Genomic DNA, 144,179 nt, shown 5'->3' with positions numbered 1-144,179 from the left:
GACAGGAGGCAGGTGTTGAATCTTGAAATATGAGCACTGCTCCTTTAATGTAGGTACGAGTGGCTCAAAAACAAAGAGAGAGAGGGCAAGTCTCCAAACGTGCTAAATGCCCTACAAATCATAAACACAATAAATAATAATATCCTCTGTGACGAGGAGCGATAAAGACTTCCACAAAACAAGTTATGCTGACAAACACACGAGCAAAACACGACTGGAACCAGGGAACACAGAGTAATGACGCGACAGGGAAGACAGGAAGTAACAGGCACTGATACAGACACTGATTGACACAGGAGGGTAATTAGGTGATTAGACTCAGCTGGGGAAACAGAGTGACACACAACATTACCAAGTTGAAATATAAATACACACAACCACAACACTGACCAGATCACAAAACCAACACAGATAGGGAAGACATTTAGACCAGGGAGTGTAACATCACAGATAAGACAGACATCAAATGTACAGACAACAGATTGATAAGGACCACATGAAACACATTAATAAATAAACACAAGAGCTGCGCCACCTGAATTAGTCCACCGGCTGGCGCAGCAACCGGGGGGGCGTTACACCTGGGTGTAATGAAAGGAGCTGGTTTTGGACAGACGGTTGCGTACCTTTGATTGAGCCCTTCTTCCGTCGTGTTTCATTTAAGCGTCCTCCTAGGCTGAAGATGGACATCCACTTCCTGCTCTTGAGAGGTCGATTTCTGCTAGAGTCAGTAACACACATCATGTCACCGGAGCTTTCTTTCTCTCCCAGACCACTGTGACCCATCATTAACCCCTTTCACTGCCACACCAAAGGGTTAACCCTTTCACTATCACACAACCAAAGGGTTAACCCTTTCACTGCCACACTGCCAAAGGGTTAACCCTTTCGCTGCCACACTACCAAATGGTTAACTCTTTCACTACCACACTACCAAGGGGTTAACCCTTTCACTGCGACAATACAGAAGGTTCACCCTTTCACTACCACACTACCAAAAGGGTTAACCCTTTCACTGCCACACTGCCAACAGGGTTAACCCTTTCACTGCCACACTGCCAAAGGGTTAACCCTTCCATTGCCACACTACCAAAGGGTTAACACTTTCACTACCACACTACCAAATGGTTAACCCTTTCACTGCCGCACTACCAAAGGGTTAACCCTTTCACTACCAAAAGGTTAAGCCTTTCACTGCCACACTACCAAAGGGTTAACCCTTCCACTGCCACACTACCAAAGGGTTAACCATTTCACTACCACACTACCAAATGGTTAACCCTTGCACTACCGCACTACCAAGGGGTTAACCCTTTTACTGCGACAATACAGAAGGTTCACCCTTTCACTGCCGCACTACCAAAAGGTTAAGCCTTTCACTGTCATAATCTGCCCTTTGGACTCAGGAACGCTCTGAGCATAGACACTCCTCTGCCGCCCTCTGGCGGTCTGTTTGCGGTACTACAGGTGCTACAGGCCGCCACCCTTTGTATGGGTCTTTATTTACCTATTCTGTCAAGTCTGTTGTCTATCATTTCTATCATGCTCCCTGTGTAATGTCCCTGCCTATTAGTCCAGTGTGTATTCATATTCATATGTCTAGTCCTGTATTCCCAGTGTTGTATTATTATTCTTGTGTCCTGTCAGCCCCCAGGTGTTCCTTGTCTATTATAATTAGTACCTGTATATATTCATGCCGCCCCCTGTCTACGAGTGTTGCGCCATTGTTTTGTTGTTCACCCCAGCACCTTTCCGTGCTGTTCTGCCTACCTTGTGTTCCCCTCGTGAAAGCCTTGTATTCCTGTATTTCCTCGTGAGTCCGTTCCTCTATTTTCTAGTCCACGTTTTCCGGGGCATCCCTACCTGTAACGTGTACCTTTGTGTTCTACTGCGCAGCAAAGCCCTTTCATTGTACCTACTCCGTCGACTCTGCCTTCTCTCTCATTACCATTGTCCAGCATTTGGGTTCTATCACCTCCCCTCGCCACAAACCCTAACATTCACTGCAACACTGCCAAATGGTTAACCCTTCCACTGCCACACTAACAAAGGGTTAACACTTTCACTACCACACTACCAAAAGGTTAAGCCTTTCACTGCCACACTGCCAAAGGGTTAACCCTTTCACTTCCATTGATTGATTGAAAACTTTATTAACAGATTGCAGAATGGGTACAATACAGTACGGCTGAATACACACAATTGTTAAGGGGATGCAGACCAGAGAAAGACTTTCGTCTTGTTTACATCAGGGTCCCCCATTTTCAATTCATCATAACATGACATACATGACATACAGATAGACAGTACTGTTACATCCAGACATTTATGACATACCAGATCTACAAATATATACAGTACTGTTTATGAGTAAAAAAAATTGTCTAAAAATAGTATATACATTTGAGGGGGTAGAAACAGGTGGGGGGGGGGGAGGAAAGGAAAGGGGCGGAAAGGTGGATCCTCCTGATTGGATATTGCCGATGGCGATGGTAGGGACTTCCGCCTCTCAAGATGTAAATCTGAATAAAGTAGAGGATAATTATTAGGTATTTGTGTGTGTGTGTGTGTGTGTGTGTGTGTGTGTGCGTGCGTGTGTGCGTGCGTGCGTGCGTGCGTGCGTGCGTGCGTGTGTGTGTGCGTGCGTGTGTGCGTGCGTGCATGTGTGTGTGTGTGTGTGTGCAGTGGTGGAAGAAGTACACAGTTCGTTCCTTTACTTAAGTACAAGTAAAAATACCCAGATAAATGAGTACTCTGGTAAAGGTAAAGGTCCTCCAATCAAATTCTATTTATGTAACAGTAGATTGTATTTGCTATTGAATGTACTTAGTAAAAAGTACGCATTCAAGCCTCGATCCATTGACCTCTATAGGTTGTGTTAAAGTGGTATGTGGTCCAGTTATGCTGCTCTGATTAAAGGTTGTGTTAAAGTGGTATGTGGTCCAGTTATGCTGCTCTGATTAAAGGTTGTGTTAAAGTGGTATGTGGTCCAGTCATGCTGCTCTGATTAAAGGTTGTGTTAAAGTGGTATGTGGTCCAGTTATGCTGCTCTGATTAAAGGTTATGTTAAAGTGGTATGTGGTCCAGTTATGCTGCTCTGATTAAAGGTTATGTTAAAGTGGTATGTGGTCCAGTTATGCTGCTCTGATTAAAGGTTGTGTTAAAGTGGTATGTGGTCCAGTTATGCTGCTCTGATTAAAGGTTGTGTTAAAGTGGTATGTGGTCCAGTTATGCTGCTCTGATTAAAGGTTATGTTAAAGTGGTATGTGGTCCAGTTATGCTGCTCTGATTAAAGGTTATGTTAAAGTGGTATGTGGTCCAGTTATGCTGCTCTGATTAAAGGTTGTGTTAAAGTGGTATGTGGTCCAGTTATGCTGCTCTGATTAAAGGTTATGTTAAAGTGGTATGTGGTCCAGTTATGCTGCTCTGATTATTTCCTCTTGACGTTGACAGGCTTCAAATGTGAAAGTATATAATCTTCATAAATTTTTGCCATGTTTTCTATGCAAAATATTTTTCTTCAAAGTAACTAGTAACTGATGGGTTCAGATGAATGTAGTGGAGTAAAAAGTACAATATTTCCTTTGAAATGTAGTGGAGTAAAAGTATAAAGTTCCCTGAAATTCCCTAAAATGTAAAGTACAAGTAGCTCGAAATTGTACTTAAGTATAGTACTTGAGTAAAAGTACTTGGTTACTTTCCAAGTGTGTGTGTGTGTGCTTGTGCGTGTGTGTGTGTGCGTGCGTGCGTGCGTGCGTGCGTGCGTGTATGTGTGCGTGCGTGCATGTGCGTGCGTGTGTGTGTGTGTGTGTGAACACTGAGGACGCACCAGGAAACAGCTGACAGACGTGCGTGAGGATGAACTCCACCACGATGGACTGGACCCTGACCTCCATGAAGGCCGCCGTGCCGTTGAACCCAAAGGTCTCAATGTCTTTGGACCTTCAGGATGAAGGAGGGAAAGAGAGAGAGATTTCCTTTATTGTGCCCTGAGAGGAAATGTGGCGTTCACAGCCTAGTATTCTAAAGACGCACTTCTTCAACCATTATCTGAAATTTTTATTTTTATTTTTTTATTAAAAAAATCTAACCCTAACTAACCTTATTGTCATGCACTTATTATTATTGTCCTAATATACTAACGGTAACCTACACTGTAGCACTCAACACTTTGATGAACATCGTTACTCAGCTGATAGAGTTGTGCCCTTCCTGATGACTTGTCGTACAGAACTTGTAAGTCGCTTTGGATAAAAGCGCTCAGCTAAATGACTAAATGTAAATGTAAATGTATTCATACAAGACAAATGGAACATGGGTCAGAGGTCAAGCCATTAAAATGTGCCGCGTGAAAAGACTAAAAAAATATATCTTAAACAAAAAAGTGTAAACTGTGAAAAACAATCATCAATTCAATGGACCCCTTTCACAGAAGTGTCATAGCTGTTGTAAGGTGAGTGATCTGCACAAACAAAAATACTCATAACTTGCTGAAATCTTGACGGATTTACAAACGTTACTAACGTGGCTATGATTCAGGATGCTTGGACATGTTGAAATTATTTTCATATGAAAGTCCATTATAAGTATGCAGTGGGATAACTACATCTCTGACATTTATAACAAACCAAACCAAACAAATGAGTGGCCGTGCTGCCTGTGGCAAGATGGCCACCATGTGGCAACGTCGGTCTCCATTGGCCAGCAGCGCGGGTGAGTCATCTAGCCTTTATCTATGGTTGTAGCTACAGTCTACTACAGGTGTTCCAGTGCACCAGCGTTGACAATGCTGGCACACCTACAGTACATCAAGCAGACCTATTATTAATTATTCAGTGGTGAAAAGTAACTAAGTATTTTTTACTCAAGTAGCCTACTGTGCTTAAAAGAACACACCAACATTTTGGGAAATTAGCTTACCGTCTTCTCCAGAGACAGAGACAAGAAGATAGATACCAGTTTCCTCTCTGTGTGTTCAGTAGAAAGCTATCTGGCTGCATGTTAGCCTAGCTTAGCACAAAGAATGGAAGCGGACAGTGCCGGTTAGCCTTTGGGAGAGGTGTTAGTTGGACAATGCCTTGGCTAGCCGGCACTGTCCGCTTCCATTCATTGTGCTAAGCTAGGCTAACGTGCAGCCAGATAGCTTTCTACTGAACGCACAGAGAGGACTGGTATCTATCTTCTTGTCTCTCTCTCTGGAGAAGACGGTAAACTAATTTCCCAATATTTTAGCGTGTTCCTTTAACCTATAGTCTCATTATATTCTCTTAGTCCTCAAAGTCATTCGTTCCCATTTTCACGTGATGAGACGCAAAGCGAACCTGAGCAGGTTGGGGGCCCAGACGATGGCGAGGTTCCTGGCGTGCATGCTGGTCTCGGAGGAGTAGGACGCCATCTTGACCAGGTGACGCATCAGGAACTCCAGGGTTCTGAGAGAGACGTTAGAGACGTTAGAGAAGGAATGTAAGGAACCTCAGTAAATATGCAATTTAACTGATAGATACACAACATTTATTTATTTATGTTAATTTAATAGTGTTGATGTTTTCATTTCTGCAAAATAAGTATGTACATTTTGTTTGGTTGGTTTGGTAAACATTCCACTATGAACAGTCTATCAGTGTACTGTATGGTACAATAAGAGTTTTCTTCTTCCTGTTCCTTTCGGCCATGGAATTTAGTGGATCATATTAAGTGAACTATATGTACTGAAGACACAGTTGGACTGTAACAATTCCATGTATGAATAAATAAAATTGAAAAAAACTAGTTCATACAAGGTATGAACAAAAAGGTATCACGGTACTTTGATGGTATTTTCAGTTTTACCTAATCGCAGTTGTACCGGCGAATGTATGAATAATGTACCGTGACACGGCGATGGTAAAAGTCGTGATTGCCATGGTACCAGTTTTGTACTTGAATATTACAATGGTAAAATCCACTTTAAACCACGATAGAAATGGTACATGGTGTCATTTAAATTATGGAAACACTATGATACTGTTGATACCCGCTCCTGTGAAACGATTGAAGTCAAACTCCCCATAATTATGGTATCACTGAAGCTATTCGCCATGTTAGGAGCTTCGCTTGTTTGTTTTTTAAGTGAAAATTGTGTTAAATTATTGTTACTTACGTTGAGCAGTGAACATGAATTAACAATGTTTGACAAAAATGGATATTGGAAGAAAGAAACCCCTTCTTATTACTGTATTCCAGTATGCTGCTGAATGCTCTTTTATAGAGCAGGATGGACGAAGTGAGAATATATAAGCAAGTACACTTCATGACAAAGAGAGTGGGGCAGGAACTGAGCATTGAGACAAATCAAGTAAGAGTAATTAGTCTTAGGTTTTGCCTTATAGGCTGGTCATCAGAGATGTGTACCTGTAATGAAGAGGTGGAAGTTCCTTCAACACATCTCCGATCTTCACCAGCCTCTCCTCCTCCAGCTGAATGGCCACGGCCTCCTACAACACCAGAGATGTTTGGGGGGTGAGGGTTGTTGTTGTTGTTGTTGTTGTTGTTGTTGTTGTTGTTGTTGTTGTTGTTGTTGTTGTTGTTGTTGTTGTTGTTGTACCCAGAGATGGAGTAGTGGTTAAGACCATCCCAACCTCTGGAGCCAACATATGTTTGGCATACTGGCCTATAGCATCAGATCCTAACCAGAACCAGTCTCCCTTCACCCTTCACCCGTCTCACACTTGCTACTCAAAAAATGAAATAAATAAAAATACTATAACAAATGGATTACCCACTTCCTTTCACTACCACTCTACCAAAGTGTTAACCCTTTCACTGCGACAATACAGAAGGTTAACCCTTGCACTAGCACGCTACAGATGGTTAACCCTTTCACTACCACACTACAGAAGGTTAACGCTTTCACTACCAACTACAGACGGTTAACCCTTTCCCTACCATGCTACAGACGGTTAACCTCACTGGTAAACAAGAATACCCTGAAGACTCTGGCAGGAGCACTCATTCAAGGGTACTACAACTATTGTTATGAAGGGTCAGATTAAACCGAATATATATATTTATTACTTGAGATATATTGTATAGCATTTGAATATCGTCTGATATCCTTTGTATATTCTTTGTACATATACACGGAATATCCCTTTACCTAGTACAGACCATAATATTTCGTTCTCCCATTGGACAGCGATCCACTAGGCGCCACGGCCATACCCCCAATGTCTAGTTCAAAGTCACCGCCAAAGACATGCCTGGACATGACCGGCTCTGCGCAAGAATACGAGACAGAAATAAGGCTGGTACTAGATTGTTCACCTAACGTATAAATACGGCGCAGGTGAATACAGCAGTACTGTTACCCAATAAGTTGAAGCCTCACACCACGATACAACGTGCTGTGAAGTGGGCCCGTTTTGCCCCGAAATAGAGCCTTGAGACCGCGTGCGAATTGATAGCTGAAGCGTCAGAGTTTAACGCTGTACCGTCGAGTTCGACCTATTCTATTATTCAGTAATAGTCTATTTATGTATAGTGTATCGTGTGGCTACCGTTCTACAGTGACCAGCATTACCAACGCTTCCTCGTACCGAGCTAGTGTGCTTATCCAGGCTGGGCGGCTTAACCTGGTGCCGTCATCCGAGGAGCCCTAGACGAGAACCGTGTGGATATGTACACTGGATAACCTACCCGACGACTACAGAGCCCTTTTCGGCTGGATTATATTTGCTTTGGTCCTGTAGCTGATGGAGCGGAGAATCGTCTACACCCACAATTGTGTGGGATTTACCCTGTGAGGAGCAACGTCGAGCCCGCCTCTAGGACGCCTGAGGCTGGCTAGCTTTCCTCCATGCTGCACCGCATACCGGAGAATAGCTGTTGTTCGTCTGCGGATCAAGAGATTATTGCACTGTCTCCTGTACCTGGAGTCTCCTTATTCTTCGTTGACCCAGACTTTCGTTACCGACAAATCCTCTCCCCTGCTGGCCTACAACCGGAGGGACCCTACTAGTATCTCCCGCTGCCCTACTAGTGTACCATAGATATAATTCTTATGATACAGGTGGTATTCATTATCTCCTGCGTAATATTCTAATGGACTTACGCTCTTGACCTATTCATGCACATTCTTCGCCTTACAAGCGCGACTCTAATTCTCAAGTAATGTAAGATAATAAAGTAAGTAATGTAAGATAATAAAGATAATCTTCGTGCTGCTAATAAATATTCTTCTAACCAATATTGTTGTGGAACCGTGTCATTGTGGAGGTGTTCATCTCATATACCTGTGTACTGTACAGTAGTGGTTTAATGATACCATACTTATTCAATACAGTCAGGGAATTGTACCCCTCAGTTACAACTATGCTTGCACCTCATGGTACCAAAGCACCTCAAAGGCGCTAAAAACAAAATTACAAACATCTCAAAACAAACTGGTCAGACTACTGCTTGACCTTACTCCTAGAACCCACCTCACCCCTGCCCACTTTGACAACTTAGGATGGCTTAGAGTAGACGACAGAGTACAGCAACTTGCAATGGGCCTGGTCTACAAGATACACTACACGACCAAGGTACCCATGTACATGTCAAAATACTTCCCAAAGGTCAGTGAATACCACGATCACAACACCAGAGGGAGCTCCACAAATCATGTTAAACCCAGATTCGGCTCAAACAAGGGACTAAACACGTTTCGCAATTATGCCACATCAATGTGGAACGCCCTACCCAAAGCTGTAAAGGAATGTGAATCACTACCCACTTTCAAAAACACTCTCAAAAAACACCTACGGGAGACTGCAATTCGAAACTGGCCCCTGTAAATGTCCTAACACAACCCCCTCCAATGTACAGTAAATTACCAAGTATGGTCTTGTCAATATTCCAATGTACAGTTTTGTTTGTACAGTTGTACAGTGTCCCCCACTCACCCCTCCTACCCAACCTCCCCCCCCCCACTCCTACCCAACCCCCCCCCACCCACCCAACCACCTCCAATGTACAGTCCCCCCCCCCCCACCTACCCAATCCAATGTACAGTTTCTACGTCAAATGTATATACTTTTTTTCTGGACTCTTTTTGTATCACAAACAGTACTGTATTTACAAATCTGGTATGTCATAAATATATAGATGTAGCAGTACTGTCTATCTGTATGTCATGTATGTCATATATGTTACGATGAATTGAAAATGGGGGACCCTGATGTAAACAAGACGAAAGTCTTTCTCTGGTCTGCATCCCCTTAATAATTGTATGTATTGAGCTGTACTGTACTGTACCCATTCTGCAATCTGTTAATAAAGTTTTCAATCAATCAATCAATCAATCAAACCCTTTCACTACCACTCTACCAAAGTGTTAACCCTTTCACTGCGACAATACAGAAGGTTAACCATTTCACTACCACACTACAGACAGTTAACCCTTTCCCTACCACGCTACAGACGGTTAACCCTTTCACTACCACACTACCAAAGGGTTAACCCTTTCTCTTTTTTTTTTTTTTTTTTACTTTGACCAGTCAGCTGGTTCTTTTTAGCGTTTATCGCTTTTTCGTCGCATTCATACTTGGTCAAGTTCGACCGACAGAAGCAGGCTGAAAGGGTTCAGATGGGGGGAAAGACACTCTGGGAAAGGCACGGCTGCCGTCCGGGATTCGAACGCGCTCAGCCCCAGATCCGCGTGAGCGCGGTTGTCCACGGCGCTGAAATAGCACTCGCGGTACGTGGTGAGCTACTGGAGCTCCCCAAGGGTTAACCCTTTCACTGTGACAATACAGAAGGTTAACCCTTTCACTACCACACAACAACGGGTTAACCCTTTCACAACCACACTACAGAAGGTTAACCTTTCACTACCACAGAAAGGGTTAAGCTTCTGTAGTGTGGTAGTGAAAGGTTAACCTTCTGTAGTGTGGTAGTGAAAGGGTTAGAAATAAATAAATAAGCAAACAATAAGCTACTGCTGTCTATCAGGGGGGCGACAGTGGCTTGGTAGGTAGCGCAGTCATCTGGTAATCCAGAGGTTCCCGGTTCGATTCCCACTCCTCCCGGGCAGCGTGTGTCAAAGTGTCCTTGAGCAAGACACTTAACCCCTAACTGCTCCTGATGAGCAGGTTGGCACCTTGCACGGTCACCTCCGCCGTCGGTGTGTGAATGTGTGAGACAGTGGCGTCGTTAGCCCTGGGCTTCCGGGGCTTTAGCCCCGGATGTTTTTCTCCTAGCCCCGGACCTTAAAAAAAATAATAAAAATAATTGTTTACATTTTTTTTCTTTTTTTTTTTTTTTACTATTTTTTTTTTTTTAAGATGTCAGCATCCCCATTGTCTGTGCTGAATGTTTGTTAGTGTTTGGTATTTTTTTTTGGTTTTAAGTTCTTTTAATCCATTTTTAGTAAGTAGTTTTCATTTGATCCTATAATTTTTTCATTCACCGATTTGTGGACTTTTTTTTTTGTATCCTGAAAGGCGCATTATAAATCAAATGCATTATTATTATTATTATTATTATTATTATTATTATTATTATTATTATTATTATTATTATTATTATTATTATTATTATTATTATTATTATTATTATTATTATTATTATCCAGGAGGGAAAAGACACTTTGGATAGTAGGGACTGCATCTCTGCCTGTCCTGACCAGGAAACACTTTGCAACTGTGATCTCCTCTGGCAATAGTTGGATATTGTAATGTGTGGCGAGGGGTTGCAGCAATTCCACTGAGAGAAACTGGTCTGAGGCTGGATAACATGCCTGTGTATGCCTCTCATAAGTTGTTATCCAACTCATGAGAACCTGCTCTCAAGCTCTGGATAGAACAGTCTCTGTCTCAGCTGATCTCCTGAGCTGAGGTCTGAGCTTGTGCCACAAGATGCCATTACATATGGCCTTTGTCCTGTCATACATGTCCACTGCCATCTCTGAGGTGCGATAACCTTTGAGTGTGTCCTGCACTGTGCTTTTAAATAGTACAGATAGGTATTGAAGATGTGCACTTTAACGCAGCAGCACCTGGAGCCTCCATACCCATGTCCAGTGTCCACTGACAAAGACATGCTCATGATACTGTGATAAACTATAATAAGCTTTAATCGAACCCTGGTTCATTTCCTCGGATAGTCCGGTTGGTTTGGGGTGGTGTGAAAGCTCATTCACTCTTGCAAGTGAACCCTGCATTTGAGATGTGAATGCAAAGCGGACCAAAGGCAGGAAAATACCCAAAAATCTAATATCTTTTTTATGAGACTTTTTTTTTCGATTGCTTAAGCATGATTTTTAAAACGGGGCCCGGTGTTTCAAAACACACAATTAGCACAACCACACACACAATTATCAGAACACCTCAGATCCTTTGCTAAATTAAACACTTGTCAAAACCATACACTAATTTAAAAAAACTACATTTTGTTACTATATGAAACACACGTTTTATATGACTTAATTCTGTTTGAACCAGTTACTCACACTGCTGTGCTTAACCTAAAACATATTTAGCTATTCTACTTCTCAGTGATTAGAGTACTGTAAGTGAAGTACGCAGAGAATGTGCAAATATACAATAAATTCACCAAACACTACACAAGACCAATGCTGTAGACTGATGAAAATATAATTTATTTATCTACATATACCCAAATCAATGATGCAGACTGCTGAAAAAAAAACATTTTCTCTCCATATACCCAAATCAATGATGCAGACTGATGAAAATATAAATTTTCTCGCCATATAACCAAATCAGTCAACATTTCAACATGGAGAATCACAACAAAACATGTCCCAGTTTTCATGTGCATAACACTGTAAGCTCAGCAAATATCAGACAAACATAAAATACTGTATCCAGTAGGCCTACAGGTTAAAATTACAGTAAAACAAAAACCATTTTGAAATTTTTTAAATAGAGTACAGAAAATACTAGACATTATCTCTTTGCCTAGCTGGATCTGGCAAGATACTTTTTTGCTCTGTGTATTGTTTTGCAAAAAGTGTGAGGCTGACATTGTGCTTATAGAGGTGCAAATCTGGGCCTATGTTTTGCTCCTTGAGTGTAATGTTTTGATAATTGTGTAATACTTTTGATTTGAGTGTTTATGCAATTGAAGAAAACTGTAAAGACTAGAGATGAACTGTTTATTTCTTTTGTACATAGGCTGTGCATATGTTTGTTTGTTTGTTTATTTGCTTATGTGTATGATTCTTAACTGTTTTTATTTTGTTATTGGTGTATATGTGTGTATGTATGTACAGTATATGTATATATATATGTGTATATATGTATATTTGTACTCCTGTTGGGGCCTCTTGGACCAGATCAATGTTTTATCTGGCTAAATAAAGGTTAAATAAATAAATAAGAAACTGATGATTTGGTCCTGTTAACTTTGAATTTTCTATGGGGACTGCCCAGATCCCTCTCATGGACATGGACCTCACTTTGAGAACCTCTAATGATTCTAGTTCTTCAGTATTCATCTCTAATTACTCTAAAATTGCGTATTACTGTGTTTAAAAATTAAAAAAAAAAAAAAAAAGGGGGGGGGGGGGGGGAAACCCCCCTCCACCCCCCTGGGCTGAAGCCCCCAATGTTTTCTAACCCTAAAAACCCCCTGGTGTGAGAGTGAATGGGTAAAATGTGAGGAACAAATTGTAAAGCGCTTTGGATAAAAGCTGCTATATAAGTGCAGCCATTTACCAATGGCCAATAAGAGAGATATACTCACAGCAAACTTGTCGTAGAGTTGGTATGTGAGCAGGGGATTGGGCAGCTCTCTGAAGTAAGCCTTGCAGACGGAGCTGACACAGTGGATGTCCTGCAGGTACAGATCCTTGTTGAGATCTGGGCTCCCATCGCTGTCGAACTCCCCCCTGGTTCAGAACAGGACCGCAGATGAACAACACACAGAAGACTGATTGTGGTTTATATTTTCAAGCTATTTTGCTCGATAAGTTTTTTGGGGAATCATAGATGACGAATGTTCATTATTTCCCAAGAATAAGGTATATAATATAATAATAAAGTAGATAACATAAATTTGATAAAAAAATAATAATAAAGTACATAACATCTGGTAGACACTTATGTAGGGGTGGTGTAGGGGTGGCATGGTGGTTAGAGACCACACCGTATCATCAGAGGGTTAGAGGTTCAATCCCTACAACAACAGCTGGTATGTCCATCCCTGTCCAAGTGTCCTTGAGCAAGACACTGAACCCCCTATCCTATGTGCCCTGAACTCTGACCTCCGACCCCTCTGGTGAAATGCATACACATACTGTAGGGCTGACCCCCATTAGTCGAATAGTCGACTAATCGATCGAAAGGAGCCGTAGTCGACTGCCAACCTCTTAGTCAAATGCAATTTTTTAGAACTATTATAATTTTTTTATTTATTTTGAATCATTTTTTCCAAAAGCAAAGAGGCCTAGAAGCGTGGCTAACGCTAATGGCATGCATACCAGCGAGGCTAACTGCCTAAGAAAACAGGCACAGAGGCACTGAAAGAGGATTTCACCCATCTAATGAACACACTAGACTAGACAAATATCAAGATGTATCCATCAGTGGACCAACTCTGCTTTTGCAGAGGACAAGAAGCCTTCTGTCGACTCCTTCAGACATACCTTTCCTGAATTGACAGACACTTTACCTTAGTTTCTGTGTGTTGGATGACACCCCGGACAGCCTGTAGATCCCATCCACGACTCCGTGCTCCTCGACGAACTCACTGCAGGTCCGCAGCACCTGGGGAACTGTCGGAAGACGAGAGACAATTACCGGTGAATAAACTCTTCCCAGGTCACGTCAGGGCAGACTGAGCGTGGATGAAACACGGGGGGGGGGTGCTGTCTCTCTCTCCGGACTCACTCTCTCTCTTTTTTCTTTCTATTTATTATTTATTTTTGGGCTTTGTGTATTTTTCACCCATCCCAATTTAGTCGTTATGCCAATTCCCTTCCTGGTCGTTTCGCGCATTGGCCCACTGTTGGCCTGGGGAGGGTGTAGAACTACCACACGCCTCCTCCGACACATGTGGAGTCGCCAGCCGCTTCTTTTCACCTGACAGCGAGGAGTTTCACTGGGGGAACGTAACGCACACGGAGGTTCACGCTATCTCCCCCCAGATCCCCTCCCTGCTGAACAAGCGCCCCGACTGACCAGTAGGAGTCGCAGTCTTACAACGACCAGGACACACACACCCCACCGGCTTCCTACCCGCTAACACTGCCAATTGTGTTAGTAGGGACGACTGACCACGCCGCTGACAGCTGGATTATATCCCAGAGTCTCTGTGGTGGTAGGCCGGACTCACTCTCTTGACAGGAGGCGGCCAGGTGGGCCAGCAGGTCACATCCAAACACCTTCTCTTTGTGTCCTCCTCCCTTCCTACGGACTCTCGGCATCGCTTCTGGTCTCCGCCGGCCTCGGGGTCTCCGCTCACATCCACATGTGTGCTGTTCCGTTTGTCTCAAGAGAGTGTGACTTAATGTTAATTTAGTGTATGAGCTCTGGGTTCATGCGAGTTTCACTATGTGGATGTGACAGTTACAATGACTCATGCTGACGCATGTGGTTCTGTGGCTGTAGGCTCGGTCTCGTGAGCACGAGTGTGTCAATGGTGGAGTCTGAAGGCAGTGTTGTTGGAGTGTGTTAATGGTGGAGTCTGAAGGCAGTGTTGTTGGAGTGTGTTAATGGTGGAGTCTGAAGGCAGTGTTGTTGGAGTGTGTTAATGGTTGAGTCTGAAGACAGTGTTGTTCGGGCATATTGTCACGTCTCCTCCACGTGAAACCCTGCAAAGACAGAAATGACAAAACCTTATCTCCACGTGTATAACGCCAACATCACACAACACCACCGGCCAAAAGACATGCATGTTAGGCAGGGACTAACTAGCTCATTAGCTAAACTCTGGCACATTTACATTGATGTGGAAACCGAAAGTGTTGATCGATGTGCATTGTCCCTGGGTAATAAATAAATACATACAATTCATTCATTCATTGAATCATTCTGTATTGGCACTCAACACTGCAGCACCCAGGTTTCAGCACAGTTTGATGAACATTGTTACTCAGCTGATAGAGTCGTACCCTTCCTTCATGCTGACTTGTTGTACATAACTTGTAAGTCGCTTTGGATAAAAGCGCTCAGCTAAATGACTAAATGTAAATGTAATGAATCAAGCAGCAAGTTGCAGTGCATCTTCAGTATGCATATATCTCTCTCTCTCTCTCTCTCTCTCTCTCTCTCTCTCTCCTCTCTCCTCTCTCCTCTCTCCCCTCTCTCTCTCTCTCTCTCTCTCTCTCTCTCTCTCTCTCTCTCTCTCTCTCTCTCTCTCTCTCTCTCTCTCTCTCTCTCTCTCTCTCTCTCTCTCGCTGCACTTCCCCCCTGATGCTCTTGTTTCATTCTCGATAATCAGGCGACACCCTTCAACCCGTTGTTTTCCTCATCAGCGGAGTAATTGATGAATCCGTAAGTCCAAATCGAGCCATGGTTTCCTCTGGGTTGCCGGACACACATGGACCACCGCTGAAGCCAGGAGCCCGGGGTCCACAGAGGCCCCCGTTCTCTCCTCCCTAGCCTGCCGGCCTGCTGCTGCTAGCCACAGCCACTTTGGCCTTTCAGCCCCGTAGCGGAAGTCAAGCGCTCTCTACGCCTGCGAGACAACACTACACTCACATATTATGAAGACCTAAAATGGAAGCCACCTCTCCATCTCCTCGACACCTGCCTCTGTATCTCCCCTGTCGTCCGTCGCCTGTCGTCCGTCTCCGTTTCGGGGGTGACCTCGAGGGTATAAATATAAGGAAGACAGAATAAGAAAAGCGAATGTTGAATGTCCCTACCTTCACTCTGCAACGGCACAGAAGTAGCAGTAAAACTAAAAAAGGGTTGTGACGCAAGAAACCGCTAAACTTCCCCTGTTGACTTCCTGAGTGTCTCTCCTTCTCTCTCTCTCTCTCTCTCTCTCTCTCTCTCTCTCTCTCTCTCTCTCTCTCTCTCTCTCTCTCTCTCTCTGTATGTGGCTCCACCTCTGTTGATCAAACAGGGAAATCGTTTAATCAATCAATCAATAGATTTACAGTATATGAGCCATCTGCTGCCCTGTACTCGAGTATGTGTATCTGTGTGTCACTCTGTGTCTCTGTGTCTGTGTGTCTCTATGTGTCTATGTGTGTCTCTGTGTCTCTGTGTGTCTCTGTGTCTCTGTGTGTATCTGTGTGTCACTCTGTGTCTCTGTGTCTGTGTGTCTCTATGTGTCTATGTGTGTCTCTGTGTCTTTGTGTGTCTCTGTGTCTCTGTGTGTCACTCTGTGTCTCTGTGTCTGTGTGTCTCTATGTGTCTATGTGTGTCTCTGTGTCTCTGTGTGTCTCTGTGTCTCTGTGTGTCTCTGTGTGTCTCTGTGTCTCTGTGTGTCTCTGTGTTTCTGTGTGTCTCTGTGTCTCTCTGTGTGTCTCTGTGTCTCTGTGTCTGTGTGTATCTGTGTGTCTCTGTGTGTCTGTGTCTTTGTGTGTCTCTGTGTTTCTGTGTGCCTCTGTGTGTCTGTGTCTCTGTGTGTGTCTCTGTGTTTGTCTCTGTGTGTCTCTGTGTGTGTCTCTGTGTTTCTCTGTGTGTCTCTGTGTCTCTGTGTGTCTCTGTGTGTCTCTGTGTGTCTCTCTGTGTCTCTGTGTCTCTCTGTGTCTCTCTGTGTCTCTCTGTGTCTCTGTGTGTCTGTGTGTCTCTCTGTGTCTCTGTGTGTCTCTGTGTTTCTGTGTGTCTCTGTGTTTCTGTGTGTCTCTGTGTGTCTGTGTCTCTGTGTGTCTGTGTGTCTCTGTGTTTTTGTGTCTGTGTGTCTCTGTGTTTTTGTGTCTGTGTGTCTCTGTGTGTCTCTGTGTGTCTCTGTGTCTCTCTGTGTCGCTGTGTGTCTCTGTGTGTCTCTGGGTGCCTTTGTGTCTCTCTGTGTCTCTGTGTCTCTCTGTGTCTCTCTGTGTCTCTCTGTGTGTGTCTGTGTGTCTCTCTGTGTGTCTCTGTGTGTCACTGTGTTTTTGTGTCTCTGTGTGTCTCTGTATATCTGTGTGTCTCTGTGTCTCTGTGTCTCTGTGTGTCTCTGTGTGTCTGTGTGTCTCTCTGTGTGTCTCTGTGTGTCACTGTGTTTTTGTGTCTCTGTGTGTCTCTGTATATCTGTGTGTCTCTGTGTCTCTGTGTGTCTCTGTGTGTCACTGTGTGTCTCTGTGTGTCACTGTGTGTATCTGTGTGTCTCTGTGTGTCACTGTGTGTCACTGTGTGTCACTGTGTTTTTGTGTCCCTGTGTCTCTCTGTGTCTCTGTGTGTCTCTCTGTGTCTCTGTGTGTCTCTGTGTTTTTGTGTGTCTCTGTGTGTGTCTGTGTGTCTCTGTGTCTGTGTGTCTCTGTGTGCCTCTGTGTGTCTGTGTATCTCTCTGTTTCTGGGGGACAGAATGCATTGATTCACTGGGATTTTAAGGATTAACTTTAAGGCAATTTCAGAAATGTGATGAGTGTTTGGCTCACTTGCCTCAACGGCGCCTCCTACTGGGTGTGATGATATACTGGGCAATATTTGGGGCAATGTAGATGTTCACCGTTTCTACCAAAAGGCAACGAAGTGAGACACAGGGAGAGAAATCTATAAAAATATTGAATAATAAGATTCTAGTAGAGATACCTGAAAGTATAACGCTACTTGCTTCCAGGTTTACCTTCAAGACCTCCTTAAAGAAATGGCTGCAAAATTGTTCTTAATCCTCTGTTTGTTTTTATCTGTCCCCTGTATTGGTATTAAATATTGGAACCCCTGTAGGGTCATTGTTATTTGGTGAGGTCTCTATTGATGTGAAGTATTGTTTTTGTTTTATATATTGTATCTTGTTTTATGTTCCCCGTGCACACATATGCACACTTACATTCACTTCACTTCACAAGGACCACAATGGGAACAAGCTCTAGGGCTTTATTGTGTTTTTTGGGTCAATATCACCATAGAGTGCCTTTCAACCCTCACAATACTCAGACATTTTAATCTTAATTTGTTTGTTAATGGTTTTACCATAAATAGTAGATACTCAAGTTGTAGAAATATATATAAGCTGAGCTCCCACACATATTTTCAGATAATTATGGGCATATATTCAGAGAATAAACCATGAGATATGTCCACCCTGTCATGGACATAATACATTACTGTTAAATGTGTTTTCATTGCAATATTAAGATGAAAAAAACTTTTTCTGAAAGGTATGATGTCCCTTTCCTGAACAGGGTTATTTGTTTGCTTTAAATTATAAATAAATAAAAGATTTTATGTAAACCATCTGTTTTTAAAGAAACACATACAATTCGCACATATATATTTTATAATTAGGAGAAAACTGTGATATTTGGATGCAGTTTTTTATTTGCATATTATTGCAAATAATACACACTAGATTATTTAAACAGATATCTCACAGTATGATTGAATTATTATAAAAAAAAATATCAAGATGACAGGGTGGACCAGTGCATGACAGGGTGGACCAGCACATGACGGGGTGGACACATAAAGCAGAACACACAAAGCATCACAAAATTTGAAAATGAAACATTTATTCAACTTTGAAAATGGGTACATTCTCAATCTATTTGAAATAAATAATTTACCATAGAACATACCACACACCATAGAACATACCACATACCATAGAACATACCACACACCATAGAACATACCACATACCATAGAACATACCACATACCATAGAACATACCACACACCATAGAACATACCACATACCATAGAACATACCACACACCATAGAACATACCATATACCATAGAACATACCACACACACCATAGAACATACCACACACCATAGAACAGGGGTTCCCAAAGTGGGGGTCGCCAGATGATAAAAAAAAATCCAAAATATATATATATATATTTTTTTTTTAATGCAGTCAGGCCACTGAACTTAGAAGCAGGCCAGGCCAGTGTTTCTAGTTGCAGCAGCGCACTAGTTAGATAACCTAGATGGGGAACAACCAGGAGATCACTGCAACTCACACAAGTTGGAGAACTATCTCTCTCTCTCTCTCGCTCTCACACACACACAAAGGGAGCCGCATGTGATTGGTGGAGCCGGGACCCTTACAAAAAACTGTTGTTGCTAATCATTGACACATGCTAGCCTGTAATAATCCCCCCCAGAAAAATCTACTTTGCATTTGATATATTGCAAATATATGCCATCACACACACTGGCATTTAAAGGGTTAGAATTATAAAATGAATATGTGGTTTTATGATCAGGGCTGAAGTTGAATAAAAGATTGTATTTTTTTCAATCTGACATTACAAAAAAACTGAAAATCCATCAAAATCAGTGTTCTTGCTAATCATACATATTATGCTAGCCTGTTTTTTAACAATAATTTGTGATGCCATCACAAACACTGGCATTTAAAGGGTACAGATACAAAATTCCTGCACCAGAATGCAGGAAATGAAGTCTTTGTAACAATAAATTCCTGGTGGGGGACCCCCTGCTTAAAAAGTGGCCTGACTGGGGCTATATTTTGCACTATATTTCCTGGCCTGAATGATTTCCCCAGTCCGGCCCTGGTTAAAAGCCTCCAATGCTTATTAGTGTGTGTGCGTTTGAACGTTTGCATGTTTCAACCATACATTTCCATTTATATAATTTAAAAAAAAAAGGGATTATAATAAAAAATAAAAAGAAATTGACCTCCTATAATAGTGGGGGTCGCGGCTCTCTGACACCGTTATTTGGGGGTCGCGGCCTGAAAAGTTTGGGAACCCCTGCCATAGAACATACCACATACCATAGAACATACCATAGAACACACCATAGAACAAACCACACACCATAGAACATACCATAACATACCACACACCATAGAACATACCACATACCATAGAATATACCATAGAACATACCACATACCATATAACATACCACACACCATAGAACATACCACATACCATACACCATAGAACATACCACATACCACACACCATAGAACATACCACATACCATAGAACATACCACATACCACACACCATAGAACATACCACACACCATAGAACATACCATAGAACATACCACATACCACACACCATAGAACATACCACACACCATATAACATACCATATAACATACCATAGAACATACCATAGAACATACCATATACCATAGAACATACCACATACCATAGAACATACCACACACCATAGAACATACCATAGAACATACCACATACCATAGAACATACCACACACCATAGAACATACCACACACCATAGCACATACCATAGAACATACCACATACCATAGAATATACCACGCACATACCATACCATAGATAGAACATAGCACATACCATAGAACATACCATAGAACATACCACATACCATACCATAACATAGAACATACCACATACCATAGAACATACCATAGAATATACCACTCTCTGAAGGATCTCTCCTCTCATCTGTCTCGGCATGACAATCCTGTTCCCTCTTAGTCCATTTAGCTCTGACAGCTCTGATTTCACTGGGACATACGGTCTCACCTCGATAGGCACCTCGGCTAGGTGTTCAGGCCATCCCTTTTTGATGAGTCTGGCGACTGACAGCAGTTCGGCGTCAGCTGCTGTGGCCGCTCTGATCTTGTCCATCTTGCTTGTGGACGCTGGGATCCCCCCCATTACACTAGCCAAATAGCATGCCACCTCACGCTGTGTGTCCAAGTCTGCACCTGTGTTGGCCATTGGGCTGCGTGACAGAGTATCTGCGACGAGTCTTTCCAGGAGCATACTCTGCCACCGCGTTGAACCTCATGATGAGGAGTCGCTGGCATCGGAGAGGCACATTGTCCAGGCTGTGAGTGTTAATGAGAGGTACAAGGGGCTTGTGGTCAGTTATTAGCTTGAACTGGCCCATGCTACTGAGGTACCGGTCGAACCTCTTGCACGCCCACACGCCCGCCAGACCTTCTTTTTCTATCTGGGCGTAGCACGTTTCTGCTTCGGTGAGGCATCTTGAGCAGTACGCCACAGGTTTCCACTGCTCACCATGAAGTTGAAGTAGCACGCCCCCTAACCCGTAACTGCTTGCGTCGGCAGACACGCCGGTGGGCTTGCTCACGTCGTAGAAGGCGAGTACTGGTGCTGTGGTCAACAGCTCTTTGATCCTCTGAAAAGCTGTTTGCTGGGCATGATTCCATGTCCATGCATTCTTGTGCTTCAGGAGCTCATATAGCGGCTATCCTACTGTTGAGAGGTCTGGGACGTACCTGCTGAGATAATTCACCATTCTCAGCACCCTCCTCAGCTCCTGCACATCTGTTGGCGGCGCCAGCTGCCGGATAGCCTCCACTTTCGCTGGGTCAGGCCTGATCCCGGACTGGTCCATGATGTGCCCGAGAAACCGTAGCTGACTTTGCTTGATGGAGCACTTTTCTCGATTCAGCTTCAGGCCAGCCGTCTCTATGCGCTGCATCACCTCCAGGCGACTGTCATGCTCCTTTTCTGTGGCCCCATAGACGAGAATGTCTTCCATGAAGATCTCGACGCCCTCTAAGGCTATGTGTCCACTCAAAGCCTTTTTTTCAAGGCGGACCGCTTTGAAAAAAGAAGAAAAAAAAGCTTTGAGCGTCTTTCTGGGTCTCCCCAGAGCTCGCGCCAGCCGCGGCTCCGCCTCTTCCTCGATGAGTTACATTGATGAGCGCGCTCCTTTCCAAAAAAGTTTAACTACTTTCAACTTTATGAGCTGGGAGCGCTCCGCCAAAAACGCTGCCGTCGAGAGCTCATAAAACGCGAGGCGCGGCTCTGGGAAGAGGAGCGCACCTGACGCTTCTCCAGCATAGAAATGAATGACAGAAAGGAGCTGACAACTCATAAAACGTCCCCTATGGACACAAGCCCTAACCCGTCCAGGGTCTCCATCATCTTCCTCTGGAAGATTTCAGGCGCACTTGTGATCCCGAATGGCAGTCGCTTGAAGTTGAACCTGCCAAACGGCGTGATGAAGGTGGTGAGCTTACAGCTGTCTGGGTGCAACGGGATTTGGAAGAATCCACTGGCAGCATCGAGTGACGTGAAGACTGTGGCCCCGCTTAGCTTTGCTGTGATCTCGTTGGTAGTGGGCATGGTGTTTAACAGCCTCGTTCAGCCTCTTGAGATCCACACAGATGCAGGCTTTGCCTGTGCTCTTCAGGACCGGCACCATGGGTGCACACCAATCGGTAGGCTGTGTCACCCTCTCGATGATGCCGTTCCCCTCCATCCTCTGGAGCTCCTCCTTGACCTTCTGCAGCATAGGGAGAGGTACACGTCGCGCTGTGTATACAGCGTATGGCTGGGCGCCATCTTTCAGCAGTATTCTTACTGGTTCAGTTTGTAATGTCCCATGCTCCCCGTATGTTCAAGTTCAAGTTTCTTTAATAGTTGTCATACAGAAGTACAGAATACTTTTATACAAAATGATTCTTACTGTTACGCTCCAGAGACTGTGCAAGACAAGATAAGTATGAAATAAAATAACATAGTATAGCATGTAAATTAGAAGTAAAAAAAATGAGGTCACAGTGTTCAATATAGACATATGTACAATGTTCGATGCCGAATAAACTTAACTGAGTTACCATATAATATACAATATACTATCCAGTGTACTAATATACAATACTATATAGTGCAAGGCAGAAATGGGATGAGGTGCAATTTAGGTACAATTTACAGTAGGTGTACGAGTTGTAGTGCAAATCCTTTATCAATAAATATAAAGTGTGTTTGTGTGATCTAAAGTGTGGAGAGTGGGTGCTGCAGTGTGTTGTTTGTTTAAGTGAGTGTGTGGGTGTGTGTGCTGTGTGCATTTGATGGTTGTTGCATAGTGTTTATTGTTCGTTTAGCAGCCTGATGGCCTGGGGATAGAAGCTTCTTCTTAGTCTTTCTGTGCTCGCCTTAAGACTCCGGTATCGCTTGCCTGACCGCAGCAGTTCAAAGAGGCAGTTGTTCGGGTGCCTGCAAATGTTCATTTTTCCCGCTGTTGCTCACCGTTTCCTCCACTCTTCTCACTAGATTCATTTTCACTGATATTGGCCTGCTGAGTAGGTTGTTTACTGTAGGCCCCCGGATGACATAAGCTGTGAGTGGGTGTGTCTTACCCTTGTAGGTCACAGTGCTCTGGGTCTGTCCTATGCACTGCAGCTCGCCACCTGGGCTGTCCAGTGGTATTTTCGCAGGCTCCAGCAGTCTGTTTGGCATGAGTGTTTAAGTTTAAGTTTAAGTTTCTTTAATAGTTGTCATACAGGAGTACAGAATACTTTTATACAAAATGCTTCTTTCTGTTACGCTCCAGAGACTGTGCTAGACAAAAGATAAGTATGAAATAAAATAGTATAGCATGTAAAAATAGAAGTAGAAATAGAAGTAAAAATAGAAGTCACGTACGTAGACACAGTGTTCAGTATATACATATGTACAATGTTCGATGCAGAATAGAAGTAACTGAGTTACCATACATTATACAATATACTATGCAATATACTAATATACAATACTATATAGTGCAAAGTAGAAATGGGATGAGGTACAATTTAGGTACAATTTACAGAGTGAGTGGTAGGTCTCCTCGCGAATGATGCTCACATCCGCCCCAGGGATGAACTTGACCGGTATGGAACCCATCAACACATTGACGGCTCACTTCTTTAGCGACCCACCTGCTTTACTCACTTCCCCCATGTAGTACCCATCTTCTGACCCTGAGTGCTGCTGTTGTTGCTGCACGCTGCCGTGCGCTTGTTGTGAGTGACCTCGTGTATCGCCCGCCTCCGGCTGTCTCTCCTTGCATGCTGATCTGCGAAGCAACTGTTGTGAATTTATCAAAATCAAACATGTGAAAATAGCAACTAAACTGTACAAAATAATATTAGACGAAAATGCTGATTTGATAGAAGGGCCACAGGAAACCCCATGTTGGTGTCCTCTGTGGCACCAGGCGTAAAGAGGTTGAGACACAGGGACTCCCCTGACCAGGTGGCAGACCATTAAGGTCATAAACTGACCCCTCAAGACTATATTGAGATGGGCAGGAAGGAGTGGTGTTTACATTTGCTAAAGAAGAACAAAAGCTTACTTTAAATGACCCATTTCCACCACGGGCGAACCTATTTGGTAATAAGAGACTAAAGAGGAAGGAGATAATATCTTTGAAGAACAGGAACCAACTGAAAATACAGTTGAGGTCAAAGGTCTTATTGACACTAGCTGAGCAATTTCAGGTTACGACACGGCAGCTGGTTAGAAGACTAAGGCCTCAGAGGTCAGAAAGGAAACACCAGACCATTTGGAATCTCCCCTTACACATCCGATTTGACTGACTTTTAGGACATACATTAATAGGCTCAAGGATATTGGAATTTAAGCAGAATGCCACCAGTTACACATTAACTATAGAATAGATAGACTAGACGGTTTTAGACCTTGAGGAAATAGATAAAACTGATGGCTTTGTCAGAGAGATTAGTTAGATGGCCTTAGAAAACAGTGCAATCAATATGTACTAAAAGTGAGCTGTCATACAAGATCACATTAGATAAATAGGTTTGGCAGGCATGAAAAGTTGACAATAAGTGAACCAAATACAAAGACATCGTTTGTAAATTAATGTTAATACTGAACAAAAATACTTAGTGATCAAATAGAGCTACAAACTAGATTACAGATTACTTTAGAATAGAAATACCACCAGTAGGATGAAACTCCCAAATAAGGCAATTTCATGAGTTACAATATGGACATAACTCTTAAAACTATAAGGATAACAGTAAAACAATAAGAATGCATTTAATTGGTAAATATCAGAGGTTAAGGGTTAGACCATTTGCAAAAATGTGGTGTTTCATGGAGACTAGAAAATTGTCCTACACTGTGAAAATCAAATTACATGTGGTGAAATGACTTCTAAAACTGTTTTCAGCCAAGACGACCATTAGCATTGTCAAGAAAAGTGTCTATGTGTTTGGGTTCAAATATTATGACTTGATTTGCTAATTCTAAATGTAAAATAATGAATCCAATAGGCTAATTTGTAGAAACTTAGTTCTCTTAAAGAAATACAAAGGGGGCAAGCCTTTCTTGACCTCAGAAAAGACCAGCTGGTTTCAAATTGATTTGATAGGCTGACGCCTCCTAGGGCAGCGTCATCCGACGAGGCGCTGGGAGGTGTGGTTTAGAAGTTAAAGGAACAGCACCGGGACACACAGAAAAACGGACACACACCGGCTGACAGACAGACCTGGAGCGGAGGAGAGCGCTGGAGCGCTGGAGACTGGAGCTCGCTCAGACGAAAAAGAGATAGACGGAGAAACCAGAGACTCGAGAGCCGAGCCGGAGACACACAGAGCCACTGACACCAGATGACAGAGGAGAGGCTCATAGCAGAGATCCGCCGAGACGAAATCAAGCGCTCCCTGCCTGAGCGCTGAGACTCACCGAAACCAAGGTTGCCTTGGCGACCACCAACCACAAAGAGAAGCCGCGTGTTGTCCTGGACAACCCGAGACAGAGAACCACACCGGAGAAAGCGTTGATCGGCCGCAGCTGATCAGATCATGGACAAAACTGCCACACCAAAGAGACGATTAGATATGAAATGAAGACCTTGTACTTGTTTGATTCATAGATGTTTTATTAAGAATGGAACACCTGAAAATGCAAACAATGCAGAGAGAAGGGTAAAGACTATACGATCTCAGAACTTAGATATAAATGAAGAAAGATACTGACTGCCTGACCGTCTCTATGGTCAGCGCAAGTGTCAAGTCCCTCATCAGCTGCAACTTACGGGAGACTTCTTTGTCGAGGATTCCAACGACGATTCTGTCATGGATGTTCTCATCCTTGCTCGCGCCGAAATCACAATGTACAGACAGTTCTGTAACACTTCCCCCGGTCCTGTGGGACCAACCGGCAACCCTCCGCCCGGTTCGGTTGGTCCAGGACTCAGACACTCACAACCCCCCATCAATACCCTTCACAACATAACATTGGCAACCGGTGGGCTGAGCCAGATGTGGCAGATCTGGCATCAGCTCACACACCTACTTAACATTCTCATCTGCCATTTATATTTGTTATGTTCTTTGTCTATGTTGTCATTGTTGTTTCCATTGTGTTAGTTTTGTGTTCCCCTGTCTGTGTTTTGTAAATATGTTTTAGTCTCGTTTGTCTCAGTTTGTACAATTGTTATTGTTCCCCCTGTGTGCTCTGTATTCTGTTAGTTCTGTCTACCACACCTGTGTCCTGTTAGTAATTACCCTCTGTGTCTAATTAGTGTTTGTATTTAAGTGTTCTGGGCCAGCATTGATTGATTGATTGATTGATTGATTGATTGATTGATTGATTGATTGATTGATTGATTGATTGATTGATTGATTGATTGATTGATTGAAAACTGTATTAAAGATTGCAGAATGGGTACAATACAGTACAGCTCAATACACACAATTGTTAAGGGGATGCAGACCAGAGAAAGACTTTCGTCTTGTTTACATCAGGGTCCCCCATTTTCAATTCATCAGGACATATATGACATACATGACATACAGATAGACAGTACTGCTACATCTATACATTTATGACATACCAGATTTGCAAATACAGTACTGTTTGTGATACAAAAAGAGTCAAGAAAAGGGAGTATATACATTTGACGTAGAAACTGTACATTGGAGGAGGTTGGATGGGGGGGGTTGGGTACATTGGGATATTGACAACCATACTGGGTAATTTACATTAGAGGTGGTTGGGGGGGGGGGGAGAAACACTGTATAAACAAGCAAAACTGTACATTGGGGGGGGACACACACTGTACAAACAAGCACAATTGTACATTGGAATATTGACAAAACCATACTAGGTAAATTACTGTACATTGGAGGGGGTTGGGTTAGGACATTTACAGGGGCCAGTTTCGAATTGCAGTCTCCCGTAGGTGTCCCTTGAGAGTGGTTTTGAAAGTGGGTAGTGATTCACATTCCTTTACAGTTTTGGGTAGGGCGTTCCACATTGATGTGGCATAATTGCGAAACGTGTTTAGTCCCTTGTTTGAGCCGAATCTGGGTTTAACATGATTTGTGGAGCTCCCTCTGGTGTTGTGATCGTGGTATTCACTGACCTTTGGGAAGTATTTTGACATGTACATGGGTACCTTGGTCGTGTAGTGTATCTTGTAGACCAGGCCCATTGCAAGTTGCTGTACTCTGTCGTCTACTCTAAGCCATCCTAGGTTGTCAAAGTGGGCAGGGGTGAGGTGGGTTCTAGGAGTAAGGTCAAGCAGTAGTCTGACCAGTTTGTTTTGAGATGTTTGTAATTTTGTTTTTAGCGCCTTTGAGGTGCTTTGGTACCATGAGGTGCAAGCATAGTCGTAGTACCCTTGAATGAGTGCTCCTGCCAGAGTCTTCAGGGTATTCTTGTTTACCAGAGAGGCGATCCGGTACAAGAATCGAGTTCGTTGGTTGACTTTCTTTATTACATTGGATGCCATTTTGTCACAGGAGAGATTAGCCTCTAGGATGGAACCCAGGTAGGTAATTTCATCTTTCCTTGTGACAATATTGTCACCCACTGTAACTGAGAAGCCGTCGGTCTTGCTGAGTTTGTTATTTGAACCGAAGAGAATGGACTCTGTTTTGCCCATGTGTAATGATAGTTTGTTATCAGCGAGCCATATGCAGATTTTGCCTAGTTCCGAGCTGAGGGTTTTTTCAACCTGTAACTTGTTCTTGTCAGAGACCAGCAGGGCTGAGTCGTCCGCAAACAGGAACAAGTTGCAGTCACAAGCTGACAACATGTCATTTGCATAAATTAGGAACAGTAGCGGTCCTAGTATGCTTCCTTGTGGAACACCATAGCTCACTGTGAGGGGGGGGGATAGGGTACCGTTTACCTCCACCATCTGTTCCCTCCCCTCAAGGTAGGATTGCATCCAGCTCACTGATAGACTATCAAAACCAATTACTTTTAGCTTGTCAATCAGAATGGAGTGATTGACAGTGTCGAAGGCCTTTTGTAGGTCCAGCATGACCATGCCGCAGTATTTGCCCTCGTCCACCTCTTGTTTGATGTGGTCGTTCAAATAGAGAAGGCATGTGTCAGTGGAGTGGGATGTTCTGAAGCCAGATTGGAATTCGTAGATTCGATTTTCTTCCGCTAGGTACTTTTCGACCTGTTCGTAGACAATTTTTTCCATGACTTTCGAGATGGAGGTGAGAATAGAAACAGGGCGGTAGTTGCCTGGGTCTAATTTGCTGCCCTTTTTGTGCAGAGGGGTCACCCTCGCAATTCTTAAGTCCTTGGGGACGTGTCCCTGTTTTATGGAGAGGTTTATTATGTGTGTGATGACTGGGGTGATGGCGGCTGCTGAGTCTCTGAGGAATTTGGAGGGGATGTTGTCATGGCCAGTGGCCTTGTTAGGTTGGAGGGCGCTCAGTTTTTTGAGTACCTCATCTGTTGTTACCATTTCCAGTTTGAAGTCGTCTTTGTGGACGCCTAGGTTCTTGTAGTATGCTACTATGTGTTCTACCCCATAAAGCCCTGAGTGGGAGGGTAGTTTGTTTACCAGTGTTGTGGCTATGTTTGTGAAGAAAATGCAGACCTGGAGGACGACGCCAGATTCCGCTGCCGGAGGGACCCCGGTCAGGGGTCCTGCACCGCGTCCTCCCGCTAGGGAGCCTCCGGTTCGGGGTTCGGCGGTGGGTCTCGCCACCGAGGAGACCCCAGCCCCAGGTCCTACTCCGGAGCCGTTACCCCTACCCTCCATCCTTCCCTGTTCCAGTCTTCCTCGTCAGCCCCCTCCTCCCGATCCAGTTCCCACGAGCCCCGTCCCTCGAACCCCCTTCCTCCCCCCACACCTCTTCGCTGATGCGGCTTCCGTCCCCCCCACCCTTCCCGTTCCCGGGGGGCCTGCTACGTTTGTCTCAGTTTGTACAATTGTTATTGTTCCCTGTGACGGATGCGTCTGTGCGCCGCACCCGCACATATTAACTTGTTCCCTCACCCTTATCATTTGTTTGGTTGCTTCAACTCTGCAGCCAGCCGTCCTAACTCTGGGCAAACAGAGCAGCTGCAACTGGTCCACCCTAAATAGCCGGATGGGGGTGGTGGACCAAACCATGTCACAGGAGATGTCGGGGGGGGTTCCTTGTATTGTGATTTAGTATATTATATGTATTTTCCTTATTACTTAAGATTATTGGTTGTTTAGTTCGGTAGATTTGTTATATGTTGTATGTTTATTGTTTATTTGATTAATGTGCATTTTTAAGATAGTAGAGTAAAATATTAATTAATCAATTAGCCTGCCTATGTTTATGTGTCTGGCCAGGACCTATATATAGTTTGAGTTCTCTTTTGTGTGTGGTCTTCCGTTCTGTTCAGGTCTGTTTTTGTCCTGCTATATTATTTGGACAATTTATGTTATATTTAAATTATGTTTTTGAAATGGGTAAAATAAAACCCTTATTTTTTGCCAAAACCACTGTGTCCTCCTTGTCTGGCTGCTTGGTCCCTGACAAATGGTGACAGCGGTGGGATCAGCATGCAGAGTACACAGTGGGTTTTTTTGTGTGACATTTTTTCCCTTGCTTCCCTGAAGAAGATGCAGGAGGAAGGGGTGGAGCAAACCCCGGGCAGCAGTCTGATGTACCAGAAGACTCTGATGTGACCAGTGCTAAGGAAGGTCCAGCATGATGGGGGCAGGTGGAAGCTGCTGGTGTGTCTTGTGGAGGAGCAGCGGAGCCCGGTTCGGGGACAGCTGGGAAACCCCTACAAAGAGGGGGTAGCTGTTCTGGTCCTGCCAAAGACGACTGCAGATTCGGTGTCCAAGATGCAGCTACCTCGGAAGTCCAGCGGAGACGGCCCATGGCCCTGTGTGGGGCGTAGTGTCTTGGCCCTGAAGAGCCGTTATGCCTGAAGGGGAGAACTACAAGAGGCCCTGTGTGAAAGGGAGGCTGTGTTCTGAAGCTGGATGGGGAGCTGCATGGTGCCATCATGTATTAGACTGTACTTAACTGGTGAAAATGTCTCTTCATACAGACTGGTCAGTAACCTGCTTGCCTCATCAACGGTTGGTTTGATGGGGCAGGATGGGGAGGAGGAAATGAGACTCCTTCATGGGGCACCTTCACTTATGTTTTAACTTTTTATTGTAGTAAATGTTATTGTAAATAATGGCCCTCCTCACTGATGTGCTCAGTCAGAACTGTCCCGCTGTGCCGGCGAGCTTCCAGAGGAGGGGGAGTATGTGACGGATGCGTCTGTGCGCCGCACCCGCACATATTAACTTGTTCCCTCACCCTTATCATTTGTTTGGTTGCTTCAACTCTGCAGCCAGCCGTCCTAACTCTGGGCAAACAGAGCAGCTGCAACTGGTCCACCCTAAATAGCCGGATGGGGGTGGTGGACCAAACCATGTCACAGGAGATGTCGGGGGGGGGGGGTTCCTTGTATTGTGATTTAGTTTATTATATATATTTTCCTTATTACTTAAGATTATTGGTTGTTTAGTTCGGTAGATATGTTATATGTTGTATGTTTATTGTTTATTTGATTAATGTGCATTTTAAGAGAGTAAAATATTAATTAATCAATTAGCCTGCCTATGTGTCTGGCCAGGACCTATATATAGTTTGAGTTCTCTTTTGTGTGTGGTCTTCCGTTCTGTTCAGGTCTGTTTTTGTCCTGCTATATTATTTGGACCATTTATGTTATATTTAAATTATGTTTTTGAAATGGGTAAAATAAAACCATTATTTTTTGCCAAAACCACTGTGTCCTCCTTGTCTGGCTGCTTGGTCCCTGACATTCCCCCTGTGTGCTCTGTATTCTGTTAGTTCTGTCTACCACACCTGTGTCCTGTTAGTAATTACCCTCTGTGTCTAATTAGTGTTTGTATTCTGGGCCAGCATGCACTTGCTGGTTCATTGTTAGATGTTACCTGTGTTTGTCAGTCGTGTATTGTATCCTGTCTAGTGAAAGTAAACACTGTATCGTCACCACGTCGACTCCTGTCTCATCTCTCATCGTATTCACTCTGCTACCTGGGTTCACCATGCCGAAGAAGCACACTCGTAACACAGTTCATACAAAGCCCTAATAAAAGTCTCTGCTTTTTCTCCTGCTCTCTGCACTTGTTGATGGAAACATGCCCGTTCATGTATGACATTCCGTCGCTGTACAAAGTAGTCCTTTGCTAGCACTCTTGTAAAGTAATCTCCATGTGCTACATCTTCAAATACAAATGAACGGAATATATTCTCCGACTCGCTTCCCATACAGTATCATATATCAGACTGCTAACCTGCACGGCACCATCTTCCTTATCCAACTTGGTAGCCGTTCTGAATCTCACAAAACGTTGCTTCCAATCGCGTTAGAGAGACAGGGAAGAAGAAAATAGTTATTTCATGTTTATTAAGGCTTTATTAATGTGTAATGACGCTACACTTAAAATACAACTTGACCCAACAAGGAATAAGCAATAATATAGACTAATATGACCTAGTGTGTGTGTGGTTGAGTCCATTATCAAAGGGATGATAAATTAACATCCATCTACAAATTACAAATGAACGATATGTCCACCCTGTCATGTGTATGTCCACCCTGTCGGGTCTAAGTGGCCGACAGGGTGGACATTTTGGGACAATGATAGGGTGGACATTTTGAGCTTCAGTTAGCATATTAGCTTACAACAAACTGTGACTAGCTAACTAGCTAGTCTGGTTGTTGAAGAGAATTTGGTATAGTTAAACTTACATATTTTGAAAATATTGTATTCTAATCACTTCCAGCATATTTTATGCTGACAGGGTGGACATGTTAAGCTTGGTCAGAGCAAGTAAGCAAACTTATACAAAGAAAATATGTTAATAGGAAAGTCAGCTACTCACTCACCTCAGCCATTGAATTTCCCGCCACTGAAGAGAGGAAAAAACTGTCGTTGTGATGTCAAAAGAGTGGATGGCCTTTTCTTAAAGGGGCGGATTCCCCAATATGACAGGGTGGACAATCATTTAAAGGACACACACAAACTCTTCTTTTTTATTATAAATAAAAATATTTATTTTGTTAAATAAGATAATACACTTAAGTTGAGTAATATCTTATTTAACTAAATAATATTATGAAAACAAAATTAAAAAGAATTTGATTTGACTATATTTTACGCAGATTGAAATTGAATGAGCAGTGCATGGGACATAGCAAAACAGCATGCATCCTCTTATACAAAACTGGAAAAAATCTGGAAAATGTATTTAAAGAGCCAGGTAATGCTTTTTTATTAAAGACTTAGTCCAATATACCAAACCCTTTCATAGTAATTTTTATGTTAAATTGACATGACAAATTAATTATTTATGTACAGGACACCAAAAGGCACCCTACAGTGATATGGACCCTTTTATCCTTTTGATCAATATTCTTTGTATTGTATTGCACAATCCTTGTTTTATTGCTTCAATAAAGACATCAATCAATCAAAATAAATATGTGGTCGAAACAACAATGATGAGGCAACCCCTTGGGCAAGGCACTCCATTAGAAGTGTCCCCGAAAGGTTGCACTGTGTTGTAACAGACAGGAAGTCTAGGGTGGCATTATACAGTACGGTACTGTTACGAGCCCTGAGGTCTGAGGGTCAAAGGGCTGTAACATAAATGTTGGTTGACAGAAAGGATGACCAGCTTTGTGAACAAAAAGGATATTTATTCACATAAAAGGAAGCACAGGTAACTCAAGGGTGAGCAAAGGCCAAAACAACAAACAAACACCACTATTCTCAAAACAAACCAACCTCTATGGTAAAGGAATACACATTCGGTAACCTAAACCGTTAACTAACAAAAACAGGAGAAAACAACACCCAAATGAAATGGCGGCTCACCCCATCGCTCGGTGCTTCCTGCAAATGAGAAAAACACACATTAGTCATATAATACAAGGTAGAACAGACACCAACTGAACTATTCCACCATTGAGAAAGAAACACTGGCTATGTTGTTTGCTTTGCAGTACTTTGAAGTGTATGTCGGCTCAAGCTCTTTAACGGTTGTAGTGTACACCGACCATAACCCGCTGATATTCCTGTCTCGAATGTACAACCACAATCATCGTCTCATGCGTTGGCCTGCTCATTGTGCAAAACAACAACCTGGAAATTAATGTAACAGGTACTAATTAATAAGATAAAATAAGATATTCCTTTCCTAAAATAAGATATTGATCCCCTTGGGGAAATTCAGGCATCATAGCAGCATGGAGGGGGGGGGCGTACAGGTAGTAGAAGACGTGGTACAGGTCATAGAATTATAGTACAGTGGAGAAGTAAAAATAAAAATAGAAAAAAAAGGCAGTGTAAACAATGTAACAATATAATTAACTCTGGACATTGTAACGGTGTCTGGCTGTGTAACGTCCACTTGTCAGAACGAAAACAATAGCACCAGGATAGTTAAGCAAGTAGCCCACCAGACGTTGTATCTTCTGGGATTCTGTACATACCCATTTATTAACAACAATATAAAAATATGACTATACGATGTACACAACTATATAAATTAAATGGTGATCACTACACTAGCCACATCGTTACTAGAGAACTAATTATGACACTAGTTGAAGAAACATGGCTCGGATTCAAAACCAAATTCACAACAATACTTAACAACATGGCCCCCCTAAGAACCACCAGGGTTCCATGGATGCACACTGAAATACAGTCTGCTATGAAAACCTGAGACAAGAAATGCTCTGAACTTCATAAAAGTCAGACAAAGCTTGCCAAAAGCTCAAACAGTGAACTCCAAGCCCACGTGGTTGAACTCAAAATACAAAGAAACAGACTAAGAAACGATTTAAACACCATGATAAAATCCGCAAAAATAATTTCATCAATGACAAAACTGAGGAAAACAAAAACAAACCCTGTGAACTTTGGAAATTACTCAACAACCAACTAGGCTGCAGCAAAAAACTAAAAACCAGATTCACAAACATAAACATAAAGACAGAAAACACTCTCATCACAGACAAGCTGGATGTGGCCAAATACCTAGACATATTCTTTACAAACATAGCCACAACACTGGTTCTGTTTCGTTATGGCTTCGCTCAGCACCAGTTGCACTGTACTTCACTTCGTGCACGAGCACTGAATAAAAAATTCCACCATGTACCTTTACATCCCAACATTCGTCTGGCCACACCCCCATCCGCTTACCTTCATAAGCAGGAGTGTGGTCACCTACTCGCCTCCTTCTTCACTTTCACCACAAGGAAGTGCCTTCGGTAGATCCCCACTTGACGAGGTTGTTAGTAGAAGAAAGTTGGAAAACAAAAGAAGATACGTTGACATCATATCTTTATTTTCTCTCTCACTATTTTCGAGAAAATACGGCGATATTGTTTTCGTTACTGGAGTGTCTGGAAGATGATGGTCATTCCGACCTTCAACGGCTTTTTCGTATTAGGAGCTCACGCCGCTGACATGCTCCCCAGCTACAGTCCTCCTTGCTGCGGCTGGATGGGGTTGCCCTCCGGCCACACAGCTGGACTGTGGGAAGCACCGACTGTTGTGAGAAGCGGTTGTTTCCAGGTTGGGTACGTACTGTTTTGCTTGCGAGCTCTGGTTGTTGTTGATGCTGTGGGGGTTAGCTGACAATTTACGAAACGCCGACTTCAGGCTGGGGTCCTCTGCTCGGCTTAAACGGCGGTCGGAGGATCTTGGTCTGACGCCCATGATGGTCAATCTAGTGGGCCCCGACCAGGACCTGGTGATTTGATTGATTGATTGAAAAGTTTATTAACAGATTGCAGAATGGGTACAGTACAGTACAGCTCAATACATACAATTGTTAAGAGGATGCAGACCTGAGAAAGACTTTCGTCTTGTTTCCATCAGGGTCCCCCATTTTCAATTCATCATATGACACACATGACATACAGATAGACAGTACTGCTACATCTATACATTTATGACATACCAGATTTTCAAATACAGTACTGTTTGTGATACTAAAAGAATCCAGAAGAAGAGTATATACATTTGACATAGAAACTGTGCATTGGGGGAGGTTGGGTAGGTGGGGTGGGGCTGTACATTGGAGGTGGGGGGGGGGGGGGGGTTGGGTAGGGGGGGGGGGGGACACTGTACATTGGAATACTGACATACATTTGACATGGAAACTGTACATTGGAGGAGGTTGGGTAGGTGGGGTGGGGTTGGGTGGGGCTGTACATTGGAATACTGACAAAGCCATGCTTGGTCTTTATTGTACAACTGGGTTAGGACATTTGTAGGGGCCAGTTTTGAATTGCAGTCTCCCGTAGGTGTTCTTTGAGAGTGTTTTTGAAGGTGGGTAGTGATTTACATTCCTTTACAGCTTTGGGTAGGGCGTTCCACATTGTTGTGGCATAATTGCGAAACGTGTTTAGTCCCTTGTTTGAGCCGAATCTGGGTTTTACATGATTTGTGGAGCTCCCTCTGGTGTTGTGATCGTGGTATTCACTGACCTTTGGGAAGTATTTTGACATGTACATGGGTACCTTGGTCGTGTAGTGTATCTTGTAGACCAGGCCCATTGCAAGTTGCTGTACTCTGTTGTCTACTCTAAGCCATCCTAGGTTGTCAAAGTGGGCAGGGGTGAGGTGGGTTCTAGGAGTCAGGTCAAGCAGTAGTCTGACTAGTTTGTTTTGAGATGTTTGTAATTTGGTTTTTAGTGCCTTTGAGGTGCTTTGGTACCATGAGGTGCAAGCATAGTCGTAGTACCCTTGAATGAGTGCTCCTGCCAGAGTCTTCAGGGTATTCTTGTTTACCAGAGAGGAGATCCGGTACAAGAATCGAGTTCGTTGATTGACTTTTTTTATTACATTGGATGCCATTTTGTCACAGGAAAGATTAGCCTCTAGGATGGAACCCAGGTAGGTAATTTCATCTTTCCTTGTGACAATATTGTCACCCACTGTAACTGAGAAGCCGTCTGTTTTGCTGAGTTTGTTATTTGAACCGAAGAGAATGGACTCTGTTTTGCCCATGTGTAATGATAGTTTGTTATCAGCGAGCCATATGCAGATTCTGCCTAGTTCTGAGCTGAGGGCTTTTTCAACCTGTAACTTGTTCCTGTCAGAGACCAGCAGGGCATGACAGAGAATCCTGTGATCCCAGGATTCTCTTTTATAATATTTTATTTTCAGCTTTTATAGTTTCACAAACACACATCAAGACAAATCACAAACACAAATAAAATAAAAAATAAATAAAAAGAACACAAACAGTATGTTGCCAGACACTGTCACATCAATGAACAAACATACACCATGTCATATGCTATACACTAAGGACGCAAGGGGCTGATTCTCTGACATATATACACATACATATATATATACATATATATATACACACATACATAGTAGTGTTGTCGAATATCGAAAAATCGACACATATCGATTCTGAATACCCAAAACTGTTTCAATACTCATTTCCCGAAATATCGACACCTAATCATTTATAAAAAAAGATAAAAAAAAAAAAAAAGGAAGTTGCATTGTTCACTTCAATACCCGCAATAGTACAGCAGTCCACACACACACATGTGCATTCAGTTAAGTCGGAACATGACTGCAATACAAACAGTTCAGCCCGTCAGGCACATGCAACACAGACCAGTGTTTACATCTGTCTGCCTGAGAAAACACCATGCTCTGCAACAAAAAACGATTGAAGTGAGATGAACAGTTATTTCCAAATGTATGATCTAAAGATAAACAAAGGGTTTCAAAAGTGCCATATCTATCCTCTCCTACAGTACCAGAGAGAAGCTGAGGAGAACCAACCAGCAACAGAAGCAAAACCTATCAAAAAAAATTATAATTTAAGATTGAACCTTTTTCCCTGTGGTATCGAAAAAGGTATCGCATCGAAGGATTCTCGAGCGGATGCTTCTCTGTCCCGTGCAGGCCCCATCTTTCATATACAAATGAAAGTATACCCTAACGAGGAAATGTGGGCATAGGATCTTCTTTATCGGGAGTTCCATGCTCAAAGTCGGCTGCAGCCTGAAATGGGGACTGTGCTGGCCCCGCTGTATGTCTGGATCACCTTTGAAAACTGTGTTCTGACATTCTTTTTCTTTTCCCTCTTAGGGGAGGGACTTGGACAGCGGCCTGTCTGAAGTGTGGCTTGTTATGTCGTTGTGTACAGTTCAGGTGATAGCTGCTTAGCTTGCGTGCTAGTTGTGGACTACTGTGTTAGCCAGTCAGCTGTTAGCTGCGACGCTAGCCCGCTGTGTTACCAGGCTAGTAAACGTTAGCTTGTTGCTATCGGTCGAACGGCTGTTAGCTTAATGCTACACTGTTGAACGTTTTCTATGACTATAACATGCCTTAAACACTCTGACTACGACGTGATCTTTGACAGAGGATGTTAGTCGAACCTACACCGGAGCCCTGCCAGCGAGGACTGCGTCAAACATGGAGAAACGTAGCGGCTGGGTGGCGCAACGACGTTACCCTCGTCGTCAACACAGGGATGCTGTGTTCAACTTCGGTGCCCCGTTAGCCAGATTGCAGTTCTCTTGGCCGGCGCTCAGGGTAGGAAGGTCCCGACCGGACCTTAAACACTTCTTCTTTCCTTCCCTTCTAAATGTTTTGTAATAACGATGTTTTCCAAAACGTGTGTTGCTGCAATACATTGAGGATACGGCGCGTGTTGTGTGTGAATTGTCTTGTCACTGGTATAGCTTCTCTCTCCATAGAAATCGGGTTGTTGTTTACATGTGTAAAAATGATCTGGTTAGTTGTGATGAGAACATGTGTGTTCATGTAACGTGAACTCACAACTAAGGGGGTTATTTAACCTATAAAGCTATGCTTAGTGACATGTGATTAAGGAATGAATTCTTTTCTCAGCCTGTAATGACAATGAACAGTGTGTTCACATATTAACAGGGTTACCTGTTCAACTTGGTCGTATCAAGGGTAAGGAAGGAGGGGCGATCCCCCCGGTTCCCTGGGGCTTCCCCACCCTCCTCTCAGACATGTTGTTTACAATATATTGTGTCACTGTGTTTGTGGGGATACGATGTAACCCTCAGATTAATTGCTGGGGTTGTGCTAACCGCTTGAGAAACTATATTTTCCTAAAGAAAAGATTGTTTGGTCACTTATCGTGTGTGCTTAGCAAGGCCTGTGGCCAATACATAATCGAGGATTCTGTATTCTCTTGTTATGAAAAACGGCGTTCCTCTGTAGCAAGAGTGTACTTTTGCCATTTTTTGTTGTGATGAAGGGTTGTGTGTGTTTTGTGATCTACAACTGGGTTAGGTTTGGCCACAGAAGCACATGTGTAAGTCTGGTACCGGGGCTCTTAAAGGGGGCCCTCTCTATTCTGTGTTTTTTCCTTAGTAAAAATCAGATAGCAGGTTAGCACATGAGCTGTGTGAAGCTGTTAGATACTTCATGTAGCAGACTATGACTGTGTCATGCTCTATTTGTCATTACATCGTATCATGGGTGTGGGGTCGTAAAGGGGTGAACTGGTAATCCTTTCCTCCCCTTTTCTGATTGGTCAGGGGTTAAAACCTCCTGTCCTTCAAGGTTCCTGTCACGTTGCTGTTCGGCACGTTACAGGGTAAGAGGGGGGGGGGGGGAGTTTCTTGGTCCCACGCCCTGGAAGATTGGGCGTGTGCACCGCGGAAATTCCCCCGCCATAGAGTACGTCACTGAGCGCGTCTCTGTTGGTAAGACTTCCGTGGGTTGTTCAGGTCCATGTTATGGATCTGTTTCAGGGAGTTGTCAGAGCTCCTCCTCACGAAGCTCCTCCTCGGGCCTTCTGTGAGTCGGACTCTCCTTCCCTGTGAGGGAGCCTCCTCAGAGTTCAGAGCCTCCTCCTCAGATTGTCAAGGTGAGTAGAACTTCAAAAAGGAGTTCTGCTCTATTGTGTGTGTATTCGATTCAATTCGATTATTGAGTGTGTATTGGTTCAGTGCCTCCTCCTCGGAGAGCCCTAAACCCAAATATTACATAGCTCAATGTTGCAATATATTCTGTTCAATCTATACAGCTCGCGTGGGAAGTCTCTCTGGGGATTTCCGTCTCCTCCCTATGGCGAGGGTGGTGGGATGTAAAAATGTAAAAAAAAATTACCCTCAGCTGCGTCACGTGGGATTCATGTCAGTCTGTGTTTCTTTCTTTTTTGAATAAAAAGAGGAAGGTACATGAAGCACGACGGCTCCGTGTCGTTCTCCCAGGCGACTTGGAGGAACAATGTTTGGTGTCTTGCTAGACTATCCATTGATGTGTTTGGGTCTCGACGCATACATAGTGCTGGCTCGGTGTTTTTCTGTTAAAGAATCACGCAGGGGCTAAGTGCGCCTTGGTTGCTTGTTAAAACAGCGTTTTTATAGGGCAACTGGGATGGAGTTTTGTCTCTTCCGAGCGCCAGTTTACTAGGTTGTCTCGATGAATTCTCGTTCATATCTGGGGGATGTTAACGGAATAGATCAGAACATAGGTAGAGGGGTCTCACGCCCTTGGGGTGGGCCACTGAGCACGGTCCAAATGGGACCGTCTGGGTGGCGCCCTCTTTTCATGTTTTAGATCGACACGCATACCTACCCCCTCTTCTGGAGTGGGCATGCCGGCGTGGTTAGGACACGGGACTGGTCTGGTCGCGCTGGTCCAGGTCAGTTAACCCGTTGTCCGCCGGGGATGCAGATCTGCTGTTCTGGTACCCTGAGGGACTTGTGCTTTTTTCGGGGGAAAAATGCCGGGTCGGTCCGGGTGTCACAGGGTTAGGCGTTATGGAGACCCTTTGTTGGGTACATGTTGTACTCTGCACTATCGTAATGGCTTACGGCCATACAAACCTGTACACGCCCGATCTCGTCCGATCTCGGAAGCTAAGCAGGTTCGGTCCTGGTTAGTACTTGGTTGGGAGACCGCCTGGGAATACCAAGTGCGTGTGCTTAGGGCTGGTTCTCCATTCTTTTCGCTCCTCTCTCACGCGTGGCGAAGAGGGGGCTGTTGGGGTGGTCTTGGACCTCCTCTGGTAACCCTGTGCTTCCCGTGCCGCCGGGCCCGGTCCGAAGTAAAGTTTTGTTGATACCGTAGGCCTGGGATAACCCTTTTTTGAAAACTGAAACACTTGTACTGCGGTATAGCCGGTGTATACCCGCAGGTGTGTTTTGGAGTTTTTTCTTGAGGGGTTATAGGAACAACCACCGTCTGTACCGAGAGGGTGGTTGATTCCCTGGTGTGTTGGAGCAGAGTCAACTCCCGGGTTACCCGGTTGAGTGTGCCCCTGCACGTTCATGACGTCTGCCAATCATGTCAGCCGTCTCTGCCTCGACCCCTCTGGGTGTTTTTTTTTTAATGGAGGCTTTGTCATGGTGATCAACAACGCCAGCATACGCCCCTTCTGCCGGGGGGGCTGTTTTCAGCTGACTCCTTTGGCGCCTGTCTCGTCCGCAGTGCTCCAGGCTCAGGTTACAGCCTGCTGCCTGGTTTCCCCGGTGCGCTGCCTGCTTCCGTTGGTTAACCTTTTTGAGTGCTTACGGCCATGCTGACTGCCTGTTCTGCAGGGTCAGTGTGCCAGGCGGTGTGCTATTGGGGGGAAAGGGCCCGCTCTTGGAGGGGCCTTATCCGAATACGCTGGCGATGTGGGGGGCGGTGTCACTAAGTGACCACCTGGTGGGGTCTTGATGCCTGGCGTCATTGACCTCTCCGGGCCCCCTTTTTCCAGGGGATCCAGTCCCTTCGGTGGGTCTGGGTCTTCCTTCGCGCTCCGCTGCTACAGCCTTGCCACAGGGTTGGGTTGCTCTTGACCCCGTGATTTTGGGGGCAGTAACGAGGTTGTTCCTTCCGTTCGTTCCCGGGTGGCATGCGGGTTGTGCGTGTGTGTAGTCGTGGGGTCAAGCCACGGTTCACCCTGTGCGTTGAGTTGCTTGAGTTCCTCTTCGCACGGTCGGATCCGTCTCCCTCCCGTAAGCCTCCAATAGGGGGGGTATCCTCCATTAGGGAGGGTCGGGGGGCTCGGTCCTCCCCGGTCTGATGGTTGTGGGGGGCCTCAGCGGGGTACATTTGTCGGGCGATGGCTCCCGCTCAGCTCCTGTTGTGCAACTGGTGCTGAGCGAAGCCATAACGAAACAGAACGTAAGGTTATGTATATAACCAAGTTCTGTGAGTTATGGTGTGCTCAGCACCACGACGCCGCTGCGGCCCTTGATCTCGCCTTATGGTGAAAGTTTGGGAAGGAGGCGAGTAGGTGACCACACTCCTGCTTATGACGGTAAGCGGATGGGGGTGTGGCCAGACGAATGTTGGGATGTAAAGGTACATGGTGGAATTTTTTATTCAGTGCTCGTGCACGAAGTGAAGTACAGTGCAACTGGTGCTGAGCGCACCATAACTCACAGAACTTGGTTATATACATAACCTTACGTTAATAAACTACCCTCCCACTCAGGGCATTTTGGGGTAGAACACATCCTAGCCTACTACAAAAACCTAGGGGTCCGCAAAGACGACTTCAAACTTGAAATGGTAACAACAGATACTCAAAACACTGAGCGCCCTCCAACCTAACAAGGCCACTGGCCATGATAATATCCCCTCCAAATTCCTCAGAGACTCAGCAGCCGCCATCACCCCAGTCATCACACACATAATAAACCTCTCCATAAAACAGGGACACGTCCCCAAATACTTCAAAATTGCGAGAGTGACCCTCCCCCCCCCCCCCCCCCCCCCCCTGCACAAAAAAGGCAGCAAATTAGTCCCAGGCAACTACCGCCCTGTTTCTATTCTTACCTCCATCTCGAAAGTCATAGAAAAAAAATTCTATGAACAGGTTGAAAAGTAGGCCTACTTTGCGGGAAAAAAATCGAATCTACGAATTCCAATCTGGCTTCAGAACATCCCACGCCACTGACACATGCCTTCTCTATTTGAACGACCACATCAAACAAGAGGTGGACGCAGGCAAATACTGCGGCATGGTCATGCTGGACCAACAAAAGACTTTCGACAGGCTTTCGAAAGGCTTTTTTTTTCAATCACTCCATTCTGATTGACAAGCTAAAAGCAATTGGTTTTGATCGTTTATCAGTGAGCTGGATGCAATCCTACCTGGAGGGGAGAGAACAGATGGTGGAGGTAAACGGTACTCTATCCCCCCCCCCCTCCCAGTGAGCTGTGGTGTTCCACAAGGAAACATACTAGGACCGTTACTGTTCCTAATTTATGCAAATGACATGTCATCAGCTTGTGACTGCAACTTGTTCCTGTTCGCGGACGACTCAGCCCTGCTGGTCTCTGACAAGAACAAGTTACAGGTTGAAAAACCCTCAGCTCAGAACTCGGCAGAATCTGCACCTGGCTCGCTGATAACAAACTATCATTACACCTGGGTAAAACAGAGTCCATTCTCTTCGGATCAAATAACAAACTCAGCAAGACCAACGGCTTCTGTTACAGTGGGTGACAATATTGTCACAAGGAAAGATGAAATTACATACCTGGGTTCCATCCTAGAGGCAAATCTTTCCTGCGACAAAATGGCATCCAATGTAATCAAAAAAGTCAACCAACGAACAAGATTCTTGTACCGGATCTCCTCTCTGGTAAACAAGAATACTCTGAAGACTCTAACAGGAGCACTCATTCAAGGGTACTACGGCTATGTTTGCACCTCATGGTACCAAAGTACCTCAAAGGCACTAAAAACAAGATTACAAGCATCACAAAAAAACCTGGTCAGACTACTGCTTGACCTTACTCCTAAAACCCACCTCCCCTGCCCATTTTGACAACCTAGGATGGCTTAGAGTAGACGACAGAGTACAGCAACTTGCAATGGTCCTGGTCTACAAGATACACTACACCACTAAGGTACCCATGTACATGTCGAAATATTTCCCAAAGGTCAGTGAATACACCAGAGGGAGTTCCACAAATCATGTTCAACCCAGATTCAGCTCAAACAAGGGACTAAACACGTTTCGCAATTATGCCACATCAATGTGGAACGCCTTACCCACAGCCGTAAAAAATTGTGAATCCCTGCCCACCTTCAAAACCGCTCTTAACACTATGGTCGCTGATGACGTGTTTAGACGTCATTCCTAGCCATGCTCATTCTGCCGAAGACACCGTAACTCGTCTTTGATATCAATATTTCAAAAATCTGTGATCGAAATCATATTTCCCCTCCGGAGCCCTGAGATACACTGCAAAGCTCCACTCAACTCTCTAGCGGTTCAAGAGCGCCATCTGGTGGATCGCCAACAGGAAATGACTCGTCGAACCGGAAGTGCTCATCCATATGTCGTCCGGGCACTCGCTATCGTTAGATAGACTCCGACTTGACACAGTGAACATCGATCGGTGCAAATAACTCGAAAAAACAACATGATTTGGACGTATATACTATTATACAACCTGGAAATGGATCGGGCATTTCTCCATCCCATAATAGAAAAAATTCTGTTCCACGCTCATCTGCCAGCGGCGCGAGGAAGCCACGGTGAGTTGCAGCGTTATATTCTAACGTGTTCCATATAAACTGCTATGATGACCATATGAATCACACTGGATGAATCATCTAACGCTGCCCACGGAATTATAAACGCCCCCTCGCCCATCCGGTCATCATCAGATGATACGTAGTAACTTCTAGAAGTACATCCAGTTGAAATTTTTTTATCTCGCACAGATTCCTACCAAACTGTATTTGATCATCAATATAATGCATTTAGGGCTATAAATCACGTTCTGAAGAAAGCTGCAGAAAACGATAAAAACATACTTATACTTTAGACCATATTTTAGTATGAATATGTGAATGAAAAAGTATATCGTTGCTACACCCTGAACAATACATATATGACATTGAATGGGCCATAATAATGGCAATTTAGCAATAGAATTTAAAAAGTTATAGCCCTGCAAAGAAGGGGAACTTCTCCATAGACAAATAGAGCTGGCTAGGGATGGTAAATTATGAATTTGAACCATGGCGATCAAAATGTTAAAGAGCACCTAGAGGAGGCTGCAATTCGAAACTGGCCCCTGTAAATGTCCAAACCCCCGCTCCCACCTGACCCACCCCCTCCGAATGTACAGTTTCCTCCCCCTCGTATCTTTTCTGTTAGGATCTCTGTTTAACAGTCCTGTATATTTGCATATCTTGTATGTCACAAATCGACAAATGTAACAGTAGCCTACTGTATACCTGTATATGTCATGTGTTACGACCCTGGCTCATGGGCACGCAACCTATGTGCAAACCGACACCAAAACCCTGTGTTCTAACTCAAAGTGCTACTATATCAAGGAACTATTAATGTAATTGTAAACTAATGTACTAATGTAAACCCAACGGACAAGGACTGGAAGAACCTGACAGCTCTTTCTCTAAGCACAGACCTGCATGTGTGTTACTAGGCCTGGCTTTAAAGCTCCCAGCAGGTAACCAATCAGCACTAATTGGCTAATTGGCAGCCCTCACCTGCATGCCCCGTGACACAGGAGTGATCAGGCCTGCCTGAACAGTGACACAGGAGTGATCAGGCTCCTGGTACATAACACCTCCCCCACCAAACTGGTTGCCCCAGAGGCAACCACCACACAACAACCCATAAACAAAAAAACAAAAAAAAACTGTGACCCATTAGTTGTCAGGGCCACCACCACAACAGTGATAGCGGATCGGCCCCTGTCGAGCACGACCACCAACCGTGTTGTATGCTCCCTTTCAACAGGCCCCTCCACCGATACCGACCTGTCAAAAATAGACTGCAAACCAAAATCAACCTGAGAACTGCGCTCAACAGAACAGAACACAGCAAAACAAAAACCATAGATCACTGATACCACCACCGCGCCCATATCCATCCCACCTGGCACTGGCAGTCCAGGATACTGCAAACCGTGAACATCCAGAGTAGGATGTACCGCCTCAGGTACAGCCCCACCGTACCTGGAACATGGCAGTACGACAGTCACAAAAACGTCTGGAACACCATCTACAATGGCGTCACCCAAAATAACATTGCCCTGATCAAAATCAAAATGGCTGCCACTCAACAGACCAGGTCGCGAAGGCGGCTCCTGCCCCACAGGACACAGGTAACTAGGTTGACCATCACACCTAGTGCATGGCAGAGAATCAGTGTGGACATGTGGATCAATGTCAGAATCATCAACTGACATACTGGGACCATCCCTGCCCACAAGTGAAACATTAGGGACAATAGAGCTACTGTGGGAAGGCTGGCAGCCTAAGTCAGGCTTAGTAGCCTCTCCAACTAGAACGGTGTCACATGAAACAACAGCACCTCTCATAGCATCCTTCCCACACTCCTCCTCCAATTCATTCGTGGCCTCAGCCACCATACAGGCTGGGAAGACCCTGAGACACTGCGCTGCCGTACCATCTCCTGCCACATGCTTCTCCGGCACGCATGTCAACTCTGGTTTCACCACCGGGCCTAACACAAAGCCACAATCAAGAGAATCATTATGCAGAGGTAGATCCACAGTGTGCTTTCCAAAATTCTCAACAGGTACACATTTTAATTCAACAAAGAATGTGTCACTAAGTGTAATGTCCCAAGTCGAAGTATCAACAACATCACTTTTGTCCTTTGACATTTCCCGAGCCACAGCACACACAGGAAACACTCCTGGATGTTTCTGTGCCAGCTCATTAGGGACCTCAGAAACCACAGGAATGGGAGTTACAACCGGAGTAGCCAACACTTTGTCACCAGCCAAATCATTCCCTAGAATGAAGGACACCCCCTTTATGGGAATGTGAGAACATACCCCCACAACAACATTGCCTGATACTAAGGGAGAATTGAGCGTGACCTCATGCAAAGGTGCATCCACAAATCCACCCCCAAAGCCCCGAACAACGACACCGGAATGCAAAGAAGAGTTTTCTGAAAACGGCAAAACCCCCTCCAGAATGAGGGACTGAAAAGCACCGGTATCTCTCCAAATTGTTATAGCCTGTTTGGACTCTAGTGCATTAGTCAGGGAAACAAATCCATTCATCATAAACCTTGAGGAACCCTCGAGCTCTTTGTCCACACGTTTGATACTTCCCCCATCCCCATCTAACGTTGGCATAGGCGTTCTGCATATGGTTTCTACCAGAGCCACGGTTCTGAAATTTTTCTGCTCAAGCACCGGGCACCCAGCAACGATATGACCAGGTTCTTTACAGTAGAAACAGATAATCCCTTCTGGGAATGCACCAGCAGAACCACCCCGCCTAGGAGGTGAAGTTAACTGACCAGCAGACACAGGTTTTGGGAAACGGCCCCCCTGAACAGGACGCCTATCCCCGGACTCAACACGGTAGTCCTCCAAAAACACGGATTTGTGTGTCAACACAAACTCATCAGCGAAGACAGCGGCGTCGCCTATCTTCGATACCTTACGCTCATTTAGATGTGTGGAAACAGTATCAGGAACACATCTTTTAAATTCCTCTAGGAGAATCAACTGCCTAAGCTGCTCTCTTGACTCTGCCTTCTGAGAAGTGCACCACCTGTCAAACAGGTTCTCCTTCTCCCTTCCAAATTCAACATAAGACTGCCCCTCCGACCTGCGATAACCTCTAAAACGCTGACGATAGGCCTCGGGGACCAACTCATAAGCCCTCAAAATGGAAGCTTTAACCAGCTCATAATCAGCGCTTTGTTCAAGGGACAGAGCAGTGTAGGCTTCTTGTGCCCTACCAACTAAAACACATTGCAGCAGCAGTGTCCAGGCGGTATCAGGCCACTTCAATGTGGTTGCCACCCGTTCAAAAAGGGGAAAATATCTTTCCACGTCTTTCTCAAAAAATGGTGGCACCATCCTAATATTCCTGCCTACATCAAACCCGGAACGTGACTCTGGATGCAGAGCACCCGCCTGCAAGGCAGCATGCTTATATTCAGCTCCTTCTGTGCACGCTCGTGCTCCAGCAACATTTGTTTCTCCTTAAACACACGCTCCTCACGCTCACGCTCATGCTCATGCTCCTCTTTCCTCTCTCTCTCCTTTAGCTCACGCTCCTCTCTCCTCTCCTCACGCTCTCGCTCTAGCTGCCTTTCCTTAAACTCCAACTCCCTTATCCTCCACTCACCCTCCACACCAGGTAATAGCGGAGACGCGCCAGACGAAGGAGGCTCCTCCTCCCTCTCCTCAAGCACCTGCTCCCTAACGAGTAACACCCTTAACGCACTCAAGGCAGACGGCTTCAAACGTTTCTCCCCTGCAGAAAGCTCTACCCTGTAGTGTACAGCAAGTTCTAGCAGTTGTTCTTTGGAAAACTTCTCTAACAAGTCATGAGACGGGCGATCAACAAAGTCCCTGATGGAAGCCATTGTCACTGAACCAGCCACCCCAAGCTACACACCCTACCTCACAGTCACGAAGAACCGCTAACGAACCACGAAGACCCCCCCAACGAACCACTGAAGAACCACGAAGAACCACTGAAGAACCATGAATAACGCTAAATGCCAATAATAACAACCAGAAGGGAACGCGGTGGAAATGTGAGCTCTACGGAGCGCACCTTTCTAGGTCGCAAAAAAAAATAAAATAAAAAATAAAACACACCCACCCTATATAAACGTGTCATACACGCAGGGTGTTAGGTGCTACCAGGTATGCTCACCAAACACTCAAACAAACAAAATAAATCCAACAAACAATTCCAAACAGGTGCGCCTTCTAACCTGATATGACTACATATGCTTCTACGTCTAAACTGCAGAAAAAAACCGGCCCACCACATGTCTACCCTAAGAAACACTAAATCAAGCCCTACCACACTACCTGTGTTTTCTGGCCGCCCTAATCTACCTACCCTTAAACTAATGCCCTGTAGACCGAACCATCTTCAACCACACCTGCTACCAGTCAAAGATCATACTTGACCATCCACCCGTCCAGTACATGATACGGTACCAGACAAGCAGATGGTGCTAATCCCTTCCCTGACTGCCCCAGGAGTACGTGGTGCACAGGACGCTAACCAACAACCAGAAAATAATGTCCCTATCTACATGTGGTGCCCACTAAACTATATATTTTAACAGCATAAGTAGTCACATCAAATTACAAACAAATACGGCATACTCACCTGTTTGATGAAATGGCTCAGCCCCCACGTTACACCATATGTAACGAACACCACCCAAACCATAATACCATGACACCCCGTGTAACACACAAAAAAAACCACCAAACTAATTTCTAGGGGTAAATATCCCGGACGAGCGCCCAACTGTTACGACCCTGGCTCATGGGCACGCAACCTATGTGCAAACCGACACCAAAACCCTGTGCTCTAACTCAAAGTGCTACTATATCAAGGAACTATTAATGTAATTGTAAACTAATGTACTAATGTAAACCCAACGGACAAGGACTGGAAGAACCTGACAGCTCTTTCTCTAAGCACAGACCTGCATGTGTGTTACTAGGCCTGGCTTTAAAGCTCCCAGCAGGTAACCAATCAGCACTAATTGGCTAATTGGCAGCCCTCACCTGCATGCCCCGTGACACAGGAGTGATCAGGCCTGCCTGAACAGTGACACAGGAGAGATCAGGCTCCTGGTACATAACACATGTATGTCATAAATGTCATGATATCTGTATGTTGTGTATGTCATAAATGTCATTATGAATTGAAAATGTAAACAAGACGAAAGTCTTTCTCTGGTCTGCATCCCCTTAACAATTGTGTGTATTCAGCCGTACTGTATTGTACCCATTCTACAATCTGTTAATAAAGTTTTCAATCAATCAATCAATCAATCAAACAACAAGTTGACGCTCTATATATATCTATGCTTGACGCTGCTGTCGGACGTCAGGTGAAGCAGGAAGTGAAATCACTGGCTCAGGTTAAATAAAACCAAACCTGTAGCTACAGGCCTGGTCTACAAGATACACTACACGACCAAGGTACCCATGTACATGTCAAAATACTTCCCAAAGGTCAGTGAATACCACGATCACAACACCAGAGGGAGCTCCACAAATCATGTTAAACCCAGATTCGGCTCAAATAAGGGACTAAACACGTTTCGCAATTATGCCACATCAATGTGGAACGCCCTACCCAAAGCTGTAAAGGAATGTGGATCACTACCCACTTTCAAAACCTCTCTCAAGGGACACCTACGGGAGACTGCAATTCAACACTGGCCACTGTAAATATCCTAACCCAACCCCCTCCAATGTACAGTCATTTACCTAGTATGGTTTTGTCAATAGTCCAATGTACAATTTTGTTTGTTTGTACAGTGTCCCCCCCCCCCCCCCTCAATGTACAGTTTTGCTTGTTTATACAGTGTGCCCCCCCCCCCCCCCCCCAACCACCTCCAATGTAAATTACCCAGTATGGTTGTCAATATCCCAACGTTTATGTGTGTATTGAGCTGTACTGTATTGTACCCATTCTGCAATCTGTTAATAAAGTTTTCAATCAATCAATCAACATTAGGCACAAACAATGGAGCACCACCCAGTGACCAAACACGGCACTGCAACCAAACAACAACATAAATAGAATAGGCACATTTGTGACCGTTACAATATGCGCATATGGGCAACAAGGTGCAGGATGAGGGTATGTATGCCCTCTCAGTTATATTTGCCCTACAATAAATATAGTTACAATATATATAATCTAATAATCTAAATATAATCTAATATATAATCAAAAAATGTTAAATGCTAAAATGCTGAATATGCTCTGATGAAGTAGCCTATACAGTACACACATAAGGTGCACTAATGACAAGAGGTGAGGTTCCCCAATTCTTTAGCACCTTTTGGGGGAACCTTGGGGTTTTAGGTCCCAGAAAAGACACTTAAGAGGGTTGAATTTTTATTTGCTGAAATCCTAAAGGTCCAAAACGACTGCACGGAATGTGATTGTTGGTACACAAGTAACTGCACTAGATTATTCGGGGCAAAGTTTGCAAGCGACTTTGCAACCTCAAATCCAGAAAATGTCATCTTAAAAACAGTGCCAAAACTGTATTTAACATGACCTTTCCACAATCAACTGTACAACTGTAGGCTACTCTGTGAGGAGCAGTGTTGAGGGAATGCATACCACTCTGTCTTGGCTTAGAGTGGATCAGAGGCTGGCATGCAGCCTTGTAACATTTTTGTTTAATATTTGTAAAGTTGGTAAACCTGAGTTTGTGTGGTCAGAACTACAACCCACCAATACTAGACATGGCTATGTCACCAGACACGTATTGGGTCTTCATTTCACTCTACCTCTACCAAGAACAAATGCACTTAAGAGAACAGAATGTATAGAGCTGCTGCAAACTGGAATTGTATACCTGTGAATATAATGATTATCAGCAACAAATGAACTTTTAAGAAAAAGTTTAAAACGCTGTTATGAATAATGAAATACAGTTGAGTTATTGATTTATTTAGTTACTATTGTATTTGTGTTTGGAGCCTTTTTGTGTTGTGATTTTGCAGATATTGAGAATGTACTTAAGTTAACATGTTTTTTTTTTATGTTTTTATTGTTTTGTTATTACTCCAATGTTTTAAGTTATGTGTTCGGACCCCAGGGAGAATAGTCTTTCACCCATCGGTGTAGACCAGGGGTAGGCAACCTTAGGCACGCGTGCCTGCATAGGCACGCGGGGGCATTTGCATAGGCACAGGGGCAGCAGTAAAAAAAAAAAAAAATTATACTGTTTCTTTTTTTTTTTTGCTATGAAATATTATAGTGAAATATTTTGCACTGTTGTCGCATTTATCTTGTTGAAATCCTCCAACAGGTTCTTTTTACTACCACATATTTAATTGAGACCCTTTATTTGTTTATTATTTCAATTTAGCTGGAAATACATTGCTACATCATTCAGTAACATTTGCAGAGCCTTATAACAAAAACATTATTACGGTCACCATTGTGACCAGTGGGATTAATCAACTAATTTTATTATTTATTTTTCTATTTCATTGAACATTGCACATGTTAAAAGCCATATTTTTTACTCAAAATGTGAGTATTACCAAGTCAACTTGTGTTCTTAAAACAATGACAATAAACATAGTTTTATTAGGTTGAAATAATGTGGTTGTGTACTTATTTTTCTGGATTATTATGGATTGAAAACTGAAAACCTTAATGCACAGTAACTGAACTCAATATTTTTAAGTTCTGGTAACTTATTATTATATATTTTTTACAGTGTAGTCTTGCGATCAATCAAAACTTATTTACACGATATACCTCACATTCACCCTCCATTCACAGCCTGGTGTTCTCCTGGTGTTCTCCATTAGGCCTGTAGGTGGAGCTATGACAGCCCACGTACAGTACACACACCGATGGTGTGTGATGTGTCCAAAAATGAATGGGCAAATGTGAGTGAAATGGTCGCACTGTATGCAGCTGTTTGTCTGCATTGCATTCCCCCCCCCCCCCCCCCCCAACTCAGATTTAGGGTTGATACAACCATCATAATAATATTGTTAATAATAACAATAACAATAATGATGTAATAATGTAAAAATTATCATTAAAAATACCTGATTATGAGAAAAAATATTTACGATGCATGGAATATTGTTGAGGCACACTAGTTACAACTATATTTCAAACAGGCACTCCATGTCAAAAAGGTTGCTGACCCCTGGTCTAGACTCTAGACTAATGGGGATCCATATAATAAACAAATAAACTAAGAAATTAGTCTGTGACATCGAAAGCCTCACCTACTGACACAAAAGATAACCACAAAATAGTGAAAATGTTTAATTAACCTGTGAAATTCCTGCACGCTGCATTTTGAAATACAATACTTGTGTGGTGTAAACGTGTCATGATGAGGTATCCGATTAATCTGACCCGAATGATAACGGGGTCATCTGGATCATTTTGCGCTGCGGGTGTCATACGGAATTTACGGTATGTGACGTCACTAGCATATCGGAAGGGAGACTTCGCTACATTTGTGTCCGCGGCCGCGCTACTAATATCAAAAGCAGCTGTTTTTCACCGATCATTTATTGTGTATTTCGAAAAGGCTGTGCTTATTTTAGGTGCACAGATCGCTCGTTTATAAAGGAGAAACGAGCAGCTGAGCGAGATGGAGAACTGCAGCTTCCAGACTCAGTTGGTGTCCATCATGGAGATTTTAGCCAAGGCAGCACTAGCCGAGATCAACAGACGTGTCGATGATAGCTGTGCTGTCCTGCGTTTGGAGATCACTCAGAGCCAACGAGATATCGATGTTCTGAAGAAGAAGTATGAATTGATGGAGGGCGAGCTGAGGAGAACGAGGATGAGGACAAGGAGAAAAGGTATATAATAACGTGCATATATCCCAACGCTGTAACGTTAGCTCAGTGCTTTTCTCATCTGGGGCACAGTTAGCCTAATAATGGTCATTTGGGAATGCTTTCTTTAGGTTTCTATCCGCCGGCTGCTGAAAGATATCCTCCTCTAGTGAAGATCGTTTTGAACAAGGAGAGAGAGACCCCGGTGTGGGACCAAGACATGGCTGTTGAGGAGGACGTCCAGCCCCCACAGGTCAGAACGCTGTTATTTGACCCTTGATTGATTGATTGATTGATTGATTGATTGATTGATTGATTGATTGATTGAAAAGTTTATTAACAGATTGCAGAATGGGTACAGTACAGCTCAATACATGGAACATGAAACTTTGGACGGTGGGTTGATTAGAACCCTTTGGACTTCCCGTGGCCATAGCATAGGCTTATACTGGCCATTGTTTTTGGATTACTAGTAATATTATAAATATTTAGTTTGGGAACGGAAAATGTACCTGCTTAAATAGTTTTATTTGACTAGTAATGTAATCCACTGGAATACTGAAATGTATCAATGTAATCTGATTAGGTTACTTGTTACATTGTCTTCAGAATTCATAGAATATTCAATAACATTTCCAAACTGTAACCATCTATAACCAGTATCGACCATTGGACTGCTTTGAGAAAAGTCAAATGTTGGGTGTCTGCTTCACAAGTGTGAATGCCTTTCTCATTCAGATTCTTCTAGTTGTTCTAGTTCTTCTAGTTGATTGAAACACTGAGTTTTGAAACTGTCTCAAGTTTCAAGTTTCTTTATTAGTTGTCATACAAAAATACAGAATACTTTTATATGAAACGCTTTTTTCTGTTCTGCTCCTGAGAGTGTGCTATATACAAAAATAAAATAGATAAGTATAAAATACAAGTCAAAAGTACGTAACAAGTGTAAACAAAAGTGTTCAAGCTAAAGTGTTCAATATACATATATACAATATATGAATATACAATACAGAGTAGAAAAAAATTAGTAACTGAGTTACAATACAATATACAGTACAATGCAGAAATGGGATGAGGTACAACTTTTTGAGTAACGTTACATACTCATTTTTGTCAAATGTATCTGTAATGTGATTACCTGGTCTCTGACAAGAACAAGTTACAGGTTGAAAAAACCCTCAGCTCAGAACTAGGCAAAATCTGCATATGGCTTGCCGATAACAAACTATCATTACACATGGGCAAAACAGAGTCCATTCTCTTCGGTTCAAATAACAAACTCAGCAAGACCGACAGCTTCTCAGTTACAGTGAGTGACAATATTGTCACAAGGAAAGAAGATATTACCTACCTGGGTTCCATCCTAGAGGCAAATCTTTCCTGTGACAAAATGGCATCAAATGTAATAAAAAAAGTCAACCAACAAACTAGATTCTTGTACCGGATCGCCTCTCTGGTAAACAAGAATACCCTGAAGACTCTGGCAGGAGCACTCATTCAAGGGTACTACGACTATGCGTGCACCTCATGGTACCAAAGCACCTCAAAGGCGCTTAAAACAAAATTACAAACATCACAAAACAAACTGGTCAGACTACTACTTGACCTTACCCCCAGAACCCACCTCACCCCTGCCCACTTTGACAACCTAGGATGGCTTAGAGTAGACGACAGAGTACAGCAACTTGCAATGGGCCTGGTCTACAAGATACACTATACGACTAAGGTACCCATGTACATGTCAAAATACTTCCCAAAGGTCAGTGAATACCACAACCACTACACCAGAGGAAGCTCAACAAATCATGTTAAACCCAGATTCGGCTCAAACGAGGGACTAAACACGTTTCGCAATTATGCCACATCAATGTGGAACGCCCTACCCTACCCAAAGCTGTAAAGGAATGTGAATCCCTACCCACATTCAAAACTGCTCTTAAAGAGCACCTACGGGAGGGAGCTCCAGTAGCTCACCACGTACCGCGAGTGCTATTTTCAGCGCCGTGGACAACCGTGCTCGTCACGGATCTGGGGCTGAGCGAGTTCGAATCCCGGACTGCAGCCATGCCTTTCCCAGAGTGTCTTCCCCCCCCATCTGAACCCTTTCAGCCTGCTTCTGTCGGTCGAACTTGACCAAGTATAAATGCGATAAACGTATAAAAGAGCCAGGGAAATGGCCAAAGTTTAAAAAAAAAAGAGCACCTACGGGAGGCTGCAATTCGAAACTGGCCACCGTAAATGCCCAAAACCCCCACCACCTCCTAATAGACAGTCTCCTCCCCATCGCATGTATATATTCCCTCCCCGCCGTATGGATATTTCTCTCCCACCCACCCCCTCCAAATGTACAATCCCCTCCCCATCATATGTATATACTCTGTCAGGATCTAGGGGTAACAGTACTGTATATTTGAATACCGTTTATGTCACAAATGTATCAGTACTAAATACCTATATGTCCCTATGCCATAAATGTCATGTATGTTGTGTATGTCATAAATGTCTATATGAATTGAAAATGGGGGACCCTGATGGAAACAAGACAAACGTCTTTTTCAGGTCTGCATCCCCTTAACAATTGTGTGTATTGAGCCGTACTGTATTGTACCCATTCTGCAATCTGTTAAATAAAGTTTTCATTCATTCATTCATTCATTCATTCATTCATTCATTCATTCATTCATTCATTCATTCATGCTTGCACCTCATGGTACCAAAGCACCTCAAAGGCGCTAAAAACAAAATTACAAACATCTCAAAACAAACTGGTCAGACTACTGCTTGACCTTACTCCTAGAACCCACCTCACCCCTGCCCACTTTGACAACCTAGGATGGCTTAGAGTAGACGACAGAGTACAGCAACTTGCAATGGGCCTGGTCTACAAGATACACTACACGACCAAGGTACCCATGTACATGTCAAAATACTTCCCAAAGGTCAGTGAATACCACAATCATAACACCAGAGGGAGCTCCACAAATCATGTAAAACCCAGATTCGGCTCAAACAAGGGACTAAACACGTTTCGCAATTATGCCACATCAATGTGGAACGCCCTACCCAAAGCTGTAAAGGAATGTGAATCACTACCCACCTTCAAAGACACTCTCAAAGAACACCTACGGGAGACTGCAATTCGAAACTGGCCCCTGTAAATGTCCTAACACAACCCCCTCCAATGTACAGTAAATCACCAAGTATGGTCTTGTCAATATTCCAATGTACAGTTTTGCTTGTACAGTTGTACAGTGTCCCCCACTCACCCCTCCTACCCCACCTCCCCCCACCCACCCAACCACCTCCAATGTACAGTTTCTACGTCAGATGTATATACTCTCTTTTCTGGACTATTTTCGTATCACAAACAGTACTGTATTTGCAAATCTGGTATGTCATAAATGTATAGATGTAGCAGTACTGTCTATCTGTATGTCATGTATGTCATATATGTTATGATTAATTGAAAATGGGGGACCCTGATGTAAACAAGACGCAAGTATTTCTCTGGTCTGCATCCCCTTAACAATTGTATGTATTGAGCTGTACTGTACTGTACCCATTCTGCAATCTGTTAATAAAGTTTTCAATCAATCAATCAAACCTTTTAAAGCACAGTATCTGTAATGTGATTACTTTTTAAAGCAGTCTCTGTAATATGTGATTACTTTTGAAAGCAGTCTCTGTAATCATATTACTTTGTAAAGCAGTCTGTAATCTGATTACTTTGTACAGTATATGTAATGTGATCACTTTTTAAAGCACTGTAATGTGATTACTTTTTAAAGCACTGTATCTGTAATGTGATTACTTTTTAAAGCACTATCTGTAATGTGATTACTTTTTAAAGCACAGTATCTGTAATGTGATTACTTTTTAAAGCACAGTATCTGTAATGTGATTACTTTTTAAATCACAGTCTCTGTAACGTGATTACTTTTTAAAGCACAGTATCTGTAATGTGATTACTTTTTAAATCACAGTATATGTAACGTGATTACTTTTTAAATCACAGTATCTATAACGTGATTACTTTTTAAAGCACAGTCTCTATAACGTGATTACTTTTTAAAGCACAGTCTCTGCAACGTGCTTACTTTTAGTGTCTGTAATGGATCTCGGTTGTGTTTTATTTTTTATTTTCATATAATCATAATATGACTGTAATCCTGTTGCATGTTGGTCGTTGCGTTGTTGTACCGCGTCACAGTGTGCAGCGATGGAGCCTGCTGCTGAGGACGAGGAGCCCATCCTGATCAAAGAGGAGTCTGCAGAGGAGGACGTGTGGAAGAACGACGCACAGGAACAGCTGAGTGAGTCAAGGACTGACGAGATACACCACTGCATTCACATGGACCCTGTCTTCATGGACCTGTCTCAAACCCTGCCCCTTTTCTTGATCCTCCAATCACAACTGTCGCTTACCTCGGACAAACTTGGTTTGTCCGAGGTAAGCGACAGTTGTGATTGGAGGATCAAGAAAAGGGGCAGGGTTTGAGACAGGTCACCCTCATTTTCAATGTCGTCGAGACTTGACAGACATTTCAATGCACACATTTCTACAATATAAAAATGATAAATATTAATAACTATGTGGTACTTTTCACACATGGACCACAGTCCAGAGTGCCACACAGCAAATAGTATAACATGAACATAGGCATAAAATCAGCACACGATTGACGGAGTAAAGAACAATGCATAAATTGCAGACATAAGAATAGGTATAAAAGACAATAAAAGTAGTGCAATCTAAACGTGCAGACTTAAGAATAGGCATACAAATAAGTACAATAGTACAATAATAATAACTTTATTTGTATAGCACTTTTCATACAGAGGTTGCAGTTCAAAGTGCTTCACAACAGTAAAAAATACAGGCATAAGCGAGCATAAAAAGATAGACAGGTAGAATCACAGTGTTTCACATTAGGATCTAGCATCCCAATAGGCTCTCCGCTTACAGTTTTCAGTAACACAAATAGTAAAAATAGTTTAAAATGATTCAGTTTAAAAATAGTAAAATAAAAATAAAATAAAATAAAAATTATAAAATAGAACGGACATAAAAAATACAGGCATGAGCGAGCATAGCAAGATATGGCAAGTGACAACAATGCATAAAGTTTACAGACAATCCATGCTGATTGATCTGCCATAAGCAAGTGAAAGTTTACAGACAATCCATGCTGATTGATCAATGACAACAATGACGCTCGAAGGCGTGTGAACCCCCCCGGAACAGTCAGTCCCCCAAACACCCTACACATCAATCCCCACCACATCCCCATCCAAGACACACCCCCCGATAAAGCATGGTATGACCGAAGGAAAACACAAACAGCCCGCGCGCCACTCACACCACCATGCACAGCGACGGGAATGCCACCCCCATCATGGCAAAAATCATAATCATGATTTGATTGATTGAACGGCATGACCAGTGTGTGGAAATCCAACCTCCCCAGACAAATCAAGCTTAGCTTCTTTTATGCAACAGTGGAGTCTGTTATTCTGTATGGCAGTGAATGCTGGACCCTGAAGCCCACCCTGCAGAAGTCACTGGATGGGTGCTACACCAGAATTATGCATGTAGTGCTTAATATCAACAGGGATGAGCATGTCGCCAACGCAAACTTGTATGGGGGGGGCGCTAAGGGTGAGTGAGAAAGTGGCAGTCAGGAGAATGAGGCTGGCAGGTCACTGCCAGAGACACCATGAGCTGCCAGCCAGCAAACTTGTGCTGTGGGAGCCAACACACGGACATCGATCACGAGGACGTCCCACATTAACTCTTTGGGTGCCACCGACTTTCCCCATCTGTACCGCCTGGCGCCAGCGTTATTGATCATTTTAGTGATGTTTGCAGACCCATCGTGTGTTCTTTTTTTTAATCTTTTTCCCCCTCCATTTTTCCTCCGATTTTCTCCCATCCCAATGTTAGTCGTTATGCCAATTCCCAATCCCCTTCCTGGTCGCTGCGCACTTACCCCCCACAGTCGGTCTGGGAGAGTGGAGGCTATCACGTGCTTCCTCCGACACACGTCCAGCCAATCAACCGCTTCTTTTCACCTGGCAGCGCGGATTCTCATTGAGAGGGCGTAGCGTGTGGGAGGACCACACTATCCCACTCAAGTCCTATCCACGCTTAGCAGGCGCCCCGACCGAACTGTAGGAGTCGCTGTTTACAACGACCCGGACCCACCCTGCCAGCTTCTCCCACCCTCTAATACTGCCAATTGTATTAGTGTGAACGGCCAGCCAAGCTGGTGACAACCCCGGAGCTGTGAGCTGGATTCGAACAGGCGAATCTAGCCGCTCCGGGGTTTGGTGACGAACGCAATCTCCGTTACGCCACCTGACCGCCCGACCCATCGTGTGTTCTGTATTATAGCTATGGAGACAATAGTATGGCTCATTTGACAGGCATTGTTCATAGTCCATTACTGACTAATTAGTTCATTTCTACACACTGTAGTTTGAACCGCTATTACACACTAAACATCGCCCCTTTCCAAAATAATCCAGTCTTTTTTCATAGATCGCGAGATATGACGCGTTATATGCAATAAGCCCAAATCGTTCTGGTAGATCGCCTGAAACCCCAAATACTCCCAAATCAAATTTATATACCATGTAGATAATTATGTGCCTTCACAAAATCATCAAGGGGGGGGGTGTTTCAACTAGAAACTGCGATCGTGTTTGTCGAGCATGTTTTACGTCCGGTAAAACACGACACTGTGATCGTTACAAAAACATGTTTCAGGTTCGGTAAACTAGACATAGAATATACCTTACCTTAGCCAGAAGGTATTCTAAAAAGAATAATTCCCAGTGATCGCATTGCCATCGCGATTACCCGTGTACATGTCTATACTCGTGTATACGGGAAATAGGCTTCAGGCAAAAGAATCTTGAGGCGATCGCTGTGTTGCTCTGTCTCCGAGGAGGAGGTGCCCTTGCAAAAAAATAAAGAAAGAAAAAAGGTGTATCCACACCAAGCGATTCCAGTTAAAAAGGTAGGCGATACTGCCACCTGGTGAGATTCGCTCGTCGTTGCAATTCCAACGTAGACAGATGAGCCAGGGAGACCTAGAGGGCTCCGGCTGACGTTTAGAACGGGGATCAAATAAAAAAGATCAAAGGATCCAAAAACGAGTATACTCGTTATTGGCACCCAGCGCTTGGCGGCGAAACACGAGTATACTTGTTATTGGCGCCCATTGAGTTAACGTACGTGGACGTACTCAGGAGAGATGCGGGAGCAGGAAGTACCGGAGGTACAGGTACATGGTAATAGTAGAAGACATGATACAGGTCATACAATTATAGTACAGTAGAAAAGTACAAATAAAAATAGGCAGTGTAAACAATATAATTAACTCTTGAGTATACTCATATGAGCAAGTAGGCAGTGTAAATCAAGGTGCAGATGAGGGTCTGTACGCCCTATCAGTTATATTTGCATTACAATAAATATAGTTACAATAGACACTATAATCTAAATATATACAGTACTATGAGTAAGTAAGTATACAGTATACACAGGTGCAGTATGCAAGTTCAAGTTTCTTTATTAGTTCTCATACAGAAATACAGGATACTTTTGTATGAAATGCTTCTTTCTGTTTTGCTCCTGAGAGTGTGCTAGGTAATAATAGATAATTATAATAAGTATAAAATAGGAAGTCAAGTACTTAAACAAGTGTAAACAAGACAAACATTTTCAATATACATATGTACAATATACAATGCAGAGTAGTTACAATACAATATAAATGGGATGAGGTAAATGGGATGAGGTAGCTTGTGGTGCAATATACAATGCAGAGTGTTTACAATACAATATAAATGGGATGAGGTAAATGCATAAGTCATATGCATAAGTCAAAGTCAAAGTCAGCTTTATTGTCGCTTCTCATAATGTCAAGACATACAGAGAAATGAAATTGCGTTTCCCCCTTCCCACAGTGTATATAAAAAAAAATATCTAATATAAACATAAAGTAACATATAGGACTATAAACATAAGTAACTATGGGACACGATGTACATACACTATACAGGACTATATATACAGTATAAACAGTGGCTAAAAAAATGAATATATGATTGAAATAAATATAGGAGGTAAAAGAGAACTTAGTGCAAATTTTTTTTTAGCAGCAGTGGTACATAGTAAGTATAACTAATAAACAATGGCAGTAGAATACAATAATGGCAGTAAAGTGGCAGTGAGGTGATAGATATGGCAGTAAACTAATATAATGTAAACTAAAGGGTCATATGGCGTGATATACATTATATGTTGTCTGTTTACGTGGGAGTCAGTCAGACACACTCAGTGATCGGACATCATAGCCAATCGGATTCAGACGCTAATCAAACCTAATCATAGCATAATAATAAGCTTATTAATATGACCTCTCTTTCATATGAAGCACAAAGCTCTATCTCTGTTATCGGCCGTAAAGGCACCGAGTGGTAAAGAAAAGTTTAGTTCCGGAGACGGTGAACAGAAAGTGGTCTGGTTATCTCACCATACTTGGAAGTGAACCAGAAAATGACCTGGATTCTCTTTAAAAAAGACACGGGACAATGTGAACACAAAGAGAACCGAGTATGTTTATCTCTTTGTCCTCGTTTCTGTCCGTTTGAAAAGGACAGTTTGATTTATTTAAAAAGGACTACTATGTAAAAAAGAAAAACACCATTTTGTTCCCACCGGTCCTCAACAGGAGCGAAAGGTAGTCGTGTCATTTTTCTCCCATTTTGGTTAATGTTCAACCACCAGTATACTGTATGTTCTATATACTGTGTGTGCGTAGTATGTGTCACAGTATATCTAGGATATATACACGTAGCCCATGCCTATGCTCTACATCTCTACATTGAATAAAATTAGTCATCCCGGGGGTGTGTCTTTTAAACAGTATTTATCAGGTAACTAACTTAACAATTTTTTCATGAAACCAACTGACCATGATGAACTATTCAACATTATCATGAAGATGAAGGACACTCGCACAGCCGGTGCTGATGGAATATGCAGCAAAATCCTAATAGCCATAGCCAATATTATAGTCAGACCACTCGCTCACTGTATTAATTTGTCCTTACTTCATGGTGTGGTGCCAATAAACATCAAAATTGGGAGAATAATACCCATATATAAATCAGGTGACAAAAATAGTATCAATAATTACTGTCCAATATCCGTGTTACCAGCTCTATCCAAAGTGTATGAGAGAGTTGTGTATAACAGATTAAGCGAATACACTACCAAGCTAAATATACTCACCAGTTCTCAATACGGCTTTAGGAAAAAGAGAACAACATATATGGCAATATTAGACCTCATTGAAAAAATAAATGATGCCATTGATCAGGGCGATTGTGGGGTGGGCGTTTTCTTGGACTTATCAAAGGCCTTTGACACCATTGACTTCACTATTCTACTTGGGAAACTGCACCATTATGGCATAAGGGGTCTGGCTCTCAACTGGTTCAGTAGCTATTTACATGGTAGGCAACAGTATGTCGATATAAACAATCACAAATCAATAAAAATGGACATCAAATATGGGGTCCCCCAGGGGTCAATTCTAGGGCCTTTACTATTTATTCTATATATAAATGACTTTGTCAACTCATCTGAACTTCTGCACAAAGTAATATTCGCTGATGACAATAATTTGTTTCTGTCACATAAAAATCCACTCGAGCTACAAGATCTACTCAACACAGAACTACAAAAAGTGGACACCTGGTTTAAATGCAACAAATTATCACTTAATCTCAGCAAAACAAACTTTATTGTCTTCCACTCAAATTGGATGCGCACACATCACATGTGCATAAAAATAAATGGAAAGGAGCTGTCAAGAGTGGTGTCCACAAAATTCCTGGGGGTCGTCATCGATGAGTCACTCAATTTCAAATGCCACATAAAATATCTACAAACAAAACTGTCCAAATATGTTGGCTTATTCTGCAAAATATGTCATTTTCTTCCCTTGCCTGCCCTTCTCACTCTATATAAAACCTTGTATGAACCCCTCATTAATTACTGTAATGTCATATGGTGCAACACTTACCCCAGCCATCTCAAAAAACTTGAAAGCTTACAAAAGAAAATACTACGTATTTTAAAGCGCCCTCACAACCTCTGTTCCATCGCTTTGGTCTTCTGAGGCTCGCTGAGTTTAACATTCACCAAAACGCATCAATCATGTATCAAGTTGTCAACAACATGAATCACAGACTGTCTGAGCTTGTCCCAGTCTGCCGACCACTGCACATCCATAACACAAGAAATAGGCATCTTATATTTGGCAAGAGGAGAAGGCTCAAATGTGCTAGCCTAAGCATAGCATGCAGGGGCCCACAGATCTGGAACAAGCTTGACGAGAGTCTGAAAATGTCTAAATCCTTTAAAACATTAAAAAAATCATTGAAAGAGGAACTGCTTAAATCATATCTCTAATTTAGAATCATAACTTAGGTATATAAATTGTCTGTATTATGTATCTATGTTGTATGTCAGTTAGTAGGTAGGTGTGTAAACCTACCCACGTTGTATGTTTTGTTTTGTTTTGTTTTGTTTATTGTTTTTGTTGTTTATATTCTGTCTATATTTGTGTTCAGGCTCCCTCCAAAAGCTTTAAATAGCTTCTTGGGAGACCTGGCACATGCACACAATAGACCTATCTCAAACTCTGCCCTCTTTTCTTGATCCTCCAATCACAACTGTCGCTTACCTCGGACAAATAAGCGACAGTTGTGATTGGAGGATCAAGAAAAGAGGGCAGGGTTTGAGATAGGTCCATTGCGACGTTGTTGTATCACATGAGGATATTTACATGTAATGTATCGTGTGTGTGTGTGTGTGAATAAATCCATTCATTCATTCATTCATCATTCATTCATTCATTCATCTTCTGGCCGCCTCAGACCCACTCCTATCCGAGCTCCGGGAGGGTCATCAAAGAGAAGCCGCCTATTGTCAGTCCTCGCTCCACAATGGTGGAACAAACTTCCCACCGCAGTTAGGACAGCGGAAACCCGACCAATCTTTTGCCGTCGACTAAAAACACACTTCTTCAATCAATATCTGAACTGAAGGGGGGAAAAAACGTCTTACTGTCTTATACTATCATGCACTCTACGGTTACTAATATGTCTTTACTACTATGCACTCAACACTGCAGCACCCAAGTTTCAGCACTGTTTGATGAAATTACCTACCTGGGTTCCATCCTAGAGGCTAATCTCTCCTGTGACAAAATGGCATCCAATGTAATAAAAAAAGTCAACCAACGAACTCGATTCTTGTACCGGATCTCCTCTCTGGTAAACAAGAACACCCTGAAGACTCTGGCAGGAGCACTCATTCAGGGGTACTACGACTATGCTTGCACCTCATGGTACCAAAGCACCTCAAAGGCGCTAAAAACAAAATTACAAACATCTCAAAACAAACTGGTCAGACTACTGCTTGACCTTACTCCTAGAACCCACCTCACCCCTGCCCACTTTGACAACCTAGGATGGCTTAGAGTAGACGACAGAGTACAACAACTTGCAATGGGCCTGGTCTACAAGATACACTACACGACCAAGGTACCCATGTACATGTCAAAATACTTCCCAAAGGTCAGTGAATACCACGATCACAACACCAGAGGGAGCTCCACAAATCATGTTAAACCCAGATTCGGCTCAAATAAGGGACTAAACACGTTTCGCAATTATGCCACATCAATGTGGAACGCCCTACCCAAAGCTGTAAAGGAATGTGGATCACTACCCACTTTCAAAACCTCTCTCAAGGGACACCTACGGGAGACTGCAATTCAACACTGGCCCCTGTAAATATCCTAACCCAACCCCCTCCAATGTACAGTCATTTACCTAGTATGGTTTTGTCAATAGTTCAATGTACAATTGTGTTTGTTTGTACAGTGTCTCCTCCCCCCCCCCCTCAATGTACAGTGTTACTTGTTTATACAGTGTGCCCCCCGCCCCCCCCCCCCCCCCCCCCCCCCCCCCAACCACCTCCAATGTAAATTACCCAGTATGGTTGTCAATATCCCAATGTACCCAACCCCCCCCACCCAACCTCCTCCAATGTACAGTTTCTACGTCAAATGTATATACTCCCTTTTCTTGACTCCTTCTGTATCACAAACAGTACTGTATTTGCAAATCTGGTATGTCATAAATGTATAGATGTAGCAGTACTGACTATCTGTATGTCATGTATGTCATATATGTCTATATGAATTGAAAATGGGGGACCCTGATGGAAACAAGACAAACGTCTTTCTCAGGTCTGCATCCCCTTAACAATTGTATGTATTGAGCCGTACTGTATTGTACCCATTCTGCAATCTGTTAAATAAAGTTTTCATTCATTCATTCATTCATTCATTCATTCATTCATTCATTCAACATTGTTACTCAGCCGAAATAGTTGTGCCCTTCCTGCTGACTTGTCGTACAGAACTTGTAAGTCGCTTTGGATAATAAGCGCTCAGCTAAATGACTCAATGTAAATGTAAATGTACAGACCGGTGTCATGCATTAACCCTTTCACTACCACACTACCAAAATGGTTAACCCTTTCATGGCGACAATACAGGATGTTCTGTATCGTTAGTGGCTTAGCTTGGCATCGCCTTCTGCACTATCTCGCGTACGTGCACGCGTACTGAATAAACCACAAATGTACCTCTAATACCAGTATTAGTCTGACCACACCCCTCATCAGCTTACCTTCATAAGCAGGTGTGTGGTCACCTGCTCTCCTCCTTCTCGCTTTCACCACAAGGAAGTGCCTCGGTAGTACCCCACTTGACGTGTCGTTGATAAGTTGAAAAGAGTTGTGACTAGGTTTACATTGTGCCTAACCTTTTTCTTCTCTCACTTGTTTATATAAGAAAAAGGTTTGGGTCATAATGTATTCCGCGGAGAGTAGACCCGCTAGACCTACTCTTCACCACCGATTCTCCATTCCCGCCTCCGTCGTGCGTTCCGGTGCTGGGCTGTTGCCACTCTCGTGGTTGCCGACCCAGCCCGGGAGACTGCCGGTGGATAGTTTTCCTCACCGACGAGCCGAGGGTTCGGAGCCGTCGCTCCGGCGATGGCCTGATCTCGACTCTGGTTCCTCTGTTTCTGGGGAATCGCCCGTTGATGAACGGGGGATTGTCTTAGAGCCAGGGGATTTGCGACGAAAACTTTTTGCGTCTGCTCGCTCACGTCGTCACATGGTGGCGTGCAGACGCGAACGGCCTGGGTTTGGGGAATTGCTGGAGACCAGCGAGGCCGCGTCCGACTCTGGATTTCTGATGGAAACTGAAGACTTCATGGAGGAGGCGGACGGGTTCTTGTATGATGGTCCCGTGGAGGAGAGTATCCCTCCTCCGGAGACCCCGGGGTGGGGGGAAATGGCTCCACGGGGCGCCTTGTTCGAGGATGTCGGGGAACCACCTTGGCCTCATCAACAGGATGCCCTACTGTCGGCCGCATCGGATTGTGGCTCCTTGACCAGTCGCAGCCTGCTGTATGCGAGGGATGCGGGGTCGGTGGAGGAGGGTCCGCAGGGGGAACTGCGGGCCTTGTTTCCCGAGCTCATGGCGGTAGCCGCCGCTGCAAACGGTGTGCCGCTGCCGCAGCCATTGCCTGCTCCTGTCCCTGATGACCTCATAGGCCATCCCTGGCAGCGTCCCCCGGTGAGAGGGGTGGACGTTGTCTACCCATTTTTCCCATCGATGGGGGCCTATGTTCGTCGGGGCCAGGCGGTCTCCAACATCATGGGACTGACTCCCGCCTACGTACCAGTTACGCGGGTGTCGGGGTTGGTCAAAGGTATGGGGGAGGGCGTACCTCGGCTTGACAATCCGATGGCCGCGCTCCTCTGTCCGGATATGGTGTGGGAGCCCCTATGCAAGCCGGTCCTCCAGGGGAGGTCGGCTAGGCGATTGGCTTATTGGGGTGACCAGTCATTTATCGCCGGTACACAGTCGCTGGCTGCGGCCTCTAACATCGCCCACCTGGCTAGATTTGTATCGGGGATAATGACGGGCGGCGCGGATCTGAACGAGGTGAGGTGCGATCAGATCACCCAGGCTGCGGGAGCTGTGCTGCACCTCTCCCAGGTGCTAGCCATAGCCATGGGTAAAGTGCGCGCCCTGGCCACCCTGGGCCAGCGTCACCTTTGGCTGGAGCAGGCCCGTGTGCCAGAGAAGAAGAGAGCCCCTCTTCTGACGGCCGACCTCTCCGACGCTGGCCTGTTCGGGAAGGCCCTGCTATTGATGACCTCAACATGCAGAGAGATGGCAGAGGAGAGATCCATCCTCCAACCCCATTTTCCGCCTCCCGTCCTTGCCGGTGGGGGCAGAAGGCTTCCGCGACGTCGAGCTGTCTCCGTCGCCGCTACCACTGCCCCCGCCGCCGCTGCTGGCCCTGCCAAGAGGGCTAGGAGACGAGACGACGCTTCAGCCACCGCCGGCCCATCCCAGACCGGAGGAGACGGTAGGGAACGTCGTGTCCAGCAGACTGTAACCTACCGTCCCTCCGGGGCTCCCCGGGGTGGCCAGACTCGAGCGGCGCGAGGTGGCAGGCGCCGTTGAGTGACTTTTCCCCCTCTGTGTCCCCTCCTCTACACCCTCCCCGGCCCCCCTATGATTTTGTGCCTTGATCACATATTATTTATTTAATAAAAAAGTTCCCTGATATAAGGGGGACTGTGGTTGGCCGAACAAACTGTGTGTTTCTTCAATACAAATCATGTGGTGGGGTTGTGTTTTATGAATCTACCCTGTTACGTTGGGGGAATGAGTTGTGTTGTGTTACGAGTTTTTAAGCAAGGTCTGCAACTTACACTCGGTAATAGGTTCTATTAGCTTGATGCTCCACATGCAATTAGAACTGGTGATATTCCATTGCTTTAACTAAGTATGTGTTCACAACGCTGTGTTGTTAGTTGCAGTAATGCTCGTACACACTTTTCATGGCCTAGCCATTACTCTCGTTCAACGTCTTCCTATAGCTTAGGCTGCGGGTATGGGATTCACGCACAGGCGACTTGTGTTTTTTGTTGTAATCCCTTTTACACTTTGTGGGTAGCTAACATTGTATTAGCTTATGCTATATGTGTTTTGTTCTACCGGAGGTTTTCAAAATGGCTACGGTTGTTTTCTGTGTGTAGGGATAGAAGGTGTGTTTTTCGGGAGGGGGTGTCGGATAAACCCCTCCTTTACCCACTTGATTGGTTTAGAGGTTGTTGACCCTCCTGCTGAGCCAGTCAGGGCCAAGCTAGTGCTTGGCGGGGGAGGGGGGGGGGGGGGGGGGGGGAGGGGTATTCTACCGACTCCTGTTATGACAGGATCCGGTGGGTTTTCCCCGCCCGTTATAGCGTTGTTGCTATGGCGACGCCTTCCATGAGCTGGTGTCGTAAAGATGTCGAGGTTAGAGCGCAGGCCTTAACCTGCTGCGCTCGTTTTTGTGTCAAACTTGAGTCTGTTGGTCACGTGTCTCACAGTTTACATATCTTTTTCTTGACCGTGGTCTCATGTGGGAAGGTGTTTCTGGGGGAATCTGGTCTTACACTCTGATTAAGAAGAGTGACTGGATTAAAATCATGTGAAAAACAGGGTTTTTTACTCCCAGCTGTGCAGTTAGGTCATACATGTGATGCCTTTTCTTTATTTTATAAAGAGTTGAATGTTCATTCATGGAGTTGATTGCATCTCGCCCCTCTTGTCGTTTCCCTGGGCGTCTTGGGGATTCAATATGGTGGTCTAAGCGGCCTATTGTTGATGTGGGTATGTCCAAACGCACACATAGTGCTGGCTCAGGATGTGCTTTGGCCGTTGCTGACTGGCGCGCCTCGTTTGCTTTGGTGGAACAGCGTTTTTATGGAGCAATTGGGATGGGGGTTTTTCCTCTTCCGACATCCTGTGTGTTGTCGATGGGTTCCCGTTCATGTCAGGGGATGATGACGGAATGGGTCTGGGCATATGGGAAGGGTCTCACGCCCTAAGGGTGGGCCGCCGGACGCGGTTCATACCGACACGTCTGGGTGGCGCCTTCTTTTTATGTTGGGATCAGACGCGCATATCTGCCCCTTCTCCTGGGGTTGGCAGGTCGGCGTGGTTAGGGCACGGGACTGGTTCTGGTCGCGCTGGTCCAGATCAGTGCACCCGTTGTCCGCTGGGGATGCAGATCTGCTGTTCTGGTACCCTGAGGGACTTAGGGTTTTTTCGGGGGGAAAAATGCTAGGTCGATCCGGGTGTCACAGGGTTGTGCGTTATGGGACCCCTTGTTGGTACCGAGTGCGGGGTGCTGGGGGCTGGTCTTCCATATTACGCTCTTCTCTTGCGTTTTGGCGCTGAGGAGCCTGTTGGGTGGGGTTAACCTCCTTTGGGATCCTGTGCTCCCCGTATCGCCGGGCCCGGTCCGGGGTGATGCCCGTTGACCTGTAGGCCCGGGATGGCCCTGTTGGGAACCGGAACGCGGGCTGCGGTGGTACCGCCGGTGCGTTTCGGGGTTTTCCTGAGGGGTTATGGGACCAACCATTGCATGGGGTAATGCCTGGGTGGTTGGTTCTCTGGTGTGTTGCTGCAGTGTCAACTCCCGGTTCTCCGGTTGAGGGTGCCCCTGCACGTTCATGACGTCTGCCGATCGTATGGGCTTTTCTGTGGGCAGCTGTCAGGGGCCGTGTGGTCTACGGATCCCGCTCCTGACGTGCTGTTGAAAGCTTGGTTATGCGACAACGCCAGCATACGCCCCTTCCGCCGGGGCGGCTGTTTCGGCTGTCCTTTCTGGCGCCTGCCTCGTCCGCAGTTGTTCCAGGCTTGGGTTGACGACCTGTTGCCTGGTCTTCCCCGGTGCACTGCCTGTTCCGTTGGTTAACTCTCTGCCTGTTGCAGGGCTTGTGTTCCAGGCGGTGTGCTGTTGAGGGGGACAGGGCCCGCTCGGCTGAGGGGCCTTTGTCCGAATACGCTGGCGATGTGAGGGGCGGGGTCACTAGGTGCCCCCCTGGTGGGGTCTTGATGCTGGCATCATGGACTTCTCCGGGCCCCCATTCCGGGGGTCCAGTCCTTTTGGTGGGTCTGGGTCTTCCTTCGCGCTCCGCTGCTACGGCCTTGCCACGGGGTTGGGTTTGCCCTTGACCCCGTGATTCTGGGGGCAGTAACGAGGTTGTTCCTCCGTTCGTTCCCGGGTGGCATGCGGGTTGTGCGTGTGTGTAGTCGTGGGGTCAAGCCACGGTCTGCTCACCCTGTGCGTTAAGTTGCTTGAGAGCTCTTCGCACGGTCGGGTCCGTCGCCTTCCCGTGAAGCCTCTAATAGGGGGGATACCCTCCATTAGGGGGGGTCGGGGGGGCTCGGCCCTCCCTGTTCTGATGGTTTTGGGGGGCTGTCAGCGGGGTGTATTTGTCAGCCAAGTGGCTCCGCTTGGCCTCCCTTGTGCAGAAGGCGATGCCAAGCTAAGCCACTAACGATACAGAACGTTAGGTTATGACTATAACCAAGTTCTGTTAGTTAGGGGCGATGCTTGGCATCGGACGGCCGCTGCAGCCCTTGACCTCACCTTGTGGTGAAAGCTTGGGAAGGAGGAGAGCAGGTGACCACACACCTGCTTATGAAGGTAAGCTGATGAGGGGTGTGGTCAGACTAATACTGGTATTAGAGGTACATTTGTGGTTTATTCAGTACGCGTGCACGTACGCGAGATAGTGCAGAAGGCGATGCCAAGCATCGCCCCTAACTAACAGAACTTGGTTATAGTCATAACCTAACGTTAACCCTTTCACTGCCACACACACGACAAAGGGTTAACGACAAAGGGTAGTGAAAGGTTAACCTTCTGTACTGTGGTAGTGAAAGTTTAACCTTCTGTAGTGTGGTAGTGAAAGGTTAACCGTCTGTAGTGTGGTAGTGAAATGTTAACCGTCTGTAGTGTGGTAGTGAAAGGTTAACCTCCCTCCCCATCAACATGGACCCCCTGCAATTTGCATACCGCCCCAACAGGTCCACGGAGGACGCCATAGCCCATGTGCTGCACACAGCAGCATCACACCTGGACAAGAGGAAGGGGAACTATGTGAGAATGCTATTCATCGACTACAGCTCGGCATTCAATACCATAGTCCCCTCCATACTCATAGCCAAGCTCAGGGACCTGGGCTTGAACTATGACCTCTGCCAGTGGGTCTTGGACTTCCTGACGGGCAGACCCCAGGTGGTGAGAGCAGGCAACTGCACCTCCTCATCCATCACCCTCAACATAGGGGCCCCCCAGGGCTGTGTTCTGAGTCCCCTCTACTCCCTGTACACACACGACTGTGTGGCTCAGCGGAGTAGCAACACAATCATCAAATTTGTACAAATCTGCCAACGACGAGAGGGCCTACCTGGAAGAGGTCAAGGTCCTGGCGGGATGGTGCCAGGAAAACAGCCTCTCCCTGAACGTCAGCAAAACAAAGGAGATGATTGTAGACTTCAGGAGGTCGGGGGTAAAGGACTACAGCCCCCTCAGCATCGACGGGGCACCGGTTGAGAGAGTCAACAGCTTTAAGTACCTCGGAGCCTACATATCCGAGGACTTGACATGGACCACACACATTGACAGTGTTGTGAAGAAGGCACGACAACGCCTCTACTTCCTCAGGCGCCTAAGGAAGTTCCAAGTCAGTCAGAAGATCCTTAAGAACTTCTACTCATGTACAATAGAGAGCATCCTGACTGGCAACATCACCTCCTGGTTTGGGAATAGCACTGCACAAGACCGAAGCAGACTACAAAGAGTGACACGTTCAGCCGAACGCACAATTGGAGGGGGGCTCCCCACCCTCCAGAACATTTACAACAAGCGGTGCAGGGGCAAGGCTAAGAGAATCATTAAAGACTCCAGTCACCCGAACAACTGCCTCTTTGAACTGCTGCGGTCAGGCAAGCGATACCGGAGTCTCAAGGCGAGCACAGAAAGACTCAGAAGAAGCTTCTATCCCCAGGCCATCAGGCTGCTAAACGAACAATGAACACTACACAACAACAACCATCAAACGCACATAGCACACACATCCACACGCACACACTCACTTTAAACAAACACACTGTAGCACCCACTCCACACACTTTATAGCACACACTCACTTTAAACAAACACACTGTAGCACCCACTCCCCACACTTTATATTTATTGATGAAGGATTGCACTACAACTCGTACACCTTACTGTAAATTGTACCTAAATTGTACCTCATCCCATTTCTGCTTTGCACTATATAGTATTGTACATTAGTACACTGCATAGTATTGTATATTATATGGTAACTCAGTTACGTCTATTCTGCATCGAACATTGTACATATGTCTATACTGAACACTGTGACCTCATTTTCTACTTCTAATTTACATGCTATACTATGTTATTTGATACTATCTTGTCTAGCACAGTCTCTGGAGCGTAACAGTAAGAAGCATTTTGTATGAAAGTATTCTGTACTTCTGTATGACAACTATTAAAAAAAACTTGAAACTAGTGTGGTAGTGAAAGTGTTAACCTTATGTAGTGTGGTAGTGAAAGGGTCAACCTTCTGTAGTGTGGTAGTGAAAGGTTAACCTTCTGTAGTGTGGTAGTGAAAGGGTTAACCTTCTGTAGTGTGGTAGTAAAAGGTTAACCTTCTGTAGTGTGGTAGTGAAAGGTTGACCTTCTGTAGTGTGGTAGTGAAAGGGTTAACCTTCTGTAGTGTGGTAGTGAAAGGGTTAACCTTCTGTAGTGTGGTAGTGAAAGGGTTAACCTTCTGTAGTGTGGTAGTGAAAGGGTTAACCTTCTGTAGTGTGGTAGTGAAAGGTTAACCTTCTGTAGTGTGGTAGTGAAAGGTTGACCTTCTGTAGTGTGGTAGTGAAAGGGTTAACCTTCTGTAGTGTGGTAGTGAAAGGGTTAACCTTCTGTAGTGTGGTAGTGAAAGGGTTAACCTTCTGTAGTGTGGTAGTGAAAGGTTAACCTTCTGTAGTGTGGTAGTGAAAGGGTTAACCTTCTGTAGTGTGGTAGTGAAAGGGTTAACCTTCTGTAGTATGGTAGTGAAAGGGTCAACCTTCTGTAGTGTGGTAGTGAAAGGGTTAACCTTCTGTAGTGTGGTAGTGAAAGGGTTATGAAGTATGTATTGATCTTGTTTGTGGTTCTCGTGTCTCCCTCAGCCTCCGGAGCTGTGCAGACGCCGTGCTTCGAGGACACGGACCAGACCGAAGGCTTCGTGGATCACTATCAGTCCTCCGACACCCCGACCACCGCCGCGTCCCTGCTCCCCTCGGAGGAGGACGCCTACCACACGTTCACCGAGCCGCCGGCGAGCGAGAGCCCGGACGGAGTGGAGCTCATCGTGAAGCAGGAGGCGGAGGCCAACAAGAGTGCCGCCCTGATTGGCTCCGACCACCGGTTCGTCATGGACGAGGCCGACAGACAGCTGTGGCCCTCCAGTCAGGGCCGAGACGCCGGCGGCGATCCTGGTTTCTCGTACGCCGCCGCCGAACAGTATCAACAGAATCCGTCTATTTTCGCCTGCCAACTGCCGCTGACGCACGGCGCGCCCGTCGAGGACCTAGGACTCCCGCTTCTTCACTCCGCGGGGAAAGCCCACCCTAATGCGATCGGCGCGCTACGGGCGAAACGGCGCGCCAGAGCGTTCGGCTGCAGGAGGGCGCAGGCGGCGGCGCACGCCATGCCGGTCGATGAGGCTCACGGCATGTTGGCCCAGATCAACGCCATGGGCGAGAGCAGTCTGGTGCCGCAGCCGCTACAGCACCAGTACAGGGACACAGAACCGAACGTGAGAGGAGGGAACGAGGGTCTGGTCGTGTCGAACCTGGCGACCTCGTCGTCCTCCTCCTCCTCGGGCTTCAGCCGCAACAGCTTCAGCCTGGTGAGGAGGATGAGGACGCCGTGGAGGCCAGGCGTGGGGGAGAAGCGCTTCAGCTGCACGTACTGCACCAAGAGCTTTGTGCGCTTCAGCCAGCTCAAGGAGCACCTGCGCAGCCACACAGGTGAGAAGCCCTTCAGCTGCCTGCAGTGCGGCCGCAGCTTCACCAAGCAGTGCAACCTCATCCGGCACGCCGTGGTGCACAGCGGCGAGAAGCCGTACCAGTGCGCGCAGTGCGGCAAGTGCTTCACGCAGCGCTCCAGCCTCAAGTCCCACCAGAAGACGGCGCATTGAGAGGCGGAATCTGCACTCTTTTACTCTACTCGCGTTGCCACGGTGGTTTTATGTTAAAAAAAATCGGATGCTTGACGTCCCCCCCCCCCCCCCCCCCCCCCCCGATGTAGTTATATCACATTTATGTATGTGTGTACGTTATGCAAATTGTCCAATTACTTGTTCCCATACATTTTGTAGTGTTAAATTGTTTTTGTGATAATGCCGTAGTTATAATAGAATACTTTTTGAGTGATTAATACATTTTTTTTTTCATTAATGGTGATGGAATCTTGATAAAATGGTCATCAATAAAATGATACAAAAGGTGTATCCGCGATTTCTTTGGTGAAGCCGTTGATGTTTTTGAAATATGTCACACGGTGAACACCGTACCCCCCGAGTCACGTGACCACAGGCTTAATATCCTGTCTCCATTGTTCGTCAGGAAGTATCGGCGAGAATGTTAACGTTTCGTGCAGGATTGCTTGTTTTTTGTCATTTGTCGTCGTGGGAAATGTTTTATTAACTTAACGGCGAATCGCAGTATATTATTTGACAGCTAGCAGCAGAAATGCTTATCCAGGAAAATATGGCCAGCTGTGTCGCTTTTCAAAACAAGCTGAGCTCCATCATGGACATGCTAGCCAAAGCTGCAGTTGTAGAAATAAGTAAACTGTGGGACGATGGCTTCGCCTGCGTGCAGATCGAGGTTCGCCGGAGAGAGAGCGAAATTGATGCTCTGAAAAGAAAGCTGATGTTTATGGAAAATGAACGACTGACGTTCCTGTCCAAAGCACAAGAGACCTCTCCTTCCCCCTCGTCCTCCAAGGCAGAGCAGCAGCAGAGAGCTCTGCCACCCACTGTTGATGGTAAGGTTCACTTCTTCTAGTAATAGGAATGACTCGTTCGTCCCATTAAATTATATCTGATTACCTCTATTGTATATTGCAATAACTAGTTTGGGTTTATGGAACCTACCTGGGCGCTTATTACACTTGTATAACACTGATCGCAGCAGTCTATGCTTTTCAGTCAAACTGGCCTCGGATCAGCACTCCCTACACAGTACCACTGTAACATTTAAATGTTGTCATTGATTGAAAACTTTATGCAGAATGGGTACAATACAGTACGGCTCAATACACACAATTGTTAAGGGGATGCAGTCAGGAGGGGGTTTGGACATTTACGGGGGCCATACCGATCATATACAGATATACATCATGACAATACATGACATACAGGTATACAGTACTGTTCTCAAACATAAACATAAAGACGGACAACACGCTCATCACAGACAAGCTGGATGTAGCCAATTACTTAAACACTTTCTTCACAAACATAGCCACAACACTGGTAAACAAACTACCCTCCCACTCAGGGCAGTATGGGGTAGAACACATAGTAGCATACTACAAGAACCTAGGCGTCCACAAAGACGACTTCAAACTGGAAATAGTAACTACAGATGAGGTACTCAAAAAACTGAGCGCCCTCCAACCAAACAAGGCCACTGGCCATGACAACATCCCCTCCAAATTCCTCAGAGACTCAGCAGCAGCCATCACCCCAGTCATCACACACATAATAAACCTCTCCATAAAACAGGGACACGTCCCCAAGGACTTCAAAATTGCGAGAGTAACACCCCTGCACAAAAAGGGCAGCAAATTAGACCCGGGTAACTACCGCCCTGTTTCTATCCTTACATCCATCTCGAAAGTCATGGAAAAAATAGTATACGAACAGATCGAAAAGTACCTCGCGGGAAAAAATCGAATCTACGAATTCCAATCTGGCTTCAGAACATCCCACTCCACTGACACATGCCTTCTCTACTTGAACGACCACATCAAACAAGAGGTGGACGCGGGCAAATACTGCGGCATGGTCATGCTGGACCTACAAAAGGCCTTCGACACTGTCAATCACACCATTCTGATTGACAAGCTAAAAGCAATTGGTTTTGATAGTTTATCAGTGAGCTGGATACAATCCTACCTGGAGGGGAGGGAACAGATGGTGGAAGTAAACGGTACACTATCCCCCCCTCACAGTGAGCTGTGGTGTTCCACAAGGAAGCATACTAGGACCGCTACTATTCCTAATTTATGCAAATGACATGTCGTCAGCTTGTGACTGCAACTTGTTCCTGTTTGCGGACGACTCAGCCCTGCTGGTCTCTGACAAGAACAAGTTACAGGTTGAAAAAGCCCTCAGCTCGGAACTAGGCAAAATCTGCATATGGCTCGCCGACAACAAACTATCATTACACATGGGCAAAACAGAGTCCATTCTCTTCGGTTCAAATAACAAACTCAGCAAGACCGACGGCTTCTCGGTTACAGTGGGTGACAATATTATCACAAGGAAAGATGAAATTACCTACCTGGGTTCCATCCTAGAGGCTAATCTTTCCTGTGACAAAATGGCATCCAATGTAATAAAAAAAGTCAACCAACGAACGCGATTCTTGTACCGGATCTCCTCTCTGGTAAACAAGAATACCCTGAAGACTCTAGCAGGAGCACTCATTCAAGGGTACTACGACTATGCTTGCACCTCATGGTACCAAAGCACCTCAAAGGCACTAAAAAACAAATTACAAACATCTCAAAACAAGCTAGTCAGACTACTACTTGACCTGACTCCTAGAACCCACCTCACCCCTGCCCACTTTGACAACCTAGGATGGCTTAGAGTAGACGACAGAGTACAGCAACTTGCAATGGGCCTGGTCTACAAGATACACTACGCGACCAAGGTACCCATGTACATGTCAAAATACTTCCCAAAGGTCAGTGAATACCACGATCACAACACCAGAGGGAGCTCCACAAATCATGTAAAACCCAGATTCGGCTCAAACAAGGGACTAAACACGTTTCGCAATTATGCCACATCAATGTGGAACGCCCTGCCTAAAGCTGTAAAGGAATGTGAATCACTACCCACCTTCAAAAACACTCTCAAAAAACACCTACGTGAGACTGCAATTCGAAACTGGCCCCTACAAATGTCCTAACCTAGTTGTACAGTAAATGACCAAGTAAGGCTTTGTCAATATTCCAATGTACAGTGTTAAATGTGTGTGTGTCCCCTTCCCAACCCCCCCCCCCCCCCCCCCCACCTCCAATGTACAGCCCTTTGTCCCGAATCTGGGTTAAACATGATTTGTGGAGCTCCCTCTGGTGTTGTGGTCGTGGTATTCACTGACATTTGGGAAGTATTTCGACATGTACATGGGTACCTGTGTGGTGTAGTGTATCTTGTAGACCAGGCCCATTGCAAGTTGCTGTACTCTGTCGTCTACTCTAAGCCATCCTAGGTTGTCAAAGTGGGCAGGGGTGAGGTGGGTTTTAGGAGTAAGGTCAAGCAGTAGTCTGACCAGTTAGTTTTGTGATGTTTGTCATCTTGTTTTTAGTGCCTTTGAGGTGCTTTGGTACCATGAGGTGCAAGCATAGTCGTAGTACCCTTGAATAAGTGCTCCTGTTAGAGTCTTCAGGGTATTATTGTTTACCAGAGAGGAGATCATTTAGCTGAGGCTTTTATCCAAAGCGACTTACAAGTTGTGTACAACAAGTCAGCAGGAAGGGTACAACTCTTATGATGAATGAATGAATGAAGTTTATTTTTCGGTCTTGTTTACAGACAAATCAAACACAACCGAAAAGAAAAGAAAAAAAATCACAAATGTACATATTCAAGGCAAGCTCACACACAAAATCCAAAATCAACAACCGAAAAAAGGAATAGGCTGAAGCACATGTTTATTTCTTTGCCTATCCTTTACAAATTCTTAAAAACTAAAAACTAAATATATTTTAATATAAGAAAGAAAAACTTAATATGCTGCAATATAATTTTTTGAAAGAAAAAACAAATGTTTGATGTTTTACTCAAAACTGTACTCCTGAATTATTTGATCCTTTAAGGCTTTTTTAAATCTCCCCTGATAAGTACACAACTTCAACCCGTCACTAAGAAGGCTATTCCATAATTTAACTCCCAAAATTTAAACACATCTAGCTTTTACATTAGTTCTTACCTTTTACATCATGTTTTAAGAATACATAACCCTCTTAAATTATACTTTCCTTCTCTTGGTTTAAAGATACATTGAATACAAACTGGTAGGCTTTTACTCTTCGAAAAATGATTTCCAATGTTTTTATGTACACCATATCTACACATTTTTATGTGCAGGACTTTATGAATAATGGATCAGCTGAGTAACAATCTTCATCAAAGTGTTGAGTGCTACAGTGTAGGTTAGTATATTAGGTGCATTAAGTGCATGACAGTAAGGTTAGTTAGGGTTAGATGAAACAAAAACAAAAATTAAAACTGGGTCCCCCGCTTGAGAAATCAAACGTGTATGATTGATTGATTGATTGAAAACTTTATTAACAGATTGCAGAATGGGTATAATACAGTACAGCTCAATACACACAATTGTTAAGGGGATGCAGACCAGAGAAAGACTTTCGTCTTGTTTACATCAGGGTCCCCCATTTTCAATTCATCAGGACATATATGACATACATGACATACCGATAGACAGTACTGCTACATCTATACATTTATGATATACCAGATTTGCAAATACAGTACTGTTTGTAATTGTGATACAAAAAGAGTCCAGAAAAGGGAGTATATACATTTGACGTAAAAACTGTACATTGGAGGAGGTTGGGTGGGGTTGGGTGGGGGGGGTTGGGGGGGGAAAACACTGTAACACTGAAACACTACAACTGTACAAGCAAAACTGTACATTGGAATATTGACAACCATACTAGGTAATTTACTGTACATTGGAATATTGACAAAACCATACCATGTACCAGTCAGCCAGAGGGGAATAACACGTACATTCTTGTAAGGGTGACGGCTCCCTTCACCCCTGTGGAAAGTCAAATTGATGATGGAACTTCCAACAAACATCACTGTTTTTGACATACGTTTGCTCTGTCCTTTCAGGCTCCTCTATGGAGTGTCTCCAGAGAATGCCGCCTGACCAGAGCGCCCGGGAGAAGGTCTCCCCCCCTGGACACAACAGGCCGCTGAGTCTGAGTCCCCCGCCACCCACAGAGGAGAGGCGCGGTGAGCAGCCGAGGAGGAGCGGGCTCAGTGAAGACTGCCACCCGGACGACCTGGAGTTCATCGTCAAAGTGGAGGAGGAAGAGGAAGACGTGCAGATCATCGAGCCGCCGCCGGAGAACCTGCCCTGCGACAGACCGGACAACCAGGCGACCGAACCAAACCGTCGATCCGACGCCGGCGGCGCGGAAGAAGGCGCGCAGGTCCGACACTGGTCGCCCGTCTCGGTCAGAGACAGCGACGCCACAGAGGACTCGGAGGGTTTCGAGGGGCCGGAGCAGTACGTGCAGGACTTGGACAAGGAGATGCAGCTCATTCAGAACGCACTGGACAATCTGGACGGCAACTCGTCCGAAATGGGATACATCGATAGGTTGGTGCGGGATGACAACATGAGAGGACCGGGGGGCGCGGGCGGGGGGGGGGGGCAGAGGCTCCCTGGGAGTTTAGGTCAGGCACATCCAGGGCAGCCCGGAGAGCAGATGACCCCTCCGGGGATAAGGGTCACCATCAGACTGCCCTCAGAGAAACACGCCACCGCGGGGGGCGACAGCGGGTCTAAGCTACCCTCGGGCACTTTCTCATTCTCCAAACACGGACACAACTCGACGCAGCAGCAGCACCCTTTGGACGACCAACACTCGCAGATGCAGAAAGCCCTGAGGGCCGCTCGCCTGAGGGAGAAGTGGTTCATCTGCCCGTTCTGCGGCAAGAGTTTCGATCGTGTCAGCCATCTGGAAATGCACCAGCGGATCCACACGGGAGAGAAGCCGTATACGTGCAGCTTGTGCGGGAAGTGTTTTGCTCAGAGGAGTAACCTGCGCACGCACCAGCGGACGCACAAGGAGCTGGATGCCCAGCAAAGACTGACCGGGGTTTATAACGACATTCTAATGGGGGCCACTCTGCCCAACTTAGGAAACCCAGCCCCTATGACATAGCCCAATACTCTCCCTATTATGAATAAAGACATTACATTCTGGATAAGGACCCCACATTTTTTACTTTAAAGCAGTGGTTCCCGCACATTTTCATATCAAGGGTTCCCAAATAGATACACATTAGTCCACAGATCGCCGGGTAAAGATTCTTCCACCAGATTTTTATTAATCCGATTATGAAAAACATTTGGGGGAATAATGCATCTTGCAACTGCATTGGGCCATTTACAGTGTTAGGCGCTGATTGACCTAAGAAGGTCTTTGTTTATCCATCTCGAGTGATATCTCACACCGCTGGTCCAATTCTGATAAGCAACATATTGATTATCTAAGGGGGGGGGGGGTAGGGCTGGGCGATATGGAAAAAAATCATATCGCGATAACGATATGATAATTTTATTTTATTTCTCGATATCGATAATTATCGAATTGTTATAAGTATATAAAAAAAAAAAAAAAAAAATTTAACAACAGATGTATGTTTATTTTGCAGCAATTCTTTGTCATTGCCGCCATCTTTAGTGTTACATCCCCTCACACTCCAGTTCTCAGGCTGCAGCTGGTTTAAAAGCTAAAGTAAACCGGCTTCTCTGCTGGCTGTGGCTCCAGAGGAGTTGAACAGTTCTGGCTCTGCTAGTTTATTTTCGATCTTTTGGCGCTTTTTTGGTGGACAAACCACCGCACATGTGCACCGTGACTCGTGACTGGAGTCTAGTTCTGCTAGCACACATAGCCTACTGTGTACAGACGGTTTCAAAATGTATTTTAAATTAGAAAGCAAACAAAATAAATGGACAAGAGAAAAAGAAATCTGAATTTGGTCAGTATTGTCATTTGGACAAGCAAAGCCATTACTTTAACACTTTGACTGCCAGGGGGCGTCTTTAGACGTCTTTGCTGGCCATGCTATAGTTGCCTGGGGACGCTGTACGTCGTCTTTATATCAATATTTCAAAAATCTGCGATCGGATTCATAATGTCCCTCCGCTGGCCTGAGATTCACCAGCAGGACCCACTGAGCTCTCTGGCGGTTCAGGAGCGCCATCTGGTGGCCGATCGGCGCAAGCGCTTAACAGGAAGCGCACTAGAGGTTTTGCTAGACGTCCGTATTGCTTCCGGCCACTCGGTACATGTCCCGTGACTCTAGCTCGTCACTCTACATAGCGATCGATTGCCAATAACTCGATAAACAACATGATTTGGACGTATATACCATTATACAAGCTGGAGATGGACCGGGTAATAATATATCCCATAATGATAAAATTTCTACTCGACGATGATCGCCCAACGGCGCGCGGAGACTGGGGTGAGTTTCAGCGTGTAACGTTACCGTCTTCGATAATAACTGATATTATCAACATTTGACCCACATTAGATGATTGGTATAACGCTGCCCACGGAATTATAAACGCCCCCTCGCCCATCCGGTCAACATCAGATGACGTGTAGTAACTTCTAGAAGTACGTCTAGTTGGAATTTTTTATATCACGCTGATTGCCATCAAACTGTATTTCATCATCAATATAATGCATTTGGGGCTATATATCACGTTCTGGAGAAAGCTGCAGAAAGAGATGAAAACATACTTATACATTAGACCATACTTTACTATGAATATGTGAATGAAAAAGTTTAACGTTGCTACACAATGAACAATACATATAGGACTTTGAATGGGCCCTAATAATGGCAATGTAGCAATAGAATTTAAAAAGTTATAGCCCTGCAAAGAAGGGGACTTTCTCCATAGACAAATAGCGCTGGCAATCTATGGTATATCATTAATTTAACCTTAGGCAACCAAAGTGTTAAGTTGCAGGCAAGAAAGACAAGTCTGTCCACTGTCTCTGGTTTTAAAACTGCCCTGTTGCATGAAAAAAAAAAAAAAAAATCGATTTTTTTTTTATTTCAATATTCGATATTGATTATTAAAATATATCGCGATATTTATCGTTATCGTTATATCGCCCAGCCCTAGGGGGGGGGGTGCTTCGTAGTCTGTTTGACCTTCACCATATACAATATATCAGACACAATCAGCATTTACTAAATTATACAGATTGATTGGCCCAAAAGGGGGATGCTACGTCAAACATCTTTAGCAGCCATATCTTCCATACCCTAAGTTTGATTGACAATCATTAGGGGACATTAGTCCGTTTTGTTGCCTCATAATTGTGACCTGGCACATAACGGTTGACTATAGGTGGGGACAGGATGGAGGGACTCTTCCCACATTTGTGGATCGCGTCAGAAATCTGGGGAATACCAGCAGTTAATTCTACTCGGTTATTTATAGTTTTAGAATCCTATCAAATCTTTCATCCACGGTTTCTGTGCATCCCAACATGTAATAATATATATATATAATAAAAAAACATTCTTATACATTCTTACAATGTGCTAACTGCCATTGAATGAAATAACTGTGAACTACCATTACCTATTCTGCTGGGGAACCAATGTAGCCTCCTCAATGACCCCCTGTGGGCCCCCCAGACCCCACTTTGGGAACCACAGCTTTAAATAAACAACAAAAAAAAAAACTAGGGCTCAGCATGAGTCAATGTGCATCAGAAATATAAGGAGATCTAGTCTAGAAACTATGTACTGTTACTGTAGCCTATATTGTCACAATGCTGCCTATATGGATATTATATATATATACATGGGTATACACCGTGGGAAGGGGGAAACGTAATTTCATGTCTCTGTATGTCTTGCACATTCCGAGAGGTGACAATAAAGCTGACTTTGACTTTGTAAGAATGACGCTGTTTGTTATGCTACTGCTCTTAAAGGATCACGCCAACATTTTGGGGAAATTAGCTTATCGTCTTCTCCAGAGAGATACAAGAAGATAGATACCAGTTTCCTCTGTGCGTTCAGTAGAAAGCTATCTGGCTGCACGTTAGCCTAGCTTAGCACAATGAATGGAAGCGGACAGTGTCGGTTAGCCTTCGGCAGAGGTGTTAGTTGGACAATGCCTAGGCTAACCGGCACTGTCCGCTTCCATTCATTGTGCTAAGCTAGGCTAACGTGCAGCTGGTATCTATCTTCTTGTCCCTCTCTGGAGAAGACGGTAAGCTAATTTCCCAAAATGTTGGCGTGTTCCTTTAACTGTGCTGTCCTCTTCTGGTGCTTTAATCTGTGGTTCTCAGCCTTTTTGTCCCATGGAATTCTTCAAGGAGACATGACAACCGGTCTGCCCGTTAGTCATTACACTACTGCTGTTAGTCTTGTTTATTCCATCTTCACACTCTACTGCTGTTAGTCTGGTTTATTCCATCTTCACACTCTAATGCTGTTAGTTTATTCCATCTTCACACTCTAATGCTGTTAGTCTGGTTTATTCCATCTTCACACTCTAATGATGTTAGTCTGGTTTATTCCATCTTCACACTCTAATGCTGTTAGTCTGGTTTATTCCATCTCCACACTCTACTGCTGTTAGTCTGGTTTATTCCATCTTCACACTCTAATGCTGTTAGTTTATTCCATCTTCACACTCTACTGCTGTTAGTTTATTCCATCTTCACACTAATGCTGTTAGTCTGGTTTATTTCATCTTCACACTAATGCTGTTAGTCTGGTTTATTCCATCTTCACACTCTACTGCTGTTAGTTTATTCCATCTTCACACTAATGCTGTTAGTCTGGTTTATTCCATCTTCGCACTCTACTGCTGTTAGTCTGGTTTATTCCATCTTCACACTCTAATGCTGTTAGTCTGGTTTATTCCATCTTCACACTCTAATGCTGTTGGTCTGGTTTATTCCATCTTCACACTCTAATGCTGTTAGTCTGGTTTATTCCATCTTCACACTCTAATGCTGTTAGTCTGGTTTATTCCATCTTCAGACTCTAATGCTGTTAGTCTGGTTTATTCCATCTTCACACTCTACTGCTGTTAGTCTGGTTTATTCCATCTTCACACTCTAATGCTGTTAGTCTGGTTTATTCCATCTTCACACTCTAATGCTGTTAGTTTATTCCATCTTCACACTCTAATGCTGTTAGTTTATTCCATCTTCACACCCTAATGCTGTTCACACTCTAATGCTGTTAGTTTATTCCATCTTCACACTCTAATGCTGTTAGTTTATTCCATCTTCACACCCTAATGCTGTTAGTTTATTCCATCTTCACACTCTAATGCTGTTAATTTATTCCATCTTCACACTCTAATGCTGTTAGTCTGGTTTATTCCATCTTCACACTCTAATGCTGTTAGTTTATTCCATCTTCACACTCTAATGCTGTTAGTCTGGTTTATTCCATCTTCACACTCTAATGCTGTTAGTTTATTCCATCTTCACACCATAATGCTGTTAGTTTATTCCATCTTCACACTCTAATGCTGTTAATTTATTCCATCTTCACACTCTAATGCTGTTGGTCTGGTTTATTCCATCTTCACACTCTAATGCTGTTAGTCTGGTTTATTCCATCTTCACACTCTAATGCTGTTAGTTTATTCCATCTTCAGACTCTAATGCTGTTAGTCTGGTTTATTCCATCTTCACACTCTAATGCTGTTAGTTTATTCCATCTTCACACCCTAATGCTCTTAGTCTGGTTATTATGTTTGATACAAAAGTGATTCAATAACAACTTTCGTCGTTGTCAAATATTTACAAAGCAAAAATCCCTCTTTATTTCCTTTCCCCCCCAAAAAAACAAATTAGATGTAAAAAGGCTGTTATATTTATATAATATGTGATTTATTAAGTCAAATAATGATCTGTGTCTTGATGTTTCAATAAAGTATATCATTGTTTTCAATAATTTTCTATCATCATTGTCCCCCTGATGCGCAGGCTCATCTGTGTTACTATTTATCAAGAGATTAGTAACATTTTTAAATAAAGAATGCCATATATACTTTTATGAATAAACGTGTTAACTAATCTCGCAGGCCACACCTCTTCCCAATAGGTCTGAGGAAATTCAGGTGGTATAACTGCTAGTGAGAGCAGTCGACAGCAGTTAAAATGCAGTTTGAACATGGCTCCTAGCACGGCCATTTTGTGTTTTCTACTCCTGTCCAGTTTGCATGATTACAAATGTCTCCATCTGTAACCGTTTCTAATTTTCATCTTTATTTTTCCATCTGTGTTTGTCCTATGTCTAATTATCTAAACTGATCTTTTCTTGTCCTTATATTTATTTTTAATATGCCTGTAATCTCGACAGCACTGTAAATGAGGCAAACTTCAATGCCTTCTTGAGAGAATAAATAAAGTTATGAAATGACTGGTCTGACTTGACGACGCCCCACAGTGTCCCCCGGTCCTTAACGAGACCTTTTTAGATGAGGATTTCAACCCAGAGGTGTGGCTTCACGAGGTTAAAGGTCACCGGTTCTATCTTGCCTTTCAGTTGTATAGGAAAAACAGGAAATAATCATAACACATCATACACATGTATCAATGGCTATAGTGCACACCTATAAGCACACATGATCATGTTACAACAACAATACAGAAAGTAAGGGTAGGAAAGTAAATTACCAGCCACAGCAGTTTGTGGATTCAGAATTTCCTAAGCCAGTTCATTATTTTTAGCAGCCAAAGTAGTTTTTAGAAAAAGAAAGATGGTGTACAACACACAGGTTTACTAGCTGAACTGACGAGACGTAAAAACAGTTACGGCCCAAATCTGCCGGATTTGGTTGGTCATTCAATTTCAAGCTCTGCAGAGAAAAGAAAGTTCATTTATGGTTCAGTGTTACAGTCATGTCCAATCACTCGACTAAGGGAACAGTGGTTTTCCCATTGCTCATTGCTGAGCAAAGAAGTTCACACAGACAAAACACTAAAACAGGGCAATAAGAAGGAGGACAGGAGCTTGTATCCAAAAAGGTCCATCAGCTCACTTACAAATTGAGTTCCTTATATATAAAAAGGCACGTGTGGCCTTTTGTTGGTAGTAGTAGTGACCTTTTGTTGTTGGTGGTAGTAGTAACAGGCAATGACCCCATCTCTCATACACAGCCACACTGGTGCTCTGACACACAAACAGTCACCCACATAACACGCCTCTTAACCATCGCTGTGCTCAAGCCAGGCCACACAGCTCACACAGAACCTCTCCCGGGCTCCGACAGAGGTCGACACGAGAGCTTCGTTGACGCTCACAACCGAGCTCGATTTATGCCACATTATGGTCCCTAGATCGTGGCGCTTTGTAATGGACGGGATTCGCGAGGTCTTTCGCAATGTTGATTCCCAACACGGTGCAGTGCTGTCCAACTACTACTACATCAGGGCACCAGAAACAGTCTACATATTAGTGTGTTAGTGCCAACAGTAAATAATCTCCCAACAGTAATATTGTCCCCCGATGCTTCAGTGTGTGGGCTACAGGAGGAGGTGTCACTGGAGGTCTGCAGCCTGCCAAGTCTTAAGCAATCCAAACGTGCACAAGTTATTATGAGGGAAAAACAGGCTCTCTGGCTTCACAGGGTTCTTAAACCCTTCCACTACCACAGAAGGTTAACCCTTTACTATCACACTACAGACTGTTAACCATCTGTAGTGTGATAGTAAAGGGTTAACCCTTTTGTCGTGTGGCAGTGAAAGGGTTAACCTTCTGTATTGTCACAGTGCAAGGGTTAACCATTTGGCATTGCGGTAGTGAAAGGGTTAAAGCGCCAGGTGCCAGGCTGCACGGCGGAGAGCTCGTCTAGATGATCTGCCCTCTGGGGTGCAGCAGGATGGCGTTGGAGTGGGCTTTGGGCCGGAGGAGGCCATTGCTGTAGCAGAAGTGGTTGGTGAGGGCCTCGGAGATCTGGTAGGTGCCGCCGTCCCCGTCGTACTCGTCTGCCTCCTCTACCGTCGGGGCGGGACCCCACTCCTCTGCGCCCCCTTCCCTGAGGCCCCCTGGGTCCGGGTCCAGGGCCCCGACGCCGTCGTCCCGCTGGAGCTTCGGAGGAACCAGAGAGGAGGGCAGACCCGAGTCCTGGTGGAAGGAGAGAGACGGGTTTAAGATGTTTTGATCCATCAATTACAAGGGAAATAGACCATATTACTTTGAAGTAGGGCTGTCTAGGACTAAAGAAGTAGGGCTGTCTAAATAATGGACTGAGTGTAACTGATTATAATTCTGTTTCCCGCATTATTGTCCTCTGCAATAACTCAGAAGGGCCTCTTCATTTCTGGCACATGAGGACCAAAACAGAATAGTATCGTGATGCCAGAGTCCAGAGATGAGACATTTTCTAGCTAAAGAAACCCTGAATAAAGCCTTTAGTTGCCCAAGACCCTTACACTAACAACTGCAGTCCTTCGGATGAGACGCTAAACTGAGTTATTGACTGAATCTCGGTCGTTAAAGAACCCAGGAAACCTATCGTAAAGAGTCAGGGGTTCCCTGACGTTCCTGGCCAAATTCCCAATCAGGTCTCTGTCATCAAGGCCACCTAATCATCCCAACCCCCTTAATTGGCAGATATCAATCCCAGTCTCCTGAGCCGTTCAGCCATTGTGTAGTGTGATGTGTGCCTGGTGCCAGTGTATGGCAGCCATTGAGCCTGCGTAGCCCAAGGTTGGGTGCTACCAGGAGGCCATTTCCACCCTACATTGTGGGGAGCGCTTCGAGTGTCTAGAAAAGCACTATATAAATGTAATTAATTATTATTATTAACTGATGAATCGAGAAGAAGAGCACCGCTTCGATTGCAATGCTCCTTCTATATAGCTAGTAGTAATAACTACTAACTAATCTAACAACTAGTATTAATATTAGTCACTTGCCCTCATTTAGTGGCACCGACGAGTCACGTTCAGTTCTAACTTGGAACATTTCAGAGGAAGCACAAATCGGTAAGCTTTGAAGGAAACCTGTTTAGTGCATCACAAAAATGTCTATCAACACTGCAGCACCCGTTTCACCACTGTTTGATCATTGTTACTCAGCTGAAAGAGTTGTACCCTTCCTGCCAACTTGTCGTACAGAACTTGTAAGTCGCTTTGGATAAAAGCGTTCAGCTAAATGACTAAATGTATATTCACAGAATAATCTCTGGATTAAAGCCGTCAAGTACCAGAGACATGTTGCTGCTCTTCAGGTACGACTCCACCCTCCTCCTGCGCTCCTCCCGCTCCCCGTCCATCTCGGACGCCCTCGCGCTCTCCCTGCCGTCGTGCCAGGCGGACTGGTAGATGACGGGACGCCCCAGCTCGTCCACCTCTCCCGGAGGCCCCCATTTCCCACAAAGGGTGGACTGGCTGCCTTTGTAGACGGGTGGATCCTAGGGGCAGAGTAGGGGGGGGGGGGTCCACAAGGGTCACATGATAGTAGTAACCAATCACTTGTCTTTGGAATGCAATACTAAATAATTATGTAAATTAAAAAGGGGGCACACAAGACCATTGTAACTGAGGGGTTACAAAACCCTGACTGTATTAAAGATTGTGATAGATTAAACCACTGCTAGTTATGTACTTTAATTACTGGCCAGACAGTACATCAAATATAGATGGTGAACACTCACAAGAACACGGCATTGACACAGAAATACTATTGGAGGGTAATTTATTATTATTAGGCAACGTTAGGTTACAGAATGAGAATTAGGGTTGCGCTTGTATGGCGAAGAATATACGTAAAGTCAGTCAAGAGCATAAGTCACTAAGAATAGCAGGAATACTACGATGGGTCTAAGCTGACGCCACCTGTTGTATAGTAGCAATTATATAGGGCAACACCGGTACCAACTGGAGACAATGGATTCCCTCCGGGGTGTAAGGCCTGGAGGGTAGAGGAATGTTCGGGTACTCCGTCTGATTCAATGAGGAATAAAGAGACTCCAGGTACAGGAGTCGGTTCTTGTAAACTCCCTTGATCAGCAGCAAAAGCAATAATTGTAATCCAAAATGCTCGACAGCATTGATGACAGCTAGCCAGCCCCTTCCAAGAGGCAGGCCCGAGTTGTAATCCTCACGAGGTTGAATCCCAAACGACAGTGGAAATCAACGATACTCTTCTCCGGTGGTCACGTCCCAAATCAATATAATCCAACCAGGAATGGTTCTGCAATCGCCGACGCCGATTCTCCTGTGTACATGTCCAACGGTTCTCCGCCTAGGACTCCTCGGGTGTGGGCGACGTATTTAGGCCACACAGCCTGGTTAAGTGCACTAGCTAAAGACACGACGAACCGATGGGTAATGCTACACACGAAATAACTGTGGCCGCACGATATACAATAAATGATCGACTATTTACTTCACATTAGATTAAGTCGAACTCAACGTTACTTCATTAAACTCTGACACTTTTACCATTCTATTCGCACGCGGTTCTCAATGCTCTATTTAGACGCAAGGTTGCTCACTTCACTGTATCACCGAACTTGATGAAACAGCTACTTAGACGACTGATGAACAATGAACGAACTACTGCTGTTTACACCTGCGCCAATATATATACTTAAGTGAATATCTAGTCCCAACCTCAGTCCTTGTCTCGTATTACTACGCTGACTCTGGGCATGTTCTGACATGCCTGCAGTTGTCTTTGAACTTGCCGTTGGGGGCTTGCGCGCTGGCGCCTGGGGGCGCTGTCCAATAGGAGAGCGAATATTACTCTGGTCTGAACGCAGGTAAAGGGATATTCCGTGTATATATATAAATAATATACAAAGTATATCAAGCGATAAATATATATTCTCAGTTTAATCTGGCCCTTCACAACAACCATGCTGATTTGTTTTGCACATTGATTGATTGAAAACCTTTATTTATCCCAGAGGGGAGATTCAGGTGTCCATCACAGCATCAACAGCCATTTAAAAACAGTTAATACATAACATACAATTATTTAGTACGTGTTAAAAACAAAGACTGACATAATATGTGGGGCTAAAAAATAGCTAAATAAAGAGCTAAAATAGGTTAATGTGTGCAAAACCGTTTAGAATTTTGGAAAATGTGCAAAATAAATCAGTTGGTGAAGTGACCCTTTAAAGCAATTGTAATTTCCTTTTGTGATTCATTCGGTTTTTAAAATTCTGGAGGACATTCAACAAAAACTGACTTGCGGGGCAGAGGGGCTGTAAAATCCCATAGTTACTATCTTCTCGTCTCTCTCTGGAGAAGACGGTAAGCTAATTTCCCAAAATGTTGGCGTGTTCTTTTAAGACTTTCTATTCACAGTAACGAGTCGACTGAAACTCACGAGAGAAACGCTGCTGTTCTTCATCCTGCTGTCGACTCTGAGCAGCGCGTAGTCTTCCGCCTAGAGAGGGAATCGGGAGAAAAAGTGCGTCACAACGGGGTATTAGACGGAACTGGGTTATTAAGAATGAATTAAAGCGGTCAGGTGGCGTAGCGGAGATTGTGCTCGTCACCAATGCAAGAGGCTGCGGTCTCGACTCCCGGAGAGTCAGCATTGCCTTGGCTTGGGCTGATCGCTATACTAACTCGTTTGGCTGAGTTAGGGGGAGGGAAGCCGTAGGTGGGTCCTGGGCGTTGTGGACAGTGACCCCTACAGTTCGGTCGGGGCACCTGCACAGCGAGGGTAGGATCTGGAGAGAGGTAGTGCAACCTTCCACATGTTACACTCTCCCAGTGAGAATCTGCACTGCCAGGCTGGCTGCCGGCTGGCTGCACATGCGTCGGAGGAAAGCATGCGACAGTCTCCGGCCTCTCGGACCAACAGTAGGGGGGGGTGCGCAATAACCAGGAAGGGGGTTGGGAATTAGCATAACGACTAACAGTGGGATGGGAGAAGAATCGGAAAAAGGGAGGGGGAAAAAAGATTAAAAAAAATTTAAAATTAAAAAAATTAAATAAAAACCACAGTATTCATACACGCATGTTCATGCATCTGTGGAATGTCATGCGTGTTTGTTTGAAGATACAGCCGGCCCCCCTAATCCCCCGGCAAACCCGCCCCACAATAGACCTGAGCAGCTGAGGCTCCATCACGGCTAGGCTACTGTAGGGTGGGTGGGTGGGGCGCCCCCCCCCCCGGCCAAGCTGCTGCCGCCTTACTCCTATTGTTCTCTGGAGGAGAGACAGAGGCGCTCGCTGTGTCTGTACCTGCACTCGGGGGTCCGTGCTCACGGAGTTTAGTCTCCTGGAGGAGGCCTGTCTGGAGAGGGTGTTCATTTCCTCGCTGCGAAGAGAGACGGCACGTTTTCAGGATTTACTTAAAGGGAAATTCATTTAATTTCAAACCTTTATTCATGTCAAGTCAGTTTTATTTGTATAGCACATTTACAAATGACTAAAAGCCAAACCAAAGTGCTTCACATGATAAAAACACATACAATGTAATAAGAAATACACTAAAATTACAGAAAAAGGTATTGTACAGTACATTTAAGAAAGCAAGGGCAAAGTGCAATATAAAAGAGACAAGAAAATTGGATAAAAAGTCCAGAGTAACAGCGGACGTCATATGCAAGTGGCAGGCTAACTCTGGTCAATGACCAGGGAAAAGAGGTGTGTTTTGAGCAATGATTTAAAAACCTCTAGATCATTGGTTCATACAGGTAACAATCTCATTGAGACAGTCCAGACAAATACAAGACAAGTAACTCAACAAAAAATCTAAGAGAGGCTCAAATCTAGATCAATTAAGAGCAAGAACAAGAACAGGCCCCCACGGATGCCCTCTCAATATTGTGTATATGAAGTTTAAAATCCCCCAATGGGAATTAGGTTCGGGAGCCTCGGTTCCTTTTGCAAAGTTCCACGTAGATGGGGCAGAATAGGAAAAGGCGTTTTTTCCGAGTTCTGTGCGGGCAAATTCCTGTTTAAACCTGGACACGATTTTTCCATCATTCGGGGTCTAAATGACTAATAAGGGACAAATTTTTTTGGAATTGGTCCAGTATCAACAGAGGTAATGTAATCCTTGGGGGCATTTGTGCACATCACAGTATGTCCCCTGACAGCGCTTGTGTTATATGTGTGACAACATTATGTAAAGGATCCCTACAGAGATACAGACCTTTGTATTTACATTTTGCACACAATTGTGTCCCCATTAGTAATTTAGACTCCCAAAATTATGGAAAAATAGGGTCCAGGTTTTAAAATACCGGAATTACCCTTTGAGTAAAGGTATAGCCTACCTGGTGTTTTATTTAAAATAATGAATACATTAATTAAATAAAGAGGAGTCTGTGTGGACCAGGGCTGACCTCGACTAGTCCAATCTCTGTCGAATGCAAAAAAAAGAAATCAAGAAAATCATTCTTTCCAAAAGCAAAGAGACCTCGAAGCGTGGCTAACGCTAAGGGCGCGCATACCAGCGAGGCAAACTGCCTAAGAAAAACTGGCACAGAAAGCGGATTTCACCCGTCTAATGAACACACTAGACAAATATCAAGATGTATCCATCAGTGGACCAATTGCATGCTTTCGCAGAGGACAAGAAGCCTTCAGTCGACTCCTTCAGACATTAAGCACCCCCCACAGCCCAAATGGAATGATCCAAAAAAATTGTCGACTATCTGCACATTTTGGCCAATCAAAGTAGACTATACAAATCCTTAGTCGGGGACAGGCCTAGTGTGGACACATATTTCAATTGGACATTGTGGCAGAATCAGGGTGGGTTTTTAAATGGTCCACATACGTCTAATGTCCTCTTCTAATCGAAGGCAACAGCTAATATAATATGATATACATGTATACATAGAATATAGAACATATGCTTTCGACTCACGTTCTTTCACTGAGCTCCATCTCCAGCTTCCTGTTCTTGCGCCGGTGATGACGGTTGACCAGTAGGATGATGAGAACCATCATCATGACCAAACCCCCGGCCGCGGCGCCGATGGCGATCAGCAGCAGGTTGTCCTGGCCGGTCTGCTCGGGACTGCGAGACTTCTCTGGAGGGAGCAGGGGGGTCAAAGGTCACGTTGTGAAAGATATTATAAGTTTCAACTAGGGGTGTAAAGGTACACGTATCCGTACCGAACCGTTTCAGTGTGTACCGTACCGAACGGCTGTGTACTGTAGTGTACCGAACGAATACAACGGTATGTTAACCACGACCGCCCACCGGGGGCTATTTTTTTCCACAATCTAATATAATTAATTATTATAATTTTTATTTTTACGGTCGGCTGTGTGGGGGCTGACGGCCTCTCTGGGCGGGTGATGTTTTTTGCGACGCGGGCGCCAGGTGTGTCAGTTGTGGGGTGTCAACTGCACAGCTTACGAAGGTCGGCTCCAGGCTAGAATCCTTTTCGCTGCCCCTTAGCGGCGTGGAGGGGGTTCTAGTCTGATGCCCCATGATAACATTAGCTCCTCCTCAGTGAAGTCGTAGCTTTGTTTTCCTGGGACCGTGATTCCGAATCTGCGGTTCAATTCAACACAAACGGATACCCTCTGCCGCCATGCTGGCCCCGCTTTTCAAGATGAAAAACACCCGGCGCGAGGGGGGTGAGCTTGGTGTTTCGTTATGAGAATATCTCCGGCTCAGGTCAGCTGCAGCCCGCGTACAACGAGGGGCTTGCTGCCGATACCGGCGTGTCTGGTAAACACCGTTCTGAAGAGGGGCGTGTGTTGCCTTTTTCCCTTTTTTCTTCAGACAAGAGGAAAAGACAGCGGCTGTCTGAAGTGTTGATTGAAAACTTTATTAACAGATTGCAGAATGGGTACAATACAGTACAGCTCAATACACACAATTGTTAAGGGGATGCAGACCAGAGAAAGACTTTCGTCTCGTTTACATCAGGGTCCCCCATTATCAATTCATCAGGACATATATGACATATATGGTATCACGGCTCTGTTTTTTCATTTGGCGTCGTATCAGGGGTGAGGTGGTGAAGGGGTGGGTGAAATTATTCCCCGGTTTGCCCCTGCCCCCCCCCCCCCCCTCCCCTCAAATATGATTTTGTTTACAAAATGTGTGTTGATTCACTATATTTTTGGGGATACGGTGTAAATCCCTCAGCTTCTGCTGGGGTTGTGCTCTTGCTTAGAGAGAGGCAGTTTCTCTGAAAATAGTTTGGTCGCTGTTATGTAGACTTAGCAAGGCCTGTGACCAGCACTTGATCGAGGACTTATGTCTTCTCTCATCATAAAAAACGGCGTTCCTCTTGCAGTAGTGAGAGTGAACTTTTGCCCTTTTTTATTGTGATAGAGGGTTGTGTGCATCGTGTTCACGTTTAAGTAAACGTGGCATTGAATCCACAACTGGGTTAGGTGTTGGCCTACAGAAGTTTACATGTGTAGCTCTTGTACCAAGGCCGTTGGCCCCTCTCTTGGTCTGTGTTTTTCTTACTTTAGGGTAAAGGTGTAAAAAATTCAGGTGGCAAGTTCGCACATGAGCCTGAAGCCATGTATATAAAGCCAGTTTTTGCACAGACGAGGTTATCGTCTGTGGCTGGCGTGCAGAATGTGAAGGGGGGAGATGAAGGAGGGAGATGACGGAGTAGATCATTACATTGGCTGCGGGGTCTCACGCCCATGAGGTGGGCCGCCAGGAGCAGCGCATTCACGTTCTGTGCATCTTGGTGGCACCCTCTGTGATGTTTTAGATCGACATGCGTACCTACCCCCCTCTTAGGACTGGGGATGGCGCCGTGACTAGGATGCGGGACTGGTTCTGGTCACGCCGGACCAGGTCAGTTAACCAGTTGTCCGCCGGGGCGCAGATCTGCTGTTCTGGTACCCCGAAGGACTTTGTGCTTTTTTTTCGGGGGGGAAATGCCGGGTCGGTCCGGGCTTCACAGGGATTGATGTCATGGATGTGTGCGTCATATGTATGCCACTACGACTTGCCCATAACAGTGACATGCTTGGTCCATACTGTGTTGTACCTTGCGCTGTGTTAGGGGGCCTGGTCCTTCTCCATTGTTTCACTCCTCCCTCCCCCTGCTGGGCAGGGATGGGAGGGGGCTGTCGAGGTGGTTGCTGTCAACCCCTCTAGGCATCCATGTGTAGGTCCCGGTCCGCCAGGCCCAGGTCCGGACTCGTTCTCGTCGACCTGGGTTAACCCTTTGAAAACAAACACTTGTACCGCTTGTATAGCCTGTGTATACGCGCAGTTATGTTTCTACGTTTTCTTGGTGGGTTAAGGGAACAACTGCCTCCTGTTAAACTAAACATAGGGAGGTGGTTGGTTCTCCGGTGTGTTGGTAGCAGTCGACTCTCGGGTTGAGGCCGGGCTTGACCCCGTCTGCCCGAGAGTGTGCCCCCGCATCTTTCATGACATCTGCCAATTGTGTCTGCCTCTCCTTTGAACCTCGACCCCGCTGGAGGGTTCGGGTTTGTTGAGGTCATGACATGGTGCACAGCATACCGAACACCCCTTCCGCCGGGTACTGTTCTTACAGTAGACCCTTTGGCGCCCGTCTAGTCCGCAGTGTTCCAGGCACAGGTCGAGTTCTGGCCCGTTGCCTGGATTGAGGGATCAACCTCCTTTTGGGGGTTGTCTCCCCGGTGCGCCGTCTGGCCCCACAGTATTGTGGGGGGTAACCTCTTGGGGCTTATGGCCATGCCAACCTGGACACGCCCGATCTCGGAAACTAAGCAGGTTCGGCCCTGGTTAGTTCTTGGATGGGAGACCCCCTGGGAATACCAGGTGCAGTAAGCTAGAGTGCTTCAGAGCGGCGTGCCAAGGGGGGGCGTGATGTTGGGGACTGACAAGGGTGTTTTGCTTCCCGTCCGTTCCCTGGTGGCATGTGGGATGCGCGCCTGAGTGGTCGCGGGTCCTTCTGTGTGAAGGTAAGTCCCACGGTCTGCTCACCCTGTGCGTTTGAGGTGCTAAACCATCTTCGCACAGTCGGATCCGATTCCCTCCCGTCCTCCTCTAGGGGGGTCCAGGGGGCTCAGGTCCTCCCCAGCTCTGATGGTTGTGGGGGGCCTCAGCGGGTAACTTTGTCGAGCTTCCGCTCTGCTCAGCTCCTGTGTTCCAATAGAGCAGAGCGTAAGCTATACGATATATAACGTAAGGTTATTCTATAACCCTAGTTATATGAGTATAGTGAGCGCTCTGGTCTGACTCACTGAGGACCCTGTGGTCTTCGCCTTCGGTGGTGAAAGACTTGGGAAGGAGCTGATGGTGTGGCCACGACCCCGCTTATGTAGAGGTGCGGATGTGGGTGTGGCCAGGCGGATGGGTGTGTGCATGTGGACAAAATTATTCAATATTAGACTGGATAAAGAGATAGTTCCAATAGAGCAGAGCGCTCACTATACTCGTATAACTAGGGTTATAGAATAACGAAAGGTTATCCTATAACCTAGTTATATGAATACTGGCTGAGCGTCTCGCTCTTCGCCATTATGAGATATCTCTTATCTCCTAGCACCTAATGTGCTCACGAACAAACAAATGCACTCACATGCACGTGACCAGGCCACGCCCCCACATCCTACTATATGACGCCGGACATGGTCACACTCTACCTTCCTCAGAAAGGTTTCCAACACTGAAAACCCAACCAAGGGACCTCAGGGCGCTAAGAGCGAGACGCTCAGCCAGTATTCATATAACTAGGTTATAGGATAACCTTTCGTTATATTATCATACTGGCCAATCGCGTCTCTCTCTTCGCCATTATGAGATATGGGGCAGAGCAGACGCGTGGCCCGACAAGTGTACCCCCTGAGGGCCCGTAAGCCCAAACCAGGCAGGAGGGGAGTCCCGTCCACCCGCCCATCCTAACCAAGGGGGGGAGGCAGTCAACTCCACCAGAGTGCAAAAAAGGGGGAACCAGACCCCCCTGAAAAAAACACAGCACAGGCGGGACCACGTGTGACACAGCACCCCGTGGCACACATCCCTGCTAGCCCACCAAATGGTGGGACGCAGGAGAGGTCCCAGACCTTAGAACTGCCTGGGAGACGTAAAACCTAATGAAGGAACCCGGGGAGGACCAGAAGGCCGCAGCACAGATGTCCTTCCAGCCCGAGGGGGGACCCGTCTAGCCAACCTGCAGCAAAAGGCAATGCCCCCGCACAACCAATGTGACAGGTGCTGCTTGGACAGCGCCTCACCCGTGCAAGGGCCACCGTAACAAACAAACAGTTGAACGGAAGCCCTGAGCGTGAGGAGGCGGAAGAACGCCTGAACCACAATATCCCTGGAGCGAAAAGAGCTCCGGCTATTCTTTGGCACGAACAGTGGATTAGGCCTCAGAGTCGCACCGCTATCGGCCGAATAGACAGGCACTCAGGCCGCACCGAGAGCACACAGCTTACCCACGCGCTTAGCGGAGGTGATGGCCAAAAAGAACGCGGTCTTCAAAGACAGCTGATCCAATGGCGCCTGCTCAAGAGGCTCAAACGGGGCCTCCGACAACCGGCCCAGGACCAGTTGGAGGTCCCACTCTGAGACAGAGAACGTTCCACAGGCTTGAGACGCCGAGCGCCAAGCAGGAATGTTCCACGAGAGGGGGGCTGAACAATGTTCTGCCCCCACACTCGACCATACGCCACTCCCCAGCGTAAGCCGCGGTAGAGGACGGATCGCGCACGTACCGGATAGCGTTAACCACAGAATAGTCAAGACGCATCCCCACCAGATTCACACCGTCAGCAGCTAAGCCTAGAGGCTGCCCCAGAACAGGAGGCAGAACAGAGTTCCGCGTGCCTGAGAGAGGGCCCACGGTGACCACGGAACAGGGGTCAGGGCCGGGGACCACTATCCGGTACGCGCGCGCTCCGTCCTCTACCGCGGCTTACGCTGGGGAGTGGCGTATGGTCGAGTGTGGGGGCTGAACATTGTTCAGCCCCCCTCTCGTGGAACATTCCTGCTTGGCGCTCGGCGTCTCAAGCTTGTGGAACGTTCCGTCTCCGAGTGGGACCTCCAACTGGTCCTGGGCCGGTTGTCGGAGGCCCCGTTTGAGCCTCTTGAGCAGGCGCCATTGGATCAGCTGTCTTTGAAGACCGCGTTCTTTTTGGCCATGACCTCCACTTAGCGCGTGGGTGAGCTGTGTGCTCTCTCGTGGCGGCCTGAGTGCCTGTCTATTCGGCCTATAGCGGTGCGACTCTGAGGCATAATCCAGTCTTCGTGCCAAAGAATATCCGGAGCTCTTTTCGCTCCAGGGATATTGTGGTTCAGGCGTTCGTCCGCCTCCTCACGCTAGTGTCCTGTCCGTGCACTGGGGGTTTACCTCAGGACTCGGGCTCTCAGGGCTTCCGTTCAACTGTTTGTTTGTTACGGTGGCCCTTGCGCAGGTGAGGCGCTGTCCAAGCAGCACCTGTCACATTGGCGTTGCCTTTTGCTGCACGTTGGCTGGACAGGTCCCCCCTCGGGATGCTGCCCTGTGAGGAGGGGCCTCGGTGGAGGACATCTGTGCTGCGGCCTTCTGGTCCTCCCCGGGTCCCTTCGTTAGGGTTTACCTCGTGGACGTGACTGGGGGTTCTGTCTCCCAGGTGGTTCTGAGGTCTGGGACCTCTCCTGCGTCCCACCATTTGGTGGGCTAGCAGGGGTGTGTGGGTGTGTGCCACGGGGTGCTGTGTGACACACACCGCCTGTGCTGTGCGTTTTCAGGGGTGTCTGGTTCCCCCTTTTTCGCACTTTGGTGGAGTTGACTGCCTCCCCCCCTTCGTTAGGACAGGCGGGTGGACGGGACTCCCCTCCTCCCTGGTTGGGGCTTACGGGCCCTCAGGGGGTACACTTGTAGGGCCACGTGTCTGCTCTGCCCCATATCTCATAATGGCGAAGAGCGAGACGCGATTGGCCAGTATGATAATATAACGAAAGGTTATCCTATAACCTAGTTATATGAATACTGGCTGAGCGTCTCGCTCTTAGTGCCCTGAGGTCCCTTGGATGGGTTTTCAGTGTTGGAAACTTTTTCTGAGGAAGGTAGAGTGTGACCATGTCCGGCGTCATATAGTAGGACGCGGGGGCGTGGCCTGGTCACGTGCATGTGAGTGCATTTGTTTGTTCGTGAGCACATTAGGTGCTAGGAGATAAGAGATATCTCATAATGGCGAAGAGCGAGACGCTCAGCCAGTATTCATATAACTAGGTTATAGGATAACCTTCCGTTCACGGAGTGCACTGCTACTTCCATGTGGGAAACAAAAAAAGAGGAAGGTAGAGTGTGACCATGTCCGGCTTCATATAGTAGGACGCGGGGGCGTGGCCTGGTCACGTGCATGCGAGTGCATTCGTTTGTTCGTGAGCACATTAGGTGCTAGGAGATAAGAGATCTCATAATGGTGAAGGGCGAGACGCGATTGGCCAGTATGATAATATAACCTTACGTTTTTGTGTACCGTTACGCCCCTAGTTTCAACCCATTACATCATTTGTACAGCTTACCAGGCCTATTATCACTCTAGTGTACAGATAGCATGTTATACCTCTGTTAAATACATACTCTGTACAGCCATGACTAGTTAATATAGTTACCTAGTATTTGGATTTCATGATGGTTTTTTTGTTCTTGATTTATTGTGATGTTTCTTCTAGACTTGTTTAAAGAAGACTTGTCCAGCCCATTGGGACATTAACGTGTGATTGCGGGCTTTACAAATAAATGTGATTAGATTTGATTTATACAGTTTCTCAGACACTGGGGTGACAGTCTCAAGACAACGACCCGGGGCCCGGAACAGTTGTGTCTTAGATATGACATATCTCCAGAACAATCTTGTGTCAAGATACGACAAACCCCTAATGTCATCTTTGTTTTCCATATCAGTTATTAATTTGTCATCTTTTGTCGTCATGTCAAACTGGTGTATTTATTGTAAGTGTGACCGGACCTTCTTTCTCACTTTCTGGTCAGACGCTTGTGTTACAAGTGAGTCTGATTGTAAACGGAATCTCTAACGAAATCTGAATTTCTACAGTTCACCGTCTTGGTTCATTTGAAATATTCCACAACAGTCACCATCATCTTACACTCCCTCATTACACACACACACACACACACACACACACACAAATCTACAGTGGCATTCCTCAGGCACCCAGTTCAGTTCGATGCTTGATTGAGATAACATCCATGCAAACCATCACAAGGGGGCAGCAGAAATCACACAATTACATGTACACGAGAGCCACCCCGTGTTTAATTACATGTACATAAGAGCCACCTTCTGTTTAATTACATGTACATAAGAGCCACCCTGTGTTTTGAGGTTGAAAAACTCCACTCTTTCCTCGACTTCTCATCTCCTCCCAATACCTTGTCTACTACTAAAATAAAAACATCGGCGGTCAGAAATAAATAAAAATAAATGTGAGATTCTATTTTCCTGCCAAAAGTCTGAATATATATATATATTGCCCACGCTCTTACCTGCCACGGTCAAGATGTACTCCACTGCTGAAGTCCCTGCACTGTTCTTGACCATACATTCAAAGACCCCAGTGTCATTCATGCGGAGGGCACGCCCAAAGACAAGCTTCCCCCCGGCCAAGGACACGCCCTCTGGCAGGGCTCCTCCCCTCCTGCGGGGTCAAAAGGTCAACATTGATGCATACACACATAGGATGTCATACCACATCACATCACACTGAACCCGGTGAGTCAAACTGTTGGCCTCCAGGGGCACGACGGCGGTGTGACGCACCGACTTCGACGTGGCGGCTGTCGAGTTGGCTCGTCAAAGCTGTCGAACCGCATAGTTCCAAATCTAAACACTTGGGAAGTTGATTTGCATAGTGTTCTGGACAGAAATCAAAAGCAACTGAAGAGCAACTGGCATCTGCACTCAAAGCAAACAGGTTTCAAGAGCGGGGGGTGATTTGCCTAACGCTCCGTGGATCAGGTTCACTGCTAAAGGAGAAACCAGCAATTTGCCTGGACCACGTGGACCATAAACCAGCCCACTCACTACTAAACGCCCCTTGATCTGAATAGACTAAATGCTAGGGGTATGTGAAGAAGGCCCTGCTGACTGAAGCCTACATTGTGTTGCTCTGTGCGGCCACATACATAATGGGAGAGCCGGTTTTCTGATCAAGTCCACTGAGAGGGGTCATGTTGCCTTGATTTCACCATTGCTACCCCGTCTCACACACCCCAACCCGCCCCCCTCCCACCCCCACAACTGGGCCCTCTCAGATTTCCCAGAGAGTCTCGAGAGTGTCGGCCCCACCTAGCTTCCCTAACCGGCCCTTTGATTGTAGAGGCAGAGATTGTATCTGCTATTTGAATAGAGGACAAATTACACTGATAAGTCAAAGTGTTCATGATCTATTTACTTGCCTTCAGGTCACTGAATAGATATGCAAGTATGTCAAATAAAACACTTTCAATTAAACATTTATGCGTCGCCCCAAAATTGTCCCACGGCTTAAAAAGAATATTCTATACGTTTGCTGTGGAGAATAGTTGGTTCATTGTGCCGTCGGGTTATAATTGTGATGGCTGGCGGCTCAGAGCCTGTGTTTTTCAGGGCATTAAGAGTGATATTTACAGCCAGGCACTGTGATTAAGTGCTTAGCATGTGTCTCCTGCTCTTCCTTCAGGCCTGACCCGCCCTGCCTCACGCGAACACACACCTCCCTCCTCACAGTTGTGCAACACGACACCGCGTAGCTTCTATTCAACGTCGAATTGAGCCGAGAAAGAAAAGGCGTATCCCTCCTGAAGTTCAAGCACAAATATCTTTGTTGTTCGTTCGTGCGCGCGTGTGTAGCCGGTGTGTTCGGTGTGTCGTGTGTGTAGCCGGTGTGTTCGGTGTGTTGAGTGTGTGTAGCCGGTGTGTTCGGTGTGTTGAGTGTGTGTAGCCGGTGTGTTGAGTGTGTCGTGTGTGTGTAGCCGGTGTGTTGAGTGTGTCGAGTGTGTGTAGCCGGTGTGTTGAGTGTGTGTAGCCGGTGTGTTGAGTGTGTGTGTGTAGCCGGTGTGTTGAGTGTGTCGAGTGTGTGTGTGTGTGTAGCCGGTGTGTTGAGTGTGCACGTGTGTAGCCGGTGTGTTGAGTGTGTCGAGTGTGTGTGTGTGTGTAGCCGGTGTGTCGAGTGTGTGTGTGTGTGTAGCCGGTGTGTTGAGTGTGTCGAGTGTGTGTGTGTGTAGCCGGTGTGTTGAGTGTGTGTAGCCGGTGTGTGAGTGTGTTGAGTGTGTGTTCGTATGTTGAGTGTGTGTGTAGCCGGTGTGTGGAGTGTGTTGAGTGTGTGTGGAGTGTGTTGAGTGTGTGTGGAGTGTGTTGAGTGTGTGTGGAGTGTGTTGAGTGTGAACGCCGGCTTGTGTGTTTGGAGAAGCGCTCCGGTGTCATGTGGTCAGAGACATGCTGCTAGTAGCCGACAAGACGGATATAGTTAACCCTTTCACTACCACACTAACAAAGGGTTAACCCTTTCACTGTGACAATACAGAAGGTTCACTGCCACACGACAAAGGGTTAACCCTTTCACAACCACACTACAGAAGGTTAACACTTTCACTACCGTTAACCATCTGTAGTGTGGTAGTGAAAGGTTAACCATCTGTAGTGTGGTAGTAAAAGGTTAACCTTCTATAGTGTGGTAGTGAAAGGTTAACCATCTGTAGTGTGGTAGTGAAAGGTTAACCATCTGTAGTGTGGTAGTGAAAGGTTAACCATCTGTAGTGTGGTAGTGAAAGGTTAACCTTCTGTAGTGTGGTAGTGAAAGGTTAACCATCTGTAGTGTGGTAGTGAAAGGTTAACCATCTGTAGTGTGGTAGTGAAAGGGTTAACCTTCTGTAGTGTGGTAGTGAAAGGTTAACCTTCTGTAGTGTGGTAGTGAAAGGTTAACCATCTGTAGTGTGGTAGTGAAAGGGTTAACCTTCTGTAGTGTGGTAGTGAAAGGTTAACCTTCTGTAGTGTGGTAGTGAAAGGTTAACCTTCTGTAGTGTGGTAGTGAAAGGGTTAAAGCAAGCGTTCTGCTGATGACCGCAGTACCATGTCCAGCTGACGTTCTGGGGCTTGGGGTGTCCTCCACCGTCACAGCAGAGCTCAGCGTTCTCCAAGCCCACGAACCACTCTCCTTTCCCCGTGGAGATGCTGGCGTCTGGAGGGTCTGAGGCAGACATATGGAAGAGTTAATAAGTCTACAAAAGCTACGTGGCCTTAATATTCTTTTGATTATTAGGAATTGAGAGCACCCAATTACCATATACAGTGTCATTACCAGTGGTGGAAGAAGTACACCGTTCCTTTACTTAAGTAAAAGTAGAAATACGCAGATACATTGTACTCTGGTAAAAGTAGAAGTCCTCCATTCAAATTTGACTAAAGTAAAAGTATTTGCTATTGAATGTACTTAAGTATCTAAAGTAAAAGTACACATTCTACATAACGTTTGTGTATTCCAGTGCTTGTGAGCATTCAATCCTCGATCCACTGACCTCTATAGGTTATGTTAAAGTGGTGTGTGGTCTAGTTCTGCTGCTCTGATTAAAGGTTGTGTTAAAGTGGTGTGTGGTCCAGTTCTGCTGCTCTGATTAAAGGTTGTGTTAAAGTGGTGTGTGGTCCAGTTCTGCTGCTCTGATTAAAGGTTGTGTTAAAGTGGTGTGTGGTCCAGTTCTGCTGCTCTGATTAAAGGTTGTGTTAAAGTGGTATGTGGTCCAGTTCTGCTGCTCTGATTAAAAGTTATGTTAAAGTGGTATGTGTGGTCTAGTTCTGCTGCTCTGATTAAAGGTTGTGTTAAAGTAGTATGTGGTCCAGTTATGCTGCTCTGATTAAAGGTTGTGTTAAAGTGGTATGTGGTCCAGTTATGCTGCTCTGATTAAAGGTTGTGTTAAAGTAGTATGTGGTCCAGTTATGCTGCTCTGATTAAAGGTTGTGTTAAAGTGGTATGTGGTCCAGTTATGCTGCTCTGATTAAAGGTTATGTTAAAGTGGTATGTGGTCCAGTTATGCTGCTCTGATTAAAGGTTGTGTTAAAGTGGTATGTGGTCCAGTTATGCTGCTCTGATTAAAGGTTGTGTTAAAGTGGTATGTGGGCCAATTATGCTGCTCTGATTAAAGGTTGTGTTAAAGTGGTATGTGGGCCAATTATGCTGATTTGATTAAAGGTTGTGTTAAAGTGGTATGTGGTCCAGTTCTGCTGCTCTGATTAAAGGTTGTGTTAAAGTGGTATGTGGTCCAGTTATGCTGCTCTGATTAAAGGTTGTGTTAAAGTGGTATGTGGTCCAGTTATGCTGCTCTGATTAAAGGTTGTGTTAAAGTGGTATGTGGGCCAATTATGCTGCTCTGATTAAAGGTTGTGTTAAAGTGGTATGTGGTCCAGTTATGCTGCTCTGATTAAAGGTTGTGTTAAAGTGGTATGTGGGCCAATTATGCTGCTCTGATTAAAGGTTGTGTTAAAGTGGTATGCGGTCCAGTTATACAAGAGTTTTTATTTGTCACGGCATACAGGTATACAGTGAAATGCGGGGGGTCTCGCCCGCAACGATGTGCATAATACAAGTAATAATATAATATAAGAGTCCAACCAATAGAGCGACATAGTGCAATAACAAGTAAACAAAGTAGGCATATCGGTATCTGTACATTCTTAAAGTGATCTTTCCTTCTGTAAAGTGTCCGTAGTGTGAGCGTGTGCAGCATGAGTGTGTGTGTGCTCATGTTAAAGTGGCTGCTAGTGTGTGAGCGTGTACAGTGTGTGTGTTGTGTGTGTGCTCATGTGTGCTTGTGCGTGGAGAGTTCAGTGTTCAAGGCTCTGATGGCCTGTGGGAAGAAGCTGAGCCTAAGGGGCCTTTCTCACTCACCCATTCGATTCCGTTCCATTTCGTACAGTCCTCATTCCGGATCGGATGCGAACTTCCCCCCTCCCTCTCCCCCCTCTAGTTCGCTCCGGGTTCTGTTTACGGTTTGCGTTTTGAGCGTTTACGCTTGCCGTTGGCGATGATGTCACGCTCGAAAATGTAAACAGGAAGTGTGTTAACACGGAGACTGGAGACTGGATGTTGATATAAAAGAAACAAATAAATATGAAGTTATATTTGAACCTCTGTTGTCAAGCCTTGTCAATATAACCCACCCCCCTTTTCTCACGAATGGAACTCTGTTGTAGAGTCCGCTTTTGAGCGTTTTGCAGGGTTAACGATAACCCTAAGCTAACGGCTAACGCTAGTTAGCCTTTTACTAGTAACATTGCTCGCATCAATTATATTGAATGTCATTGATCTACTGGTCGACCACGGCCGACTGGTTGGGCACCACTGGTCTAATAGAAATAAATGCATTCGAACAAGAAAGTATAGTATATAGCAATGGCTAACGCTGAGCTTACGGCTAACGCTAGTTAGCTTAGCTTGTCCAGCAGCTGGACTGGATCCAGCAGACTGGATGCTGATATAAAAGAAACAAATAACCAATAAATATGAAGTTATATTTGAACCTCTGTTGTCAAGCCTTGTCAATATAACCCACCCCATTTTATCACGAATGGATGCTGTTGTAGAGTTCGCTTTTGAGCGTTTCCCAGGGCTAACGCTAAGCTAACGGCTAACGCTAGTTAGCTTAGCCTAGTCTAGTATAGCCTGTAGCACTTATTTTTCAGCAAAGAACGTGCAATAAACAAAACGGATACATTCACTGTGTTCTGCCTCTCATTTGTTGATGAAACAAAACTAACATCAACACAATTGAACACCAAAAACTGAGTTTAGTCTCGTCGGCGCTGATTGTTAGCTTACATGCTAACGTGAATATGCCAGTATAACAGTATAGCATTGTGGCAAACGCTAAGCTAACGGCTAACGCTAGTTAGCTTAGCCTGTTCAGCACATTATCCCATCGCTCGTGGCAATTATATTCCATGTCATTGATCTACTGGTCGACCACGGCCGACTGGTTGGGCACCACTGGTCTAATAGAAATAAATGCATTGAACAAGAAACCAATGTATAGACATAGCATGGCAAACAAAATTGCCAGGCCTAATGCGAGCCAGGGAAGTGCTGTTTGTAACGTGGCTTCATGTTTTCATCCACTGAGCTGTGAGGCTCCACATGCTTGTTTGGTTGCGGTCTGAACTCTCAAATTGCCCATAAATATCGTTTTTGTGGGTATTGTCCAGTTGTTGCGGTGTGGTTTTATCTGCCCAAAATTCAAGCAAGCATGAAAAGCATTACAGTAACGACGTTGTGTGTGTGTCACGCCCCCCGCTCCCACTGGCCCGCATCCGAAACCACCTATTCCAAGCGTCCCAGGTTCAGCGGGGGGTAAAACGAATCAGCGCCGGTTCGATCCCAAAAGGGGTGTGTCAGTCTGAGTGAGAACACTCCCCCCCGTCCCCGGGGGCGCTGATTCGATCCCAATAGGTGAGTGAGAAAGGCCCCTAATAGTCTACCGCTACGTTGCGACCTGGAAAAGCGAAACTCATCTGAAAACGAAATGAAGGTGTAACCGCAGCCTTAAGCACAGACTAAAGACAATGCCTAATTGCCTCTACAAATGGAATGTAACACATTTCATTCACAAGTTCTGTGTGAATGTATCCGAGAACGTGTTTAACACACCTGACGACCGGCGCTATTGATATGCAAAGTAGCCCAGGTGGGTACTTATAGAGAGTTAGCGAGTGCAGCGCATTCCTGTGTACACGCGCGTGCCGTGCGTGTGCTTGTATGCGCTTCTGCTCACAAAACTTTGGCTGCACTGCGTGCAACCCCGTCCCATGAGGAACGCATCACTGAGTACAAGTAGCTCAAAATTGTACTACTTAAGTACAGTGCTTGAGTAAAAATACTTAGTTACTTTCCACCACTGGTAATTAAGAATTTATTTCTGTGAAAATGACCTCCGAGACACAAATACCTCCAAGAGACAATTTAATTTGTAAAGTAGAGGCACAAGGACACATTTACAGGGCTGGACACACTGGACACTCTGTTGCGGGGATCTAACCGGTGACGTTGTGTTCATGGGGACAGTCTCTAATCACCAGGGCCTTGTTAGTATTGCACACAGGGACCGAAACTAGAGAGCGCCACCCGCCATTTGCGCTCAGTTTTTACGTTTGGCGCCTCCCACTGAGACGTCTGAGCGCCGTGTGACGGGCTATCAAATAGTCATGTGAAAACCGAAAATCATGATCAAATTCTTTAGCGGAGTTCTCACTCGCTGTCTCAGCCGACATGAAGCGCGCACCGCGCACTGCTGCTAGCCCCTCCCCACCTGTTTCTGTATGCCTGCATGTAAACAGAGGCTATTGCCTCCGAGTCACCGTGACGTTAGTTAGCACTGCTGCTGCTGCTAATGCCTGCATGTAAACAGAGGCTATTGCCTCACCGTGACGTTAGTCTAGTCAGTGTGGGACCTTCGTGAGATAACGTTAACTACCGTTACAAAATGACCCAGTCAACTATTCACTTAGTTTAATACACGAGGCATTGTGTAACGTTATCCAGCCGGCTAGCTACGGATAGCTCCCGACATCAACAAATCCTCCAGCAATAGTCCAGTGCATAATACCTCCGTTGGCTAGGTAACTAGTCACTACGAAATGTCGCAGTAAACTAAATAGTTCACTGAGGCGTTGTCCCAACGCCATCCAGCAGTAGCTACAGATAGCTCTTGGCATCAATGTCCTACAACAACAACATGCGTATTCGAGTCCCTGGTTTACATCGCATGAGTGAGTGCTGCTGACTAGGGTCCAGGTGCAGCGCCGGAGAATTCTTTTGCATGCTGAATGTAGCGTTTAGGGTCCAGCTGGAGGCCACTCGAGTATACACACAGACAGTGGAGCTGTTTGCAGACAGCGAGGTGGCGATGTCTCGCAGATAACACAATCACAAGTATGATTATATAATATATATATTTTATTAAAAAAAAATCTATATAAAATAATAAAAAAAAATTTTATCAAAAAAAAGTTGGCGGGTAAGAAATATGCTTGGCGGGTAGATTCTTCCCATCTACCCGCCACTGGCCGGTGAGTCAAAAAGTTAATTTCGCTCCCTGATTGCACACATAACAATATACTGTACACTCTGGCAGAGTTATGGTTCCGTTTTCTCCAAGATGCCAAACCACTGTATTCCACCCAGTTGTGGAAAGTAACTAAGTATTTGTACTCAAGTACAATTTCGAGCTATGAGAGTATTTTCATTTTAGGGAACTTTATACTTTTACTCCACTACATGTATGTGAACCCATCAGTTACTAGTTTCTTTGAAGAAAATTCTTTTGCATAGAAATAAAATGGCAGAAATGTATGAATGTAGTTTTACATTTGAAGGCTGTCAACTTCAATGGTTAAAGGGTTGAATGCTCCCAAGCACTGGAATACACAAACGTGGAATGCATACTTTTACTTAAAGGGGACATGCATTGCTATTCCTTGCACTATTTGGGCAACTTTACACAATTCCTGAGAGTCTATGGAACACATCTGTAAGGTTTAAAAGAAAAATATGTCATTGTTTTATATTTGTAAGTAGAAAAAGGGTAACCACTGCGCTCAGACAGGTGCGTAGTCCAACATTACCGGTAATTAAGTTACAAAAAATGGAGTAGGGACCGCACTCGAGGAAAATCGTTGTTTTTATTTTTATATGCACAAGTTGTATAACGCACAAAACGCTTTCAGCCATCCGGCCTTCATCAGTGTGCAATGATAGTTGTGACAAACAAACCTTAACTAGGCTGTACTTGACAACATACAGGTGGGAACAATCGGCAATCAGCAAACAGGCTAGGTTGACGTCATGATCAGTAATTAGCAGGGCTAGATTGACAGGTAGATATCATGTCTTATCTTGAAGGTAGAACTCAGAGAGTAAGGGCAAATGGGGAGCTATCCTCTGCCCTTAGCTGTGGTTTTGGTGTCCCCCAAGGATCTATATTGGGACCGCTGTTGTTTAGTTTATACATTAATGATCTTCCAGCTGTATGCAATAAGTCTGACATCCAGATGTATGCAGATGATACGGTCATTTATGTCCATGCAGAAACCAAGCAGCAAGCTGCAAACAAGTTAACAGCGGTGTTGACATCGGTCACTGAATGGTTGACTAACTCATGTCTGCATTTAAACACCAAAAAGACTGTTTGCATGTTTTTTACAAAGAGGCTGATGAATACTGTCTCACCTGATGTCTATGTCAGAGGAGAAAGGTTGACAGTTGTATCCGAATATAGATACCTTGGGATAAAAATGGACTCCAATCTTACATTTAAAAAACAAATCAAATCGGTAGTAAACAATGCAAAGTTTCACTTATCAAACTTCCGTCACATCAGAAACTCTCTGTCAACAAAAGCAGCAGCACTGTATTTTAATGCCATTATTATGTCACACTTAACATACTGTCTGACTAGCTGGACACAAGCCTCCTGTACAACATTACGATCTGTACAGGTAGTCAGGCTGTGAAAGTTCTGGACAGGAAAACAAACAGCCACCACCATTGTTATAGCATAGCAAACCAGAACCTACTGAGCTGGGACAATCTTGTCAAATTCAAAGATGCCTGCCTTACCTATAAAATCCTACATGGCTTGGCTCCTCCCCCCCTCTGTACTTTCATAAAACAGAAAGCATCTGCTGATAGATATACCAGGTCTGTAGTCAGAGGGGACTGTGTAGTCCCAAACAGGAGGTCTGCTTTTAGTCAGACAGCCTTTTCCGTGAGAGCAGCCCACACCTGGAACAGTCTGCCAACACGGCTCAGGGAGTATCAAAGTTACATCTCATTTAAAACTAACTTAAAATCATGATTGAGAGATGGTCAAGTGTGTGACCATTTTAACTGAGGGGTTGTATTTTAATGTATGTATTTTAGTGTATTGTAACCTATACTGATTCCTACTGTGTTTTAATTATTGTACTATGTTTTTTAACTGAGGGGTTGTATTTTAATGTATTTATTTGTATGTATTTTAGTGTATTGTAACCTATATTGATTCCTACTGTGTTTTAATTATTGTACTATGTTTTAATTATTGTTGTGCTCATGTCACCTGCCCCAGAGACTACAGTTGAAAATTAGCCAACTTGGCTAAACTGGCATATTTACAGTCAAATGTTCCTTAATATGCACTGTCTCTGTATTTTAAACCAATAAATACAAATACAAAATCAGTGGTGCAGTGGTGGTAGGACGGGGTAAGACGCCGTCCTAGTAGTTCGCTGAGCAGAAGTGCGTGCAATCGCGCACGGATGTGCACGAGCGCACACAAAAATGCGTTCACAATTGTCACTGGACTCGTTGCGCCGTGCGCCAAGTACCCGGCCGGCACTTATCACCTAGACTTTGCATAATAATAGGATACCGATAGCATAACAACGAGAAGAGCCAAACCAAAATACAAGCCCTGTACCAATTGGTGGGGGTTTGCTTGATCTGTGGTCCCGACTGGAAGGATGAGACATTAAGTTGTGCTTCAGTTACATTGTTAATTTAGTTTGTATTTACTTTTCTAGTTTAAGTTAATTCAATTAAAGAAATTGTAACTACAATTACATTTAAAACATTGTTATGCATAATAATCATCTGATCTGTGCGCAAGCGAGGGAACATGTATGCGTGTGCACATGGCATCTGGGCAGTTCCCAATTACGACTGCACCACTGGATATCATCACAGTATCACATGAATGCGTATAATGGCTATGTATGAAAGAACATAATACATATTACAATACAATATTTACAAATCTGTATGGAACAAAAAAAACAGTACAATGGGGGTATCAGGTTGTTAGACCGTTCATTAATCAGTGTACTAGTTTTTTTGTTTATACAGTAGACAACTTAGGATAGCTTTCACCTAAAGGAATGGAGCCAAATTGAACTCTTCATTCATCCCAGATGGATACATAGATTTTGAGCCGATGAATCCATACACATTCCCGTTGTAAAAGAAGTTGTTCATGGTTACCACCCCTTCTATTAAGAAAAATCATCTCTAGACCTATGCACTTGTCATTGATTTTATGATCCATTTCGTTAAAATGTCGTGCCACAGGGGAATTAATGTCGGTCCGCTTTATATTACTTCTGTGTTCGTTCAATCTGATTTTTTATTTGCGGGATGTCTGTCCGATATAGTATTTTTTACATGGGCAGAATAATAAATATATTATGTGTGTGGAATTACATGTTATTAGCGATCTGATCTTGTAATTCTTCCCGGTGTGGGAGTCGTGAAATGTGTTTGTTTTGATCATGTGGCTACAAGATGTGCATGCTCTACATGGGAAGCTTCCATAAATAAAAGGCTCTGGCCTTGAATACAAGTCCGCTCTAACTAGGCGGTCCTTCAGGTTGGTAGCCCTTTCATGCGTAAAGCGTGGAGGGTGTTGGAAGCGGTCATTTAAGGTTCTATCTGATGATAGAATGTGCCAGTGTTTCATGACTGTGGACTTAACAGAACTAAATGGATCATAAGTAAGGACATAATTAATGGTGCCTGATGTTCCGTTTCTTTCTTTCTTCCGGAATAGTTCTTTTCTTTCAATTTGATTTACAGTGGCCATGGCAGAGTTAAGACACTGCTTTGGGTAGCCCTTTTCATCAAATCTTCTCAACATACTTTCACTTTCGGAGTGGAACTCCTCCTGAGAGCTACATATACGTTTGAGTCTATATAATTGACTTACAGGCAGGCTTTTCTTTAAAGGCACCGGGTGGTGACTAGAAAACTGTAAGAGATTGTTTTTATCCGTTGGTTTTCTGTAGATGGTTGTGGCGATTAGGTTATCAACTTTAGTTAGTTTTACATCTAGGAAGTGAATGGATTCTCGGCTCTTTTCCATACTGAAAGTGATGGATTCTACACAAGATTTTAAATAGGACAAGAATGATGACAGTTCTACCTCGTTTCCTGACCAGACCATGAAAATCTCATCGATAAATCGAACAAAGTATTTGATATGGGGTCTATATAACGTATTGTTGTAAATGAAGTCCTCTTCAAACTTTGCCATAAATAAACACGCATAAGCGGATGGGGATCCCATAGCAGACCCATATTCCTGTTGGTAATAGGTATTTTCAAACATAAATACATTTCTATTCAGTGTAAATTTCATCAGTTCCATGATAAATTCATGTGGAGGTGTTTGGTCTGGGTGTTTACCTAGGAAATGGTTAAAAGCTTCTAGACCAAGGTTATGGTTAATGTTGGAATATAACGAAGTAACGTCTAGGGTTACGAGAATATCACTGTCACCAATATTTCTGACTAAATCTAGTTTAGATAGAAAGTCAGAGGTATCTTTTATATACGAGGGAAGTTTCCAAACCAGTGGTTGGATGTGATAGTCTACAAACTTAGAGGCATTCTCTGTGAGGGACCCTCTCCCTGAGATTATTGGTCGGAGTGGAGGGTCGTTTGGACATTTGTGCACCTTGGCTAAACCATAGATGACAGGTGTGATAGGGAACTCATCCACCAGGAATTTTTCTTCTTTTGCAGTGACCCATTTATTTTCTTCAGCTCTTTTGATTATCTGTTTCAATTCTAGGTTGTAGTTATTCCTGGGATTCAGTAAAATTCTCTTATAATATTTGGTGTCAGTCAACATCTTTGATTTTTTTCACTGCATCTAGATGTATCCATTATAGAGATTCCACCGCCTTTGTCACAAGCCTTAATGGTGATATTTCTATTCTTGGCTAGTTGGTCTGCAGCCTTTCTTTCGGTTTGAGAGACGTTTTTTCTCTTGCTATTAATCAGTTGTTCTCTTTCCACAAACTGATTCTCAACTTCATCCTCTACCAGTCTGCAAAAGGCATTAATAGAGTGATTGTTGGCCATAGGGTTGAAAGTGCTTTTGGGTCTGAACACTTTAACACTGGGATCTGGTAAGACATTGGATTCAGAATTAGCTAAAAAAGCTTTCAGTTTAACATTTCTGAAAAAACGGAACATTTATTTTTTTAAAGTAAACAAATCAATTAATGGTGTTGGAACAAACGACAGTCCCTTGGTCAGTACCTGTTTCTCAGTGTCAGTGAGAATGTGAGAAGAGAGGTTGAAGATAAGGTTGTCGGTGGTGGTCTCACCACCTGTTTGGCCCCAATTCCTCCCTCTCCCTCCCCTTGCCCCTCTTTCCTCACCGGGTGCGGGCCACATGTCGTGTGGATCTTCCTGTTCTCTGTTGCGTACTTTTCTTAATAGAAGGGGTGGTAACCATGAACAACTTCTTTTACAACGGGAATGTGTATGGATTCATCGGCTCAAATCTATGTATCCATCTGGGATGAATGAAGAGTTAAATTTGGCTCCATTCCTTTAGGTGAAAGCTATCCTAAGTTGTCTACTGTATAAACAAAAAACGAGTACACTGATTAATGAACGGTCTAACAACCCGATACCCCCATTGTACTGTTTTTTTTGTTCCATACAGATTTGTAAATATTGTATTGTAATATGTATTAATGTGTTGTTTCATACATAGCCATTATACGCATTCATGTGATGATATCTACCTGTCAATCTAGCCCTGCTAATTACTGATCAAGACATCAACCTAGCCTGTTTGACGAACAATGAATGAACACTACACAACAACAACCACCAAACGCACATAGCACACACATCCACACGCACACACTCACTTTAAACAAACACACTGTAGCACCCACTCCACACACTTATAGCACACACCCACTTTAAACAAACACACTGTAGCACCCACTCCCCACACTTTATATTTATGGATGAAGGATTGCACTACAACTCGTACACCTTACTGTAAATTGTACCTAAAATTGTACCTCATCCCATTTCTGCTTTGCACTAGATAGTACTGTACATTAGTACACTGCATAGTATTGTGTATTGTATATTATATGGTAACTCAGAACATTGTACATATGTCTATACCGAACACTGTGACCTCATTTTCTTCTTCTAAATTCATGCTATATTATGTTATTATGTTATTTGATACTATCTTGTCTAGCACAGTCTCTGGAGCGTAACAGTAAGAAGCATTTTGTATGAAAGTATTCTGTACTTCTGTATGACAACTATTAAAGAACTTGAACTTGAACTTGTTTGCTGATTGCCGATTGATCCCACCTGTATGTTGTCAAGTACAGCCTAGTTAAGGTTTGTTTGTCACAACTATCATTGCACACTGATGAAGGCCGGATGGCTGAAAACGTTTTGTGCGTTATACAACTTGTGCATATAAAAATAAAAACAGCGATTGCGGTCCCTACTCCATTTTTTGTAACTTAATTGTTTTATATTTCTAATCAAGTACTCAAAAGCATCATTTTTCAGCCTCAGGATTTCAGGCTGTTATTGGATGGGCTCCGCCCATAAGCGCTTTGAGTGACAGTCACCCACACAGTCTGCGACTGGCAGACAGAGAGAGATAGAGAGATCGAGGGGGATACTAATTAATTTCGCCGCGGGGGGGGCATAATCCCATGGGACAATGCATTGGTAACTTGTTTCAAATGACAATATATACCCCTGTGATTATTATTGCACGGATCGGAATACGGGCGTGCGCGTGGGAGCATGCGCAAAGATATTTTTTGTATCTACTTTTTCGCCTCCTATTTTTCTCCCATCCCAATTTAGTCGTTGTGCCAATTTCCCCCCCTCCCCTTCCTGGCCGTTGCGTGCATTTGCCCCATACTTGCCGGTCTAGGGAGCCCTGAAGTCTATCAGATGCTTCCTCCGATACATGGAGACAGTCAGCAGTAGGGGTGGGAATCACCAGTTTCATCACGATACGATACGATATTTTCTATACATTTCTCTTTATATTTTATAAGTCTGCCACGATACGATATGATTCGATTCAGGTGCCTGCGATCGATATGAGATGATAACACAATCAGTAACATTTAAGGCGAGACACTGCAGGTGAATAGGCAAATATACTTTTTTTGTTGATTTTGAGATTGTTATATTTTGCTTCCTAAACATGTCTTCTATGAAACTAGTGACAATAAAACGTCAATAACACACATTTAGTTGTTTATTTTACTTCATTTTGCCTTATTGCATCCATAAATGTGCACATATTTAATGGGGAAGTGCCTCATTTGCATATATAAACATACATTTCAGAAAACTTGCAATATATTTTTTCTTAGTTTATATGTACATAACAAACTGGGAAAGTTTCATAGTGATATCTATTTAAATATGTTTTGCCTATTAGGGGGTACTACACTGTTTGTAGCCTGTGTGTAGTTCTGTTCAGTTCAATAACATCATTATTATTATTATTCAGTTATCAGGCATGTGTTTAGGTTGTCTATTACTAATGGTTTGATTAGATATTGTGTTTGTAAATATCAGTTTAAAAAAAAAGTATGGCATTTTACAATACAGAACTTTGAAGGCGTTTTCTCAAAAATGAGTTAAGAGTTTTTCCTCATACTCTTTTGAGCCAGAAATCTCCACTTCAGTAGCACTCACATACACCAAACCTTCCAGTTCTATTCATATCTATGTTCTGAAGGTATTTACAGAAGGGTTTGTTGATATCGCATTCATACCCTGATTTATATCACATTTTATTCCTAAAAACATGGCGAAATATGGAATTTTACCATAAAAATGGACTGAAGAGTATTTTCTGATTTATGGAGTGATAAAAAGAGATAATGCCTCATTTGTATATTTAAACATACAATTTCAGAAAACTTGTAATACAAAAAAGTCTTGTCTTAATATAAGTAATCAACTGGGGAAGTTTCATTGTGATATCTATTACCGGTAGTTAATTTTCTTACCCTATTCACCTGTAGTGTCTCCCCTTAAATCAACAAAAAAAAGGCAATGGAAATATCATTTGACATTTTTATTTTTGAGCTCTTCCAGACATTTAAATGAAAAACAATTTATTGTTTTTAATACAAATAGACCTCCTGTTCACCGTTTTTGGTTCGTTTTTCTTTTTTTTCCGATATTAATATCCTATTCACTGTCACAGAGAAGACAGGAAGAATAGCCCAAGCACTGCTGTGGCTAATGGGGATCCAAATAAACATAAAGCTGTATTTTGGCTGGAAAAGGCATATTGGGAGTCCGAAGGTGCAGTACCAGCCAGATCCTGTTAGTGGGGCTATTCGAGAATGCACCCTCCTTCCCAGTCCCCACTTCTCTCTGCCTATGGCTCTGGGTTAGCTTACGCTAACGTAACGTTATTTTCTATCTTTAACGCGACGTGGGCATAATGGAATGGCGAGGATTGCAAAGCAGGTTAGATGCATTTGACCCATGGCGGAATAAAACAGCAGGGACATGTTTTGGGTTGCAGAATAGGCACACTAGCCTTGCTCTAGTGACTCTCTAGACGCTAATGCTGTGTGCTGTTGATCCGAGCCGATACGAGGGATTTTCAAAATAAGAGTATCGCAATATGAACGATCTTTTTACGTTGCATTGATCCTATTTGATTATTGATAATAGATCGATATATCGATCTGGATCGATGTATCGTCCCACCCCTAGTCAGCAGCCTCTTTTCACCTGACAGCAAGGACTCTTATTGGGGAAGTGTAACGCGTGGGAGGATCACACTACCTTCACCAGTTCCCTCCCTCGCTGTGCAGGCGCCCTGACCGACCTGTAGGAGTCGCTGTTTACAACAACCAGAATACCACCCACCGGCTTCCCACCCACTGACACTGCCAATTGTGTCAGTATGACGACCGACCAAGCCGGATTCAATACCAGTGTCTCTGCAGTGGTAGACAGACGCTTAGTCCGCTGCGCTACCCGGCCACCTATGCAAAGATATTTTGACGCGAGTGTTCCCGACTGCAAAGAAAGGAGAGAGAGAGAGAGAGAGAGAGAGAGAGAGAGAAAAAGAAAGAGAGAGCTGTTGTGTAAACCCAGACGGAGAGCGTGTGATCACGTTGACTGTTGTTTACTAGTAGGCAAGTCAGGAAGTACCGTGCAACATACAAACATCCGTGTAGCAACACGTGCCAATACCTTACAGGACAGGGGCGAGCGGGGACCGGGGAGGGAGCTCTGTGTGTGTGTGCGTGTGTGTGTGCGCCAGGCCATGTGAGCGGATCGGAGCGTGAGCGGCGCGGGGCGCGGAGCGGGCTGTTTTGACGTGAGCGAGGAGTGGGTTTTAAAATGAGTCGGCGCGACGTCCGGAGCGAGAGTTCTCCTCCGCTCCAATCCACTCCAGGTCGCTCACAGTGGTTTAACACTGTTGATGTAATATATACATGCAGTACAATGCCAAAGCAACAGATGGCGATGTACAAACATGAAGGCCATTTTCAACCAATGAGAAGGGTTCAGGCTTCGTCACTGTAGAGACGCCCACCATAGATATCTATGACGCCCACACTCACTCCTGTTAAAAAAAGTATCGACGCCATTGTTGTTGACGTTAGCTTACATGCTAACGTTAATGGCAGCGACCATAGCATTGTGGCTCGGCTAGCCTATCATCGCTTAATAGAACTAGTGAATGGATAAACAACGTTATTTAACATTGCAGAATGGCTACAATTACAATGCGGCTCAATACAAACAATTGTTAAGGGGCCCAGGGGGTGTAGACTGTTGTAGTTTGAGCTCATTTACACCATGCTCCAAAAAAGAAAAAGAAAAACTGCCGAGCGATCTGGCGCGGGGAGCGGGGAGCGCTCGATTCAAGGTGAGTGGGGAGCGAGCGGAGAGCGACTTGGGAGCGGGGTCAACATGAGCGATTAGCGGAGCGGACCAAGCTTTAAAGAGCGAAGAGCGGATTTCTCGGCCGCGCCGATCCGCTCACGTGGCCTGGTGTGCGCGCGCTGGTCTTCTGAAAGACCAGATGACCGAGGAGTCGGAGGAATAACGACCAGTTGAATGCAACTACAGTTCAATAGATTAAATTAGTTTAAGATATTTAACTGTAGTTACATTCAACAGGTCGTTATTCAATAGATTAAATTAGTTAATTAAAGAGAATTTAGTTAGTTTAAGAGAATCTCAAATACATTTTATTTAGTTTCAAGTTTCAAGTTTCTTTAATAGTTGTCATACAGAAGTACAGAATACTTTCATACAAAATGCTTCTTACTGTTACGCTCCAGAGACTGTGCTAGACAAGATAGTATCAAATAACATAGTATAGCATGTAGTTTAGAAGAAGAAAATGAGGTCACAGTGTTCGGTATAGACATATGTACAATGTTCTGAGTTACCATATAATATACAATACTATGCAGTGTACTAATGTACAGTACTATATAGTGCAAAGCAGAAATGGGATGAGGTACAATTTAGGTACAATTTACGGCTATAGTTCATTTTCTTTTTAACAGTTTGTGTTTTTCTGACATGGGGGCTCAACAATAAATGACAATCAGAAATGTCAAGTTGCATGTTGTTATTCTAACCAGCTTAGTTCTGTTGCATTTCCAATTTATTTATTTAAATTATAAATTGATCAGGGATCGATAAAGAATCGGATCGATAAGCAGAATCGATAATGGAATCGTATCGATAAAATCTATCAATTCCTATCCCTACACACTACTGCGCGCGGTCCCTCTCTCTTTATCTCCCTCCCTCTCTCGCTCGTTCTCTGCCGTCTGTCGGACTCGGCACTCTGTTTGAGGAAGTAATCCACTCGCTCTGTTGAGCGAATTGTGGGCGGTGACTACAACCACAGAGCCAATCAGATCACAATCAGCTCAATCAGTGCCATATTCACTTCAGCAAAACAGTCAAATCAGAATGGCTTCGTTGAATGAGGGAAGATCTTGTGAACTCGAGATTAGACTGATGAGTCAATATGATAATTAGAGACACAGACCACATTGATATAATCCCCCCATTGCTAGGAAACAATGCTAAACACTGGAAAATGCCATTTATAATGCATGGGACCTTTAAGTACATTCAATGGCAAATACTTCTCTACTTTTACTTAAGTCGAATTTGAATGGAGGACTTTTACTTTTACCAGAGTACTCATTTATCTTGGTATTTCTACTTTTACTTAAAGGAACACGCCAACATTTTGGGAAATTATTCATTGTGCTAAGCTAGGCTAACATGCAGCCAGACAGCTTTCTACCGAACGCACAGAGAGGAAACTGGTATCCATCTTCTAGTCTCTCTCTGGAGAAGAATGTAAGCTAATTTCCCAAAATGTTGGCGTGTTCCTTTAAGTAAAAAGGGAACTGGTGTACTTCTCCCAATGCCGCTTGTGGCCACGCCTCCTCGCAGTACTCACAGTGGACCACCAGGCGGTTGGAGAGCCTGCGCGGGCGCTCCAGGCCGGGGTGCCAGACCAGGCAGTCGAGCCGCTTGCCATTCATGCTGCGCAGCGGGTGCAGGGAGTAGTAGCTGGACACGGCGCCGCCCTCCGAGGTGCGGTTCTGGGACCGGCCCGGCAGGTCGGAGTCCCAGGAGACACGGGGGGGTGGGCGGCCCACGGCGCGGCAGGAGGCCGCCACGCGGTACGCCTGGCCCTCCACCAGTACCACAGGCTCCAGGGAGGAGATGGGTAAGCCTGGGGGCGGGAGAGGAACGGTTATCGGCGGGATTCAGCGATTTGGTGTGGTACAGGCAGTGGTAACTGAGTATTCTTACTCAAGTACGGTACTTAAGTACATTTTTGAACTACTTGTACTTTGAGAGTATTTTCATTTTAGGGAACTACATTTCAAGGGAAATATTGTACTTTTTATTCTTACTTTTTCCGAACCCATCAGTTACTAGTTAGTTACTTTGAAGAAAAGGATTTTGCATAGAAAAGATAATATATACAAAATAAGAAATGTATGAAGATTATATACTTTCACATTTGAAGCCGGTCAACTTCAAGAGGACGTAATCAGAGCAGTGTAACTGGACCGCATACCACTTTAACATAACCTTTACTCAGAGCAGCATAACTGGACCACATACCACTTTAACACAACCGTTAATCAGAGCAGCATAACTGGACCACACACCACTTTAACATAACCTTTAATCAGAGCAGCATAACTGGACCACATACCACTTTAACACATCCAATAGCAAATACTTCTCTACTTTTACTTAAGTATAATTTGAATGGAGGACTTTTACCAGAGTACTCATTTATCTGAGTATTTCTACTTTCACTTAAGTAAAAGGAACTGTGTACTTCTTCCACCACTGAGTACAAGATGTAGACTGTTTGTCAATTGGTGTGTCAACAACAATCTGTCAGACACTGCGGAACACCAAATGTTAAACTATAAAACGTAACCGTCAGATTCCATGGTAAAACAGAATAAATTGTATTCTTATGAACGTTAACGGTTCAGTCTAGACTGATATGAACATGAATAATCATCTCCAAAAAGCCCAAAACAAAAACAGGTAAGGCCTAAGGGGCTTTAATCCTGAGGCTGGTCTCCTGACAATGAATAGACGGAGACTAACTTTGTATAGACTCTGACGGTACCTGCCTGGGGGGATACCCGTCTGGGGAAATGGGCACATGTTCTACGCTACAGGACAGTTCAGTTAGTGTTTGTGAACAACACGCACCACTCTCTCCAGAGAATCTGAGATCACATGCTTTCGAGCAACACTAGTACTTATTGTACTTATTTTATGCCTATTCTTATGTCAGCACGTTTACGTTGCACTACTTTTATTGTCTTTTATACCTATTCTTATGTCTGCACTTTATGCATTGCTTTTATTCTGTCAACTGTATGTTAATTTTATGCTATTTGCTGTGAAGCACTTTTAGCTGCAATCCATGTATGAAAGGTGCTATATAAATAATGTTTTATTATTATTACCCTCCAATCAGCGATGTCACTGGGATGTAAAATCTGGGATTACCCTCCAATCTGTGAAATCACTGATGTAAAATCTGAGATTACCCTCCAATCCGTGATGTAAAATCTGAGATTACCCTCCAATCCGTGATGTCACTGGGATGTAAAATCTGGGACTGCTCCATAGACAACGAATGGGGCTCTGTATGATGCCATAAAATGTGTACGAGTGGTGTGTGTTCATACATTACGGATCGAACCATGATAGGGCACAGGAAGAACATTGTGTGAATTCTAAAAACGGGTGCTATTCGCCTTTAAAAGGAGCACGCCAACATTTGTCAATTAGCTTACAGTCTTCTCCAGAGAGAGACAAGAAGATAGATACCAGTTTCCTCTCTGTGTTCAGTAGAAAGCCATCTGGCTGCATGTTAGCCTAGCTTAGCACAACGAAATGAAGCGGACAGTGCATTGTCCAACTAACACCTCTCCCGAAGGCTAACCGGCACTGTCCGCTTCCATTCATTGTGCTAAGCTAGGCTAACGTGCAGCCAGATAGCTTTCTACTGAACACAGAGAGGAAACTGGTATCCATCTTCTTGTCTCTCTCTGGAGAAGACGGTAAGCCAATTTCCCAAAATGTTGGCGTGTTCCTTTAACACATTGAGTGCCAACGAGAAATCTCGTTATTTAATCGTTATTTCTTTTATTATCGATATCCATTCATTTTTCATCAATCCAGCCTCACGTTATCATTGGGACTGTCTGTGAGCTCGAAAAGGGCAAATACCGCCCGCTATCGTCTCCCGGATGGTATTGCACCCATTGGAATGGACTCAATAAAAATGCATGGGGGGAAAAAACTCCGGATTCCAGATTTTACTTCTGAGGCAATGTAACCTGAGACTATTGCATTCATTGAGGGGACTGGAAGCAGCGTGGATTATGTGTTTCGAGGTTGGATCAATAAACGATCAATATTTGGAATGGCGATCAGGAATTGGAATACTCTTTTTGCAGAACATCTGATGTGAGGTAAGGACTTTATTTTACCAGTCTTGGGGTAATCATATGTTTTTTTTCACATATTTCACAACGTGTGTGTGTGTGTGGCTGTGTGTGCGTGTATGACGTTAGCGCTGACCAGGGCATAGATAATCGATTTTTCAGCCCGCTTCTCTAGCGTGCATAAGTACACATATACTATCGATAATCTAGCGTTTATTTGAAAACTATTCATAAATAGGCCGAAAAACTACAACGTGTTTTGTGTATTCCAGTAAATGGCTATTTCCGCGGATTTTTCTGGAATCACTAGAAATCTTCAAAACTATACTCATATTCAAAACGGTATAAAACGGAAATGTACTGATGAAAAAACAATCCGTTTCGTACATGTTGACTGCAAGCAAGTCATTGATAAGCGACGGGCGTATTAGACACATAGCCATAATTTAAGATATAGTTTATGCGTTCAAATGTGCTCGCCCTCTCATTGACTAAAGCGCTGGCACTCAAGCGATAAATAGCGCACCCCCTGCTGGCAATCAAAGTGTTAAGGCTGTGGTTCTCAACCCGGGGCTCGGGAACCTCCCCAGAGGTGTAGAAACATCCACCTCCATCACACACATAGGCTACGTTCACACTGCAAGCCTAGGGTGGAGAGGAAGAGGAGGGGTTGAAGAAGGCGTCTCTTACTCCAGACGGTGAGCGCGATGCGTCTCTCAAAGTTCCCAGACGGGAACGTGGAGATGTGACAGATGTAGCTCCCCTCGTCAGACTCCTCTGTGTTGGGGATGAGCAGGGCAGAGTTCTCCGTGGGGCTGGTGCTCTCGAACCTCACCCTCCCAGACTCTGACACACACACACACACACAGGGGAGGAATCTTGAGTTAGTCCTGGCAAGCACTCAGGGTACATCCGCTCTATACTGGAGTCATTTCTATGTAATGAATCATTGGAACCAAACAATGGCACGGCACGTCTGCTTTCATGCAACCGACAGTTTCTCGATGTCACATACCGTGTATACACTAGAGACAAATGGACAAGGTATATAAAAGATGGGAGGTCTGGTAGTTTGATGTCAAGACTGTTTCAATACGTCATTGTACTTAGGTTGTACTTTAGTTTGTATAGTGTTGGGACTTATTCCTCTTTTACTTACTTTTTGTTACTGTAGGAAGCACATTCTCAGGGGCTCATACAGAACCAAGCATTTAACTGTAATGTACATGTACTTTATACGTGACAAATAAAAGCAAACTTGAAACTAGAAACTACACCCATCCCAAAGCACTCAACATATGCCCCATCTTCAGACGGGTGAGTGGGGCAGAGTAGAATCTAAACTTGTATACCGAGGGACAAAATGGTGTCCTAGAAGCCGCCATGTCAGCACCTTAGGTGTGCGCAAAATATCAGTTCAGTATAATATCACAACACTTTCTCCCACCGTACTGCACTGATAATGGAAGTTTATCTTTAAACAATTAATATAAGGGGGCGGCTACGTGGCGTAGTGGGCAAGGCGCTCGCCACGAATGCGGAGACGCTGGGATCGCCTGTTCGATCCCAGCGCTCCACATTGCTTTCAGTTTAGCTGGTCGTCTGTACTAATACACATTGGCCGTATTAGGGGTGGGAAACTGATGGGTGGGGATCGGGCGTTGTGGACAGCGACTCCTACAGGTCGGTTGGTGCGCCTGCGCAGTAGAATCAAGAAGTGTCGGGGGCAGCGTGAGCCTCCCACGCGTTACTCCTCGCCACTGAGAGATCGAGCTGCGCAGGTGAAAAGATGCGACTGCTGTTACCTCAAGTACCGGAGGGGACTTGTGCTATGTATGACTTAGTCCACATTGCAGCCGGCTTGTGGGAGGCAAGAAACAGCGTTCGTGACAGGGGAGGGTTGAATTGGATGATACGAAATTGGGATGGGAGAAAAATATAGAAAATGGGAGAAAAAGTGGATAAAAAAATAAATTAATATAAGGTTCCAATTAAATCGCAAAATTCACTGAGTGAAGTGACTGAAAGACATTCAAATGCATCAAGTAATTGATTCAAACGCCTTTTACTCAGCTGAAATTATATTCCTTTATGTTATGGCAATAAAAAGACAGTTATTTACTAAGTAAGTACTAAGGCTGTCAACGTTTTATTTAATTTTTTTTACTAGACTTCACTCGGGTGTATTATCGATACTCTCATTGATACCATGCTTGTTTCTGACTGTGCGTGTGTGTGTGTGTGAGAGAGATGAGGAAAGGGCAAGAGAGAAAGAGAGCTGGGAGAGTGTGTGAGAGAGCGATTAATTTGATTAATCGCGAGTTAACCCTTTCTCCGCCGAAGCGCGATGCGTAATCTGCCAATGACGGGTTACGCCGTCTTTGAGATCAATATTTCATATTTTCATCATGGTATTCACATTTCACCCACGGAGTCTTTGCTGGTGTTGTAAGACTCCGCTCAACTCTGCAACGCCTCAATACCGCCACCTGGTGGCCGATCGGCGAGTTGCCAAAACCGGAAGTGGCCGGAAGTGCTTAGTCCGTCCCCTATTCTGTCCGGACTCTATCCAGACACTGTGCATATCGATCCGTTGCCATAACTCAATAAACAACATGATTGGACGTATATTAGTATTATACAAACCGGAACTGGATCACCTAGATCAACATCCCATAATAGCGATATTTTTGCTCCACGCTCATCACCCAACGGTAAGAGGAGACTGGGGTGAGTTTCAGCGTTTTTCTTTACCATTTTCGATACAAACTGCTCTGATCTATATATCAGGTATGATATGGCTATATCTCACGTTCTATGAAATACTGCAGAAAACGATAACATATTTATACTCTAGACCGTATTATTGTATGAATGTGTGAATGAAAAAGTAAAACGTTCCTACATCCTGAACGATAGATAATTGATGTTGAACTTCATAAAAGTCAGACAAAGCTTTCCAAAAGCTCAAACAGTGAACTCCAAGCCCACGTGGTTGAACTAAAAATCCAAAGAAACAGACTAAGAAATGACGTAAACACCATGATCAGAACCGCAAAAAGAAATTTCATCAACGACAAAACTGAGGAAAACAAAAACAAACCCCGCAAACTTTGGAAATTACTCAATAATCAACTAGGCTGCAGTAAAAAACTTAAAACCAGATTCTCAAACATAAACATAAAGACGGACAACACGCTCATCACAGACAAGCTGGATGTAGCCAATTACTTAAACATCTTCTTCACAAACATAGCCACAACACTGGTAAACAAACTACCCTCCCACTCAGGGCATTATGGGGTAGAACACATAGTAGCATACTACAAAAACCTAGGGGTCCACAAAGACGACTTCAAACTTGAAATGGTAACAACCGATGAGGTACTCAAAAAATTGAGCGCCCTCCAACCTAACAAGGCCACTGGCCATGACAACATCCCCTCCAAATTCCTCAGAGACGCAGCAGCCGCCATCACCCCAGTCATCACACACATAATAAACCTCTATAAAAACCCGTTTTAAACCTTTATAAAACAGGGGCACGTCCCCAAGGACTTCAAAATTGCGAGAGTGACCCCTCTACACAAAAAGGGCAGCAAATTAGACACAGGCAACTACCGCCCTGTTTCTATTCTTACCTCCATCTCGAAAGTCATGGAGAAAATAGTCTATGAACAGGTCGAAAAGTACTTGGCGGAAAAAAATCTAATCTACGAATTCCAATCTGGCTTCAGAACGTCCCACTCCACCGACACATGCCTCCTCTATTTGAACGACCACATCAAACAAGAGGTGGACGCGGGCAAATACTGCGGCATGGTCATGCTGGACCTACAAAAGGCCTTCGACACTGTCAATCACTCCATTCTAATGGGCAAGCTAAAAGCAATTGGTTTTGATAGCTTATCAGTGAGCTGGATGCAATCCTACCTGGAGGGGAGAGAACAGATGGTAGAGGTAAACGGTACTCTATCCCCCCCCCCTCACAGTGAGCTGTGGTGTCCCACAAGGAAGCATACTAGGACCGCTACTCGTCCTAATTTATGCAAATGACATGTCGTCAGCCTGTGACTGCAACTTGTTCCTGTTTGCGGACGACTCAGCCCTGCTGGTCTCTGACAAGAACAAATTGCAGGTTGAAAAAACCCTCAGCACGGAACTAGGCAAAATCTGCATATGGCTCACTGATAACAAACTATCATTACACATGGGCAAAACAGAGTCCATTCTCTTCGGTTCAAATAACAAACTCAGCAAGACCGACGGATTCTCAGTTACAGTGGGTGACAATATTGTCACAAGGAAAGACGAAATTACCTACCTGGGTTCCATCCTAGAGGCAAATCTTTCCTGTGACAAAATGGCATCCAATGTGTAACTGAGGGGTACAATTCCCTGACTGTATTGATAAGTATGGTATCATTAAACCACTACCGCTTTATGTACTTTAACTACTGGCCACACAGTACATGATATAGATATGATGAACACTTTCCCACCATGAAACCAAGTCCACACAAATGTATGAGTCGAATATTTAATATATAGCAAAGGGTATATACAACGTTCACTTAATGACATTTATGATTTGAATGCACTTGTAAGGCAAATTAGTATTCGTAGGCAAATCAACATTGAATGTCCAATCTCTGGTTACGCAGGAAGCAAGTATACAACCTGGTTCTTTAGGGAACTATAGCGATGGTACTTAATGATTATAGCTGGATATACTAAAAGGGGGGGTCCTGCTGGTTGTAAGTCAGTAGGGGGGGGGGGTTAGGAGAGCCGCCGGCGATATCCCATCTGGCCAACGATTTCTTGGGAGAATTCAGAGTGCTGAACACGGTGCCCACAGAACCTTGGTCCACAGATGAATACAGTTGGGCCCTCTTGTAGACGGTAGCTGCCGGTCCACAACGAAGAGACGTGAGGCGACCTCACTCGGGGTAGAGCGCCGTCTCACCTGGACTCCTCTCGGGGGGTAGTTCCAACACTCACCAGTGTTGGCTGTTATCCATGGCATAAATCAAAGCACCCAAAGCAAGTAGATAATCCAAGCCGTGTAGGGCTCGCCGTCGTCCGGGTAAGGTAATCCAATGTGCAGGTCCACTCGTCCTAGCCCAGAACTCCTCGGATGAGAGCACCACACGTGGTCTGCCCAGCCTGGTTAAGACTCTAGATAACGCGAGGAAACGATGGGGGTACTACTCACTGTACAACTCTAACCGAACGATGCACCATACATAATAGACTATTATTAACTTAATAGAAATACGTCCCACTCGACGGTATAGTGCCAAACTATGACAATTCAACTATTAATCCACACGATGTCTCAATGCCATTCTGAGGCCAAGTTGACCATACTGCACCACACGTGTATCGTGGGTGAGGCTTAACGTCTTGCCACTAGGTTGGAGGGTAAAGAACTAAGGGCTAAGGGACTAAAAGAAAGTTCTACTTTACTTGCGCCATATATATATGCGCTGTGAACAAATAGTACCATTCGTATTTCGCCAGACGTATTCCTATGCGGAACCGGGCTAGTAACGACATGTTCGTCGGCACGATTGAACTTGAACCAAGGGGCTTGGCTGCTGGCGCCAAGTTCTTGTCCAATGAGAGAATGAAACTATTATGGGCTGTTAGTAGACTAAAGGGATATTCAGTGTATATGTACAAGGAATATACAAGGGATATCAAACGATATACAAATACTATTAAATATATATCCATAAATAAATATATATATTCGGTTTAATCTGATCCTTCACAACACAATGTAATAAAAAAAGTCAACCAACGAACTAGATTCTTGTACCGGATCTCCTCTCTGGTAAACAAGAATACCCTGAAGACTCTGGCAGGAGCACTCATTCAAGGGTACTATGACTATGCGTGCACCTCATGGTACCAAAGCACCTCAAAGGCGCTTAAAACAAAATTACAAACATCACAAAACAAACTGGTCAGACTACTACTTGACCTGAACCCCAGAACCCACCTCACCCCTGCCCACTTTGCCAACCTAGGATGGCTTAGAGTAGACGACAGAGTACAGCAACTTGCAATGGGCCTGGTCTACAAGATACACTATACGACCGGGGTGCCCATGTACATGTCAAAATACTTCCCAAAGGTCAGTGAATACCACAACCACTACACCAGAGGAAGCTCAACAAATCATGTTAAACCCAGATTCGGCTCAAACAAGGGACTAAACACGTTTCGCAATTATGCCACAACAATGTGGAACGCCCTACCCAAAGCTGTAAAGGAATGTGAATCCCTGCCCACATTCAAAACCGCTCTTAAAGAGCACCTACGGGAGGCTGCAATTCGAAACTGGCCACCGTAAATGCCCAAAACCCCCACCACCTCTTAATAGACAGTCTCCTCACCACCGCATGTATATATTCCCTCCCCGCCGTATGAGGAGATTTCCCACCCACCCACCCACCCCCTCCTAATGTACAGTCCCCTCCCCATCATATGTATATACTCTGTCAGGATCTAGGGGTAACAGTACTGTATATTTGAATACCGTTATGTCACAAATGTATCAGTACTAAATACCTATATGTCCCTATGCCATAAATGTCATGTATGTTGTGTATGTCATAAATGTCTATATGAATTGAAAATGGGGGACCCTGATGGAAACAAGACAAACGTCTTTCTCTGGTCTGCATCCCCTTAACAATTGTATGTATTGAGCCGTACTGTATTGTACCCATTCTGCAATCTGTTAAATAAAGTTCTCATTCATTCATTCATTCATTCATTCATTCAATGGGCCATAGTAATGTCAATTTAGCAATATAATTTAAAAAGTTATAGCCCTGCAAAGAAGGTGAACATCTCCATAGACAAATAGAGCTGGAAGAGAGGCTACAAGGATGGATATAAGCTCCGGAAAAGAATGGGTTAACTATGGAAAATCATGCGATTAATCAGATTAAATATTTTAATCGATTGACAGCACTAATAAGTACAGAAGTGAGAGAAGAACAGTACAAATCTAGGTCTGGTTCACAAGCATATTCCTGGATCTCAGAGTAGACTACTGGTATATTTCACTTGGCTACTACCGGTATCATATATCATATCATTATTTCAATGAGTCTGTGTCCCAGAGCGACGGGGGGGGGGAGACGACAATGACTTAATGTCTTCCGCTGGTCTCCCAGACTGAAATCATTTAAGAACCCACGCTTTAAAGGTCCCGCGCAACATTAAGAACACAATACTATGGTATTGTGTCCCAAGTATCATGGTAATAATCGTAATGGAGAATTCACACCTCTGACTCACTTCATCCTTTGTTATCGTAAAGGAAACATGTACGCTCTGTGAACACAGCAGCGGTCTGGTGATGACAGTGAGCATCGTTGTTGAGGAGGGTAAAGCCTGGTGGACCACATCAGAGGGAGGTCTCGGCTGCATGCGTCCTTCAAAAGGCTGCACCTCGACACGTTTCATTAAATAAACTGTGGTATGAACATAATGTTACATACAAAACCTGATTCATGTCAGATGATTCATGTCAGACACGATAATCGATACTTGGTCTGTTGGTCATACTATATATATGTGCTGTGCAGGTACTTATTTTATTGTGTATCTTCTTTGTTTGGAGTCAGTTGCGTCATGTCTGTATGTATGTGTGCGTCTGTGGCTGAAAATGTCCCAGCTGATGGGACAATAAAGTGACTCTTGACTTGAGGTTGTATTATTAAGGCTATATTGCTCTACTGTGTCTATACCATTGTGTGTAATAAAGTTTATTTTAATTGTGTAATGCTCCAACAACATAGTAGTATTGGAACGTGGGTTTGGACCAATGCAGTGAGTGAGTTTTTCCTTACCTTCGCGTGGGGTATGTTTACATTTTATTTTGGATTTCATGGTGTTTTTTGTTTTGTTCTTGATTTATTGTGATGTTTCTTCTTGACTTGTTTAAAGAAGACGTGTCCGGCCCATGGGGACATTAACGTGTGTTGTCGGGCCTTACAAATACATTTGATTTATGCAAAGACTCGATACTGTACGTGTGAATGTACCTTTCAAATCAACCACTTAGGTGTGACTTTTGTTTTCCGAATGTCTCCTCAGAATTCCATCTTTGGGTGGCTGAGTGGCGCAGTGGGCAAGGCGCTCGCCACTAACGCAGGAGACGCTGGTATCGAGCCCAGCTCTCGGCGTTGCTACCGGCTTGGCCGGCCGTCATACTAACACAATTGGCAGTGTTAGAGGGTGGGAAAGCCGGTGGGTGGGGATTGGATGCTGTGGACAGCGACTCCTACAGGTCGGTTGGGTGACGCCGGTGCGGCGGAAACAGGAAGTAGCGGGGGCAGCGTGAGCCTCCCACGCGTTACTCCTCGCCACTGAGAGTTCGAGCTGCTGCGGTGAAAAGATGAGACAGGCTGCCTCCTCGTGTACCGGAGGGGACGCGTGTAGCTTATTCCCAGCAGAAGAGTGCGTCGCGTTTCTCTGATTGGCCATGTGACCGCGGCAGCGCGAGAGAGCGGCAGTGCGGAAATAGGCTGCATCCTCCACGTCAAGAAAGACAGACAGGCATTCTCTGTGACAAACCCTAACCTTAACCAACTCCGAAAGAATGCCTAACCTTAACCCTCCCTAACCTTAACCAACTCCGAAAGAATGCCTAAACTTAACCAGCGGAAGAATGCACGTTTATAGCGAGAGATGATAAAGCTAAAAAAGAAAAAAAAAAGGAAATTGAAGTGATTCGAACTTGTGACCAACCGCACCGCAGGCTCCACAGCACGGCGGCATACCAGTTGAGCTAAGCGTCGAATGAAAAACATCGGGGATTACGGCTACATAATGCCGCAAGCTCTGCCGCTCCGCTCTGCGGCTGCCGCGGGGCGTGTCGCAGCCAATCAGGGAAAACGCGGAAGCACTCGGCAGCACTCTTCCGCTGGGAATAAAGAATAGGCGGAGGGGACACATGATGCAAGGCTTCTATCCTCACTACAGCCGACCAGTGGGAGGCATAGTCTAGCAACGTTCAAGACAGGGGAGGGAAGAATTGGATCATACAAAATTGGGATGGGAGAAAAAAATATAAAAAGAGAAAAAGTGGATACAAAAAAAAGAATTCCATCTTTGAATTCTATAGCTTTCAAACTGCCATCAGAATGTTCGGTCCTCAAAATGAGAAATGACAGGTGTAATGGTACATCTCAACTAGAGCTGGGCCGTTAACGTGCTACGTTAACGCGAGACTATTATCGCGCGATAATACAATTGACGCCGTTAATCTATTTCTCAAAGTTGGGTCTGTATTGTCCTTAAATACTTGCCGTAGTTCCCAGCGTGACGCTGTGTGTGGTACCGGGAAGTGATTGCACAAGTATGTACCGGAGCTGTAGTCAGAATAATGTGTCAAACTAAAGTAGTGGTCCGGTAATCATTGTTATACAGGTGAGGTTAAGAAGTCCTCAGGATATAACACAATTCGGCGATGAGGACGTCTGAATCTGCGCAATGCAAGAAAGAAGAAGTCCATCGGGAGCTTTGTTTACCATATATTAACGTTAGCTTAGCGAGTTAGCATGTTAGCTCACGTTGCTCAGGCGGCACTTGGAAGGATCTACAAGAGGAGGAAATCCACTTTACACACTAAAGGAAGGATCGACTGGACTATCGTGAGTGTTTACAACAGAAATGGCTTGGGTTATTGGAAATATTGGACCGTTTGATGACAATGTGGAGCAATATGAAATGAAAATGGGGGACCCTGATGTAAACAAGACAAACGTCTTTCTCTGGTCTGCATCCCCTTAACACTTTCTCTGCCACGCTTATATCCATCAATGTTTGATCACTGCAGGGCTGTACGCTAAGCTTTTTCACTAGGGGCACACTTGCCCCTAAATGAGAAATTTAGGGGCAAAAAATATTTTTTAGGGGCGAATTTTTAAATTTAAATTTAAATTTTACCATTATTTATATCGATTGTTTTTGATTTAAAAAAAAATAAATAATTTTATATAATTTTTTTTTTAATAAAATATATATATTATATAATCATACTTGTAGTTGTATTATCTGCGAGACATCGCCACCACGCAACAAGTCTAAATGCTCGCTATATGCAACCAGCTCCACTGTCTGTGTGTACTGAGTAGCCTCCAGCTACGGCCAGGATTCTCCGGAGCTGCAGCTGGGCCCTATACTGTAGCCTCCAGCTACGGCCAGGATTCTCCGGTGCTGCAGCTGGTCCCTATTGACTATATTCAGCGTGCCCTCAGCTCGAATACGCATCGACTCAGTGTTATAAGACATTGATATCAGGACGGAGCTATCTGAACTATTTAGTTTAATGGGACGTTTCGTTTTGAACAGTAAGCTAACGCAAGCTATCATGCACTACTAGACTTACTGGAGCATTTGTTGATAGCTATCAGTAGCTAGCCGGCTGGCAGGCTCACCGAGGTCCCAGTGTTTACAACAGCCACGGGTGCGAGAGGGCTGGAGGAGGAGCAGATGCCGCAGCTCTCTCCGTGTGTCTGAGTTCAGTTCAGTTCGGCTCACTATAGGAGGTCGAAGCAATATGAAGCAATACTAACTTTACTTTTCTTCATAGCTAAATCAGACAGACACAACATCCCTTCCAAATTCCTCAGAGACTCAGCAGCCGCCATCACCCCAATCATCACACACATAATAAACCTCTCCATAAAACAGGGACACGTCCCCAAGGACTTCAAAATTGCGAGGGTGACCCCTCTGCACAAAAAGGGCAGCAAATTAGACCCAGGCAACTACCGCCCTGTTTCTATTCTCACCTCCATCTCGAAAGTCATGGAAAAAATAGTCTACGAACAGGTCGAAAAGTACCTAGCGGAAAAAAATCTAATCTACGAATTCCAATCTGGCTTCAGAACATCCCACTCCACTGACACATGCCTTCTCTATTTGAACGACCACATCAAAGAGGTGGACGCAGGCAAATACTGCGGCATGGTCATGCTGGACCTACAAAAGGCCTTTGACACGGTCAATCACTCCATTCTGATTGACAAGCTAAAAGCAATTGGTTTTGATAGTCTATCAGTGAGCTGGATGCAATCCTACCTTGAGGGGAGGGAACAGATGGTGGAGGTAAACGGTACCCTATCCCCCCCCCTCACAGTGAGCTGTGGTGTTCCACAAGGAAGCATACTAGGACCGCTACTGTTCCTAATTTATGCAAATGACATGTAGTCAGCTTGTGACTGCAACTTGTTTCTGTTTGCGGACGACTCAGCCCTGCTGGTCTCTGACAAGAACAAGTTACAGGTTGAAAAAACCCTCAGCTCGGAACTAGGCAGAATCTGCATATGGCTCGCTGATAACAAACTATCATTACACATGGGCAAAACAGAGTCCATTCTCTTCAGTTCAAATAACAAACTCAGCAAGACCGACGGCTTCTCAGTTACAGTGGGTGACAATATTGTCACAAGGAAAGATGAAATTACCTACCTGGGTTCCATCCTAGAGGCTAATCTCTCCTGTGACAAAATGGCATCCAATGTAATAAAAAAAGTCAACCAACGAACTCGATTCTTGTACCGGATCTCCTCTCTGGTAAACAAGAATACCCTGAAGACTCTGGCAGGAGCACTCATTCAGGGGTACTACGACTATGCTTGCACCTCATGGTACCAAAGCACCTCAAAGGCGCTAAAAACAAAATTACAAACATCTCAAAACAAACTGGTCAGACTACTGCTTGACCTTACTCCTAGAACCCACCTCACCCCTGCCCACTTTGACAACCTAGGATGGCTTAGAGTAGACGACAGAGTACAGCAACTTGCAATGGGCCTGGTCTACAAGATACACTACACGACCAAGGTACCCATGTACATGTCAAAATACTTCCCAAAGGTCAGTGAATACCACGATCACAACACCAGAGGGAGCTCCACAAATCATGTTAAACCCAGATTCGGCTCAAATAAGGGACTAAACACGTTTCGCAATTATGCCACATCAATGTGGAACGCCCTACCCAAAGCTGTAAAGGAATGTGGATCACTACCCACTTTCAAAACCTCTCTCAAGGGACACCTACGGGAGACTGCAATTCAACACTGGCCCCTGTAAATATCCTAACCCAACCCCCTCCAATGTACAGTCATTTACCTAGTATGGTTGTCAATAGTCCAATGTACAATTTTGTTTGTTTGTACAGTGTCTCCCCCCCCCCTCAATGTACAGTTTTGCTTGTATATACAGTGTGCCCCCCCCCCCCCCCCCCCAATGTAGATTACCCAGTAGGGTTGTCAATATCCCAGTGTACCCAACCCCCCCCACCCAACCTCCTCCAATGTACAGTTTCTACGTCAAATGTATATACTCCCTTTTCCTGACTCCTTCTGTATCACAAACAGTACTGTATTTGCAAATCTGGTATGTCATAAATGTATAGATGTAGCAGTACTGACTATCTGTATGTCATGTATGTCATATATGTCCTGATGAATTGAAAATGGGGGACCCTGATGTAAACAAGACGAAAGTCTTTCTCTGGTCTGCATCCCCTTAACAATTGTGTGTATTGAGCTGTACTGTATTGTACCCATTCTGCAATCTGTTAATAAAGTTTTCAATCAATCAATCAATCTATCAGAGTGAGTGCTCAGTCGATTGTTCCCGCTGATCATACCTGCTGAGTGCTCACTGCTCAGCTCGCGTGAGTGACGTCATCGCGTCATCACACGCCTTGGATAATTTAGGAGTGAAATGCGAATCCAAGGCTTGAAAGCACTACTCGCAAGCCCGCCCCCAGATAATATTTACCAATCGCAACGGCCAATTAAAGGGGCAATTCGCGATGATATCATCGCAGTGTACAGCCCTGCACTGCCAGCACTGTAAGTCTATGGAGATGTTTACCTTCTTTGCAGGGCTATAACTTTTTAAATTGTATTGCTAAATTGACATTACTATCGTTTATAATTCCGTGATAGTCGTTAAATGCTTCATGTAGTATGGGTGATATATAGATCAGAGCAGTTTGTATGGTTAATAATAATAAAAAACGCTGAAACTCACGGCAGCTTCCTCTTAGCGTTGGGCGATGATACTGGAGCAAACAGATCCCAGTTATGTGATGGGGATCGAGTCGATCCATTTCCGGTTTGTATAATAATAATAATAATAATAATAACAGCCCAAATCATGTAGATTATTGAGTTATGGCAACGATCCATATCCACGGTGTGTGTCTTGAGTCCCGCGACGATAAACGAGTGGCCAGACGGAATTAGTGGACGGACCGAGCTCCAACGTGCATATCCGGTTTGGCAACTCGCCGATCAGCCACCAGGTGGCAGTATTGAAGCGTTGCAGAGTTGTGCTGAGTCCCGCAGCATCAGACAATCCTCCGTGAGTGAAATATGAATACCATGGCGAAAATATGAAATATGATCAGAATAACGTCGTACACCGTGATCTGGCAGAATTCGCATGAACTTGAAACCCGTCTTAAGCCGTTTCCGGCGGAGAAAGTGTTAACAATTGTGTGTATTGAGCCGTACTGTATTGTACCCATTCTGCAATCTGTTAAATAAAGTTTTCATTCATTCATTCATTCATGGAACTGTTACACTGAGCTTGCACTGAATTTGTTGAGAAACCTGCTTCTGCAGCAGTCTGTGTGTGAGCAACCAGTGAGCAGCATTGTGAATTTAGAGATTCACTAAAAGACACATTGAGAGACAGGTTTGTGTGTGGATTAAGAAATGAAGGTGCACAGAAGAAACTACTGACTGAGTGATTTGACACTGGAGAGAGCTGTCAATATCAGTGTAACAATGGAAATGGCATCAAAGGAAGGGCACAGAAAATTACGATAAATCTGGTTTTAAAAAAAACACTTCATGCTGTTGAACAAGGAGATAGAACAGCTAGTGACTCCTCAGATGAAGAGGAGAGGATAAATCTCCTCCTCTGGTCATTATTTGGGTAGAACACACATATTTTGAATTTTTTTTTAGCCATTTTAATCTAGATTAAATCCAGGATTGCAGATAGATTAATCTAGATTAAAAAAAGTAATCTATGCCCACCTCTACTCAAAACGCTTACGTTTTGACCTTTTTCCTACGTACCAAATGTGGTGGATCGGTTAGGGACGATATGATTCAATACAACTACGCTACAAAGAAATCCGCCGCGGTGTTGCACCAAACAAATGTACTGCATACAAAAATGGCGATTGTGCCCTCTGCTGTATAAACGCTGTATTTGGCGATGGAGAGCTTGCAAAAGTGAACTAATTCACGGTTACAACGTCAGAATAAAATGGAGCCGATATTGCGATAATTTTTTTTTAAATCACAATATATTGAATATTTCCCTACAATCGGTGGAGTCCTTTCTCAGCGCAATCCATGCCATTCTTCATACCGGATATCGGCAGCTCCAACTAGTTAGCCAAACTAATGCAAAGTCAATAGGAACAAGCTCCTGTCTATACAAGCTGACTGAAACCTGGCGAGGACAACATAGATTTATACAAGCTGACAAACTGAAACATGGCGAGGACAACATAGATTTATACAAGCTGACAAACTAACTGAAACCTGGTGCAGACAACATAGATTTATACAAGCTGACAAACTGAAACATGGCGCAGACAACATAGATTTATACAAGCTGACAAACTAACTGAAACATGGCCCAGACAATAGATTTATACAAGCTGACTAACTGAAACGTGGCGCAGACAACAGATTTATACAAGCTGACAAACTAACTGAAACATGGCGCAGACAAGACAACATAGATTTATACAAGCTGACAAACAAACTGAAACATGGAGCAAACAACAGATTTATACAAGCTGACAAACTAACTGAAACATGGCGCAGACAACAGATTTATACAAGCTGACAAACTAACTGAAACCTGGTGCAGACAACAGATTTATACAAGCTGACTGAAACGAACTGAAACGTGGCGCAGACATAGATTTCAGTTACTTCAGTCAGCTTGTACAGACAACAGCTTGTTCTCAATAGGCAAGTAAGGAAATATGGCTGGGGTTCCAAAATTGTGAACTATCCTTTCCCCTGTGTCCCCCTCCTACCCCTGTGTCCCCCTCCTACCCCCGTGTCCCCCTCCTACCCCTGTGTCCCCCTCCTACCCCCGTGTCCCCCTCCTACCCCTGTGTCCCCATCCTACCCCCATGTCCCCCTCCTACCCCAGTGTCCCCCTCCTACCCCCGTGTCCCCCTCCTACCCCTGTGTCCCGCTCCTACCTGTGTGTCGCCCCTCTGAGAAGTGGGCAGTGATGATCTGCTCCTTGCTGCCGTCCGGTAGCTCTTTGCTCCAGGTCACCTGCACCACGCTCTCGCCCTCGTCCACCCGGTAGTGACAGGGGAGCCGCGTCTCGCCCTCTGCCAGCGTACGGAGGGAAGCGACGGGCTGAGGGGGCTCCACGAACACGGTGCTCCCACAAGTCACTGAGAGGGGGAGTGGGGGGAGAATGTGAGAGTCAAGAAAGGATGGAGCAAAGCCTTTTAGCCAGGTCATGTTTTTCTGTTGAATTATATTTAAAGTTCAAGGAATTCCACTGTTAACCCTTTCACTACACAGGGTTAACGACAAAGGTTTAACCTTTTCACAACCACACTACAGAAGGTTAACCCTTTCACTATCACACGGTCTGTAGTGTGGTAGTGAAAGGTTAACCTTCTGTAGTGTGGTTGTGAAAGGGTTAAAGAGTTCTATAAATGCATTATCTTTCCAAAATCAATGACTAATGGTGTTAAATAATTGTGATCAATATTGGCCAACATAATCGTGATTATGTTTTTTGGGCCATAATCGAGCAGCCCAAATATGTTTGTGTGTTAAATATTAGTTTGTGTGTATGAGCAAGAGAGTGTATGTATGTATGCATGCGTGTGTGTGTGTGAGAGAGATAGAGAGTGTGAGTGACTGCGTGAGTGAGTATGCGTGAGAGAGAGAGGCTAGTTAGTTAGATATCCATCAAGGAAGACTGTGTGAGAGAAAGAAATCTGAAGATAAAACCATGTGAATAAAGAGTGTGTGAAAAGCAAAGCACACCACTACACACCGGGGAGAATAAACATTTGCCCTTTGAATCATGTGGTAAACAAACAGCTCTCAGTTACTCATTAATTGACCCATTAATTATTACAGTATAAGAGATAAAGGGATTCCAGCCCCTTGTGTATAAATTCTCCCATTCACTCCCGAGCACACTGAGGCAAGGACACATCTCTCCACTGCACTGACACACATACACAGAGGCATTCATAATCACCATTCTCTCACAGAGACCCTTTTATTTCTAGCAGTGGTGGAAGAAGTACACAGTTCCTTTACTTAAGTAAAAGTAGAAATACTCAGATAAATGAGTACTCTGGTAAAAGTAAAAGACCTCCATTCAAATTCTACTTAAGTAAAAGTAGAAGTATTTGCTATTGAATGTACTCAAATATCTTAGATTCTAAAGTAAAAGTACACATTCTACATGACGTTTGTGTACCCACTGACCTCTATAGGTTGTGTTAAAGTGGTATGTGGTCCAGTCATGCTGCTCTGATTAAAGGTCATGTTAAAGTGGTATGTGGTCCAGTCATGCTGCTCTGATTAAAGGTTATGTTAAAGTGGTATGTGGTCCAGTCATGCTGCTCTGATTAAAGGTTGTGTTAAAGTGGTATGTGGTCCAGTCATGCTGCTCTGATTAAAGGTTGTGTTAAAGTGGTATGTGGTCCAGTCATGCTGCTCTGATTAAAGGTTGTGTTAAAGTGGTATGTGGTGCAGTTATGCTGATCTGATTAAAGGTTGTGTTAAAGTGGTATGTGGTCCAGTTATGCTGCTCTGATTAAAGGTTGTGTTAAAGTGGTATGTGGTGCAGTTATGCTGCTCTCATTAAAGGTTGTGTTAAAGTAGTATGTGGTCCAGTCATGCTGCTCTGATTAACGGTTGTGTTAAAGTGGTATGTGGTCCAGTTATGCTGCTCTGATTAAAGGTTGTGTTAAAGTGGTATGTGGTCCAGTTATGCTGCTCTGATTACGCCCTCTTGAAGTTGACAGGCTTCAAACGTGAAAGTATATAATCTTCATACATTTTTTATATTGTGTTTTCTATGCAAAATCATTTTCTTCAAAGTAACTAGTAACTGATGGGTTGAGATACATGTAGTGGAGTAGAAAGTACAATATTTCCCTTGAAATGTAGTGGAGTAGTATAAAGTTCCCTCAAATGAAAATACTCCGTAAGGTACAAGTAGCTCGAAATTGTACTTATTAAGTGCAGTACTTGAGCAAAAACATACTTAGTTACTTTCCACCACAGATTTCTAGTCAACAGGGGGAAATGTGTGCTTTTTCGTGACCTATTTTGCAGGAGAGGAGGACAGGAAGAAGGGAGACACAGGGCTAGACAAACACCAGGCTGCTATACTCGATTTTCCTGTTCATTCAGGATGACTGACAGTAAACCCCATCATACCTGTGCTTGTCGATAAGAATAGCTAGGCCTCGCATACCTAATTATGTGTCAGTACCAAACACTGTAGTTTTACATTAGAGTTTGAACTGAAAAAAAGAAACAAAACCACTTAAGTAGCAACTGGGTTCAAAATAAATAAATAAAACAAACAGGAAATGAAAGATTGGGCAAGAGGCCCCCCCAAGTGTGATTCATATTTACTAAAACTAAAGAATGTCACCGCTCTTTGGCATTGTTCCAAATCAGAGAAATAGATTAGTCTAAAATAAGCTTATTACTTCTGTTTTACAATTCAATACCAGGTCACAGGAACCTGTTATCTACTCAGCTCCATTGTTCCAGCTGCTTGACAACCTACTATATGTAAATTTAGCTCTGTGTGAACCCAGCACCCAAAGTCTGTATTCACACACACAATTTGCGACCTAAGTCTCTTTAGCCAAATCAGATTTAAAGTATATTTAACGCCAACCTAATCAAACATTAATTGTATAAAGACTAGAAAGATGAATCATTTCCTTTTGCACACAGTAGAACTTACTTAATAAAAATGCCTATAATTATTACAAAGTTTTCTATTATCAGCACCGACATCTGGTGGTGTAAGAATGTAGATCCCTGCAGGGCTTGGCCCCGCCCCCTGTAGCTTCTGGGACTGGAGAGGATAGCTGCCAACCTACTATGTATTCACTATGTACTGATCTTTTACTGAAACGTTATTTTACTGTACTTTGCCTATTGCCGTACTTTTATTACTGTTGTCTTACTAATGTGATGCTTTTATTTTATTTTACTTTTATCTTTATTTTTTATTTATTTATTTCTATTTTAATCTTTTATTTTATTTTAAACATTGATCTTAACTGATCACTGTGACTTTATTACTTTTATCCTTATATATGCCTATGTTTGTGTACAGCACTTTGAGCTACATAACATGTATGAAAGGTGCTTTATAAATACTTACTTACTTACTTACTTACTGGACCACATGTCTATGATGAGCGTTCAATCAAATCTCCACTCCCCCGGGCCAAAAGCAACAAAGATAAAAGGATATGCTAGTCTACTGTGTTACCCAAATAAGTACAGCATAGTAGCCAAAAACGTTTGTACAACACAAAGAAAGAAAAATAGAAAACTTACCGAGGGTCCATAGTACCAAACATGCTGTCGGTGCGTCGGTCCAGGCCGGTAACATTGTCTTCACTTCACGCAGGTGTCTCTCACACAACACCAACTGGTTAATTAAATATGATCGAGTAGCATTTATTGAAAATATATTTCAAAGTTGAGACAGAAAAGGCAGCCTGGTACTTTTGGTGATGGCGTAGTGGTGGTGCGACAACTCCGAAAATCACTTTATACAGGCACGGAGTTTGGCTACAACAGGTGTTTTCTTTTCAAAATGATGTCAAGAAGAACAATGTAAATCCTTTACCGTTGTCCGCTAATAGGAGCCAAATACACCTTCTTTCAGTATGTAAATGCATTGTATTTACGTTCCTTTCATAGAGAAATCGGAGTGTTGTCGGGATTCCGTCAGGCTCGGTGGGACAGGTGCCCGAGGCGACGCTGCTGAAGAGTGAACTGGAACACTAAAAAAAAACACAATAGTAGTATATCCAAAACAAAGGCAAGATCATAATGCTTACATCCCAAGGAGAAGCTATATGCTGCGCATAACTCTGTCTACTGTAGTTAACAAAGATCCAATACACCTGTCTGGCTTCATATCTCCACCCCCTGTCCATGTTTGGTGCGCCACCGGCACGTCCCCCAAAATGCACACAATGGACGCCTTTTGACAGGTAAGTTTAAACACCGAGGCTGTTTCGTATTTAAAGGTTCATCCAAGTAAGCCATATAAGCCATTCAAGGGTACTACGACTATGCTTGCACCTCATGGTACCAAAGCACCTCAAAGGCGCTAAAAACAAAATTACAAACATCTCAAAACAAACTGGTCAGACTACTGCTTGACCTTACTCCTAGAACCCACCTCACCCCTGCCCACTTTGACAACCTAGGATGACTTAGAGTAGACGACAGAGTACAGCAACTTGCAATGGGCCTGGTCTACAAGATACACTACACGACCAAGGTACCCATGTACATGACAAAATACTTCCCAAAGGTCAGTGAATACCACGATCACAACACCAGAGGGAGCTCCACAAATCATGTTAAACCCAGATTCGGCTCAAACAAGGGACTAAACACGTTTCGCAATTATGCCACATCAATGTGGAACGCCCTACCCAAAGCTGTAAAGGAATGTGAATCACTACCCACTTTCAAAAACACTCTCAAAAAACACCTAAGGGAGACTGCAACTCGAAACTGGCCCCTGTAAATGTCCGAACACAACCCCCTCCAATGTACAGTAAATTACCAAGTATGGTCTTGTCAATAATCCAATGTACAGTGTTGTTTGTACAGTTGTACAGTGTCCCCCACCCCCCCCTCCTACCCAACCCCCCCCCCCCACTCCTACCCAACCCCCCCCCCCCCTCCTACCCAACCCCCCCCCCCCCCCCCCCCACCCACCCAACCACCTCCAATGTACAGTCCCCCCCCACCCCCACCTACCCAATCCAATGTACAGTTTCTACGCCTAATGTATATACTCTTTTCTTTCTGGACTCTTTTTGTATCACAAACAGTACTGTAATTGCAAATCTGGTATGTCATAAATGTATAGATGTAGCAGTACTGTCTATCTGTATGTCATGTATGTCATATATGTTACGATGAATTGAAAATGGGGGACCCTGATGTAAACAAGACGAAAGTCTTTCTCTGGTCTGCATCCCCTTAACAATTGTATGTATTGAGCTGTACTGTACTGTACCCATTCTGCAATCTGTTAATAAAGTTTTCAGCCAGGCCTATCGGCTAATTTAATTTAATTTTAACAACGCTTTAGGCAAATACAACATACCTGTCAACCCCCCCTTTTCCCCCGGGATTCTCCCGTATTAAAATAAAATATTTTCCCGTATTGACACTTCCATTCATTTAATGCAGGGATGTACACAGCATTTCACTTTCAACCAGGTATCTGATTAATTTAATGTAGCAATTAGTAGTTCACCCAGTCCTTGGGTACATACAGGTTTTGACCAGCAGATGGCAGCGACGAGGCAGCTCAGCAGAGAGCAGCTGTCAACAAACATCCTAACAGAAAATATATACATACGAGGGGGAGGAGACTACATTGGGAGGGGGCAGGGGAGGGGGGTGGGGCGAAATCTCCAGTTTTTTCAAATCCCAATGTTGACAGCTATAAATACAATCAATAACTTAAAAGATAGAAGTACAATAGACCTATCTCAAACCCTGCCCCTTTTCTTGATCCTTCAATCACAGCTGTCGCTTACCTCGGACTTCCTCGTACAAACTTTGTTTGTACGAGGAAGTCAGAGGTAAGCGACAGCTGTGATTGGAGGATCAAGAAAAGAAGGCAGGGTTTTGAGACAGGTCCATTGTTCTTTTGAGAATAATTTGAGTGCTCCGTATTGCTTTGCTGTCTTGCATACTGGCACGCAGTGATGCCACAGATTACTTGTAAAAATAATCTGATTACTGATTACTCCTTTAAAAAGTAATCTAGTTGGGGCGGCTACGTGGCGTAGTGGGCAAGGCGCTCGCCACGAATGCGGAGACGCTGGGCTCGCCTGTTCGAGCCCAGTGCTCCACATTGCTTTCAGTTTAGCTGGTCGTTCATACTAATACACATTGGCCGTATTAGGGGGTGGGAAACTGATGGGTGGGGATCGGGCGTTGTGGACAGCGACTCCTACAGGTCGGTTGGTGCGCCTGCGCAGTAGAATCAGGAAGTGTCGGGGGCAGCGTGAGCCTCCCACGCGTTACTCTTCGCCACTGAGAGATCGAGCTGCGCAGGTGAAAAGATGCGACTGCTGTTACCTCAAGTACCGGAGGGGACTTGTGCTATGTATGACTTAGTCCACATTGCAGCCGGCTTGTGGGAGGCAAGAAACAGCGTTCGTGACAGGGGAGGGTTGAATTGGATGATACAAAATTGGGATGGGAGAAAATATAGAAAATGGGAGAAAAAGTGGATACCAAAAAAAAAGTAATCTAGTTACTTTACTGATTACTTGATTATCAACTTTGAAAGTAACTAGGTTACGAAGTCGTCGTCGTCGTCCCCCCTGCTGCTGCCACAACATAAGAATGACAACAGTTTTTTTTCTCTCTCTCTCTACCAAATCCATTCTGAGACAACGGACTCAGTGCGTACTCCGCAAGTCGCACGTAACATGAATCTCTCACTCTCTCTCAAGTAGCCAAATTACACTATAAAACGAACTGGATAGTTGATGCTGAAGCCATTCTAAAATCAGCTATAAACGTAAACATGTGTGTGTGGCTGTGCGAGCGCACGTCCCATCTCCGGTCTAGCTGACTGTACCCCTGGCTCTCTTATCATCAGCATTATGAGATAGTAACTAAATAGTAACGCACAGCCACTTGGTAAAGTAAATGTAATCAGATTACTGGCTTGTAAAAAGTAAGTAAGTTAGATTACTATTTACTGAAAAAGTAATCAGATTAGAGTAACTAGTTACTGGCATCACTGCTGGCATATGGGTATGTTGCAATAATTAAATCGATATATATATATATATATTTTTTTAGAATCTATTTTATATTTATAAAATTAAATTAAAAGTACATTTATATATCAGTGTGCAGGTAGGTTTGTGTTATTGAGGAACGCCTCAGGTGGAACCACAAGACAGGCTTGGTTATTTTGAATATAGTTCAACATGAACAGTTCCGTGATATTATGTAAATAACAGGGTGACCGACAGGATCAGTGTAGCCTGTGCAGTCTGGCATTGTCCACAGTGAGGAGGATGTCAGTGTGTGATTGCCCTCTAGTGATATGGCTGCAGGTGGCAATAAGACTGTTTGGGGGGCCTTAACACTTTGACGACCGGCTTGGACCAGTCTAATATGGTGCAGGGGACCGCGGAATGTAAACAAACGTGTTGGTTTTGTTTGAACTATATCTATGCTTTATAGTATTGCTATCTGTCCATTCTCATTGTCACTTGAGTGCATAAACCGTGCCTTCATAATGGCTTAAAGAAAATAAAGATCCATCGGTTGGTTGTCATTTTATAGCGTCGTGAATATAAGGTATAACACACTTTTCGTCTAGGCTTTTTTCCCGGGAGCTAGATAATAGGCTAAACGTTGGCGCCGTTATATCAAACGCCATTTCTGCTGTATATATACGAATGAAATAAAACAAACTGCGTAGCATCCGGACTATTACAGAGCATCTATGGATGAAATGGGGGCGGTGGGGAACGCAGATTACTATTATTGATCTGCAATACAGTGTGCGTTCAATATAGCATTTTCATTGACCAATCACGTTACGTTATAAAACAATGTCCAATCCAGCTGTAATTTGGGGTAATATTAT

At 44.5% G+C, this 144,179-nt stretch overlaps 3 protein-coding genes across 3 annotated transcripts; 2 read left to right on the top strand and 1 right to left on the bottom strand.

Annotated features, from left to right (window-relative positions):
- The first annotated feature begins 52,072 nt into the window (after window positions 1-52,072).
- Window positions 52,073-73,689, top strand: LOC311238720 (uncharacterized protein). The gene is made up of 4 exons (XM_084326884.1): window positions 52,073-52,424; window positions 52,532-52,653; window positions 56,611-56,713; window positions 72,611-73,689. The coding sequence occupies exons 1-4, from the start codon at window positions 52,211-52,213 to the stop codon at window positions 73,621-73,623; spliced, it is 1,452 nt and encodes a 483-aa protein (XP_084183010.1). The 5' UTR covers window positions 52,073-52,210; the 3' UTR covers window positions 73,624-73,689.
- Window positions 73,690-74,050: 361 nt separating this feature from the next.
- Window positions 74,051-79,649, top strand: LOC311239484 (uncharacterized protein; the record flags this gene model as incomplete). Its single annotated transcript, XM_084327790.1, has 2 exons — window positions 74,051-74,474; window positions 78,589-79,649. The coding sequence occupies exons 1-2, from the start codon at window positions 74,177-74,179 to the stop codon at window positions 79,647-79,649; spliced, it is 1,359 nt and encodes a 452-aa protein (XP_084183916.1). The 5' UTR covers window positions 74,051-74,176.
- Window positions 79,650-82,808: 3,159 nt separating this feature from the next.
- On the bottom strand, window positions 82,809-140,438 carry nectin4b (nectin cell adhesion molecule 4b). Its single transcript, XM_084327003.1, has 11 exons — window positions 139,862-140,438; window positions 136,492-136,695; window positions 121,896-122,051; window positions 118,670-118,948; window positions 102,453-102,570; window positions 99,890-100,041; window positions 92,338-92,503; window positions 90,702-90,777; window positions 89,836-89,895; window positions 87,701-87,907; window positions 82,809-86,616 (listed from the first exon to the last, which is right to left on the bottom strand). The coding sequence occupies exons 1-11, from the start codon at window positions 139,914-139,916 to the stop codon at window positions 86,341-86,343; spliced, it is 1,749 nt and encodes a 582-aa protein (XP_084183129.1). The 5' UTR covers window positions 139,917-140,438; the 3' UTR covers window positions 82,809-86,340.
- Between the last annotated feature and the right edge of the window lie 3,741 nt (window positions 140,439-144,179).

The sequence above is a fragment of the Notolepis coatsorum genome (assembly GCF_963971535.1).
Source record: "Notolepis coatsorum genome assembly, chromosome: 13".
Lineage (NCBI taxonomy): Eukaryota > Metazoa > Chordata > Actinopteri > Aulopiformes > Paralepididae > Notolepis > Notolepis coatsorum.
Note: the sequence above shows the minus strand (reverse complement) of the source record. Positions and strands in the feature narration are given on the sequence as shown.

Coding starts and splice junctions, on each gene's coding strand:
- LOC311238720 (XM_084326884.1), top strand. CDS start 52,211: ATGGAGAACTGCAGCTTCCAGACTCAGTTGGTGTCCATCATGGAGATT. Junction 52,425..52,531: donor GATGAGGACAAGGAGAAAAG/GTATATAATAAC, acceptor TGCTTTCTTTAG/GTTTCTATCCGCCGGCTGCT. Junction 52,654..56,610: donor AGGACGTCCAGCCCCCACAG/GTCAGAACGCTG, acceptor ACCGCGTCACAG/TGTGCAGCGATGGAGCCTGC.
- nectin4b (XM_084327003.1), bottom strand. CDS start 139,916: ATGTTACCGGCCTGGACCGACGCACCGACAGCATGTTTGGTACTATGG. Junction 136,696..139,861: donor TTTGGTACTATGGACCCTCG/GTAAGTTTTCTA, acceptor TCCCCCTCTCAG/TGACTTGTGGGAGCACCGTG. Junction 118,949..121,895: donor CATCGCGCTCACCGTCTGGA/GTAAGAGACGCC, acceptor TCCCGCCCCCAG/GCTTACCCATCTCCTCCCTG.